The sequence below is a fragment of the Cetorhinus maximus genome, chromosome 13 (genome assembly GCF_964194155.1).
Source record: "Cetorhinus maximus chromosome 13, sCetMax3.hap1.1, whole genome shotgun sequence".
NCBI classification, from domain to species: Eukaryota; Metazoa; Chordata; class Chondrichthyes; order Lamniformes; family Cetorhinidae; genus Cetorhinus; species Cetorhinus maximus.
Window position 1 is genome coordinate 80,673,819 of NC_135891.1, and position 144,179 is coordinate 80,817,997.

At 43.9% G+C, this 144,179-nt stretch overlaps 4 protein-coding genes across 4 annotated transcripts in view; all 4 read left to right on the forward strand.

Annotated features, from left to right (window-relative positions):
* The first annotated feature begins 6,961 nt into the window (after window positions 1-6,961).
* On the forward strand, window positions 6,962-23,944 carry LOC144688752 (procathepsin L-like). Its single transcript, XM_078555666.1, has 7 exons — window positions 6,962-7,099; window positions 13,340-13,462; window positions 16,678-16,836; window positions 17,937-18,161; window positions 18,565-18,730; window positions 21,650-21,749; window positions 22,760-23,944. The coding sequence occupies exons 1-7, from the start codon at window positions 6,968-6,970 to the stop codon at window positions 22,857-22,859; spliced, it is 1,005 nt and encodes a 334-aa protein (XP_078411792.1). The 5' UTR covers window positions 6,962-6,967; the 3' UTR covers window positions 22,860-23,944.
* A 632-nt stretch (window positions 23,945-24,576) lies between these two features.
* On the forward strand, window positions 24,577-70,455 carry LOC144688753 (procathepsin L-like). The gene is made up of 8 exons (XM_078555667.1): window positions 24,577-26,262; window positions 36,187-36,328; window positions 46,435-46,557; window positions 53,510-53,662; window positions 55,575-55,799; window positions 56,567-56,732; window positions 64,726-64,831; window positions 69,771-70,455. Exons 2-8 carry the CDS (start codon window positions 36,197-36,199, stop codon window positions 69,868-69,870), a joined length of 1,005 nt encoding a protein of 334 aa, XP_078411793.1. The 5' UTR covers window positions 24,577-26,262; window positions 36,187-36,196; the 3' UTR covers window positions 69,871-70,455.
* Window positions 70,456-104,921: 34,466 nt separating this feature from the next.
* LOC144688303 (cathepsin L2-like) lies at window positions 104,922-128,411 on the forward strand. The gene is made up of 8 exons (XM_078554734.1): window positions 104,922-105,076; window positions 110,832-110,973; window positions 112,647-112,769; window positions 120,389-120,541; window positions 121,348-121,569; window positions 124,948-125,113; window positions 127,268-127,373; window positions 128,312-128,411. Exons 1-8 carry the CDS (start codon window positions 104,922-104,924, stop codon window positions 128,409-128,411), a joined length of 1,167 nt encoding a protein of 388 aa, XP_078410860.1.
* Window positions 128,412-144,089: 15,678 nt separating this feature from the next.
* Window positions 144,090-144,179, forward strand: part of LOC144688754 (cathepsin L2-like) — a 12,833-nt gene continuing 12,743 nt past the window's right edge. The window contains exon 1 of the mRNA XM_078555668.1: window positions 144,090-144,179. This exon is cut by the window's right edge and continues 51 nt beyond it. Within this exon, the coding sequence (XP_078411794.1) occupies window positions 144,099-144,179 (81 nt within the window). The 5' untranslated portion in view covers window positions 144,090-144,098.

The following is a 144,179-nucleotide window of genomic DNA, read 5'->3' on the forward strand; positions in this document are numbered from 1 at the left end:
ATTGGGGGCATCTGGAGCTTGGGCTGGTACATTGGGGGCATCTGGAGTTTGGGCTGGTACACTGGGGGCATCTGGAACCAGGATTGCTCTACACTGGATCCTGGGTTGGTAGTCAGGGGCGGTGAGGATAGTGAACGGTGATGAAACAGAGGGGCTGAATGTTCCCATTGGGGAAGCATCAAGAACCAGAGGGCACAGATTTAAGGTGATTGGCAAAAGAAGCAATGGCAACGTTTTCACACAGTGAGTGCACCGTTAGGATCTGGAATGCACTGCCTGAGAATGTGGTGGAGGGAGCTATGAAGGCTTTCAAAAGGGAATTGGATCAGTATCTGAAAATGAAAAGCTTTCAGGGTCACGAGGAGAAGTCAGGGGAGTGGGTCTAGGTGAATTACTGCTTCAAAGGGCCAGAGACATGGTGGCCAGAATGACCTCCTTCTGTGCTGTAACCATTCTTTGATTCCATGAATGGTCTAATTCTTTTCCTCGGATCCAATCAGGGATTGAACCCAGAACTTCCCTCAGGTTCACTTATTACTGAGCCATCAGGGTAGAATATCACATTGCATTTAGCACCTTCAATGCAGTAAAATGTCCCCGGACACTTCAGCGGAGTGTTATCAAACACAATTTGAGCCCCAGCAACAAAAGGAGATACTTGGGTCGATGACCAAGAGCTTGGTCAATGAGGTAAGGTTTAAGGAGTGCCTTAAAGAAGGAAGAGAGACGGAGAGCTGTACAGAGTGAATTTCAGAGCTCAGGGCCTTGGTAACTGTAAGCACAGCCACCAATGATGGAATGATTAAAATTGAGGAACTTTAGACTGTATAGTCCTTTACCCCATCAGCCGCTCCTACAGTCTCTGATAGTGGCTTGCTAGTGAACATCCCTACTGACTGCAGCTGCCTGCCATGTTCACCATTTTTGTAATAGATACAAATTTTGTAAGAACAGGAGTAGGCCATTTAGCCTCTTGCACCTGTTCCACCATGTGATGAGATTATGGCTGATCTGTGATCTAACTCCATATGTCTGCCTATGGCCCATTTCCATTAATACCTTTCCTTAACAATAATTTGTCATCCTCAGGTTTGAAATTTACAATTGACCCAGCATCAATTGCCATTTGCAGAATTCCAAACTTCTATAACCCTTTGTGTCTGGAACTGTTTCCTAACTTCATTCCTGAAAGGCCTTGCTCTAACTTTTAGACCAGCAAAAATAGTTTTTCTCTATCTACCCGATCAGTCACATCTTGAAAATTACCCCTTAATCTTCTAAATTCCTTGGCTTGTGTAATCTTTCCTCATAATTTAACCCTTAGAGTCCAGGTATCATTCTAGTAAATCTACACTGCAATCCCTTCAAGAGCAAATATCCTTCCGAAGTGTTTTTTTTATTCGTTCATGGGATGTTGGCATCGCTGGCTAGGCCAGCATTTACTGCCCATCCTTAATCAGAGAGCATTTAAGGGTCAACCACTTTGCTGTGGGTCTGGAGTCACATGTGGGCCAGACCAGGTAAGGACGGCAGATTTCCTTCCCTAAAGGACATTAGTGAACCAGATGGGTTTTTACAACAATCGGCAATGGTTTCATGGTCGTCCAGATTTTTATTGAGTTCAAATTTCACCATCTGCCGTGGTGGGATTCAGTGGTGGGAGTCAATGACAATACCACTGTGCCACCGCCTCCCCTAGTGGCATTGTGGTACACTTCTCCACATTGAACTTCATCTGCCACCTATCTGCCCACTCCACCAACTTATCTATGTCCTTTTGAAGCTCTGCACTGCCCTCCTCACAGCTTACAATGCTTCCAAGTTTCGTCTCATCTGCAAACTTTGAAATTGTCCCCTTCACACCTAGATCCAGATCATTAATATATATCAGGAAAAGCAAGGGTCCCAATACTGACCCCTGGAGAACTCTACCACAAACCTTCCTCCAGCCTGAAAAGTATCCATTGACCATTATCCTCTGTTTCCCATTAGTCAGCCAATTTTGTATCCATATTGCTACTGTCCCTTTCGTTCCATAGTTAGACCCCAACTGAAGCACCGTGAGCTGTTTCAAGCAACACACCAATACCTCAGTTTTAAAAATTCTCCTTGTGTTCATGCCCCTCCTTTGCCTTGTCCCTCCCTGTCTCTATAACTTCATTTAGCCCTAGAATGCTCTGAGAACCCTGCATTTTTCCAACTCAACCTATACATCCCAATTTCACTCTTTCCACCATTGGCAGCTGTGCATTCACCCATCTAGGCCTAAGCTCTGGAATTCCCTCCTCAAGCCTTTCTCTCTTCAACACTCTGCTCCTTTAAGACACTACATAGAAGCTACCCCTGAAAAACTGAATTGGTCAACTCCTATTTTGGTTTGATGTCATTTTTTGGTCTAATTATATCCCTGTGAGGGGGCTGGTTAGCTAGGTTGGCGAGGTAGCTAGCATGTGGTCCAGAATAATGGCAACAGAGTGGGATTTGATCTCTGTTCCGGGGCTGAGCTAAACTTGGGGCCCGCCTCCTCACCCTACCCCATAAATAAAATCATGGCATAAGCCGCCAGTCGAGGATCCTTGAATAATCGAAGATACTACCTTGGGAAGGAGCTACTCCTGTGAAGTGCCTTAGGATGAATTTCTATGTTAAAGGCATGATATAAGTGCCATTATTAATATATAAACTGTTGTTGTTGCAAGAAATACATTTTATTTAGAAATTGGCAAGGTTTCAACTCAGGAGAATAGTAGTAAAGTTTGCATTTCAACATTCAAAGGAATAAACAGTATCTGGCTTATGCATATAATTTCTCAATTTTTACTTGTTAGATCAAGCAGACACTCTACAGCACCTGAACTTCTCGCCAGAATCTGATCTATCAGTTGTAAAGCTTTGACACAGTCAGCTGTACCTGGTTCCCTGATGTAACAACGTACAGTCTGGTTTTTATGCACTGTTACACCGCACAGTATAACTTACATCAGTGAGACCTGAGGTTTCCTACACAGATAACAATCTTAAGATAAGATAACAGAACAGCTTCTGACATTGGTTTAGCTCTGTTCCAAACCTTCACTCAAGAAATGAATATTTTGTTTCTTTCCTTGATTGCTATCAGCTGTAAAAACACCACCAGTTTATCTGCTCTTGTGTACTATTGCTGATAGTCGTATGGTTTGTAAAATTCACCAGCAGTGGGTAACTAGAACTTAACTTAAACAAAAATTGATTTTTCAATGACCGCAGTAGTTAATTTGAAGATATTGACTTAATTTTAAACAACCATTTTGTTATTTTTAACACCAGTTTTAAAGGTGCCAAATTGACAGCCTTGAATATTGTGTGCTGTAACTGCCAATAAATATATGCATCTAGGATTTTGTTGAAAAGAGGCACTTGCTGCTAAACAGGAATCTGGCTTGTATTGGAATTTGCCTTGGTAACTAGATCTAAGATGGTTTCCACTCATTTTCTCAAAACTAAAATAGTTTTCCTGAAATGCTTTGTTTATTTTACAGTTGTTTAGGAAAGATAAAGCTTTCTCATGCAGCACAGAAAGAGGCCATTTGGCCCGTGTACCAATGCTGATTGCTTGAAAGAGCTATCCAATTAGTCTCACTGCCATTATGCAACTTTCAGCAATATATTATATCTTGCCTTTCACATCAAATACGCTTCACAGCCAATTAATAACTTTTTGACACATAGGTAGTGTTGTCATGTGGGCAAATGTGGCAACCATTGTGCAAACAGCAAGGTTGAACAAACAGCAAATGTTTAACCTATTGATCTCTGTGTGAATTGGATTCTGTACAGTGTGTTGAAGAGACTGAGGCATTAAGCCAGCTGTCTGTGCAGCAGGAGTAAATTTATGTATGAATTGACAGTTGAATTTCAAGAAACATCTGTTGAAACCCCAAGAAATGTTGTTAAGTGCCATTTTCCTCCAGCGCTTCTGCTTATCTTCCACCAAAGTTCCAGTGGGTAATTGGGAGATCCCTCATGGAAATTCATTGCCCATGTGTATTTACATCCTCGTTAGCATTTCATGATGGTGTTGCCTGACCTCAGAGAAGTATTTAGAGTTTCTGTGCTGTCTTCCACATGCCAAAATACTGCTCTTACTTTGATCTTTGAAAGAAAGAATTATCTGAAACCCAGACCTGGATAAGCCACACCTTTCTCCAGTTTAATTTAAAACCAAAGCACGCTGTTTTGATCCCTCCAATATTTATGTGACTCCTGCCTTAATTCCACCTCTATCTGGTTACATCAGGCTAGCCCTGTGGTGGAGCCTTGACAAGACTGTACAGGTTCTTCCTCACTTACAATCTGCTGCCAAGATTACTTTCTTTCACTCAATTGATTGCTTCAATCCCTATTTCTCTGCTCCTATTGACAATCTGCACTATTATTGACTTTCCCAACATTGCCTTTCCTGTTTCACCATCCAGAAACTACAGGTCATCCAGTATGCTGATGCCAGTGTCTTCACCCACGCTGAAAATCATATCCCCGTCATTCCTTTCCTCACCAAGCACACCGTTGGCTCCCCATGGCCCAGAGAATAAACTTCATGATTCTTATCTTAGCTTTTGAGCCCCTTCAACATCGACAACATTAGGGGGAGGATTTTCCCCTCATTGGGCGGGCGTGGTGGGCGGGCCTGGGAGCCGCTGCGCTACTGTCCGCCGCCCGCGGCCGGGCTCCAATCGTGATTTCACACCGGCCGGCCAATTAACAGCCAGCCAGCGTGAATCGCGTGTTGCCTGGGCGGGTGGGTGAGGAGGGTGAGCACGGAAGTCAGCACATGCACGTGGCTGCGCTCAGTGAAAGCTCCCTGAAGGCACAGAGCTGCCTCAGGGAGCTGATGATTTTTAACTTTACAAATAAAGATTTTACAATGAAGGGAAAAGGTCACATGAGCACCGACATGTGAAAAATGAGTTGCAAAAGTTTTTATATATTTTTTAAATCACCCGCCTGTGGATGAGATTTTGCAAAAAATGCAACGGGCAGGGAAAAATTCAATATAATTAATTTATTAATGGGCTTAACAGCCCTCTTAATTGTCGGTGGACGGACTGCCGACTCCCGCTGACCGAAATATCGCGCGAGTGCGCAATGATGTCGAGACGCTTGCCTGATATCCTCGCGGGCTATTTCACAGTCGTGCGTGTTTGGTGCACGCCGAGGTGAAAATTCAGCCCTAGGTATTTATATAGAGCCTTTAACAGAATAAAACAACTTGCGATGCCTTACGGGATGTTACTAAACAAAATTTGACAGCAAGCAACATAAAGGGGATAATAGGGTGGGTGACTAAAAGCTTGCTCAGGTTTAAAGCAGGGGTTTAAAGGAGGAAAGAGGAAGAGAGGTTTAGCGAGGAAATTCTAGAGCTTAGGGCCTTGGCAGTTGAAGGCATGGCTGCTAATGGTGGAGTTATTAAGATTAGAGATGTCTAATACATGAATTGGAGAAGTGCAGATATCACAGAAGGTTATGGGGCTGGAGCAGATTACAGCGTGGCCATCTGAAAACGATGAGAATTTTAAAATTTGTGTCACGAGTGTAGATCACAAAGCACAGGATTACCGGTCGAATGGGAAATGGTGTAAATTAGGACATGGCTGCAGAGTTTTACACGACTACAGGTTTATGGCAGGTAGATTACACTAGGTGCACAGGATTACATTGGAACATTCAAGTCTGAGATGACAAAGGCATGGACGAGGGTCCTTGTGTGGAGAGAAACATGAACTCAATCCGGTCTATACTGGTGTTTATATTCCACATGAGTTACCATCCACATTAATTATCTCTTCCTACCCTGTCCCCATTTGACTTTATTTCCTTCTCTCTCACTTCTCTCCTTAAATGCCTATACTACCCCAGCCACTCCATGTGACAGGGCACTCTGCATTTGCACCACTCTCAGTCTAAAGAAGTTCCTCCTAAACCCTTTATTTGATTTGTTGCTAGATATCCTATATTTATATCTGCTCGTTTCTAAACTTACCCACAAGTGGAAGCAGTTTCTCCATGTACATCCTCGCATTAAGGCTGCTGATGCTTTGAATTTAAATTACAAAGTGGAAACCAGAGCACATTGTAGAACTGACCATACAGATGATTGAACTGATGCTGCTATTGAAAAGTCTCAAGTGTCACCTTAAAACAAAGGAGACCATGTTTGATCTGATTTCACTTCCCAGTGTCATTTGCAATTCCAAACTCATCAGCATAAATTTACCTAATAAATTTAAGATAATATCACCACCTATAACACCCCTTTGTTCCTTTTGTCTGTGACATCTTTTGATTATCTGCTCCTATCACTGCTTGCTTGTCCCTACAACCACCCCCCCACCCAACTTCTCTCTCTCTCTCTCTCTCTCCGCCCCCCCTGCCCCCCACTCCCCGCCACAAACCTTAAACCAGCTTATATTTCACCCCTCTCCTAACTTTACTCAGTTCTGCCGAAGGGTCATGGGGACTCGAAACGTCAACTCATTTCTTCTCCGCCAATGCTGCCAGACCTGCTGAGTTTTTCCAGGTAATTCTGTTTTTGTTTTAAATTTACCTAACATTGGTTTAAGACACACACAGGCATTGTGAAAACAGCAGATCTCTGTCAGCCATGGTCAGAACTCCAAGGTGAAATGTACCATCTAACATTGATGGCAGCACTTGTCTAAGGTTACCACCCTTGCCTCGGGTGGCACAAGATGTCTCCTGCAGTGCCACGTTCTTGATATTGTACTGGAACCAGCTGTTTAATACAAATGCTCCATAAAAGGTTCAAGTTTCTTTACCTTAGATGTTAGAAAGGCTCAGGATGAAACAGATAGATGTTGGACATAAATTGAAAACTATTGCAAGTATGTCATTCCAGTGGATTGTACATGAATAGTTATTAATTGTCTGTCACTGACCCTAATGTATTCATTCTATTAGGTTATCCAAAATGAAGGCCTCCTTCTGTTCCGTTTGCTTGGTGGCATCCTTTCTGGCTGTTGCCTTCGCATACACACTTGACCCTGCATTAGACGAAGCTTGGTTGAACTGGAAGTCATTTCACAGTAAAGCGTATACTGAGGTAAGAACTGAAACAAGAAAACTTCAGTCAAAGTCCAATATCTGGACATCCATGGCTATGCCCATAACCAGAGACTGTATCCAACTTCCATAGTTTAATCTTGGATAGCCAGTGATGGTAAAATTAAGGGTTGCATTGTTGGGTCTTTTCTGCTCTTCTTATTTCATTTATTCTAATTTCTGTATTTTAGACAATTCTCTTAGTTAAATCCTAGCTTTCTATGGTGGGGTGAGTATTTTTTCTGGCTGTAATATTATGTTGGGCCAGGTCAGCTCTCTGCATTGCAGGTACAGGAGAGCTTGCACATTGTGTCAACTCAACACTATTATTCCCATAATCAGAGAATCAAAGCTCCTGTATCATCACATACTTCCTCACTGCATTATCCTAATTTGTTTTGACATTGTGAGGTTCTGTATGCCTTATGCTGGGCAGCTGCTGCGTAGAAGCAGGAAGGGAGAAATATCTCCATTTAAAACTCCTTGCAGGGCTGATAGGTTCATAGAGCTCTCTTCACTTAGCTCATGTAGAATGGGAAAGCCTGTCTCCATTTGTTGTCTTCCCCCACGTGCAGCAAGGGAAGGATATTTGGGGAAGCATTAAATCCCAGGCAGCATCAGCCCACAACAATAAACATTGTCCTAGGGACACGTGAAGCAGCAATTTTAATCAAGCCTCAGGAGAGGAGGAGCAAATGAGTTCCATGTCATATTCATGTTTATGTCCTACTACTGTCCTGTTATCTGCAATATTCATGTATGGTCTTTATTAATTGTTAGTTCTCAGGATGTGATGTTGCTGGCAAGTCTGATATTTATCACCCATTCCCGAGTGGCTTACTAGGTTCCTTCAGTCAGCAGTTAAAAGTTGACTACATTGGTGTGGTATACATAGATCTGAAGCTTTAATATCCTTTAAAGGGTCATTAGTCAACCAGTTGTCAGTTGACAGCTTCATGGTACCACAATGATTTTGTAAACTGAATTTAAATTCTCAAACTGCCATGATGGGATTGAACTCAGAAGGCTGGATTTTCCTGGCCCTATGGAGGTGGGTAGCTGGGAAAACAGGAGGGAGCCGCATCAGGATGGCGCTCCAATTCATTCCTGTCTCCAAGGGACTTCCCCAGGGGCGAGCTGGGAACTATGTCAGCTGTCTGCTCCATGGAAGAGGGCAGGCAGTTAGTGTAATTATAGAGCAATTGGAGGCCATTTTGCAATGGCACCAGTACTTTCCCACCCCCCCACCCCCTCTTCACCCTCCCCCAAGCCTGGAGGATGAGTTAATTGAGTGTACTTGGAACAGTTTATTAGAACAATACATCTGGAACCAAGCAGGGAGCAATCTATTTTAGACCTTGTAATATATAATGAGGCAGGATTAATTAATAACATAGGAACATAAGAAACAGGAGCAGGAGTAGGCCATTCAGCCCTTCGAGTCTACTCTGCCATTCAGTGAGATCATGGCTGATCTTCTACTTCAACATCATTTTCCTGCACTATCCCCATATCTTCATAGTAAAAGATGTTCTTGGTAAGAATGATCATAACATGACAGAATTTCAAATTCAGTTTGAGGGTGAGAAATGTTTTTTAATTTTAAAATTTTAAATTTTAAACTGAAATAAAGGCAATTACAAGGCTCTGAAGACAGAGTTGGCTACAGTGGAATGGATAAGTAGGTTAGAAGGTAAGATAGTAGAGAAACAGTGGCAGACATTTAAGGAGATATTTCTTAACTCTCAGCAAAGATACATTCCATTAAGGAAGAAAGACTATGAGAAGGGTACACCATCTGTGAGCTAACTGAGGAAGTTAAGGATGCTATCAAATTAAAACAGAAAATGTACAATGCTGCACAGATTAGTGAAAGACCTGAAGGTTGGGAAAAAATTAGAAACCAGCAAAGCATAACTAAAAGAATAATAACAAGGGGGAAATTGGAGAGTGAAAGATTGTAAAAGTTTTACCAGCAAATTAAAAAAAAAAAGAGTAGCTAAAGTGAGCATTGGTGCCTTGGTAGTTGCGACTGGGGAATTAATAATGGGAAACAAGGAAATGACAGAGACTTTGAACAAATATTTTGTGTCCATCTTCACAGTAGAAGACACAAAAAGCATCTCAACAATAGTAGAAAAGCAGGGAGCAATAGGGAAGGAGGAACTCAAAACAATTACTAGAGATAAAGTACCAGGAAAGTGAATGGGACTAAAGGCTGACAGGTTGGACCTGCACCCTAGGGTCTTAAAGAAATGGCTGCAGAGATAGTGAATGCGTTGGTTGTAAGCTTCCAAAATTCCCTAGTTTCTGCAAAGATCTCAGCGGATTGGAAATACGCAAAGGTAGCACCTCTATTCAAGAAAAGAGGGAGGTAGAAAGCAGGAAACTATAGACCAGTTAGCCTAACATGTCATTGGAAAAATACTTGAATCCATAATTAAGGAGGTAGTAGTGGGACATTTAGAAAATCATAATACTTTCAGGCAGAGTCAGCATGGTTTTGTGAAAACGAAATTGTGTTTGATAGATGTATTATAATTCTTCGAGGGAGTAACAAGCAGGGTGGATAAAGGGGAACTGGTGGATGCAGTATAATTGGATTTCCAGAAGGCATTCGATAAGTTGCCGCATAAAAGGTTACTACACAAGATAAGAGCTCATGGTGTTGGGAGTGATATATGAACATGGATAGAGGACTGGCTAACTAACAGGAAGCAGAGAGTTGAGGTAAATGGATAATTTTAAGGTTGGCAGACTGTAACTAATGGAGTGCCACAGGGATCAGTGCAGGGGCCTCAACTAATAACTTGGATGAAGGTATTGTAGCCAAATTTGCTGATGATACAAAGATTGGTAGGAAAGCAAGTTATGAGGAGGATACAAAGGCTGGTATGTAATGGAGGCGATTGGGATATCACCTGGATAGCCCCAGATCACCTCCTTTTGGGAAGACCAGCTGCATTAAGTGCTATTAACTGGGCAACAGCAGGCCTTCTCCAGGATTCTCCCCGGGAGCAGAACTCCTGCCCAACAAGAGCTGCCATCCAATCAGAGGCTGGCAGATCTTTGCTTGGTAGTAGCACTGGGGAGGCAATGGCTGTTGCCGGTATTACGCCCACCTGTGGCCCAGGAACAGGTGAATGATGGCTGATAGGGGGGTCATTAGTTGGGGGGTTGCAGCGGGGAGGGGGAGGTCAGCAGCAAAGGCAGGGGGTCGGGTCTCAGTGGGCCCCTCCGCTTCCCGATGCTGCATCCCTTGATCAGGTACTGAATGCCTTTAAACAAAGGCACCCTGCTGCAATCAACCCTGACAGGGTTTATTTTTCAGGCTTCCCACATAGCAAGTCCCTCGCCTTCTGCTGGATGAATGCCAGTGATGGTGGGATGAGGCCCTTGAGTGGGCATTAGGTGTAGGGATGAGGAAAGGGGTTAGTGACTTGTTACACAAAGTTGCTGCCCCATTGCACTCCCCTGCGACTTCCTGGGCTGATCCAGCCTCGTATTTCTGGGTTTCTGCCTGTGCAGGCACAGACACGGTGGAAGAATAGGTGAGGCAGGAGAACCTCTCTTGTTTCTCACCTCCATTCCCCTTTGTGGAGGGGAGTCTGAAGCAATCTATTTGAGGGACTTGTGTTGGCACTACCTGAAGACGGCATGCACCGGCTATTTTTTATACTCGCCCTCTTCACTCCAGGGCACTCATGAGCAATGCTCTTGCTGTAGTGGACAAAAGCAGCCAGAAGCTACAGTGCTAGTCACCAGGAGCATAGTAGCGGGCTAGGCTAGGAAAATTTATAGTCATCTTGTCTCTCTTGGGTGCAGCTCACCTCATGTAGGCTGCGCCTCTCTATAGTGGGCTGTAGAACAATCGGTTTTAGTAGCCAGGCAACATACTCCTACCTGCTGATCAGTCTCTTATCAAAATATTTCTATAACTTTAAGCATTTTATTTCCTCTTCATCTAAGAAAACACAAACACTCCTCCATCTTGCGATAGTGGCATTACTTTGGTAAGCCATGACTGGCCATTCTTCATCTTGCCTTGCCCAAATGTAGTAATTAAGAATGTTTTAGAACATACATTTCTCTGTGACAAGCTACTAGTTCCCATTTGCATTTGGCTGAACATAAAATGGCTTCAGGGCAGTTTTACTTCCCTATTTCCGTTTTTATTCAACGAACTTGATATGTGGTATTTTCAGTCTCTGCCAACTTAGGGCAGTTCTCTGTTTCAACAAACAGAAATATCTTTGTGTGTTCCAAATACAGGGAAGTGTTTTTATATATATATATATACATATTTTTGAATTTTTTTTGAATTTTAAAAAAAAATTCCCTTTTTGGTAAAGACTCTGGCTCTTGCTGAGCTACAATTGCTGTTAGCACTTGAATATCTCAAACTGCCATTTTTCAAAACGTGTGCCAACGAGTTAATTCACTGTGGGAACATCTCAGTCAATCCTAACCCTGTCCTCCCTCATGGCCCACATCTTTCCAACAGAGGTTACTGTATAGAAGAAATCAGGGCCAGTTCCCTAGCCCAGCATTGTCCTATGCCAGGGACCAACCTACCCGCCCACTATCTAGGCAGGGGGCAGAAGCATGTCAAGAGTGGAATGCGAAGGTATTAGGGGAGAAAAGAAATAGCGCATAAAATAAACACAGTAATAATAATTATTATAACAATGGTATTTTATTCAAGAAACACGTTCGTAGCCTGAAGGCTGTATTTGCAGTGTCATGTATGTCGAAAAATTCATATATGGACTAAGTAATCAGGTTGAGAACATGCAACAGTCACGTATTGACAAAAATAGACAAATTCAGCAGACAACAGTGAAATGCTGAAAGGGAGATTAAAAGAAGAGTAAAATTGAATTAAAATTGTAATAAAACCAATACACCATTCCCACATCACAGGCACTGAAGTGCATAAAAATTTCATCATTTAAATACTTCATTGAGGACATGAACCATGTAAGAAAGAGGGCTACATTGGTACCTTTCTGTCCTGCATTTAGTGGATCTTCTGAATTGCCTTAATTGCACTGGGCATGGTGGGGTAACCAGTTTTGAAACTGGGTGGATTGCACAAAGGATTTTCCGAACTTAGTATAAATATTAATTCTTCTTGTTTGTAGAGTTTTGAACTTTGTGACATGAAGTGCGCTGTCGTATGACTGCTGCTGAGGGGCTAAGATCAATCTCAGCACGCATTTCTGTATTCTTTCCACCTGGATGGTTTGCGTGTGTGAGGCCAGGGTGTCACACGGCGTATTCAATCAAGGGACGGATGTAATTGGTGTAAATCAACAACAGGTCACGGACAGGGAGTCTGAAAAGGATGAGGGATCAGAGAATGAACATATTTTTTAGCATACTGACTACTTAGCTATCCCACTTCAAATTGGTTTGAATGTGTGTACACAGGATTTTCAACGCTTTCACCTCTGTCATAACATAATGTCGAGCGGCATGTGCTCATGTCTGCTGAAATCTGCTTGCATGACATTATATTTAATGGCATTTAACTGCACGCTGTTTTCCTCACACCATTCGGTGACAAGCAAAGAGTTTCCTTAAACTCACCACGCCCCATGACCTAGACTCCGCTAACTGTCATATCATCCACATATTTCCAATATTTGAGGCCAGAAGAAAAGAGAGAATCATTAATGAGGATTAGGAAAAAATAAATCATTTTGAGGGAGAGCTGTGCAAATGTGGGCCATTGTTATTACCCCTGGAGTTCGAGGCAGCTGAATCACAGAAGTAAATGTCCATCCTGCTAAAGGTTGTCCCACTCAGTCGCTTCATAACACAAGAAAAACAATTGAAATCAAACAGTATTGATCACTATCAACAGCTCCTTTCACTATATTGTAAGAGAAAGCCTTTTGATTTTGTGGTATGCATTCCTGCCTCTGAATTGGAATGTCCAGGGCTCAAACTCTGCTATAGACAGATGTATTGACATCCATCTGGTTGGCGGGGTTGTGGGAGCTCATAATAACCCTCCCACTGTACAAGACTAACCAACCGATCGACTTGTATAACCATGAAAAGAATGTTGCCTGTCAGACTGTTAATCAGCCTTTGTATCCTTCCACTCTCTGACAGCAGTGTCCGAGGATATAACAGCAACTACATCTTAGGAATTGTTGAAGGTTCTTTTTAAAATATAAAGGTACTGTGTAACTTGTCACATGACCAATTTCTTTTCCTTTTTCTCTTTAAGGATGAAGAAAATTACAGAAGGATGGTGTGGGAGAAAAATTTAAAATTAATCGAGCTTCATAATCTGGAGCACTCAATGGGGAAGCACTCATTCCAGCTGGGAATGAACCACTTTGGAGACCTTGTGAGTGTGAATACAACTGTTGTGTCACAATAAATAATCTGGATTCTATGATACAGTTTGTGGGATTGAGCCATATTGACCAAAAAGGCTCAAGATCAATTCCTAATCCATACGGTGTTGACCCTAGTCAGGGGGGGTAATAGGGGCAATATAATTGACCTCAGTGCCCCAGAAGCCCAGGGTCACTACACAGTGACCTCTATCAGTCACCTCCGTCACATACCAGATGGGTGGTTGATGGGGAGATTGCTCTGGCCATCTGATGAGACCTGCTTGATTTTAATGATGGAGCTTCATTTAAATACAAGACCCAGCTTCATGCTGTTGATGATGAGCTTGGCATTTGGGAGGGCAGGAAACCCATCATGCATCTGCTGCAGCCCTTTAAAAGTGAATGCGCTCGGAGTGACAGGGCAGTAGATTGCAGCAGCAGGGAACCTTTAGTAGCACCCACAGTGGCAAAGGAGATGAACTTAAGGAAGCCTTTAAGGCTCAAAATACTGGAGGGACTGAAGAAAGACTGAGCATCACATTTGCTTCTTGTACTTATTGGCTGCAGCTAAAGATCCCTTTAAATAGATCTGAGAAAATCTTGCTTCTTGATCCTTGAGGTATATAGCAGTGACATTGGGAGCACTGACAGCTCCTGTTGACCTTGTTTTGCTTCTTCCAAATGGGAACATGTCCCCTCCTAAGTCACAATCTGCCCAAAGCTCAGAACAGCTAGACCTCCAGCAGTAAGTTAGCAGATCTATTTTCCAGACTTCCCTTCCAATGCTGTCTCATTTATGCCTAAAAATGAGCAATAAGGTCCCCCATTTGTGTGGATCGAGCGTGACTGTAGCGCTTGAATTGTCTGCTGATATTTACTGCTGAGGTTTCTCAAAAGACCCACCCTCCAACCACTGGCCCTCCTCCAACCTCCATTTCCTCTCGAAGCTCTATGAACACATCACTTTCCAACTCCATGTCCATCAAGGTGTGGAGACCTGAGGTGTTGTAAGGTTTACCAAGCCTGGACAGGGAGGGATTTCCAGACAGAGTTCTTGCTCCTGTTATGACCGGGATTGGAGGAGTGTGCAGTTTCTCTAGCCCCACTACTCCACAGGTCACGCCATAAGTGTAAATGTTTAATTCACTCACCAAAATGGCCAACTGTTTACCTTCGCTACTGCTAGACCCAGAATAAAAGTGACTCTAACCATGTTTCTTTCAATCAACTCATAATAATTGATTCATTATGAAACAAAACTTCTTTTTTTGAAACAAGTTACAAAATTAGTTAACATAAAATTTTTTATCCAGAAGTGTAACAATTTACCCCTTTTAAAATCCCAACGCGCACACAAAAAACAAAGGACAAGACAAATAAGGTCTCTGTAGAGGTTGGCATAAGGGAACACTTTATGAAAAAGGATGAAGTTCGAAAAGGGCTTGATGCTGTCGATTTGGGGTTCCTACATGTGAAGACAGAGTGCTGGTCACTGTAGGTCTGGATATCCTTTCCAAAGGATCTTCAGTGAAACACTACCTTAGTTAACTCTTGCTTGTCGCAGGCATGCAAGATTTCAAATACAGACAAGTTATACTGAGATGAGGGCCCGTAACTTCTGCGCTCCCCAGTATTGGATTTGGAGGGGTAACCCAAAGATGTGCTGGGGAATCCCCCTGGCAGGTTTCCAGGTAAGGGTTTGCACAGCAATTGCCCAGAAGTGCAAACTGCCTCTGGACAATTGCGCTGCGCTGGGAACCATCTGAAAATGCGATTTGAATCACAAACTTCGGATGGTTTCGCTGAGGTTTTACCAATAGTTACTCAGAAAAAGTTAGAAGAATTAAAATCTTTCTGAACTTGTGAGTAACTATTTTAAAGACCCAGACCAACCCCATGGGATTCCCACCCCCTGCCATTCCCCTAACTTCCGACGCCCCCCGACCTTGGACCCCCAACCACCCCACAACATCAGACCACCCCCAGACCTTGGACCACCACCCTGATATTGGACCCCCTCTCAACCTTGGACCCTCCCACGACCTCTGAAACCCCCAATCCCCGGACTTCCGAACCCCCCATGGAATTCTGACCCACCCCCCCCAACCAGGACCTCCGACCACCTCCTGGACCACCTCCACCCCAGATTACCCCTGACCATCTCCCCACCCCCCCTGAACCATCTCCCCTGGATCACCCCCCCACCAGACCACTCTCTTGGACCACACCCTCCAACCCCGGGCCACTCCCCAAACCCCCAGACCATCTACCGTCCCCAACCCCTGGGCCCCCCAATCCCTGAACCTCCCCCCTTCACAACCCCTGAACCCTCAACCCCTGGACCCACCCCTCACCCAAGCTTCACAGCATGCTTCCAAGACACACACACTGTCCAAAAAACATGTTCAAACAGAACCTCTCCATGGCCAGATATTTTTTAGCCATTCAGCAGAAGCCCACAGCCTGGCAACGACAGTTATTTTAAATTTTAACTCATGTAAATAAAATAACTCCTATCTCCCCAGGTGTCTTGCTGGTCACTTAGCTGAAGTCATGTGATTTCTTGGAGAAAGCAGCTTGCTCACAGACCAAAGTGAACTTGTAATCTTTGAAAAATCTTTGAATTTAGGGAAAAAAAATCCAAAAGAATGTCCAAATAATTCAATGCCCTTCTAATTTTTAAAAAAGCATGTAGTTTTTGGAGATATGGATCCCGAACACTCCTGACCTCCATTGAGCAATTCCCAGCAAACATTAGGCATGAACAGGGTTGGCTTGAACTGTGATGTCAACATAGTAAAATAACCTGCTAACTTGAGGCTTATGCTTTAAAGAATAGCTTCTTAGATGGACTAAAAATGCCAATGCAAATAGATTCCAATATGAGTCATGAGCTTTGGAAGAGAAGAAGGGTGGGGAAAACCCAGGGCTGGTAAGAATTCCAGTCTCGTTACTCAATCCAACCTGCCTTAATTGTGTATAAAGGCAAGAATCAGTATGGTTAATGGGGGAATGTGGTTTAACTGGTCACAGGTTTTATTCAGCCTGAAGTTTGTGCTCCATTCTGGACTAGTCATCATTTCCAACTGTAGATTGAACCAATCACAAGATTTCCATGGCAGTAAAATCACAGTGTGAGTTGTGTCTGATCTGCTTATTTGGTTTACGGGTTTAAGGAGATTTTTGTGCTGATCCTAACTGTAACAATCTATCTATATTACAGACAGCTGAGGAGTTCCGTCAATTTATGAATCAACCTCATCTATTTGAAATGAAAAACTCAACCAGGAAAGAACATGCTTCAACTAGGCCCAAACCATTCAGACTTCCTCAGAGCGTTGACTGGAGGGTCAAAGGCTATGTTACTCCAGTGAAAAACCAGGTAAAATTGTGAGGATGGTGGCTAAGCTATCGGAAGAAACCATAATGTCATCTTAAAACTGTCCAGCCCTTCCCAGTGTCGGGCTCTGGGGATGTTATCAGTGGGATTCAATTGGATGGTCCCCATCAGTTTTCTCCCCAATCCAGTGGGAAGCACTAACTGCTAGGCCAGGGAGTGTGAGATTTCAGGCCACCAATGGCTGTTGCTAGGGACCTGAAGGAACAGGCCAGGCCAGTCAGATAAGTGGTTAGGAAGGGGGATTGGGAGTGCACTGCAATCAAGGGTAGGAGCTCAAGAAGGCCAAGGTTTCCTTCTGAGGCCCAGAGGAGCAGACAGGTAGGTTTAAAATTAAGGCTTCAGTCCTCAGAAGCCTGCAATTGTGTAACAATTCCCATCTTTCTGTTGGCGGATCACTTTATCTGTAGAAATGTTTTGTACAGAGATTTACCTCATGCCCCACATGAATCTCAGATTGACATATTGGACAAGAACACCCCAAGCCTCTGACTGGGACATTCATGAGCTAAGAGTTACATAGAAAGGCCTGAGATAACTCCTCATTCTTCCATCTGGAGAAGTGCCTGATGTCTGTACAGTGACTGCCCTGTTAGAGCACCATTCAGATATTCAGAACGTACCATGTGGAGAATCAGGGGCATAGTGTTAGAGATAATTATTTTATATTTCTCTCCAAATTGGGTCTTGAAAGAACATTCACTATCCCAGGCCTTGAAGCAATCCATTGTTCTGCAGCAAGGCCTCCATCAATGCTTCATTGAGACTAACACCTTGGTAGAGGCACCAAGATAGGATTGTCTCTGACCTTTCTTCAATCCCTGAAGAGAAGCACCTGACTTTGAATAAATGCTTCTCTGAGCCAATTTAACTGAGATTGGATGATCATGGGTATGAATGGATGTTTAACTAATTTTCACTGACACTTGCTGGACCTCTAACATGCTCCCACTTCGAGGCTCTTTCTATTGCTTAGTTTTAAACTATGTTTGCTGTGTGTCATCCTTAAGCTATAATATACCTAAAAGTTTCACTTGAGATGTTGCAGTTATTACTATATTAATCTGTTATTATTATCATTCCAGAAACACTGTGGTTCGTGCTGGGCTTTCAGTGCAGTTGGTGCCCTTGAGGGACAGACGTACAAGAAGACAGGAAAGCTCATCTCACTGAGTGAACAGAACCTGGTTGACTGCTCCAATTCAGAGGGCAACCATGGATGCAATGGTGGGCTAATGGAAAATGCCTTCAACTACGTTCAGTCTAATGGTGGGATTGACACAGAGGATTATTATCCATACACTGCACAGGTAAGTTTTTTTCCTCCAAATTTTCTCCCGTTGCTTTCCTCCTCTCCTGAATGTACTGCTTCATGCTGGAATATAGTTCTGTAATTCTAAAGTCGTCAGTAGTAAGTCACGTAAATAACTCTCTTTTTCATCTCTGAGCCTTGACATTGGGCCCATTCAACCATGGCACCATGACAGTCGAGCTTGATCCTGGCTTCACTCAACCTTCATGTCTACTTTTTATCAGTTTGAAATAATGTTAACTCATTTCCACTGAAGGTTTTATCAATTCAATTCTTGACAGGCCTTCAAATCTAAGCCCGACAGATTAAATAATCATGACCGACAGCTGGAATAGTTTTACGGTGAGGATTTGTTTTTAGTATATAGTTAAATGCTTTTCTTATGATTTTCTCTCTTATAGGAAGGCACCTGTAAGTATAATCCCAGTTACAGTGCAACCACTTGCCATGGTTCCAGATTTGTATCCAGGGGTAATGAAGCAGCGTTAGCTGAAGCAGTGGCCACCGTTGGACCAATATCAGTCGCCATTGATGCAAAACATTTATCATTCCAGTTTTACAGATCAGGTAAAAAAGGATGACTAGGTGTCTGATCATTTATGTTTGTCTAATTCATACTAGACACCTACCCATTGTTTTGACATAACATAGACAGGCCAATTAGTTCAAGAGCCTAGATCATATGCTGAAACTTGAGTGGTTTTTAACCATCATTTGAACTCTGATGGTGTGTTAGAATATTAAGAAATCCCATCCATTTTAAATTCATGCAGCACCTTCCCTATTTAATAGGAAGAGGAATAGGCCATTCAGCCCCTCTTCTGCCATTGTATTGGATCATGGCTGGTCTGTACTGCCGCTCCATTTACCCATCATTGTATCATATTCCTTGGCACCCTTAGTGAACAAATCTATCGATGTCAGTCTTGAAAATTTTAATTTATCCAGCATCCACAGCCATTTGTGGGAGAGAGTTTCAGATTTTTACTACCCTTTGTGTTAAATGGTATCTTCTGCTTTCACTCCTAAATGGCCGAGGATTATGACTGAGAAGGTATTTTTCCCCATTAACTAATTAACACAACCAAAAACCCCACATTGTGATTATATATTACACCACACTCTCAGCAGATATGTAGCCTTATAGATAAGGTCCCAAACTCCTCCATTGAACGGGCTTACAGCGGCAAGGCACCCCCTGGCGACTTCTTGGTCTTTAAATCTCTACAAGTCTTACCTCTTCAAACAGGGAGTTCATTCTGCATTCTAGTATTCTGCTTGGTGGTTAACACAAAAACAGTTTTTCTCTCTGCTTGGCACAGCAGCAGCTGTTTTTAGTCTTCCTCCCCAGGTCTCTCTGCTTTTCTGAGTTTGAGAGTCTGGCCTGAATTTTCACGCACATGGAGAGGCTCTCCGTCTTTGCAAAAATGGCTCCGGAAGCCCGAATCTGGAAGTCCCACCCAGAATTTGGCCCCCCACGATTTTCATGAAGGGGGCGAACGGAAGCGGGTCGAACTTTGCACATCTGAAGTAATGGACTGGTTCACGGAGTCAGCTGTACATGTTAGAGTGCAGCTGCCTTCAGTATGATCAGGTTTTCGCAAGGAGCGAGTGGGAAACATGATGTGTGCACATTAGACCTGGTAGGAGGTCTAAACTTATCAGAATTCTTCGGAGAGGTAGAGTATCCTTTTGGAGAGGTAATTTACCTTTTTGGATATGGCCCCGGGACACCTTTGGGAGAGGCCAGGTGCCCTTTGAGAGAGGTCAGGTGCCCTTTGGGAGAAGTAAGGTGTCCCTTGGGACAGGTCAAATGCCCTTTGAGATAGTTAAAAGTGGACATGAAAGTGGATAAAAAGTGGATAAGCTGCCAAAGAGAGCTATCAAGGCAATTAAATCTCCTGCCCTTTAACTATTTGAAAAAAAACTGCAGTGTTGAAAATAATCAGTGCTTGCTGTTTCACTCTGTTGACATAAGCCTGAGGGTTACCATTACAGGATTGGTGCTGCATGACTGATTTCACAACCTATTATCATCACAGTGGGGTTTCTGTCAGTTCACAGTTTGATTGACAGCTCTTGACAAGTCTTTGAAGGAGGACAATGAATACAAATGCTTGTTCTTAAAAGGGATTAATGGCAGTTAAATGTAGTTAATGGATTTTTATCAGGTTTTTTAAAATACTAAATTCATCAATAGATGCTTAAGAACTTTATTTAGCCTCAACATGGGTTCTGAGGTTTCCCCATGGTGGATATTGGGTGAGTTGGTGTGGAGGGTGTAAGGGAAAAGGGTGGTGGCTGGGGCGGCATGGGTTGGCACTAATTTGGCATAGGAGCTACAAAAGGCCTTTGGAAGGTGGGTGGAGGGGCTTAGGTTGGCATAGAGGCATAGGTTGGCATGGAGGGTATGAGGGGCCATGGGGTGGGTAGGGGGCATGAGGTGGCATGGGTTGGCATGGAGAATGTGTGTGGGGCTGAAGGGCTGTTTTTGGTTTTATTCTATTTTTCACAGTGCCAGAACACCGAGGCTAGCCTTTCACCCATCCTGGCTGCGCACTCGGAAGCCCCTGTGCTGCCTCCAAATTATTTCTGGAGCAGTGGACCCGACTCTCATTTCCCGGAACAAAAATCCGACCATTCAGGGCACTTTTCCTGGGTCAGGCTTACAGAACTGAGAATTGTCCCGACTCCATTCAGACCTCTGTGTCTGGCAGGAGCAGCTGTCCCTCTTTGGTGTTAAGATGTGAAAAATGGCACTTGAGTTTCTGAGTGTTGACCTGGGCCTTTGCCACCATGACAATCAAATCACATGAGCCTGTCTCCGGTTAGAGCTCAATATGATCACCATCTAGGACATTCTGTTTTATCTTAAATTTAAACAGCCTGTTTAAAACATAACCACCTTATAAAGTCTTGCATTCATAACAGAAGGCTAAGAGGAAATTAGAAAGAGGTGTTAAAATCATGAGTGGTTTAATAGGATATACAAGGTGAAACTCTCTTTCCAGTGGCAGAAAGGCTGGTTACCAGAAGTTGCATATTTAAGGTGACTCAAAAGAACCAAAGGCAACATGAGAAAAATATTCTTTGCATGATTATATGCTTTGGAATGCACTGTCTGAAAGGGTGATTGGAGCAGATCCCCTAATAACATTCGAAAGGGATTTGGATGAATACTTGAAGGGGAAAATTGGCTGAGCTGTGGGGAAGCAACAGAGGACTGGGACTAACTGGAGAGCTCTTTTGAAGAGGTGGCTCCTTCTACTTGCCACTGTATGAGGTAAAAGACCTGAATTTTAGAATGTTTATTTAAGCACAATCTAGGTACCGTTTTAGAGATATTTGGCTTCTCGAGGAGATACATTTGTCCCTTGACCCACATATTTTCTTCTCTCAAAACAGGACACAGATTGAGACCTGACTGTATGTCTTTGTATTTACCTCTAATGGTTACATTGTGATTGAAACTGGTTATGATTTTAGGTGTTTACTATGAGCCAAACTGCAATGACATCAACCATGGAGTACTAATAGTGGGATATGGGAGTGAAAATGGAGAGAACTATTGGATCGTTAAAAACAGGTACACCCAAACCAAGTAATTAAACCTAAAACTGAAGTCCACATAATCAATCATATGTAGATATATATATACATATAGATAGAAATAGACGTATGAAATTTACTGTAATATACTAATGTTTAATGCTAGTAAGAAATATTTTAATAAACAATATATCTTCTACCGAATAAATCAGGGTGAAGAATAAAATTGTGAAACGTTGGTGATAAAATTAGTAAAATGATGGGAGTAATCTTCAGCATTGGCTAGTGGAAAACTGGCAGTATTGAATCAGCTGCCTGTTATTAATCCCAGGCAACTTCATTGGCTTCAGTGAAAAGGAACCTCTGGTGGGGTTTATAACACGTGACTGATTCTCTAGCAGCCCCTGAAGTTGAAAATGACCCCTCATGTATTTTTTCTCTTGTATTTCACTCACTCCAGGTGACCTGCCGTGAGATTTCTGCTGAAACCATTCTTATATTGCATGCTCCGAGAACCAATGGGTTTTGCTGTCCTGAGGTTCACCCTTCCATATAGTCATGTGCCTATATCTGTATCACATCTCCTGCAACAGGAATACTTTACCTCTTGTTTCATAGTCAAGATTGAGATCTCAATCCCAATTAGGATTATGAGGTGTAATGTCCATTCTAAGGTACAACATGTTGGAACACCAACAGACTGTAACCTAATACAAGCTGGATACCTACATAAAGTGGAGACAAAGTCTGTGAGAGTATGATTGCCTAAGAAACACTCAGCTCAACAGCCTTGTAGAGTCTCAACGGCTCAGTGCATCCTTCCCTCCTCAGCTAGCCCACGACAGCATTATCCAGGGCGGCTGTCCTCGTGTCCTTTACTTAGCAATGGAGTGGGCAGGAACTGATCAAAGTGACTTGAACAGCCTCCTTCCACTATTAATTATATCCTAACTCAGCATATTTTGGGAAATTTTGCATTTAAAATGTTTTGTGGCAAACAGATTTTTCTGCCTAGAGTTTAATCAAACTTTAATATTTTTCCCTCAGCTTTGGAATATGGTGGGGTGACAAAGGCTACATCAAGATGTCCAAGGACAGGAACAACAACTGTCAAATTGCTACCCATGCAGTCTACCCTCTTGTTTAGTCTGAAGAGAGTATTGCCTTTATAAAGAAAAACTTACTGCACTTTTTGCATATATTGACTAGTTTTACTTACTGTTTTATGATTGTTCAGTTATTATGGGCCCTGAATTATGAGGAACTTCTGGCTTCCCTGAAAATATCTTCAGTTTATGCAATGTCGTTATGGCTGAGTTGACCATTTAATTATGTACTCAGTCACTCATGTTGAGTCTATCGTTGGTATTGACATTAAACATGGCTAATCCCAAGAGTGAAATTACCATTGAATGCACATTTCTCTGAAGAATGCTCCCTTGTGATTGGGCAACATTAAACCTAAGTAGTTGGGATACTAAGCACATGTACTGCTATTTTCAATATTTCTGACCATTATTTTTGCCAGTATTCAGCCTTCACATCATTTACTACTTGGAAGCTAGCGTTCCTCACAACTTTGATAGAGACTCAGGAATGTGTGTGTAAAATAAAACGGATTTCTTTTGTCAAATGCATTATATCTGAAGAACTTGGCTGGCTGTGAGCTACTGCATTTAAATTCATAGTGAGCAGTGTATGTGTGGGATTCCCTGAAATTCCTGACTAACGTAACTTTTTTTAAACCTCCAGTCAGGTTTCTGTGCTCCACTCTGTTCAATAGAAAACGTTGCAGGAGTCTGGTAGTAATTTAGCAGAGCTCCCAAAAAGTGCTTAATAACCAAGCTACAAAGCTCAAGCAAGACGAAATTTATGTGCTGCCTGCAGCAGAAGCAATGGGTGCGGATTAATTGCACATCACAATCTCTGGCTGTTTCAGGGGCTATTCCATTTTCCCCATTATTTTGGTTATTATAGATTCCTAATAATCAATGTTATAAAAATAACATGGTGAAGTTCATTGTATTTGGAGAAAACAAAGGGAAGAACTGTAATAATTTGCGATTTAGGAGTACTGCTGAGTTCCTTGAACTTCCAGTGGCTTTCTCGTTTTCACAAAATGATGACCTCGATCAATGTTTTATTCAACATTCCTCTTTAGAAATGATGTATGTTTTAAAATATTTTTTTGTGGATCAATTTTTCAGGAAATAAAAAATATTCAGAAAATAACCTTGTCGTTCTCATTTTAAATGTTAAAATGTTCTCAAGAAATAGCAGAGGCACTAATACTCATTTAACACTTAGAAAAAATGTAGTGCCGGAGGACTGGTGGATAGCTAAGGTTATACCTATATTTATGAGGGTAGATATAATATATCCAGGGAATTACAGACTAGTCAGTATGACATCGGTAATAGGAAAAATAATGAAATCCCTACTAAGTGAGAAAATACAAAAAAAATAGAACTTAAAATACACCAACAAATGTTCAGCATGGATTTCAAAAGGAAAATCTTGCTTAACCAACCTCGCTGAATTCTTTGAAGAGGTAGCAGCGAGTTGACAAGGGTAATGTAGTTGATGAAATGTATCTAGATTTTCAAAGAGCCTTCAGTAAGATACCACATAATAGACTAATTAATAACATGTTAGAGAATAAGTAGAAGAATGGCTGGCTAGCTTTAAGACAGAAAGCAAAGAGTAAGTGTTGTTATTCAAACTGGCAGAAGGAGGAATTAGGGTTCTACAGGGATCAGTCCTGGGATAAATGCTGTTCATAATTTATATCAACAATTTGGACTTTGGAATCAAAAACACATAACACCAAACTGAGAGGGATAGTCGACACTGAGGATTGCAGAATGGGAATATAATTGGCAATTTAGTTTCAACATAGATAACTGTTAGGTATTACATTTTGGCAAGAGAAACAAGGAGGTCACATATTACTTGGAGAATAAGAGGAACAAAGGGATCTGGGAGTACAATTACACAAATCACTAAAAGTTGTGGCGCAGGTCATTAAAGCCATAAAGAAAGCAGGCCGAATATTCAGGTTTGATTCCAGAGGGATAGAATTGAAAAGTAAAGAAATTATGCTAAACTTATATCAAACCTTGGTTAGATCATACACACAAGTAATGTGCATTGTTCTGGTGTCATATTATAAAAAGGATATGGAGGCACTGGGGATAGTGCAAAAATATTTACAAGGATAGTACCAGAACTGCAAGGCTATACCTATCAAGAAAGGGTGAACAGGCTGGGTCTCTTTCCCTGGGAAAGAAGACTAAGGAGTGGTTTAATAGAGGTCTCTCAAATTATGAAATGTTGATAGAGGAGACACAGAAAGAAGGCTTTCCCTTGTGGGGAAGAGCAAAACCAGAGACCATCTCCAGTTCTCTGTCTAATGGCAGGCCTGACCTACAACATCACAACAACAATCACAGACTGGGCAAGGAGGCAGGTCCCAAATCCACCCCAGCCAGAATGAGTTTGCACTAACCTGATTCCCCTCATCCCCCTCCCCAAAGGAGTCACACTTTTACATGGATGCATATTATTGTCTGAATAGCAAAGACTTCAATTTCTTTCCATCACGTGGTTGACCAGGAATCACCACCTCCACTGGCATATGTTGGATTTACAAGTTGAAAAAAAATCAACCTGTGTGGCCACATTATGAACACACCTTCCTCAGCCATCAAGTCCTGGAGTGGGAGTTGAAGCTGAAGCTCCTGGTTCAGAAGTGGCGATGTTGCCCACTGAGGCACAAGATCTCTTTCAACAGAAGATAGTCACCAAGAAATCAAATAGGGAATTCGGATGAAACTTCTTTACCAGAGAGTGATGAGAAGGCGGAACTCGCTACCACAGGGAATGGGTAAAGTGAGTCATGTAGATGTATTTAAGGGGAGGCTAGACAAGCATCTGAGGGAGAAAGTTATCGAGGGCTAGATGAGGAAAGATGGGAGGAGGCTCGAGTGCAGTGCAAACCCCAGCATGGACTGGTTGGGCCGAATGACCCGTTTCTGTGCCGTGTATCCTACGTAATGTCCTCGACAAAGCAGTCAAGTGAACCACAGATTTTGTAGATCTGTCATGCTCAGTAGGTACAGTGCAGCTTGCTAGTAAGTGATCAGGAACCCATCCTCCAGCTCCACGCTAAATATTTGTTCCCTCTTTGCCACACGGACTCCGGGACAACTGAGAGCAGCATAAACATTCCCCATGTTTTTTTTTCCCTAAAGGTTTGTGCGGTTGCAGTTAACCCTATCGAGCACCGTATTCCTTTCTGCTCTGTGCGGAGTCTATGCAGGCTGCACACCAGATGTTCTCTTACACACACATTTTACCAGTTTATACATCCACAACGGGTTACCATCATAGGGTGACGTTCGGGTCTGGAATGTCCCAGTCACATGAGATCGACTAGAGGAAGTTGTTTCCTTTAACCCTGTCACGGTATTGGTCTAGTCTGGACGCTTTTCTGTAAACTCGACCCTGAAGTCAAGGGGAACGCGCGAACTGCAGGAGGCGGCGACCAGGTAGGTCTAACTATCCATAGCCTGGCATTTGTGTGAGATTCTGAACGCGGAGGACAGACAGCAGACAGACAGACAGACTGACTGACTGAGTGAGTGAGTGAGTGAAAGCTGTTCCAGGCATATTCCAACTTCCTGCCTTAACAGCTCAACACAACCAGGAGTTTGCTCTTTGTGCAATCTGATTCCTCGGTTTAGTTAGATTTTCCTCCAAACGAGTTCTGCAGTTTTTGGATCTAAAAGAAAAGAAATGATTACATCGTTGGGGAATCAAACCGATGAAAATATATATTTTTAAAAATCTCACCATGGCACTTTGAGAATTTGAATTCTGTATTTTTATTTAAAAATCTGGAACTAATAACTTGGGACCAGTACAAGTGACCATGAAATGTTGGATTGGGGTAAGAATCTAATTGGTTCATTGATGTCATTTAATGAACTCCATTCTCCATATCTGGTCTGGCCAATAAAAGATAGAGACTTGCATTTATATAGCGCTTTTCACAACTACTGGATGTTTCAAAGAGCTTTACAGTCAATGAAGCACTTTTGAAGTATAGTCACTGTTATACATCTTTGGCAATCTCTTCTTTGCCTCCACCTATCACTGGCCCTCTATCCAGCTCTACCTGTCCCACCCCCCTCAAACAGCTTATATTTCATTTCTATTTTTCTTTAGTTCTGATGAAGAGTCATATGGACTTGAAACGTTAACTGTCTTTCTCTCCGCGGATGCTGTCAGACCTGCTGAGTTTTTCCAGCTATTTTTGTTTTTGTTTCACTGTTATAATGTAGTGTTGCAACCAGGTGAGGATAGGTGCCAAGACTTTCCCCTTTTCCCCACTCCTCGATTGATCATGACTTTTTTTAATATAAGGATGAAGGTGCTAATTCAGTATATATACTCAACTGTTTACATGCTGATTGCAAAGAACTCAGGCGGACAGGCTTTCTTGAGTTTAAACACAAAAGTGGTTAATTTTTTATTATGCTAAAACCCACTCAGGGAAAGATATCAAAAAATTTAAAAGGTAAACTCAAGTCCCAAGTCCTGCAATTTACACATACACGAGCATGCAAAACAGAACAAGTTACAGGGTGGAGGAGGTGGAATTAATGAGAGTTACAGTCCGTAAGAAAGAAGGAAATATATGTTCCGATATTCCTTTGCTGGTCTTGAAATTACAGCCAATGTAATTTCTGGAAACAATTTCTTTTAAACTGTAATCTGTCTTTTTCCAAAGTGGATGCTATGGTACCTGAAGTTTCTTTCGATCACAATTCTCTATCTCTGTGGTGGATTCCAAAAATGCAACAGAGATAGGGTTCTGATCTTGAGAACATCAAGGAGAGAGATGGTGTTACTGGTCCATTCTGCAGACTGCTTCTGGCTTGTAACAGTAAACAATAGATAAGCTTATAATCATAGCTTTTCACATGTGGGGTTTTGATCATGTGACACCTGTTATTGGCACACAATGGGGGATGATCTCCCATTGTCAAAGTTATCAAGATGCCATTAAAACAGATAGAGGTCCTTAACACTCTGCTTGCATATTAAGCTTCGTTAGTCCTTCATTGTTCCCGGTAGTTTCTGGAATCAGAAAGTCTAGTGATGCATTGTCCTTGCGTTTTATAGAGAGTTTAAACAATGGTAGGTGTGAAGCTCATCAGGGGAACTGGTGATTGCCATGTCTCCTGGCAAGCCCATGTTCAGAGATGTCTAGAGTTGGCCAATTTGTAGGTCAGGTGACCTCTGCAGCCATTTTAAAGTCAGTGTCTTTGCTTGGCAAAAGTCCTTTTAAAGAAGTTCAATATATACCTGACCAGTCAATGAAATTAAAGATTAATATTCCACATCGCATATGACACATCATTGTGACAGTAGTAACTGCGGCCACCAATTTGTGCATAAAATACTCCCAGAAAAGGCAATGTAATAATGACAGGATATGTTTTAGTAATGTTGTTTGATGGATAAATATATCAGCCAGGACACCAGGGATAACTCCTCTGCTCTTCTTCAAAAGAGCCATGGGATCATTTACATCCATCTGAGAGGGGCTTGGTTTAACGTCTTTTCTGAAAAAGGACACCTCCGACAGTGCAGCACTTCCCCAGTTTTGCACTGCTCAGCCTTGATTTTTTGTGACTCAGTTCCTCATAAGGACTGGGAGTTTTGGCAGGAGGTTCCTGAGACCTGTGATTTCCCTCCTTAACATTGCCTCAAGCACCTGGGATAGCAATGCATTAAATTTCTCACAGCAGTGCCCCTCACCCTACTCCGCAGCATCAGTGACTCCTGCTCAGGAACCATGGCTGCAGAGCTGTGGTCAGCTGGTGAACAGTCTGGAGGGGGTCATGAGTCTGGGATTAGAGGTAGGAAATGGCTCAGGAATCAGGGTGGCGTCAGCAATGAGTGGGGGAAACCAGGGAGACTCGGGAATGGGGACTTAGGGAGAGAAATGGAGAGTGGGGAATGGCTGCTCAGGAGGATGGGGGATCGGGGGACAAGAGGTTGCGCAAGTGATGGGGATGGGGGGTCAGGGTATTGGGGCTTAAGCAGGGCAAGATGGGAAGGAACAATGGAGTTGGGGTGTGGATGTAGGCACTGGTATTTTCCACAGAGCTGGGAGAGGAAGCAGTAGCATGATAGTGAAGGGGAGCAGCACTTTCTTTTATTTGTTCATCATTGGCAAGGTCAGCATTTATTGTCCATCCCTAATTGCCTTGAGAAGGTGAAGTTGAGCCGTCTTCTTGAACCGCTGCAATCCATATGGTGTAGGTACACTACAGTAGTTTTTTCTGTAGTGACTTGATACAACAAAGTGGCTTGTTGAACCAGTTCAGAGGGCAGTTAAGAGTCATTGCTGTGGGTCTGGAGTCACATGTAGGCCAGACCGAGTAAGGACAGTAGATTTCTGTCAGGAGAAACCTGGGGATCTTACTGTGAAAGAGGACTAAACAATGAAAGACTTTTTACTGGTGGGTGAATGGGGCGTAGGAAGTACAGAGACTGAGGATTCCGGGAACTGGAAGAACCAAGAGGAGAGAAGGAAGCTTTTTGAACTGACAGGTATTCGACCAGGGGTTCTTTCACCACATTTGGCAATTGAGGTACAGACTAAAAAATCATTTAAAAGGGTAGGGTTACATAGTTGAAAGGGTGGAATATGAAAGAATGTGGAGATAGAGACAGCAGCGGGGGCTGAATGGCCTCCTCCTGTGCCAACATTTTTATACCTTCATGGAAACTCTCCTTCATTGAGTCTGAGACCAGTGAATGGTTTGGAAATGTTGGTGTTGAGCAGAGTTTAGCACGATGAGGCTTTGTGAGAAGTTCCCCAAACACTGAGCCTTTCGTGGGATCTGTCAGGTTGGTGCAGATTGGTCTCCAGTGGCTGGTTTTGATGTGTGAAGTCCAAGCACAGAGCAGCTCTGACTGAGGCTTCTAGTTTGGAGACATCACATTCAGAATCCAAGGAGATTCTGAGGGATAGAGATTGACTCTGTTAAATGGCATCATCAGGGCTCCCTGACTGCAGCTTGTTTGTGCAGGAGGATTAGGGCTATGGTTTCAGTTGAGTATCAGGATGTTATAAGATTACTATTAGTTACAAGTAAGATTCAAACATTATTTCTATTCCTACCAGTTACATATAGACTATCAGTGAGTTATTGTCATGGTCATGAGGGGAATCTCCTCCCTCCATCCCCTCGATTACTATTAATTATCAATGTAATTTCAGTGAGTCACCATTCAAGAACAAAGAAAAGTACAGCACAGGAACAGGCCCTTCGGCCCTCCAAGCCTGCGCCGATCATATTGCCTGTCAACTAAAACATTTTGCACTTCCGGGGTCCGTATCCCTCTATTCCCATCCTATTCATGTATTTGTCAAGCTGCCTCTTAAACACCACTATTGTACCTGCTTCCACCACCTCGTCTGGCAGCGAATTCCAGACACTCACTACCCTCTGCATAAAAAACTTGCCCCGCACATCTCCTCTATAGTTTTCTCCTCTCACCTTAAATCTATGTGCCCTAGTAATTGACTCTTCCACCCTGGGAAAAAGCTTCTGACTATCTACTCCGTCCATGCCGCTCATAATTTTGTAAACTTCTATCAAGTCGCCCCTCAATCTCTGTCACTCTAGTGGGAACAATCCGAGTTTCTCCAACCTCTCCTCATAGCTAATAACCTCCAGACCAGGCAGCATCCTGGTAAACCTCCTCTGCACCCTCTCCAACGCCGCCATATCCTTCTGGTAATGTGGGGACCAATATTCTAAGTGTGGCCTAACCAAGGTTCTATACAGCTGCAGCATGACTTCCCAGCTTTTGTATTCAATACCCCTGCAAATGAAGGCAAGCATGCCATATGCCTTCCTGACTACCTTATCCACCTGCGTTGCCACTTTCTGTGACCTGTGGACCTGTACACTCAGATCCCTTTGCCCGTCGATGCACTTAAGGGTTCTGCCATTTACTGTGTAATTCCAGCCTGTATTAGACCTTCCAAAATGCATTACCTCGCATTTGTCCGGATTAAACTCCACATCTGCCATTTCTCCGCCCAAGTCTCCAACCGATCTATATCCCGTTGTATCCTTTGAAAATCCTCTTCACTATCTGCAACTCCTCCAACCTTAGTGTCGTCTGCAAACTTGCTAATTAGCCCAGTTACATTTTCCTCCAAATCATTTATGTATACCACAAACAGCAAAGGTCCCAGCACTGATCCCTGTGGAACTCCGCTAGTCACAGCTCTTCATTCAGAAAAGCACCCTTCCACTGCTACCCTCTGTCTTCTATGACCAAGCCAATTCTGTATCCATCCTGCCAGCTCACCTCTGATCCCGTGCGACTTTACCTTCTGTACCAGTCTGCCATGAGGGACCTTGTCAAAGGCCTTACTGAAATCCATGTAGATAACATCCACTGCCCTTCCATCGTCGATCATCTTTGTCACTTTCTCGAAAAACTCGATCAAGTTAGTGAGATACGACCTCCCCTTCACAAAACCATGCTGCCTCTCACTAATACGCCCATTTGCTTCCAAATGGTAGTAAATCCTGTCACGAAGAATCTTCTCCAATAATTTCCCTACCACTGACGTAAGGCTAACCGGCCTGTAATTATTTCCTTACCACTGACGTAAGGCTCACTTCGTTACTGGCGGAATCAAATTTCCTTCCACCTGATTGTTTTTCTCTGTGAATCTCCCCCCCCCACCTTTGAATTTCCCTCCCTTGATTACTCTTGTTACCCTCTCCTGTTTAGCTCCCTCCCCAAGTGTTCTCCTCCCATGGTTTCAACCATCACCCCAATTTCAATACATATTGGGTAAGAGTAGAAACACAAACCGCAGAGAGAGACCCACCTCCTGCTCCATCAACTCTATTCCCATTAAACTGCTGACTATCACTTCCCCCCCGGTCCCCGTGTTCGCTGACATTGTTAGCGGTTCTCTCTCCTAACTGTTGTCTCTCTCTCCTTCAAACCTGTTGTTATCACCCCTCCATTCAAAAAAACTCTAGACTCCACCGTCCTTGCAAACTACCGTCCCATCTCCAACCTCCCCTTCCTCTCCCTCAATGAGTTGTCGCCTCTCAGATCTGTGCCCATCTTTCCTGGAACTCTTTATTTGAATCCATCCAATCAGGTTTCCTGCCATTGTATCGAAATGGCGCTTATCAAAGTTACAAATGACTTTCAATATGTGACAAATGTCAACTTTCACTCTTTGTCCTTCTCGACCTGTCTGCAGCAGAGAGGCAGGGCTTATTAATGTTTATGGGAATGGGGGAGAGGAAGTTATTATTATTGTTAATAACATTTAATTTATCATTAATAATGTGGTCTCTGATTAGAAATGTTTTTATTTTAATATATTTCACTGGGAATGGTTTAGTTCGCAGACCCCACTTTCAAAACCACTAAGATACTCAACTAAAGCAAATTGAATAACATTTGGGTTGTGTTGTGATCCAATAGCATGTGATTAAGTATCACATGACTGGTATCACATGATCAAATGCCATGTGATCAAACACCACATGATCAACCCTTCCGGAAGACCTAAAACTCGAGCTGGCAACCCCTCAGTTAAGGGCAGTTATGGGTTTGACAATAAATGTCCTCATGTCAAAAATTAATTTTAAATAAATGAGTTAAAAGTCCAGTGTTGGCTAAAGGAAACTGCAATTTCTCAATGTTTGACCTTTGACTTTTTGAATCAAATCCAAAAAGGTACAAAGTACATTTATTATTAAAAAATAATTAACTTTAAACCTTTAAGTATTTAAAAATAAAGCAAAGGATCTGAACAGGAAACTTTATGTTTGTAAAGGGGATCAAACTAGTAGCTGTGCTATTTGTGAATGAACGTGAGTTACAAGAACAATTACATTATTTCCACAAAAAATAAAATGAAAATCGTATTTCTTATGAAAAATAAATAAATAAGACTAAAATTCAAGATGAGACAAAACAATTTGCTTTTGCCCCGACAGGAACTGATCCAAACATTTGGAATCGAAGTCGCAAATGAAAGTCTTAAAGTTGTTTCATATTTCAGTGTCAGCTTCGGGAGAGAAACCCTTCAGCTTTCTGGCAACTGCTGTTCCCTTTACATTTTTACCTGCCCCATTCCCCACAAGGCACAGAGTTGGCACATCCAGTGGAAGCTCGTAAAATCCATGAGACAAGGGGCTCCTGCCAGGCCTGGATGAGGTGAGCCTGGGACTCGGTCCTGCCGGCTGTAGGTCACCAAGGGACAATGTTGAATTTACCAACGCCTTTGGATGGCATTGGGCCCAAGTTTAGTATTTCTCAGGACCTGATGGGGTGTTCGAGAATTAAACAAGCATGGTGACATAGTTTGAGACATAAACTTTGACAAAAATAAGTCCTGAAAAGTTTAGTTTAAGAAAATGGAAAAAGGACTAAATTTTGAAACCTATGTTTTGAAACATGAGACTAAAATACTTTGGAGGAAGAAACCAGAGCAAAAGAGAACTAACATCCAAAGGTGAAACACGAGATCTAGAGGCTAAAGTAACTTTGTGGTGCTGACGGAAGAGAAACTTGAGTTACTTCCTTTCTAATCTCCAAGGGAATCAAAGTTACTTCAACTCAGCTGAGCCAGTTGTTTGTGCTAAGTACGTTTCTTCCTTTCAAGGGCTATAATTTTTGGAGCAGATTGCTCACTGCACACATTTTTGTGAAGACTTTACTCCTTTAACTACGGAGGGACAACAGGCTGGAAACTATCAAATCTTGATAAATTTGTTGCTAAACTATCTCAAATACACTATAGCATGCAGGGCATTTCGCTGGAGTGGAGGAGGAATTCAAACAGTTGCATAGGATCAGAGAATGATACAGTTCCCAATGAGTCTATTTGGCCCATTGTTCCCCGGCTAAAAGAGTCATCCATTTAGTCTCACTCTGCTCTTTCCCCATTGCCCAGCATTTTTTTTCCTTTTATTTGATTCCCTTATGAAAGTTGCTATTGAATCTACCTACACCGCCTTTTCAAGCAATGCATTCCAGATCATGGCAACTCGTGTAAAAAAATGTTTCTGCATGCCGCTTCTCATTCTTTTGCCAATGACCTTGACTCTGTGCCCTCTTGTTACCACTGAAAATAGCTTCTCCTTATTTACTCTATCAAAATTCCTCAAGATTTTGAACAGCTCTATTAAATCTCCCCTTAACCTTCTCTACTCTAAGGAGAACTTACATTTGAACCTGTGAGGTGAGTTTAAAAAGACAATCTCGTTGCCTGGCTTTTTGCATTTGTTGAATGCGAATGATGTTGAACATCAGTATTGGGCCAGATCTTGCTGGACCTGGATATCTAATGGTGTACACCGTTAGATTTATTCATCAATAAACCAATCCACTGAGACAGCTCTTTTTAAGCCTCCTGGACAACACAGTTCCAAATGAGGCAAAGCAGCAAATAATGATTATAAGTGTAAATAGGGCTGAGTTTATGGGCTTTAGTTGACTGAGTTATTTGATTTATTTTAGTGGTGCCCGGTTCTTAGGTGACTCCCTACTGATATTTGTCTTGATGGCATTGGCCTCATGCCCAATGTCGCCCACTGAGGCCAGACGAAAAGCAGAGGCAATAGAAATCTCTGACTGCTCCCTGATTAGGTGTCGCAAGCAACATGTGCGCAGTAGTATGTGATTGACAGGTCCCTTCTAGGAACACAGGAAATATGAGCAGGAGTAGGCCATTTGGTCCATCGAACCTACTCTGCCATTCAAACAGATCATGGCTGATCATCTACTTCTACACCATTTTTCCCCACTATGCCCATATCCCTTGATGTAATTAGTACCCAGAAGTCTATCGATCTCTGTCTTGAACATGCTCAATGATTGAACTTTCACAACTGACTGGGGTAGAGAATTCCAAAGATTCACCACCCTCTGAGTGAAGAAATTCCTCCTCATCTCAGCCTTAAGTGGCTTGCCTCTGTGTTCCCTGGATCTAGACTCACCAGCCAGGGGAAACATCTATCCACACCTACCTTGTCACACCCTGTAAGAATTTTGTGAGTTTCAACGAGACCTCTCATTCTTCAAAACTCTAGAGAATCCTGGCCCAGTTTCCTCAATCTCTCCTCAATCGACAATCCTGCCATCCCAGGCATTATTCTGTTGCACTCCCTCTATGGCAAGTACATCCTTCCTTAGATAAGAAAGCCAAAACTGTACACAATACTCCAGGTGCAGTCTCACCAAGGCTCTATATAACTGCATCAAGACATCTTTACTCCTGTACTCAAATCCCCAGTGATGAAGGCCAATATACCATTTGCCTTCCTAATTGCTTGCTGCACCTGCATGCTAGCTTTTAGTGGCTCATGAACAAGGGCAACCCAGGTCCCTTTGGGCACCAGCATTTCCCAACCTCTCACCATCTAAGAAATACTCTGCCTTTCTGTTTTTTCTACCAAAGTGCATAACTTCCACTTATTCACATAATATTCCATCTGTCATGTTCTCGTCCATTCACTTAGCCTGTCCAAAGCACACTCTCAGTCCCACCCAGGACAGTGTAGGGGAAATTGGATAAATCTGTCAGGGATTTCCAATGGGGTGGCAGTGGGACACCAGATGGTGACTGGACCATGAACCCGAGTGCACATAACAGCAACTGTTTTCAAAACATAAGAAAATAGAAGCAGGAGCAGATCACATAGCCCCTCGAACCTGCTTGTAATTCAAATTGATCATGGCTGATCTTCTGCCTCAACTCCACTTTTCACACCAGCTCCCCATATCCCTTGATTCCCTGCATGACCAAAAATGTGTCTATCCAGCCTTGAATATGCTCAATGATGGAGCGTCCACAACCCTCTGTGGTAAAGAATTCCAAAGATCACAATCCTCTGGCTGAAGAAATTCCTCCTCAACTTGGTCCTAAATGATTGGCCCTTTATCCTGAGATTGTGCCCCTGAGTTCTAAATACCCCAGCCGTGGGAAACAACCTCTCAGTTTCTACCATTTCAAGTCCTTTCAGAATCTTGGCTATTTCAAAGAGGTGGCTCTCATTCTTCCAAACTCAAGAGAGTATCAGCCCAATGTACTCAAATCTCTCATTGTAGGACATTTCTCTCAGTCAGAAACCAATCCAGTAAAGCTTCACTGTGCTATCTCCAATGCAAAATCAAAACTGTGCAGAGTATTCTAGATGAGGTCTCACCACAGCCCTGTACAATTGAATTCCTTCTTCTTGTACTCCAATCCCCTTGCAATAAAAGCCTTCCTTATTGATTGCTAACCACACAGTAATGGCCTGTGAGAGATCAGCAGCTTCTCAGCTGGAGTGCAGTTCATGAAATGAGGAAACTTGTAACAAACAAAAGAAGATAGCTCTGATGTGTTTTTATTTTTTCAGATCAGCCGTCATGAAGGTCCTCCTGTTTCTGGGGACTTTCCAGATCATGGTTCTGGCTGTCACTGCCTCGCCGTTAATTGACCCACTGCTGACTGAAGGCTGGGGGAATTGGAAGGCGCTTCACCAGAAGCAGTATACAGAGGTGAGGGAACAAAACAGCAGACTGCCTGAGGATGGGTCAGGATACACCAGCTCCGTAGATTATTAATTAATTTAAAAGAGTGATAGAAAGAGCTTGAATTTATATCAGGATTTCCCAGAGTGCTTCAAGACAATGCAGTACCTTTATCCTGTAGTGACCAGGGTGACCAACCATCCCTTATCATCCCGGACCTGAGTCCACTATGCCGTGTCCCTGGCTGCATGGTGCCAGGACGCTGTTTGTCCTGTAGTTTGGACTTTAAATTTTGCACATGCACATTACCTGCTCCCCTGTTTGTGTGTTCGCGCAGCTCTGGCAGCACCAACCCCCCCACCCTCACAGCCCTGGCAGCACCAACCCCCCCACCCTCACAGCTCTGGCAGCATCAATCCCCCCCCACCCTCACAGCTCTGGCAGCACCAACCCCCCCACCCTCACAGCCCTGGCAGCACCAACCCCCCACCCTCACAGCCCTGGCAGCACCAACCCCCACCCTCACAGCCCTGGCAGCACCAATTCCCCCACCCTCACAGCTCTGGCAGCATCAATCCCCCCACCCTCACAGCCCTGGCAGCACCAACACCCACCCTCACATCCCTGGCAGCACCAATCCCCCCACCCTCACAGCTCTTGCAGCACCAATCCCCCCCACCCTCACAGCCCTGGCAGCATCAATCCCCCCACCCTCACAGCTCTGGCAGCACCAATCCCCCCACCCTCACAGCCCTGGCAGCATCAATCCCCCCACCCTCACAGCCCTGGCAGCACCAATCCCCCACCCTCATAGCTCTGGCAGCACCAATCCCCCACCCTCACAGCTCTGGCAGCACCAATCTCCCACCCTCACAGCTCTGGCAGCACCAATCCCCCCCACCCTCACAGCCCTGGCAGCACCACTGCCCCCACCCTCACAGCTCTGGCAGCACCACTGCCCCCACCCTCACAGCTCTGGCAGCACCAATCCCCCCACCCTCACAGCTCTGGCAGCACCACCAAACCCCCCCGCCCCTTCCCCCTGCCCTGACAGCGCTGGCAGGAACCCCCTAACTCGTACGGACCCCCATGGCAGGCTGTCCTTTAATTTTCTCTGTGAGATTGGTCATCCTGGTAGTAGCTGTAATGTAAGGAAGCATGGCAGACAATTTTCACACAGCAAGATCCCACAAACAATGCTGACTGGATTTTCTGTTCTGGGTGTTGCCTGAGGGACAAATATTAACCAGGACACTGGGATTAACTCTCTGCTCTTTGTTTAGTACCGTGGGTCATTTCTGTCCACCTGAGAGGGCAGGCAGGGTCTTGGTTTAATGTCTGATTTGAAAGACAGCATCTCTGACAGTGCAGCACTCCATCAGTACTGCACAGGATGCCAGGCTGGACTATATGAGCATGCCCTGGAATGGCGTATGTACCGTGCCCTTCTGACTTAGAGGTGATAATGAGGTACTGATCCATGGCTGACAGCTGATTTCTATGTAATAGGAAAATAAAGGACAAAGCATATTGAATGTGGATTGACTAGATTTAAAATTATTTATAATATTAAGTTTGGCACTGAATATATGAAGCCTATAGCAATCCTCGGCCCTCCTTGAATTGCAGAGTTTTGATGTACAGCAGAAGCCTGCAGCAGTCCCAAAGAAGTTCATCCATTAGAACAACGTTCAAAGTTTGACAAGCTTCTGGAATTGCACTGGTGTCCTCCCCCCCCCCACCCACTCCACCCTACCACAGCCCAGAGGTTGCTCCCCTGGTTAGTGCACAGAGAACACGAGAGGCTGAGGGACATGCTCCACAGATTATCTTGGGTTCAAGTGTGTCTGGAAATCACTACACCATCATGTTATAGGACAGACTGTTGGTATGGTAACAGGTCAGGACAGACTCTGCCCATTTGGGGATGGTGGCATAGTGGTAATGCCACTGCATTAGTAATCCAAAGGCTCAGGCTAATGCTCTGTGGATATGGGTTCAAATCCCACCATGGCAGCTGGTGGAATTTGAAATCAATGAATAAATCTTGAATATAGAGCTAGTCTTAGTATCATTGATGACAACTCTAATATAATGGAGAATGTCAACTAAGTCCGAAAAGGATTAACTGTCTATGATGTCATTGAAGGAAATGACATATACTCATGATCTGAGGATCTAGGAGAAAGAAGCATAGAAAGAAGCTCGGGGAGTGTTCTCATTATTTTAAATATGTGACAATAAAGTTAGAGTGTTTGCAGCGAGCAGTCTTCAGGAGTTATTGAAACTGCTCCAACCCAATTGTTATAAACAACCCATCTGGTTCCTAATTTCCTTTAGATATAGAAATTTAACCTACCTGTGACTCCAGTTCCACAACAATGTGGCTGACTTGTATCTGCCCTCCAAAATAACCTAGCAAGCCACTCAGCTCAAGGGCAATTAAGGATGGGCGACACATGCTGGCCTTGCCAATGATACCCGCATCCCTTGGAGGAACTAAAAGAAAAATATTTGGAACTGTTGTAGAAGCTCCAGGAGCAGTCTGACTGTTAACAGCACAAAGAACAGTAAATGAGTTCAAACAGGAAACTACCCCTGCAGCTGTAGAGGAAGAAAGAGTTCTTGCATTTGATTTAACTCTGTTAAAAGCTGCAATCTGTTCCTTCCTTTACGCCATGACTATCATTATGATAAATAATGAATAGTCTCTTTTATAATATTAATTTTCCCCCAATGTTTGGATCCACTCTTTCCCCTCTCTCCCTCAGCCGTGTCCTGACCAATGATTCAGGCAACCAGCCCCCACATCCCTGCAAATGCCAATCTGGGACTAGCTGCTTGAACCTTCTCTCCCAGTTTAACCCCGCAACCCAGAGCCATGGCCAGATTGCAGTTCTCACGCTCTAGGTTAGTGGTGAAAAATAGGAAGTGAAATACTGGGTAGGAACAGTCCAACATAATAGTTCATCACTTTCAGCCCATTCAGCCCAGATGAGCAACCATTAGTTCAAATCCCACCATAACAGGTTGGGAAATTGAATTCACTCAATTTAGGAATTTGTGGTTTGACACCAGAAGCTGTCTATTTTATTGGGGCGGGGGGAATGATTCACTCATTAATTCCCTTCAGGGCAGGGACCTGCCACCCCTACCCGATCTGGCCTACACCTGATCCCACATTAAGTAGCTGATTCTTAATACTCTCAGAGCAATGAGGGATGGACAGTGAATACTGCCTGGTCAGTGTCACTCACATCCCATAACCAAATATAAAGGAACCCAGCAATGGGCAAAAATTATAAAGAAAATTCCGCCCCCCCCCCCCCCCACCCCCCCTACCCATTACTGGTACAGACTCCGGCTCGGATACAGTTTTGCAGACATGGCTGCCCTCTGGTAGCTTGGTAAGTGAACATCCTCCATCAGTGAACTGGAACTGGATTCATATGAGATGGGACAAAATGGTTACTTTGGACTAGCACTGTATCATCTGCAAACTTTGAAATTATGCCCTCTATGTGCAAGTCTATGTCATTCACAGATATCAAAAAGAGCAGTGGTCCTAGTACTGATCCTTAGGGGTCACCGATGTATACTCCCTTCTAGTCTGAAATATGAAATGAAGAACGAGGAGAAACAATATAAATTAAATGGTTTAATATGAAAGAGAATGCAGTAACAGAAAGACCTGGGGAATGTACATGCAGGCTATTGGAAGTTACTACAGCAACGTCCCATCCTGTCTTCCTCCAGTGTCCGCAGATTGATAGTGACTGTTGTAAGGTTGTTTGGTGCCTCACTAAGAGGTCTGGAGGCTTGTGTGGTTGAACATAAACATTTATTGGTAACCCATAACTCTATACCTATCCAAAGTACTGCCATGAATGGGTGCTTTCTCCATGCTGGCTCTTCCTAGATTCTATCACACAATCTACTATCATCTGACTCTCTACTGTGGGCAGTATTGTTCTCCAGTCCCACATTAACCTTGCTCTGCCAAACGTTCTTACACTACACCTCCCCCCAAGTCCTTACCCAAATATATTTACAATACAACCTTTACTTCACTAGCTACCCCTTTTCCCCTCTCTCAAATCTCTGTCTTTATAAGCCTGAATTTTTCAGGTGGCGGGCGGGCTCGGCGGGAGCGGGCAGGGGCGGTTGCGGAGCCAATCGCTGCCTGCGATTGGCACCATGCCACCATTTTATGCGGGCCGGCCAATTAAGGCCCGCCCAGCGTAAGACACAAGCCATAGCACTCAGTACTACCTGTGTGTGCGGGGGGAAGAGGGAGAGTTGGGGCCAGTGCTCTTTCACACATGCGCGCAAAAGAGCGCTTCAATCTCCCTGAGGCATAGTGCTGCCTCAGGGAGATTCAATCGATATTGAAATAATTGCATAAAAGGAGAAAAAATTTAATTAAACATGTCCCATCTCATGTGACTGTGTCACATAAGACAGGACATGTTTTTATATCTCAGATAAATTTTTTATTTATTTAATAAAAGCTTTAGGAAACCTTATCCCACTCGTGGATGAGGTTTCCTAAAAAAACGTGAGGGCCGCTTGGGCTTTTCACCTGCCCACCAACCTTAAGGTTTGACGGGCAGCGTTAACAATCACATTAATTACTTCCTTAATGGCCTTAATAGTCTGTTTACATGTCGGCGGGTGTGCAGCCGACTCCGGCGCATGCCCGCTGAACAAAACATCGCAACACAGCGCGATGACGTCGGCACGCATGCCCAATGTCACCGCGCGTCATTTTACGCGTCGGCATGTGGGACCCGCCCCCGCACACTGACTGAAAAATCCTGCCCATAATTTCAGATAGTCTGGAGGGTTGACAATTCTCCCAGATCTCATTCTGCCTTGTTTGAAGGAATGGTAGTCTCAGTTGTTTTGAGTTGACTTTGTTGGTTTGGCATTGAGATTGTAATATTCAGTGTTTCTGGTACTTGGTTGTCTCCATTTAATTTGCTTTTTGCACTCCTTTGAGTTGCATTTCTCTTCATCGACAACCCATCTGCTGTGTTCAGACATTGCGGGTTTGTCTCGTTCCTTCCAAAGGGAATGTCCACTTTATTCGTTCTTAGAGTGGACTCAGATTTTCTTTTACCGTGGGGTCCGCCATGATCTTCCTGGAAGATGACGTTTCAAAAATGCAACCTATATTTCCTCTTGTTTCACAATTTCAGCCAAATATTTGTTTACTCTCGTTTTTCCCAATTCTTTTTCAAGCTTATGAATCTTTTCATTCAGTTTAGGAACCACTCTGGTGAGTTCAGTTGTCTTTGTTTCAGAGTTATCTGCGGAATCCTTATATAAGCTCAAACTTCAGATTTAAAACGTGCAGATCCTTTCGAAGACTTTCTTCCATGGTCACTGACTGCTCCTTTGAATTTTCCAATTCACTTGTTAGATCATCAATCTGTTTCCTGGAATTTTCCTTTTCTGCTTTCAATGTCTGGATTTGGATTTCCATTCTGTGCAACTATTCAACATTTTCTTGACGTTTTCAGTCCTTGATTTTCATTTCAGCCATGTCATTTTTCAAGAACTCAATGGTTCTCAATACACTTGAGGCATCCAGTGCGTTTTCTTCTCGTCTCTTGAGCTTCAGCGTCAGATTTACATTTTCCTATTTTATTCCTATTTTTTTTTCCTCTACCTGAAGCAGAGCTTTGTCTTTGTCCTTCATTTTTGTTTCACTGTTGGCCAGGTCCGTCTCCAGCAAGGCTTAACTTGTTTCAGTTCTGTAATTGTGCAACTCATGGCTTTGTTACCCGCTCACAGTTTAGAAAGTTCTACAGTTTTTCCTTTCAGTGCCTCCTTTTCCATTCAGCTGGTTCTTCAGCTCCTCAGTTTTTTTCTTGTACCTCTTGGCTTTCTCCTGGAATATTTTTTTATTTGTTTATGGGATGTGGGCAGCGCTGCCTAGACCAATGTTTATTGCCCATTCCTAATTGCCCTTTTTTTCAGAGGGCACTTAAGAGTCAATCATATTGCTGTAGGTCTGGAGTCACATGTAGGCCAGACCAGGTAAGGATGGCAGATTTCCTTCCCTAAAGGACATTAGTGAACCAAATGGGTTTTTGCGACAATCGACAATGGTTTCATGGTCACCATCAGCAGGTTTGCCTTTTCTTTGTGAAGCTCAAGTGCTTCATCTTGATTTTTCTTATAATTTAACAGAGCCTCCTTAAGTTTCTTCTGCTGTTCTCCCATTCTGCTGTTCAAGATAGTCTTCATTTCTTCATGCTGCTGAAAGGTTACGTATTCCTTTTGCATTTATCTTGAAGGACAATCAGCTGTTCTTTCAACTGTTTATCCTCTTGTTCATCTCTTGCCAACTCATGCTGCACTTCAGTGCATTACTTTGCCGCTACTGATAGCTCCAATGCAGCTTTTGCTGAAGTAGTGTTCAACATCTTTTTGAATTCCTCATGTTTTTCCATGACTGCGTATTGATTCTTCAAAGAGCCTTTCAGGCAGAGACTTCTTTGAGTACTTTTTCTGTTGTGCTTGGCTGTGCTCCTAGTTGAGTTCTTCCAACTCAGCTTTGATACCAAGATTTTCTTGTGGAATAGCTTAATTTTCTTTTTCAGTTTTTGTTTCTTTTGGGTGACCTCAGATAGCTTTCCTTCATTAACAGCCACCTGCTTGTTGTGCACTGTCACCTGCTTGTTGCAGTTTGGGTAATCTGTTGACATTTTCAAAAGCTCTATTTTTAAGCCTTTTGGCTGTTTCTCAGCCTCTTTCTCCTGATATAATTCTTTGGCTCATGCGCTTCATTGTGTTGACATGGTCTGCAACTATCTAGTGGTTTGCTTTGGTATTGTCTGCCTCACTCTGGGGTTTTCCATCTCCCTTGGTCAGGGGTCTCCTGTCTCCCTCACTCTGGGGTTTCCTTGCCCCTTGGGTGCTTTATCGGGGGTGTTCTAGACCTTTTAAGGCCTGCACTCTCGATAACTTGGAGTTTAAAATATTTGTCAAAGGCTTTTAGTATCACCAAATGTGTTTGAGGATTCATCTATGCCTTGTTTTAGGATTATTTCATCCGTAAATACACAAAACAAGTATAAAACGTATTGACTTGTACTTCTTCTGATTTCTTACGTAATCCTAATCTACTCCTATAATATTCTTCTCCAAGACACTCAATTTTGGGCCTGTTTTGGCCCTTGCCTTAGCCTAAGCTGGTCTGGTAATTTTAATTTACTACCCATGGTCATTTTTTGTAACCTCTTTAAATTTTTCTTTCTCTTCCAGATAGCCCCACAGCTGCTGTATTTTTCTCTCTGTTCTTCCTACACTTTGTCAGCTATCGGCAGGCTCCCACTGTGCTAAAGGGCCGTTTTTTCAAACTAATAGATTTTCCAGGAAATTCAAAACGAGTCTTTTGGGCCAGCTACCTGCCACCCCCCCCGCCCCCCCCCCCCCCCCCCCGAAGCCTGGGAATCAACTGGAAGGCAAATTTTTAACTCTGCCTGTCATCTTTAAGAACTTTTTTTCCCTTTAGCCGAGCTCGACCACAAAGTGTTATGGTGCCAGCAGTGGACCCATTGCAGCAGCTTTCTTGCAATTGCGCTCTCAATGTGCTGATTCTTATGGCTGCTTATTTTAAAAGGTGATTTCAGCGTTTTTACCGTGGGTAAAATTTTTAGCTTGGCGGGTGGGCATGTGCCCGACCTGCTTGAGCTAACGAAGACACGTGCTGACGTCAACGCACACTTGTGCGATATTTCGTTCGGCGGGCGGGTGCCGGAGTTGGCAGTGCACCCGCCAACAATCTAAAGGCCTGTAAAGGCCATAGAATTATCAATTAAATAGAATTTTTTGCTGCCTGTCCAACCTTAGGGCTGGCGGGCAGGCGAGAAGGCCAAGCAGCCTTTGCACTTTTTAGGAAAGCTCATCCACGGGTGAGATGAGGTTTCCTAAAGCAAATAAAAATAAAATAAAAATTTTTAAACTTAATTAATAACACGTCCCTGCTCGTGCGACAGAGTCACATGAGGGGACATGTTTCATTACAGTTTTATTTTTTAATATTTTTTTCATACCTCTTCATCTCCTTGAGGCAGCTCTGAGCCTCAGGGAGATTATGAAGCGCACTCTTGCGCACATGCACATAGTTCGCGCTCACCCCGCTCGCATCCCTTCCCCCTGCCTGCACAGGCAGTGCTGAGTGCTACTGCTTGCATTTCAAGCTTGGCGGGCCTTAATTGGCCCGCCCGCGTAAAATTGTGGTCCGGCCCCAATCGCAGGCGGCAGTCAGCTTCCTGACCGCCGCCGCCCACCCCCGCCAAGCCCGCCCGACGTGGCTGAAATTCTGCCCTGTATTTTGCTCACCCTTCTTGTGATTTGGCTTGGTCTCTTGAGTCTGCCTTCACTCAGGTTCTTCTTTTCACCTGCACGGTGGATTCTTCTGCTCTTCAACCTTTTTCCCTATTTTGAATTTTGCTCAGCCTTATTGTGATCTAGCCACACCCCTTGACTCTGCATTCAATCAGGTCTCGCAATGGACTTCCACGTGCCGTGATGGAGTCCTTCAGCCTCCATGTCTGCTGTGGAGCTTTTTAGATGATCTCCAATTATGTCTTCAATTTCTTTTTGGGTGATCGCCAACTGTGTTTTCAATTTAGGAGCTATTCGCTCAGGTCAGTTTCTTTACTTCTTCATGCTTTGAGAATCTGGGTTCCTTTTTCAGTTTCTCTGAGATTTCGTGGTCCATCCTTCACTGCCACCATGTTGTAAGGTTGTTTGGTGTCACACTGAGAGGTCTGAAACCTTGTATGGTTAAATATAAACCATTAAATGGTAACCCATAACTATATACATATCTAAGGTACTGCCATGCATAGGTGCTGTCTCTATGCTGGCTCCTTCCAGACTCCACTACACACATGGGGGAGAATTTTCTCCTTGTCGGGGGTTGCGCGGGAACGGGTGCAGGCATGCGCGCAGCCGATTGCCGCCATTTTATGTGGGCGGGCCAAATAAGGCCAGCCCAGCGTGATGCGAGTCCGGAAGCGCTGAACGCTCCCTACGCAGGCTGGGGGGCGGTTGCCTGAGTTGGGGCCTGCGCTGTTTCGCGCGTGCTTGCGAAAGAGTGCAGAAATCTCTGAGGCACAGAGCTGTCTCAGGGAGATTAGTTTAAATTTTAAAAATTTTAATAAAAGAAAAAAAAAATTTTAGGGCATGTCCCCTCATGTGAAACTGTCACGTGAGCTGGGACATGTCTATGAATTTTATTAAAAATTTTTTCAAACCTTTAAAAACCTTCATGAAACCTCATCCCGCCCGTGGATGAGGTTCTATGAAAAATGCGAAGGCCGCCTGGGCTCTTTGCCTGTCCACCAACCTTAAGGCTGGACGGGCAGTTCAGTTTATTGTTTTAATTGATAGTGAACTGGGCCTTAATAGGCCTTTGACAGTTCGGCGAGCACGCAGCCGACTTGGGTGCATGCCTTCCGAACTGAAAATCTGAATGATGTGTGGTAACGTCGGGACGCACGCCCGATGTCACCCCGTGTCATTTTACACCTCGGCGAGCGGGCCCCGTCCCCGCTCGCCAAGCCAAAGATTCTGCCCATGGTGTACCACCATGTGACTCTCTACATTATACTTTGGGCGGTACTGCTCTCCAGTACCACATTAACCCTTGCTCTGCCAAACACCCTTATACTACAGTGACCAGGAAGATTAGAAACTGAGGATAATTGTTGCCCGTTGCAGCTTATATCAGCTAACATCAGTGTAGATTAGACATTGAACATAGCAGCTTCTAACTTTGTATCTCTAGTTCAGCAATGATAAGTATCTTTAATAATTTAAGCATTGTGTGAGTTCTTGGAAATCGTAATTCCCCCTTTGATAAAGCATTTCAAGCTTTGGAACTGAGTGTCATACAAGGAGAATATTGCACAATGTTAAACTCTATCTTGATCTAGGAGTAGGAATATTAACAAAAACAAGCTTTCAAAGATGAGGGCGTAATGGTTTTCACTAAGACTATCTGCAGAAGTGACTGCCTCCTGTTTATCTCCTCAATTATAATAGTGTTGAGGGAAAAAACGTGCTTCATTTTCAAACTGTCTCAAATCTCTGATTTTCTAACTTTTCTTCAGACTGAAGAACAAATTCGGAGAATGGTGTGGGAGAAAAACTTCAGGTTTGTTGCATATCACAATCTGGAGTACTCGATGGGTAAACACACCTATAATCTTAAGATGAACCAATTTGGAGACATGGTAAGTGAGGACGTAATAAGATGGGGAAGGGCTTTGATCAGACATTTTGTGATATTATGATATTCGGGTAAAGAACTAATGGTTACATGCCTGCAGCAGGCAATGGAAGCAACTAATGAATATCATGCAAGGAGTTTATTGCTCAATATTAAAGCATTTTAGCTTAAATGAAATATTTCCTCAACATATTGGTACCAACTAAGCCCAGTGGGTGAGTTTGGATTGGGTGAGTTGTGAAAATTTAAGAAATCTCAGTCTGACCCCAACATGCCCAATTTTGGGTTTACCACAGTGGGGTGGGGTGGGGGATGAGCAACCAACTCACTCTCAGGAGGTGGGTTGGTCATTTAAATATTATAATGAGGTTGCATGCCTCAGATTTAATTCATCCTCCAATTTTAACCCTGGTTGGCGGAATCCCCGGACCTTGGGAAACCCGGCAGTTGAAGAGAGGCAAGGTCTGCTTTATGTAAAATGTAAGTGCCCTTTACAGCATTGCTTGTGGGCCAAGAGGAGCAGGAGTGCTTCTTTCCTGCACACCATTGGATCCCAATTTGTCAAATGGCCGATAGGACTCGCCATCCCCCCCCAACCCCTCTCATGTTTGGAGATCTCACCCAATCCCACTCTTCCCCTTTGAACTGATACGAGTCCTCCTTGTGAGGTCCAGAAAGGCAAGAACACTCATTGATCTGATTGGAACTGGGATTGACATGAGATGGGACCTAGCACAAAGTAGTTGTTTTTGACTAGCACAGTGCCATCTGCAATGTTTGAAATTATGTCCTGTGCACCCAAGTTTATGTCATTAATAAATATAAAAAAAGAGCAGTGGTCCTCATACTGATTCCTAGGGTTCACCGATGTATGCTTCCTTCTTGTCTGAAATGTGAAGTGAAGAATGAGGAGAAACAATATAAATTAAATGGTATAACGTTAAAAGGAGTGCAGTAACATAAATACCAGGGGAATGTACATAAACAGATCTTTGAAGGAGATATGGCAATTTGAGAAGACTTAAAAAAGCATTCAATATCCTTGACTTCATAAAGAGTGGTATAAGGTACAAAAGCAAGGAAGTTATGCTAACCCTTTATATAATACTGACTGATTCCCAGTTGGAGAATTGTGTCCACTCCTAGGCTTCACACTTTAGGAAGATGTCAAGGTCTTTGAGAGGGTGCAGAAGAGATTTACTAGAATGGTACGAAGGCTGTGGGAAGTGAGTTACATGGAAAGACAGGAGAAGTTGGGGTCAACTCAGCTGGGGTTCTCCTTAGAGCAGAGAAGGAGATTTAGAAGAGGTTTTCAAATCATGAAGGATTTGGTAGCTTGAATAAGGAGAAACTGTTTCCAGTGGCGGAAGGGTCCCTAACTGGGGACACAGATTTAAGGTAAAAAGCTGAAGAAAAATGTTTTTACCAACTGAGTTCTGATCTGGTAGGCAATTCCTGAAAAGAGTGATAGAAGCAGATTTACTAATAACTTTCAAAAAGGAATTGGATGAATGCTGGAAGGGGAAAGATCTAGCCTATAGGGCATGGGGAATGGGACTAACTGGATAACTCGTTCTAAGGGCTGGCACAGGCATGACTGGTTGAATGGCCTTGTTACAATCACAGTAGATGTTATTGCAGAGAAAGCTGAATCCCAGAGGGAAACCTCTTTTATTGATCATAAACCCTTTTTTTTTGTGTTTTGAAAACGAGGAGGAAGAGCTACTGACCCCAAAAGCATAAGAACTCCAGTAACGCCTCCAGGATTTAAACAGTTAATGAATTTATTAAAAAGAAAAAAGAACTTGAGAACATAAGATTAAAGTTACACAGTTAAAAACAGTCTTACAGAACAACCCCCAAAGGGAAAAAAACCCACTTGGGTCAAAACACACTAGTAAACTACCTTTTTGGCAACAACTCCCTTATAGATTTTTAACCATAAAAATCTAGCATATTACCCAAGGCAAAGAATTGTTGTCACTTTAATAAAGGTATAACACACGACTCCTCAAACACTTTCACTCAGATGTAGAAATCCAAAAAGAAGGTTCAGAAACAAACTGCTTTCTGAAAATAGACTTTTTGGGCTTAAAACTGGGTGACTGCTTCAAATTCAAAAATTTCACACCTTCTCAGCACACAGATTTGGTCTTCAGGACATTTCCCCACACAACCACACCAACTCAGCTACACATCTTTCCTTAAGTATCTTTTTTCCCTTTCATCTTAAATTCCATTGTCCTCAACACCTCTTCTAACTCAACATCTCCAAATATAAAAATTTATGTTCTCCTATTGCCATTACTTTTGGGTCAATAAAATTTATTTATACCTTACCCTGTTTACCTATGGCCAGAATCTTTTGTTCAGCGTGTGGGGTTGGGACGCACACTCGATGTCACCGCGCTTCATTTTACATGTCGGTGTGCCGGGGCCCCACATAAAATGACGCGCGGTGATGTCGGGCGTGTGTCCCTACGTCCTGCATGTCATTCTGAGCTTCAGTTCGGCGGGCATGCACCAGAGTCGGCTGCGTGCCCGCCAAACTGTAAAAGACTTGTTAAGGCCATTAATAATCTAATTGAAGTAATTGTCAGGGCTACCCGTCGAAACCTTAAGGTTGGCGGGCAGGTGAAGAGCCCAGGCGGCCTTCGCATTTTTCATGGAACCTCATCCACAGGCGGGATGAGGTTTCATGAAGGGTTTATAAATTCAATGAAATGTTTCAAGAAAATTCATAAACATGTCTCAGCTCATGTGACAATGTCACATGAGGGGACATGTCTGAATAATTTTATTTATTGTATTTTTCAATTTTTGATCATGAAATTAATCTCCCTGAGGCAGCTCTGTGGCTCAGGGAAATTTCTGCGCTCATTCGCGCTCACGCGTGAAAGAGTGCAGGCCCCAACTCTCCCTCCTCCCACCACCTGCACAGGGAGCGCTGAGCGCTTCCAGGTGTGCATCACGCTGGACGGGCCTTAATTGGCCTGCCCATGAAAAATGGCAGCGCGCAGCCGACTGTGGGCGGCGATCGGCTCTGCGCCCACCTGTGCCCGCTCCTGACCGGCCCGCCCGATGGGGAGAAAATTCTCCCCTATGAAACCTTTGTAAGATGTAAAAGTTCCTCGTCGCTTCTTCCCTTTGAAATGCAACAGCTGAAAAGCCAAGTCTCCACTTATCTTATAATTCAAATTTTAAATCCAACCTATTTACTTGTAAATCAAACACACCATAACCCCTCATTAGAAATGCATGAACCTAACACCTTTCCCCTTTTATCTCTCAGTTTTCACTGACAAGCTGTCTCTATTAACCTCTCCAAGTTTAATGAATCATGGGCACACACACAGCTTCCTTGATAGAATACCACACAAATCCCAAAAATATTTTTAAAAAATCCATCATGACAGCCTCCTTGGGCAAAATCTTACCCCCCTCGCTGGCAGGTTTGCAAAGCGGGGATCTCTAAAATTCCCTCCTGTCACCCACCAACCTACCCACAATTTTATGGGTAAAAGCAAAAAACTGCGGATGCTAGAAATCCAAAACAAAAACAAAAACAAAAATACCTTTTAGCCTATTTCGATCCCTTCCCCCCACCCCACCCCCACCCCCACTAGGGCTATCTGTACCTTGCTCATCCTGCTTTCTACCCTTAATGTCACCTATTAGCACATTTCTTAGCTAATATCACCACCGTCAACATCTCTTTGTCCTTTTGTCTATGACATCTTTTGGCAATCTCCACCTATCACTGGCCCTCTATCCAGCTCTACTTGTCCCACCCACCCCCCTTAAACCAGCTTATATTTCACCTCTTTTCTATTTTTCCTTAGTTCTGTTGAAGAGTCATACGGACTCGAAACGTTAACTGTGTTCCTCTCCGCAGATGCTGTCAGACAATTTTATGGGGCCTGGGTGAGGTCTAGGGTGGGCTGCGTGCCTTTGCCCCAGTGGCCACTTGAGGCCCGCTTCCTACCCAGCCTCAATTTTGAGGCTGGCAGGAGGAGTTCAGGGGCGAGGTTACCTGCCAAGTTACCCTGCTCAGGCCTCGCACAGGAAGAGAGGGAGGAGCCTTCCTCAAAGGTCCCCTTTCCACATTGGGCACCTCCCGAAAAGTGTATCCCTGCTGGTGCTCCCTCCTCCCCTGGCCTCTTCATCAAGGCCCCCACCGCTCCCCTGGGCCTCACTTTCCCTCCCCTAAATGACGCCCCCACACCCACCTCCGAGGTGGGACTTAAACCCGACTGAGGGGCAGAAATCCTATCTACAGCTAATTAACGTTCCTAGGAGCACTCAATGGTTGTGGGGCTGTCGCTGCCCAAAGTACCACTTGATGATCCCATGATTTCACAGTAAACCTTTACTTTTGCTTTGTTGAGCAATGGGGAAATTTTGTAACCTTTCCCTGCAAGTTGGAGGTTGGGATTTTCTCCAGACATTTTGGTGAACTCCCAATTAAGGCCCGCCCAGCGTAAGACGCAAACCGTAGCGCTCAGCGCTACCTATGCGGGCGGGCGGGGGGAGGAAGGAGAGTCGGGGCCAGCAGTTTTTCGCACACGTGTGTGAAAGATTGAATCGCTATTGTAATTATTAAATACATGAATTACAAATTTATTTAAACATGTCCTCCCCTGTGACTGCTCGTGGATGAGGTTTCCTAAAAAACGTGAAGGCCGCTTGGCCTTTCTGCCTGCCCGCCATCCTTAAGGTTGGACGAGCAGCGTTAACAATTACTTTAATCGCTTCCTTAATGGCCTTAATAGGTTGTTTAAACATCGGCGGGCGCACAGCTGACTCCAGCGCACGCCGGCCGAATGAAGCATCGCGAGACAACGCAATGACGTCGGGACACATGCTCGCCCCCGCATGCTGACTGAAAAATCCTGCCCATAGAAACATAGAAAATAGGAGCAGGAGTAGGTCACTCGACCCTTCGAGCCTGCTCCGCCATTCAAATATGATCATGGCTAATCCTCCAATCCTCCATCTCAACGCTGTACTCCCGCTCTCTCCCCATACCCCTTGATGCCTTTAGCGTCCAGAAATCAATCTATTTCCTTCTTAAATATATTCAGTGACATGGCGTCCACAGCCCTCTGTGGTTGAGAATTACACAGGTTCACCATTCCCTGACTGAAGAAGTTTCTCCTCATCTCAGTCCTAAATGGCCTTCCCCGTATCCTGAGATTGTTACCCCTTGTGCTAGACCCCCCAGCCAGAGGAAACATCATCCCTGCATCCAATCTATCCAGCACTGTCAAAATTTTATATGTTTCAATGAGATCCCCTCTCATTCTTCTAAACTCCAGTGAATATAGGCCTAACCAGCCCAATCTCTCATACGACAATCCTGCCATCCCAAGAATCAGTCTAGTGAACCTTCGCTGCACTCCCTCTATGGCAAGTATATCCTTTCTTAGGAAGGAGACCAAAACTGCACACAATACTCCAGGTGTGGTCTCACCAAGGCCGTGTACAGCTGCAGGAAGACATCCTTGCTCCTGTACTCAGTCCTCTTGCAATGAAGGCCAACATACCATTTGCCGTCTTAACTAATTGCTGCACCTGCATGCTTGCTTTCAGTAATTGGTGTATAAGGACAGCCAGGTCCCTTTGTACATCAACATTTCCCAATCTATCACCATTTTAATAATACTCTGCCATTCTATTTAATGTACCAAAGTGGATAACTTCACACTTATTCCCGTTATACTGCATCAGCCATATACTTGCCCACTCACTCAACTTGTCTAAATCACCTTGGAGCCTCTTAACATCCTCCTCACTGCTCACATTCCCACCAAGTTTTGTGTTGTCGGCAAACTTGGAAATATTACATTTGATTCCCTTATCCAAATCATATACTGTGAATAGCTGGGGCCCAAGCACTGATCTCTGCCAAAGCAAGAAAATCACCCCGGAGTTTTACCTTCTTCCCAATAGTCAAGTTTCAATAATATTTTAGCTAAATTGTAATATTCCTGAATATTAAAAGGGCCTGGATTAACTCCACAGTAAATATTACCCCACCAACAAGGGAATAGGAGTTGGGTTTACTAGGTGGTTGATACAGAAGTTTAGGTGAGACAACTTAAGTTTTAAGAATACACACAAATTTATTATAGTAAGAAAGCATGTGATATGGTGGTTATACAGAGTATAATTTGCAATGCTAAGTAAATCCCGAAAAGAATTGATGATTATTTCTAAAAGAGAATCCAGCAACTACTTTACTTGGTTACAGATGTAAGAGTTCTAAGAGTAATTAAGTAAGAAAGAATATCCATCAAATATTAAAGTGATTTTACCTTATTCCTGGAGTGAGATTCGCTGGCTCACAATAGCCTTGAGGTCAATCTAATGGGTCTCCCGAATGAATCTGAAGATTCAAGTTTGGATTGAGATATTTATAATGACTTTTCAGGTTGTTTAATTAAGGGTACCATGGAAGATGTTGATTTGTTCAAATCATAGAGCACCCCTAATTAGCATCCCATATTTGGTGAAAGGACCACCTATTAGAAATATTATTTTGAATTTATTCCTGGAACTGGACTTTATGTTACAGTCACGTTGGTCAATGTTGCTTAGTCAAGATACTGTGCCCAGCAAGAAAATAATACTTGGGGCATGGTGTTTTGTTTATCTATTTTGTGGTTTACTTATCGATCTAGTATTGTGGCTTTGTGCTAGTGTCTTAGCAAGTGTGTATTTCTTATCAGTAAACTCACATTTGTTATGAAGGGTGTCAACCTTGCTGCTTTTGCAAGCTAGTTTTGACCCCTGTTAAATATGTCTTACTGTGAGTTTACCCAAAGTAACATTCAAACTAATATCCCTGTATTAATTCCATATTATTTGACCTTTTTCCCTTTACACGCTTACTCTGATTAGTTCCTGTGCTGGTCTGATGCTCTCTCCTCACTGAAACTCTTGTCATCTTTCAGACCTTGGAAGAGTTCAATGAGCAGATGAATGGATTCCGCCTCTTAAAACCCAGGAACTCATCACGGCAACTTGCAAGGATTCCAGAATTGATTGAGATTCCAAAGAGTGTTGATTGGCGCGATAAGGGGTATGTCACTCCAGTGAAGAATCAGGTAAAAGAATTGCTTCTGAAGAGTAAGTTGGGGAACAGGTTCCTTATCAAAGCAGCATCTGTGTTAGGCAGAAGAGTAGCTGGAAGGAATTAATTTTGATAGAGCCACTGAAGATGAAATTACTCTTGGACGATGGCACAAAGCAAGCCATAGTGAATCAGCAGCTCATTTTACATTATCCTGATTTTCAATTTTCAATTTTTAGTGACTTCAGTCTGGCGGATTGTGCATGTGAATAGATATATTTAATATATTTATATTATTTGATAGAATGGATGTATTTAAGGGGATGCTAGAGAAACATATGAGGGATAAGGGAATAGATGGTTGTGATGATGGAGTTAGATGAGAAAAGATAGAAGGAGACTTGAGTGGAGCATAAACACCAGTATGGACTGGTTGGGCCATAGGGCCTGTTCCTCTATTGGATATCCTACACAATCCTACGCAAAACATTGTCCTGCTGACAACAGTATGAAATGCAAGGCCCCATCTTTAACTTTACATGCTGATGATCCACTGAACATGAGTCATGAACCATGGGGGAACCCTTGGTCGTAAGTGGGGAGCCAAAAGGAAACAGCCACTTGCTCCTGGAATTCTTTGATTGACAGGCCATTTGCTTTGAAATTGGGAAAAAAAATTGTTCTTTCAATTTCACTGGGCTTCATTGCCTGAAACTGTAATGACTTTTTGGCAGCTGAGCCCATTATGAATGCTTGGCTGAGTTTCAAAATCTGTGACCCACTTATCTCCACAGAAGCTTGTGTACAAAGTTGATTGACAGTTTTAAGAGGTCTTTTAAAGGATTATCTGTCTTAGATGTGATAATTGAATAGATGATTTATTTTAAAAACTGAATAGCGACTTGAGGGGATTAATGATGTTTTCTGTGGCTCTGGAGTATGAATTGTGTCTGAGTAACAGCTCTAGTAGATTATTAGAATTTCAAGGAATTCTCATTGCTATGCTCCTGAGGGCCATGGGGGTTATAAGGGGGCATGGGTATATGAGGGAGAATGAGAAGGGCATGGGTTGCATTGGGGATGGGTGAGGGAATAAGATGGGGTGAGGGCTTCAGGGGTGACAGTCATGATTACAACAGGGCCAATGTTCCAGTAAACGGAGGTGGGCCTTACAGCCTCACCGGCCACCTGCCTCTGTTGCTGCCTGCCTGCCTCCGGAGGCAGTGGGCCCAGCTTCATCCCGCCCCTCCCTGCCCAGACCAAGAATTTGGTAGGTGGGGACCTTCTTAATGGAGACGGGTTTGCTCCTTCCCAGCTCCTTCACAAAAATCCGGCCCCAAATGTGAGATCATGGCAGCAAAACCCAACATGTTTATGTCCTGAATTTAATCATTATTTCTGAGGTGCTGGAAACTACGACTCCTAATAGAATGGTTCCGACTCCATTGAAATTACGGAGGGGTTTGAACTGCTCACCCTCACAATGGAACCAGGAGTGCTACGTGTGGGCTGGCTAGGAACACTAGCAAAAAATGCCGGAAACGGGAATGGGTGTGGGAATCCCAGAATCAGGTCCTGCCCACCATTTTTAAAAACCTCACTTCTTGGCCTGACTTGGTGAAAATCAGGGCCATGATCTTTGAAAGGGTTAAATAAGCTTTGTCTTCAGTGTTACCGATGTCCTTGGCTTAACGGGACAACTTAGAGTTTGAAGAACAAAGGAACTCGCAGGTTATGCATCCAAGATGTTATCCTCCTGTAAAATGGCTGCCAGCGGGAGAGGCCATTTCCTTCTTTGAAACCTGATTGACTGCAACTCCTAATAGGAACAGATTGAAACAGGGTCTCAGCAGCATCAGTAAAACAATATTTAAACTGATTTTGTAATAAAAACGAAATTTCTATAATGTTCAGCTCCCGTTGGGATTGTGATTGTGTGTTTGCAGGGTGCCTGTGGCTCGTGTTGGGCTTTCAGTTCAACTGGAGCATTGGAGGGACAGACCTTTAAAAAGACAGGAAAACTCATCCCACTGAGTGAGCAGAATCTTGTGGATTGCTCAGGACCACAGGGGAATCAAGGATGTGGTGGCGGATGGATGGAAAATGCTTTCCTGTATGTACATGACAACCATGGGATTGATTCCGAGGCTGGATATCCCTACACTGGCAATGTCAGTAACCTATTTCTATTTGTCTTTGCTAGATTAATCAGGGCATTCTTCCAATGATTTTCCCACATTGTAACAAGCTGACCCAACTTGTTCTTTCAACATTTGAATAAGCTCTTAGCAGTTCCAGCAAAATCCATAAGCAGTCTGGGTGTTGCTATGGGTCTGATGCTGCCCTTTAACCCTCGCAACCATAGGATTAAACCCAGTCCAGACTAAAGTACTGATGGTGTCCAGTCTCTGATAAGAGACAAGGAAATTGAGTTGGTTTAATCAATCACTCGGTTGGTTCTGTCACCAATTTTTGAATCTAGCCCTGATGATGTGAAAGTCTGCCTTACCTGCCATGTTAAGGGCCTTCGAGAAGAAACTCAGGGGCACCTGGACCTGGCTAGGAACAGCACATCCAAAGTGCTTTGGGGGACAAGTCCAAAGGCACAAATTGGCAAAGTAGCTCAGTGTCCATGAACAACTAGCAGAACAGCCCTACCTGTTTGCTACAATGATTGATATTTAGAATTACAGAACAGCCTGGATCTAACTCACACTTTACATTGGTGCTGCCAGTATTCTGGCACTGGTGAGTGTGAGACTGCATTATAGAAGATTATGGCAGAGAGGGATATTTAAACTGGAAGCGTTCATATTGCCTTTTGAATTTAGCTGCATTTAATTTCTGATATGAACTACTGAGTTTGCAGAATAAATTAATTGGCATTTCTTTGACAGGATGATGATAACATTGTACTTCATGTTTTGTTTTTAAACAGGATGATCCCTGTAATTATAAGGCCGACTACAAAGCTACCAATTGTACCAATTACTTTTTTGTCCCTCAAGGTGATGAAAAAGCTTTAGCTCAAACTGTTGCTAAGATTGGACCTATATCTGTTGCTATTGATGCCAGTCATCAATCCTTTCAGTTCTACCATTCAGGTAATTCACGACTGGCAATTTCAATATTCACTGAGAGAAGTTTCTATATTTGAATTCGCTTTTGAAGATGTATATTCCACCCAGAGACTTGTGAGCAAAGTGAAAGTAAGGAGACTGTTGTCACGGAGTTATTGAATGGTACAGCACAGAAGGAGGTGATTTAGCCTATTATGCCTGATGTGATTATGTTCCAAGTACTAACTATAATGCGCTATGTTGACTCAGACCTGACTGTGGGATATGGGGGTCAGAACGTTACAGTAATTCATAAATCATGGACCTCAATATTAAGCATGGCTTCCCATCTACCCATCCCACCTCAATTTCCGATCTCCCCTCGCTGTTGCCTCCCAAATCCCTAGCCATCTTTCCTGGAACTCCATGTTTAAATCGCTCCAATCAGGTTTCTGTCCCTGCCACAGTGCTTAAATAGCTCAGATCAAAGTCACAAATGACATCCTAAGTGACTGTGATAAATTCCCCCTCCTCATCCATCTTGACCTGTCTGCAGCCTCGACATGGTTGACCACATCCTCCTCCTCTTTCACCGTCATTCACCTGGGCGGACTGCACTCACTTGATTTCATTCTTGACTTCTAATCATAGCCAGAGAATTCCCATCAATAGCTTCTCTCCCTGCTTCTTCACTGTTACCTCTAATGCTCCCCAATCGTCTATCCTTGGCTCCTTCCTATTTCTCTTCTCCATGTTGCCTCCCTGCAACATCATCTTAAAGCACAGTGTCAGTTTCTACATGTATGCTGACAGTATCCAGCTGTAACTCACCATCGCCTCTCTCTCGACTCCTGCACTGTCTTGTAATTATCAGACTGGTTGTTTGACATCCTGTGCTGAATGAGCAGAAATTTCCACCAGCTAAATATTGGAAAACCAGAACGTTCCTGCACAAACTCAATCCACTGGCAATTGTCTGAGGCTGTATCAGACTGTCGACAACTTTAGTGTCATGTTTGACCCTGACATGATCTTTTGGTCAAATATGCACCCAATCATTAAGACCCCTATTTCCATTTCTGAAACATCGCAGGATTCCGCGCCATCTTAGCTCATCTCCTGCTGAAACCCTCATTCATTCCTCTGTTATCTCTAGACTCGAATATTCCAGTGCACTTCTGGCTGGCACCAAGTCCCATTCACCTGTACTCGTTGACTTACATTGGCTTTTGGTTAAGCAATGCCTTTTGATTTTAGAACTCTCATCTTTGTTTTCAAATCCCTCCATGGCTTTGTCCCTCCCAACTCTGTGATCTTCTCCATTCCCACAACCTTCCAAGACGTCTGTGCTATTTCAGCTCTGGCCTTGAGCATCCCCAATGTAGTCAATGTAGCTGTTATAGCGGATATTGGTCAATTGCCTATCCCCAGAAATGGAGGCAGGGAAGTTAAAAAAGGTGAGGGAAGGATGGAAATTGGAAGCAAGGTACATGAAATTTTCAAGTTCAGTGTGAGAGCAGGAAACAGCACTGATACAGTCATCACTGTACTGGAAAAAGAGGTGAGTGAGGGAACCTGAGTAGAACTGGAATACAGAATATTCCACATACCCACAAAAAGGCAGGAATAGCTATGATACATGTAGGTTCCCATAGAAACACCTTTTATTTGGAAGAAGTGAGTGGAGTCAAAGGAGAAATTGTTCACTGTGAGAACAAGTTCAGCCAGGTGGAGGAGAGTGGTGGTGGATGGAGACTGAACTTCGGACCTTACGCTTACTTGAGTTGAAATCCATCTGCTACAGTTTCTCCTACTCACTTGTCTCATTGTAGCTTGATGCTCCTGTCTATATTGCTCACAATGCTGCCACTCTTTGTGTTATCAGCAAACCTGGATACGTGACTCTCTATTGTGTTTTTGAGTCATCAGTAAATATAGAGGCCTCTAGAGACCTTATTGCTGTTTAGATGTCATATATTGATGTCACAAGTTGTCTTGTGAACACGTTGTCATCCATATAAAACCAATTATTGAGCAAAAGATGAGAGGCCCATGTCCAGACATCAGATGAATTCTTCCCTAAAGCCAAATTGGTCAGCATCTGGCAGGTGATTTTCTGGGTGATTGCAGGCCTTGTGATTACAGCTGCTGTTGTTGATATAATGCGCCACAGAAAGTAAGATGAAAGGATTAAAGAACTATAGTTGTTTTGCCCCAGCAAAGACACCAGTAGTCACTTCCTTCCAATTCTAGTACACACCCATCATTGCTATTCATTGTCTTCTACTGCCTAGCCAATCCCCTAACCAGGCCAGTAATTTGCCTTCAATTCCTTTTATTTTAGATAGCAGTTTCTTAGATTCCCTGGGTCAAAAACCTGGAACTCCCTCTCCAATAGCACTGTGCAAGTACCTTCACCACACAGACTGCAGCCACTCAAGAAGGTGCCTCACCAACACTCAAAAAAAATCTGGAATCCTATCAAAAATTTCTGGAAGTTCACTTAAATTACATCCATAGGTATTCCTCTACATACTATAATTACTTCCTCAAAAAAATTCAACTAGTTTTGTTCAACATGACCTACTTGTTTGCAAATCTATGTTGACTCTTTCTAACTTGATCAAATTTCTCTAAGTGCTCAGGCACTCTGTCCTTAATTATAGATTCCAATAGTTTCATTGGTAGGTGGAGAATGAGCCAGTAATTATTCACCAGGTCTGCGATTTCCTTATTTTCATTTATAACATTTTCTACATTCCACTTTCTCTCCTCCAGTATATAATTGTACAAATGTTTGCATTAATCTTGACATCCCTCTGAAGTTTCTCTCCAAACTCCTTTTTCAGCCCTTACTATCTTTTACGTCTTCCTTTGCTACCTTTTATATCTCTCCCAGTCCCATAGATCTACACAATTCTCTGGAGATTTGCATGCACTTTCCTTTGGTTTTATGCTCTCACTCACTTCTTTTGTCAACCGTGGCTGTTTTATTTGGTAATTAGAGCTGTTTCCCCTTAGGGGTGTATTCTGACCCTGATTAAAATAAATTCTTTATTGAACACCTCTCACTGTTCAGCTGATAACGGTTTTGATCAGTTTGCTGTCGTCAGTTTCCATCTCATCTTGTTACCAAAATCTAGGATCTTACTATGTTAAGTTTCTTCTTTTCAAATGTAACTTTGAATTTGACCATATCATGATCACTGTTAGATAAGTTACTTCTTACTGCTAGATTAGACTGGCTCATTGCACATTGCTAAATCTGGTGTGACCTGCCCTCTTGTTAAATCTAGAAGATACTGCTCCAGAAAACTATTGTGAATGCCCTCTGAAATTCACTACCTTTCTCACTTTGATGTTCTCAATCTATATGAAAATTGAAGTTTTCCATTAAAACAACTTCACTATTGCTACAAGCCTCTCTAATGTCTGAATTAAATGTTCTGCCACTTCATTGCTGCAATCAGGAGGCTTGCTGACTGTTTCCATTACAGGTTTAATCCCCTTCTTGTTCCTCATTCTTAGCCATAGTGTCTTCACTGATTGTTTCCTTTACCTATATAATCTCTTATTAATGTTGTGGCCTTACTGATTAAAAGATAATATTACAACTCCCCCCCACCCCCCCACTGCTACTTCCGATTTCCTTATCGTCTCTAAAGGTCTTATAAACTGGAATATTTAACTACTAATGATGAACAGCAAGCAGCCACCTCTCTGTATTGGCCACCATGTTATAACCTCTGTGCTGTATTTGTGCCTCTAATTCATTCAATTTATTCTTTATGCTCTGTGCTGCACCCTCTCCCTCCCTCCCCATCCACCCTCTGACCCCCAGCGACGGCTGCATTTTTCACTCTACTCATTGCTGAGGACTGTCTCTAAGGCCCTCGACCTTGGCTTTCTGGCATTGGTTTTACCTCCCTCTCTCCCTCCTGATGGCCAAGTTGCCAATTTGACCGCCAGCCGGACAGGAAATGGATCCAAAAATATTGTTGCAGAGCTGCTGTTAAGAATGCCAGAACCTCATCCCCTGCTGGTTTTGGCTGGTTTTGGCCTCCCTTTAAATACTGGGCCACAGAATTTTACAGTACAGAGAGAGGCCATTTGGTCCATTGTAGTTATGCCAGTTCTTTGAAGGAGCTATCCAATTAGTCCCACTCCCCTGCTCTTTCCTGCATAGCCCTGCAATTTTTCCTCTTCAAATATTTATACAATTCTCTTTTGAATGTTACCGCTGAATCTGCTTCTCGTACTCTTTCAGGCAGTACAATCCAGGTCACAACAACTCGCTGTGTAAAAAAAAACTCCTAATCTTCCCCTGGCTCTTTTGTTAATTGAAAACTGGTTTGTAAATTGGATTATAAATAGTTTGATAAACAAAGTGGATTAATCACCAATGGTAGTCCTGTTTGGCAGTTGGTAAATATAAAGTTAGCCCAGTCTTTTGTCACTGCTGATGTCCCTTGTCAAATGGTAGGGTTTAGATTACGAGCTATAGGAAATGCAGGTTATAAGGTCAATTCTGGCTTCTTTGATGAAGTGGGTAAATATGCTGCCTCATGTAGTCAAACCTGATGAAGAACGGTGCATGTTTAAACCAAGACCTATATGGAGTTAGCTGATCTTAGCCAGAATGATAAAAGCCTGCTTAATTTTAATTTATTCTTTCATGGGCTGTGGGCATTGCAGGCAAGGCCACCATCCCTAATTGTCCTTGAACTCAGTGGCTTACTAGGCCATTTGAGAAGGCAGATAAGAGTCAACCGCATTGCTGTGGGCCTGGAGTCACATGTAGGCCAGACTGGGTAAGGACGGCAGATTTCCTTCTTTAAAGGACATTAGTGAACCAGATGGGTTTTTACAAGAATCAACAACAGTTTCATAGTCACAATTACTGAGACTAGCTTTTAATTCCAGATTTATTAATTGAATTTAAATTCCACCAGCTGCCATGGTGGGATTTGAACCCATATCCCCAGAGGGTCATACAGACTGGAAACATTAACTCTGTTTCTCTCTCCACAGATGCTGTCAGACCTGCTGAGCTTTTCCAGCATTTTCTGTTTTTATTCCCCCAAGCATTAGCCTGAGCCCCTGGATTACTAGTCCAATGACATTACTGCCATTACCACTACGCTGCCATCTTTCCCCTCATCTCCCAACCCCTGCCTCCCCAGCTTCACTTGCCCAGGGCTCCCCTTAGCTTCTCTGAAAGCTCGGGTTCCTAGTGCTGATAACTAACAAGTAGTCCCTGCTGGAAAGTCCTGCAGACTGGGTGACCACTTTGCCTTCGGTCTGTCCGCAAGCATGACCCAGACCTCCCTGTCGCTTGCCATTTCAGCACTCCACCCTGCTCTCATGCCCACATGTCCGTCCTTGGCCTGCTGCAATGTTCCAGTGAAGCTCAACACAAACTGGAGGAACAGCACCTCATCTTCCAACTAGGCACTTTACAGTCTTCCGGACTTAACATTGAGTTCAACAATTTCAGATCATGAACTCTCTCCTCCATCCCCACCCCCTTTCCGATCCCCCTTTTTCCAATAATTTATATATATTTTTCTTTTTCCCACCTATTTCCATTTTTTAAAAGTGTAATTCCATCCATTGTTTTATCTCTACCTTTCAGCTTATTTCAATCCCTTTCCCCCACCCCACCCCCACTAGGGCTATCTGTACCTTGCTTGTCCTGCTTTCTACCCTTAATGTCACCATTAGCACATTTCTTAGCTAAAATCACCACCGTCAACACCTCTTTGTCCTTTTGTCTATGACATCTTTTGGCTATCACTGGCCCTCTATCCAGCTCTACCTGTCCCACCCACCCCTTAAACCAGCTTATATTTCACCTCTTTTCTATTTTTCCTTAGTTCTGTTGAAGAGTCATACGGACTCGAAACGTTAACTGTGTTCCTCTCCGCAGATGCTGTCAAACCTGCTGAGTTTTTCCAGGTATTTTTATTTTTGTTTTGGATTTCCAGCATCCGCAGTTTTTTGCTTTTACCCTGCTGGAAAATGTTTGTGTGTGAATGTTAGTGGGCGATGATGGGCGTAGCCCTGATGTTCGCCACCATAGTGTACCTCGCAACACTGTCTGTGTTCAAATAGGAGGAAGAAAACACACACAACTAAGTTACCAAAAGATGTTTCCAGACTGAAGAAACCATTTACTGAGTGTGGCTTTAAGTATGCTGTCTGCTTAACATCTTTTATATTCATCAGGCCCAACTGTTCAATATTTCTTCATAAGATAAGCCCCTCAACCCAGGAATGAGTTGAGTGAATCTCCTCTGAGCTGCTTCTTATGTAATTATAACTTTTTTCAATTAAGGTAATTGAGGAACTTGGCTTCTATGAGCTAATCCATAGGCCTTATGTTGTATACCCAGGTAAAATGGGGCAAGGACCTCCATATACAAGATTTAACCACATAAACACTGGGAAATGGACTCTGGATTCTCAGAAAGGAAGACCAATGTAAAGATTAGTTTAGAGCCTTTGATTGACAGAGCAGACTTCAATCTAAACCAGGAAGCAATGATCCTGCTTTGGAGTCCCACTTAGTTAAGGGATATAAATATTAGGGCTTGAAATTGGGGTCCTGGATAAAGATTCTGGATGATGAAGTGAGCCCTGGCTGGAACCAAATGGTCTTTTCTCAAGTAACAAAGAAAGGAACACTTGTATTTATATATACCAAGTTTCATGACCTTGAAATGTCCCAATGTGCTTTGCAGCCAATTAAATACTTTTAGTGTTGTAATGCAGGAAACGCAGCAGCCAATTTGCACACAGTAAGCTCCCACAAACAACAATGTGATAATGATCAGATAATTAATAACATTGGTTGAGAGATTAATATTGGTCAGGACTCCAGGTATAACTCATCTACTGTTTTTCAAAAGAGCAGACAGGGCCTTGGTTTTACATCTAAGAACATAGGAACATATGACTTAGGAGCATGAGTAGGCCATTCAGCCTTTTGAGCCTGTTCCACCATTCAATAAGATCATGGCTGATCTGGTTGTGTCTCAACTGCACTTTGCTGTCTGCCCCCGCCATACCCTTGACTCACTTGATCAAATATCTGTCTAATTCTGCCTTGATTCAATGACCCAGCCTCCGCTGCTCTCTGGGGAAGAGAATTCCACAGACTAACGACACTTTGAGAGAAAAAAATTCTCTTCATCTCCGTCTTAAATGGTTTGCCTCTTATTCTTAAACTGTGTCCCCTAGGTCTAGTCTCTCACACAAGTGGAAACATCCTCCCGGTATCTACCCTATCAAATCCCCTGGATCTTATATGTTTCAATAAGATCACCTCTCATTCTTTTAAACTCCAATGGGTACAGGCCCAACTGTTCAATATTTCTTCATAAGATAAGCCCCTCAACCCAGGAATGAGTTGAGTGAATCTCCTCTGAGCTGCTTCTTATGTAATTATAACTTTTTTCAATTAAGGAGATGAAACCTGTTCATTGTATTCCAGATGCGGTCTCTCCAAGGCCCTGTACAGCTGTAGTAAAATTTCCCTACTTCGTTCCCCTTGCAATAAATGTCAACATTACATTTGCCTTCCTAGTCACTTGCCGTACCTGCATGCTAACGTTTTGTGATTCACGTTCCAGGACACCCAGACCCCTCTGTACCACTGAGTTCTGCAGTCTCTCTCCATTTAAATAATACGCTGCTTTTCTATTCTTCCTGCCAAAGTGGACAAATTCACATTTTCCCACATTATGCCCCATCATTCAAAAAAGGCACTTCCGACACTGCAGCATATCCTTAGTACTGCATTGAAGTGCCACTCTGGATTACATGCTTAATGGGACTTGAACACACCCTTTCTGACTCCAAGGCGTGTGTACTACCAGCTAAGCTACTATGAACACATATGAGACAGATTTTCTAAAATGTCTCTGTAGCAGAAATTTTTTTTTAACTTTATGGTAAATTTCAGTTGATACTCAGGTGGAAGGATTATGATGTATAGCTGACATCTTACTGAGGATTGCATTGTATTGCTCCCCAGGTATTTACTATGAACCCAGTTGCCTACCTTATATTATGAGTCATGCGGTACTGGTAGTTGGATATGGAATTACACCTGATTCAAAATACTGGATTGTTAAAAACAGGTACGTCATCCACATATTTAACTGTGAATGCTTTAAAATCTCTTGTCAGAGTAGAACGCCGGATTTTATTGTGCCTCTAAGTCGTAAAGGAGAGACTAACTATCTTGCTCAGAGAGAAGGTGATCTGGCATGGGAAATGGGTACTTCTAGGGATGACCTTAAGGCATATAGTCAAAGTGTCAAGCTGGGGGAGTGTGGGCGGAGTTTGACTCTGTATCTAACCTGTGCTATATTTAACCAGTAATGCTTGATGTTGGGTACAAGGTGCCAAGGTTCTATTATGGAGGAAGATACCCTTCCACTTGATGAGCTTATACACTTATACTAAAATAGAAATGGAATAAAAATGCGCTATTTCTCAATACTTCATTGAAAATGTGCAAATGAAAAATAATGTAATTATAATTGCTGGGCTCTGATTGGCACAATGCCTGTTCACCTCTAGGACTTTGAATTCAGCACAGAAAACGGAGCTGAAAATCTCCTCTGATGATGTAAGAGGGCATAGGATACTGAGTTTGTGAAATCAACATCAATAACATGCATTTGTTTCACATCCTTAAAAAGCAAATGTTTTATAGAAGTGAAGTTGGAGGAAAGTTAGAAGAGGGAACTGAAGGAATGCTGAATTCAGTTAGCTTTAAGGGCATTGAAAGAGAAAGTTAGAACGACAGAAGTGGGTTTAGAGAGAGTGTTCCAGAGTGTGAGGCTTAAATGTTTAAGCTGAAGGTGGAGCAGAGAAGAGAGGGTTGTAAAGGGGCCAGATTTGAACACGGTGGGCATGTGACGGTGTAGAAAGCTCATGGAGACTGAGAGGGAGAGAGAGTCAGGAGGACTCAGAGGGAGGGAGAGCTGAGGCCATTGAAGAATTGTAGACAAACACCAGAATGTGGAATTCAGTGCTTTAAGGATGAAAAACCAATGGAGGTTGCTGAGTATGGGTGTAACAGAGAAACAGGATCTACTAATAGGATTAAGGCAGATGAGTTTTGGATATGTTTTACTTCTGTCTTAGTGTTAAGTTGGAGGAAGTTCTTGCTCATCCATTACTTCAGTTTAGCTAATCAATCTAACAGCAAAATGGTGGTGATGAAGTAGAGCTCAGCATCTTTAGCAATCAGATGGAAGCTAGGCCCATCACTAAGGGATAGCATGTAGATGAGGAAAAGGGGTAACCAAGTTAAGGGGCATTTCTGAAGTGACAGTTTTTACATAGGATATAAGGCACAGAAGCAAGCCATTCTGCTCTACTAATCTGTGCTAGTGTTTATGCTCCACTCGAGCCTCCTCCCATCTTTTCTCATGCACACCTGCCATCGTTACCATCTGTTCCCTTCCCCCTCATATATTTGGCTAGTTTCCCCTTGAATGCATCTACACTATTCACCTCAACCACTCGCTGTGGTAGCGAATTCTACATTCTCACCCTTTGGGTGAAGAGGTTTCTTCAGAATTCATGGTGACCATCCTATATTGATGTACTCTAGCTATGTTCTTTCCCACATGCTCAATGGGCATGGGTGGCAGTAAAAGCTATTGAGGGAGATGTGTTGGCTACTTTGGTACTGCTGGGATGGACCCATTGAAGTGTGTTGCCATGGTGATGGATCACAGAGGAGAGATGTTGGAGGGGCCTGCCATGTTAAAAGAGAGGTTGAGGAAGACAAGGAGAGATGGAGCACCATGACAGCAGCCACAATGGATGTTCATCAGTGACCGTGACCAGGTTGCATCCTCATTCTTGACCCAGTTCTAAGTAGCTTTGGATTCACAGCACAAAACTGCCTTTAATTGGCTCTAATTACTCAGAAGCTAGAAGCATGTTTGCAATGAAAAATTCCATGGTTCTAATGGGAGATGTTACCTTTCACGCATACTGGGGAAATAGAAGTCAGGTAGTAAAGGCAATGAATTTCCAGGGGGCGCTTGGGACTGTTTAGTAACAAATCCAAATTAGCTAACAATCTGACAGTAACGTGACATTTTGGAAACAGTGACTTTAACCTGATTTGAATTTGTAGTTGGATTTGAGCGGAAGAGAGAGGGTCACAAAAAAGGTTTTAAATTTATGTGAGGCAAACTTTGAAGACATGAGAAATTAAATAGCAACAGTAAACTGACCTAAACTGTAAATGGATAAAACTGCAGACAAACAAACCATATTTCAGAAAGAGTTGAACAGCCTGGGCATGGATGTTAATCACTTGTACATATTGTTCACTATTATCAATAAATCCCCAAGAATGACTCCCTGCCCATGGCTCCTTGTTCTGATGAGCAGTGTTCTTGTCACTCAGATGTGAAACCTTTCTGCACAAGATAATGGCAGGTGTCTCAGTCCAGGGCCTCTTCCCTGTGCTCTGTGCAGCCTTCAGACCAAAGTGATGGTCCGGCCTCACACTCCCTGGACACCTTACTGATGTCTGCACCTCGATGTTGCTTGTCATTGTTGCCAGAAATGTAGTGGGCAGGCGCCACAGAGTTCTCTCATACTCTCTGTGTGCTCTCAGCACCTTTAAGGTGGGGCTGGCCCCCATCTTTTCAGCATCTGCGACCAGTGACACTGCTCCTGAAGGGCTCAGGTGCTGAAGGTGGACAAAGGATCAGATGCTTCTAAAGTTTCATGGCAGCGTCTCTATGATATGACCCTGATCACAGAGCACAAGCGAGCTGCACTTGGCTAGACAGGAGTCAGACATTCTCAGAGACTGTGGGCAGGATATTGAGTGTGGGGGGCGGGGCCCACTCGCCAACGCGTAAAATTTTCAGGTCAGCGGGGGCGCAGCCGAATCAGCTGTGCGCCTGCCGGCCTGTCAACGGCCAATTGAGGCCATTTAAATTCTAATTGAAGTAGTTAAAGGACCTGGCTGGGACCTGGCCAGCAGGCCGGGAGCCCTGGCAGGCTTCAGAAAAAGCATGAAACCTCATCCACAGGCGGGATGGGGTTTCATGTAGGTTTTTAAAAATGTAATTAAAAGTTTAATTATAAGTGATGGACATGTCCTAACTCATGTGACAGTGTCAAGGAAATTTTATTTTTCTGTATTTCACATTTTTGAATTTGGCGCCGATTTTCCTGAGGTAGCACTTAGTCTCAGGGAGCTGAGTGCGCTTTTTTGTGCACATACGCGAAAGATTGCACTCTCGGCTTAGGGAATTTCCCCCTGCCCACACAGGGATCACATAGCACTTCCTGGCGGACGTCACCCTGGGCGTGCCTTATTTGGCCCGCCCACATAAAATGGTGCCGTACCCCTAATCAGGGGTGCCAATTGGAGGCACGCCCGCTTCTGAACTCCCCCCCACCCACTCCTGCAACGACGGGGGGGAAAGTTCTTCCCTATGTGAACATTTATGGAGTGTCCTCACTGCATGTTGTCATCCTCTCCCTGCAACCGGGTGACTATTAAGGCCTCCACTGTGTCTCCTTGACAGGAGCATTCTCTCAGAGGGTGTTCGCGCTGTCATAAGCCAGACTGGAATCAAACATTCACAGAATGCAATGTGAGAATCTATGGGGTCACCTCACTGCATATCATCATCATCCTCCATGAATCTAGCTAGCTATAATTGTAGAATTACTGGAATCTGACACACACAGGAGAGAGGGGCTTTAGATCTTTTCTCTTTTCAAGCTAGGAGCTACTCCGCTGCACTGCTAACACATAAACCCTGGTCACCTGGTCAGGAGCCAATTAATACATTGCCAGGCAGTTCCCCAGACTCCTCCTTGGCACCATCCTGTCTTTCATGGCACACTCTGTTCCAGGACAGCAACATTGTATATATCCCTCACACTGTTCCAGTAGACATGTCTTTCAAACTGCAGCCATTGTAATTTTAATCAACAGTCCAGCAGAAATAAAAAGATATGTTTTTTACAACACAGAGAAGGACAGTGCACACATATAGGGCAGTGCACATGAAGGACAGTGTACTTATATAGGACAGTGCATATATATGGCCCAGTGCACGTATAAATGACAGTGTACATATATAGGACTGTGCACGTATTGGACAGTGCACACATAAAGGTAGCGCAAGTATATAGGAGAGTGTACATATAGTACAGTGCACATATAAAGGACAATGCACATATATAGGACAGTGTACACATATAGGGCAGTGCACATATATAGGACAGTGCGCATATAAAGGACAGTGCACATATATACTACAGTGCATATGTAAAGGACAGTGCACATAAAGAGCAATGCATATATATAGAACAGTGCATATAAAGGACAATGCACATAAAGGACAGTGCACATAAAGGACAGTGCACATAAAGGACAGTGCACATATAGAACAGTGCACATAAAGGACAGTGCACATAAAGGACAGTGCACATATATAGGGCAGTGCACATATATAGGACAGTGCACATAAAGGGCAGTACACAAAAAGGTCAGTGTACATATATAGGACAATGCACATGCATAGGACAGTGCACATAAAGGACAGCACATATATAGGACAGTGTACATATATAGGATGATGCACATAAAGGGCAATGCACATATATAGAACGGTGCACATATATAGAACGGTGCACATATATAGGACAATGCATATGTATAGGACAGTGCACATATATAGGACAGTGCACACAAAGGACAGTGCACAAATATAGGACAGTACACATATAAAGGACAGCACACTCATATAGGGCAGTGTACATATAGGACAATGCACATGTACAGGACAGTGCACATGTATAGGACAGTGCACGTAAAGGACAGTGCACATGTATAAGACTGTGCACATATAGGACAGTACTTACAGGGCAGTGGAAAGAGGGCATGTTGGAAATAGAGTTTAGGAGGAATAAGACACAAATGTTCAATGGTGCATTGACTTTAGCAGCATTTACAGCAATAATTTCAATCACAAATAATGCAATATCACAATTAATTGTTGCTTTTAAAATTTTTTCCAGCTATGGTGTTGAATGGGGAAATGAGGGCTACATTTTAATGTCCAGAAACAGGCATAACAACTGTGGAATTGCGACACACGCCGTCTATCCAGTGATTTAAAGATTTTTTTGAACAGAGTCTGAGAATGCGAAGACTTCTGAGGGCGTGCTTCTTCTGTTGTGTGCGTTGGGTTTTATGTTATTTTAATTACTGTTGCTACACCTTACAACCTTGATCGGGAATATATAACCATCATTCCCTGTGTTGATTTTAATATAAATTGTCTTGTCCTGGAACTGCACATGTATCGATGAATGTTTTGAATGAGGGAATTAACATACTTTCACTGATTGACATTGATTGCTGAACGGGGCTTGTCGATCACAGACTCTGGTTGACTATTCAAAACCCAGTGCACTGCCCTGCTGGCCAAGGCAGAGTGCTTCACTCTCTCCCCTTGTTTGGATTGTGGATGGAGCCCTTGTTACTGTTTCTGACTGTGATATCCAACAACATAGATGGGCATGGCCAGGTTAAATTGTCAGTGTTGGCATTTGGTTCTGGTGCCTAGAATGTCAAACAGATGTTCTCGATGTAAGTTCTCGACAATAAAAGGGAATAACTATGTAGAAACCTTCAGACATCTGCAATGTGACATATACTTTATGTTTACAAATGATAATAAATGCATCATTTCCACAAATATGTGAAGAGAGCTTTGAATGATTTTATTTCTTCTATTTATTTCATAGTTATCTGTAGTTCAGTTGGTAACGCTTTTGTCTCTGAATCAGAAGGTCATGGGTTCAAGCCCCACTCAAGAGGCTTGAGCACAAAATTCTGGCTGACACCCTTGTGAAGTACTGAGGTAGTGCCGCACTGGTAGAGATGCCGTCTTTCAGAGGAAATGTTAAACCAAGACCCCATCTGCCATCAGGTGGATGGAACTTTCGAAGAAGAACAAAGGGGTTAATCCTGATGTCCTGGCTGATATACATTCCTTAAACAATGCTTAAAACAGTTTCTGGTCATTATCACGTTGTTACTTGTGAGAACTTCCTGAATGTAAAATTAGCTGTTGTGTTTGCTATCTGACAACTTCAGAAACTAAGTTGTGAAATCCTGAGGTTATGAGAGGCGCTTTGGAAAATGCAAGTCCATTTTTTGTGAGACTGCCACTGGTCTGTGTCACACCATGGCTGCTCCGATGCTGGGGAAATTCAGCTGGGTGGGGGGGATGCATCTGTAGTGAGGTGCCAGCGGTAATACTGAGACTTACAACAACTGGCACTCATGCGGTGCCTATGTAATGTAGGAAAATGTCCCAAAGTACTTCAGAGAGGCGGAATCAAAATTCTTCAGGGTCAATCTTTGATCTGAGCTGGGTTTGTTGGTCTCATTGGAATGGAATGAAAGAGGGAGAGAATAGACTGGGCTCGGCTTTTCTCTATTGGACAGTGGTAGAGGGAAGACTTCATTGTAATGTTTCTGATTGTTTAGTAGCAATATTTAGGAGTGGCAAACAAAGGAAGTTAAGGATTGTATAAGATTAAAGGAAAAAGGCTTGTTAACGTTGCCTGAAATAGTAATAAACCTGAGGATTGGGAACATTTTAACGTATAGCAAAGGAGGACCAAGAAACCGATAAGTCAAGGGAGAATAGAATATGAACGCAAGCTAGTGAAAAACATAAAAACGGACTGTGAAAGCTTCTATAGGTATGTAAAAAGGAAAAGGTTGGCTAAGACAAATGCAGGTTCATTGCAGGCAGAGTCAGGAGAATTTATAATGGATAATAGAGAAATGGCAGAAGATCTAAATGATTATTTTGTGTCTGTTTTCACTGAGGAAGATACAGGAAATATCCCAGAATTAGAGATCCAAGGGGCGAGGGAGAATGAGGATTTGAAGGAAATTAGTATTATTAAGAAGGTTGGATGCATTGGTGATCATCTTCCAAAATTCTATAGAATTTGGAATGGATCCTGCAGATTGGAATGTAGCAAATGTCACCCCACTATTTAAAAAGGGAGAGAGAGAGAAAACCGGGAACTACAGAATTGTAAATCTTGCATCAGTAGTAAGGAAAATGCTAGAATCTATTATAAAGGATGTGATAAATGGACACTTGGATAATAATGATCTGATTGAGCATAATCAACATGGATTTATGAATGGGAAATCATGTTTGATGAACTTGTTGGAGTTTTTTGAACATGTCACTAACAGAATGACACTAACAGAATTGATAAAGGGGAGTTGGTGAACATAGTATACTTGGACTTTTAGAAGGCTTTTGATAGAGTTCCCCTCAGGAGGTTGGTTAGTAAAATTAAAGCACATGGGGTAGGAGGTAATATACTGGCATGGATTAAGGATTGACGAACAGGCAGAAAAGAGAGAGTAAGAACAAATGAGTCATTCTCACTTTGGCAAGCTGTGACTAGTGGGATACTGCAAGGATCAGTACTTGGGCCCCATCCATTCACAATATATATCAATGATTTGGACATAGGGACCAAATGTAATATTTCAAAGTTTGTGGAGGACACAAATTTTGGGGGGTAATGTGTGTTGTGAGGAAGATGCAAAGCGGCTTCAAGTGGATTTGGATTGACTTAGTGAATGGGCAAGAACATGGCAGATGGAATGTAATGTGGAAAAATGTGAGGTAGGAGGAACAGATGTGCAGGGTATTTCTTAAATGGTAAGTGATTAGAAAGTGTAGGTGTACAAAGGGAGCTGGGTGTCCTCGTCAATAAGTCACATGCAGGTGCAGCAAGCAATTAGGAAGGCTAATGGTATGTTAGCCTTTATCACAAGAGGATTTGAGTATAACAGTAGTGAAGTTTCGCTTCAATTGTGTAGAACCTTGGTTAGACTGCACCTGGAGTAGTGTGTGCAGTTTTGGTGCCTTAACCTTAGGAAGGATATTATTGCCATAGAGAGAGTGCAACAAATGCTTACCAGGCTTATTCCCTGGGTAGCGGGACTCCTATGTAGAGAGATTGTGGAAACTGGGCCTGTATTCTCTAGAGGTTCAAAGAATTAGAGGTGATCTCATTGAAACCTATAAAATAATTAAAAGGATAGACAGGCTCCCAACTACATATTCCCTTTAAGGCAACAGTCCAAAATAGATTTTAGATTTGAAAAGGCAATCTGGCAAGGTTACCACAGCACCCACTCGACAGTGGGATTGCAAAGGCTTTTAACATAATTTACTGGAATAGCACGTCTTCCTGCAGAGTGGCTAGGGCTTCGTCCAAGTCTTTCACATGGTGTACCTTTCAAGATTTTACATGGCCACACCCTACATAGCCATCCATCCTTCTTTATAAATGTTCCTCTCTCTCTAATGTAAAATACCATTGTTCAACATGTCTTCGGAAATTTACTTTTCCCATAACATAAAATTATTTCATGTTGTCAAATGGCATCTTTCCTTTTGGGAAAAACACACATAATAACCTTGCTCTATTTATTTTGTTAGTTGTAATCATCCTACCAACCCTTTGAAAATCAAACAACTCCTTCACTTATTTAAAAAGGCAAATTTCATTCACATCTTACCCGTGGAACCCTCATCCTTGCTTCTCTTATCTCCATTTCAAAAGTCTGCTTTACACCTAACTCTTTTGATAATTTCAACCTTGAAGTCTATCTGACTCGAATTCAATCAATTAATCAGTGACACAGACAGAACCATCCACAATCACACCCATAGGCCTACAATAATATCATGAAAAATATTATACTTCTGTGACAGTGGCCATGTGTCTGATATACCCGGGGTAATTAGCAACCTCAGTGTTCGGGTAGTAACCGTGTGGAACCACTGGTTGTAAACAATTGCACAGAGCTGAAGCTTCAGTAAATGTAAGACAGGGTTAGCAATGAACATTGAACAGGGGTAACAAACTGTCCGATGGAACAGGTTTATTCCAATTAAGTCTTGTTCCAGAATCATTACCCTAGGATCATTTGTGAAATACACTGCACAGTGTTAATGGGGTGGGCCCTGGGTGTTAATGGGGAGGGCCTTGGGTGTTAATGGGGTGGACCCTGGGTATTAATAGGGTGGACCCTGGGTGTTAATGGGGAGGGCCTTGGGTGTTAATAGGGTGGACCCTGGGTGTTAATGGGGTGGGCCCTGGGTGTTAATGGGCTGGGCCCTGGGTTTTAATGGGATGGAGCCTAGATGTTAATGTGGTGGGCCCTGGGTGTTAATGGGGTGGGCCCTGGGAGTTATTGGGGTGGGCTCTGGGTGTTATGGGGTGGGCCTTGGGTGTTAACAGGTTGGGCCCTGGGTGTTAATGGAGTGGCCTGGTTTTGTTAGTGAACACCATCACAAAAACATGATCTGGTGATTATCACCTTGCTGTGTTTGGTAGCCTGCTGTGAGCAAATTAGCCGCTTCATTTCTTACATTCCAAGAGTGACTGCATTTCAAAAAATAGTTCATTGGCTGTAATGTACTTTGGAATCCTGGAGATTGTGAAAGTCGCCATATAAATGTAGGTGTTTCAAATCTTCTCTTAAAGATCTGGGTCTTGGGTGTTAATGCCTTGGAACCAGGAAGCCAGGTGGTGAAAGATAGAGCTGAAACCAATCCTGAAAGATGTTTAGAAGCTTTTATTTGAAGAGATACACAATACAAACATGAGCCTCCTAACCCAAAAAGCACAGTTTCAGTTTTTGTCTATAGGGTTACAAGTGAATCCACAGTTAGTGCCCACCATTTACATATAATTAAATATAAATTAATATACAATTAACATGCCTTGTAGGGAGGGGGAAATTCTTTCAAGTTATCAACAGTCACAGATTGCAACTCTTTCGAGTACAATCACAGTTCTTGGTTTCCGGGAGTGGGACATGAACCCACAACCCTCTGATTCAAAGGCGAGGGTGCTATGAACTGAGCCACAGCTGAAGGTGGATTTGAGTCTGTGTTTGTCATTTAAATGAGGAAGGGGTGTTCTCAGTCATTGACCCTCAATCTTAATGAGAGGCCATGTGTTTTGCAGAGGAAGCCAGGATTGGGAGCCCTCTTCAGATCACAGGGCCTGGCACTGAGCTGAAGATAGGCCTGGAGTAAGTGGGCCTTGTAATGTACAGTTTTTCTGAGGCCTCAGGGTCTTTGGCAGTTGCCCCAAAGCTTATGTGCCCAGTGCTAGGCCCAGCCATGGCTGTGTCTGAGCCAGGCTAATGGCCCCGGAATTAAGCAGCATTTCTGGTACACCACCGCTCCTGTCTAGCACATGGGAAGAGGGAGGCCTAGTAAATCAACCTGGCTGCCTTGATTAATGCACTAGGTGCAGCCGGAGGGGTGAAACATGTGCGGGAGGCTGGTGCCTGTGGACCCTCAGGGCCTATGGAACCATCTTCGTGAGAGGAGAAAATAGAAGCAGGAAAGGGAAAAGAGTTGATGTAACATATTTCTGAGAAAAAATAGACTTTGGCCTGTAACTTCCCATCAGTGAATAGCCGAGGGGTGCGCCACCATATCTGTGTTTGCTAAACTCCCTCTTTCACTCTATGATTGACGAAACAGGTTTCTCTGTGAAAGGCATTCCAGGAAGTTAACTGGAGTGGGGAATTCCAAATCAACAATCCCGACGAAGTCCAGAGAGATCAGTAACAGGAGGAAGCCACACCCGAAGATTCACTCATGTCAACATCTTTTCATTGCTTGTCACATTGCTCCAGACTGGAACTGCTTCTGAACATTATTATGTTGTTATAAGCCCTTGTTAAGCTGAGTCACTAGGGGAAGGAACAGTTCACCTTCCAACAGCGAGTTAATTGGTCGGGTCAGGGAAATTAGTCTAGTTTAGCAGGAAGGTTTTACCAATTTGTGGGGGTGGTTCCTGCCATGTCCTTGCCTTGAGGAGCCTCAGCGACACCTTGTGCTGTGAATAATGTGAAACACCTGCCACCAATATCTTAGTCAAGAAAATTATAATTGATTCTGCAACCACTGCCTTTTAGGGGGGAGAATTCCAGATTTCTGCAGCCCTTTGTGTGAAAAATTGTTTCCAGACTTCACTCCTGAATAATCTTTAAAGTTATGCCCTCTCTGTATCTACCCTATCAAATTGCTTCATTATTTTAAATACCTCGTATGGATCCCCCCCACCAAAACTGTCTAAACTCAAGGGGATGCAAGTTTTTACAACTTGCCCTCATAATTTAACCCTTTTGTCCCCGGTATCAGTCTGCGCTGCACCCTCTAAATGGCCAAGAGATCCTTTCTGAGGTGCAGTGCCCAGAACTGAACCCAGTGACTCCAGATTTGGTCCAACCAAAGCTTTAAACAACTGAAGCATCATTTCCTCTTTGTACTCCAGCCCCTTTGGGATAAAGGCCAACATTCCATTAGCATTTTTGATTATTTTTTATACTTTCTGGTCCTGTCCTCAGATAGATATTATTGCTGACACAACCTCAAATCGCTGTGAGGAAACAGGAATTCTCCTTGCGAAATGTAATCCCATGACATGTCAGCTGAACATACTAATGCCCCTGTAAAGTACATTGCTGAGATGGACAAGATTTCACTGTAGCTTTGATTGGCTACATCATCTGTATCTGACTGGTTACAGCTGCTTAGCTTTGCTCTGTGAAAGTCCCTCATTATGTGGTGGTGTGAGCTTTAGTCAATTGCACATGTTTTAACTACCATCATCTGCCTGTGGGTGGATTTTGTAATTTTTAAAATTCATTCATGGGATCTGAACGTTGTTGGCAAGGCCAGCATTTTTATTGTTCATCCCTAATTGCTGTTGGGAGGTCTTGTGCGCAGTGTGTAGCATCCCTGCCTCTGAGCCACTCCAGGACTGGGTGGCCGTTGGAGGTGTGTTCATAATGTGGCCAAACAGGCTGAGTATCAACTTGTAAATCCTTCCAATACACCTATGGCCGGCAATAAGAGCAGGAGTGCATGGTCAGCCATGCTAGATGTGGACTGTGTTATGACACAGCAGTTGGTAAAGGCTGAGTTATTTAAATTCCCAGAGGAAAACTTTAAACCACTGCCATAACCTATATTTTCAATTGGCATGTTTTGAGTGGCAGCTCTGAATTCAGGAATAATACCACCAGTTCTCGAGAGGTTTTTATATCAAACTACATGAGACATTTATTAATTTACACTAGTTAAACATATCCACATGGCCACAGATTACTACCATCATAACTTTTTAACAAATTCCCAAACTAATCTCCACTAAGGTAACAACAACCTATAGACTTTAAGCTGACACCAGGCAAAGCATTTTCACCGTACAAATTCAAAATGAGGTTCCTTTCACTTTAGTTCCTTTGCGGACAGCTGTAGGCTTACAGCTGCTTTGATGTTACATGCCTCTGCCCTGCACACACAAAACTGCTTTCTGTTATACCCAGCACTTCTCTTTGAATGTAAATTCTCATTGTATCACCAGACCCTTTGAACTCCACCTCTTCTAACAATAAAACCCCTTTCATGGTACCAATTTTATTAGTAATATAAACATTGATTGGTGTCTCCTAGCTAGGTGCAAGATTTCACTCCAACTCTTGAATGCTCTATTCAACAAAACGCAAATGTACTTCTACCTCTGTTTCCACTTCAAAACTACTATACATCAAAACATCCAGACTAGCTGGCTTTAAAACAATTAAAACACACAAAGACACACCCACAGACTAAACCTCTTTTAAAAAAATAATTTCCAATAACATTATATACATTAATAGCTTCATGACAACTGGCGCCCATCAACCTATAACCTCTGGCGGCAGACAAGCGATCTGTCCCAGGAAACACTAGTTATGGAAACAACCATGAGCATGTGCTTTGCCTACCTCGTGCATCACTAGACACGGGAGGGAACCAAGGAAGGAAGGAATTGCTGTTGAGAAAGTGGTGGTGAGCCACCTTCTCAAACTGTTGCAGTTCAAGCAGTGTACACACAGTGCTGTTAGGGAGGGAGTTCCAGGATTTTGACCCAGCGACAGTGAAGGAACAGCGATATATTTCCAAGTCAGGATGATGTGTAGCTTGGAGGGGAACTTGCAGGTGATGGTGTTCCCATGCACCTGCTGCACTTGTCCTTCTAGATGGTAGAGGTCACTGGTTTGGAAGGTGCTGTTGAAGGAGGTTTAGTAAGTTGCTGCAGTGCATCTTGTAGATGGTACACATTGCTGCTACTGTGTGTCGGTGGTGGAGAGAGTGAATGTTTAAGGTAATGGATAGGGTGCCAATCAAGTGGGCTGCTTTGTCCTGGATGGTTTCAAGCTTCTTCAGTGTCTTTGGAACTGCACTCATCCAGGCAAGTGGAGAGTATTCCATCACACTCCTGACTTGTGCCTTGTAGATTGTGGACAGGAGGTGAGTTACTCACCGCAGAATTCCCAGCCTCTGACCTGCTCAACCACAATGTTTATGTGGTTGATCCAGTTCAGTTTCTGGTCAATGGTGATGCTGATGGTGGGGGATTCAGTGATAAGAATGCCATTGAATGTTAGGGAGAGATGGTTAGCTATTTCAATTAGCTTTTTCAATCACATGTTATGTCCAAATGATAGGTTACCAAGGTTACAGAAAAGTTTAGCACCTGACTTCAGAATTTATTTACAGTTTGTGATTTTTCTGCTCCCTCCTGTTGATGTTGAATCTTGTTAGGGGTACAGATCCACAACTACTAGCTGCAATCTCTTGGAGCTCAGTGGCTATTCTTCATGTGGGAGCTTGATGGTAAATGTTTTTGTGTCATTCAGTGAAGGTGTGACATTCAGATCAGGTCCTGCCCAGGTCCTCCCCAGGAAAAGTGATCAGGTGTGGGGAGTTATATACAGGGCAGGAGTTGCACACAAGGTGCATTCTCTTCAGTAAAAGCCCAACTAATGAACCATTTTATAATGATCTAACAGTTTTCATTGTTTTTCTGGTCTCAGTTATCAAGTAGACAAGTTAGTTAGATTCAGTTTGTTGGGTTAGTTGGGTTCAGTTTGTTGGGTTCAGTTTGTTGGGTTCAGTTTGTTGGGTTAGTTGGGCTCAGTTTGTTAGGTTAGTTGGACTCAGTTTGTTGGGTTAGTTGGGCTCAGTTTGTTGGGTTCAGTTTGCTGTGGTGAATTTTGACTGACAATCTGTGGACCCCCACTCCTTCTCCTCTACTGTACCCCATGGCCAATGTTTTTCACAGTGTAAATGGCATGTGTACCACATTATCACAGATTATCAGGAACTAGGAACTAAATTAAAGAACAGGTCCTCAAGGGTTATAATCTCTGGATTACTACCCGAGCCACGTGCAAATTGGCATAGGGACGCCAGAATAAGGGAAGTAAACATGTGGCTAAAGGAGTGGTGCGGGAAAGAGGGGTTCCATTTCGTGGGGCACTAGCATCAGTATTGGAACAGGAGGGATCTGTACCGTTGGGACGGTCTCCACCTGAACCGATCTGGGACCAATGTTCTAGCGAAAAGGGTAAATAGAGTGGTCAACAGGACTTTAAACTAGAAAGTGGGGGGGAGGGAAGGGTAAAACTCCAAGAAGTATGACTAATGGGAAACAAAGCAGCAGGAAATCGTGTGCGGGGGTGGATTCAACTTCATGGAAAATTATGAAAAAACTGAAAAGGAAGGAGAGCCCAGGAGAGGCTATTAAAGTCTTCAGAACACAAAATAGGACAGAGTGTTTGGAAAGGGCTAGGAATCTAACTTCAAGCAAAACAGATAAGGAGACGACAATGAGAAAGGGGACGGGAAATACAGGACTGAAGGTGTTGTATCTGAATGCATGCAGTATACGAAACAAGGTAAATGAGCTTGTGGCGCAGATTGAAATTGGCAGGTATGATGTGGTGGGCATCACGGAGACATGGCTGCAAGGGGATCAGGACTGGGAGCTAAATATCCAAGGATATACATCCTATCGAAAAGATAGGCAGGTTGGCAGAGGGGGTGGGGTTACTTTGTTAGTAAGAAATGAAATTAAATCGATATCAAGAAATGACGTAGGGTCAGATGATGTAGAATCTGTTTGGGTAGAGTTGAGGAACTGCAAAGGTAAAAAAACCATAATGGGAGTTATGTACAGGCCTCCGAACAGTAGTCAGGATGTGGGGCACAAGATACACCAGGAGATAGAAAAGGCGTGTAAGAAAGGCAAGGTTACAGTGATCATGGGGGATTTCAATATGCAGGTAGACTGGGAAAATCAGGTTGGTAGTGGATCCCAAGAAAAGGAATTTGTGGAATGTCTACGAGATGGCTTTTTGGAGCAGCTTGTGGTGGAGCCCACTGGGGAACAGGCAATTCTAGATTTAGTGATGTGTAATGAAGCAGTTTTGATAAGGGAGCTTAAGGTGAAGGAACCCTTAGGAGGAAGTGACCATAATATGATAGAATTTACCCTGCAATTTGAGAGGAAAAAGCTGGAATCAGATGTAACGGTATTACAGTTGAATAAAGGCAACTACAGAGGCATGAGGGAGGAGCTGGCCAGAATTGACTGGGAGATGAGCCTAGCAGGAAAGACAGTGGAACAACAATGGCAGGAGTTTCTGGGAGCAATTTGAGAGACACAGCAAAAATTCATCCCTAGGAAGAAGAAGCATACTAAAGGGAGGATGAGGCAACCATGGCTGACAAGGGAAGTCAGGGACAGCATAAAAGCTAAAGAGAAAGCATACAATGCGGCGAAGAGTAGTGGGAAACCAGGGGATTGGGAAGCCTACAAAGACCAACAGAGGACAACTAAAAAAGAAATAAGGAGGGAGAAGATTAAATATGAGGGTAAACTAGCCAATAATATAAAAGAAGATTGCAAGAGTTTTTTTAGATATATAAAGAGTAAGAGAGAGGCAAAAGTGGACATTGGGCCACTGGAAAATGACGCTGGAGTAGTAGTGGGGAACAAAGAAATGGCAGAGGAACTGAATAGGTACTTTGTGTCAGTCTTCACAGTGGAAGACACGAGTGACATCCCCAAAGTTCAAGAGAGTCGAGGGGCAGAGATGAGTATGGTGACCATTACCAAGGAGAAGGTGCTAGGAAAACTGAAAGGTCTGAAGGTGGATAAATCACCTGGACCAGATGGATTACACCCCAGAGTTTTGAAGGAGATAGCTGAAGAGATAGTGGAGGCGTTAGTGGTGATCTTTCAGGAATCACTGGAGTCAGGGAGGGTCCCAGAGGACTGGAAAATCGCTAATGTAACCCCCCTGTTTAAGAAGGGAGTGAGGCAAAAGACGGGAAATTACAGGCCGATTAGCCTGACCTTGGTTGTTGGTAAGATTTTAGAGTCCATTATTAAGGATGAGATTTCAGAATACTTGGAAGTGCATGGAAAAATTGGGCAAAGTCAGCATGGTTTCATCAAGGGGAGGTCATGCCTGACAAATCTGTTAGAATTCTTTGAGGAGGTAACAAGTAGGTTAGACAAAGGAGAGCCAATGGATTTTATCTACTTGGACTTCCAGAAGGCCTTTGACAAGGTGCCGCACAGGAGGCTGCTCAGTAAGATAAGAGCCCATGGTGTTAGAGGCAAGGTACTAGCATGGATAGAAGATTGGCTGTCTGGCAAGAGGCAGAGAGTGGGGATAAGGGGGTCCTTCTCAGGATGGCGGCTGGTGACTAGTGGAGTTCCGCAGGGGTCAGTGTTGGGACCACAACTTTTCACTTTATACATTAATGAAGGAACTGAGGAAAATCTGGCTAAGTTTGCAGATGATACAAAGATAGGTGGAGGGACAGGTAGTATTGAGGAGGTGGGGAGGCTGCAGAAGGATTTGGACAGGTTAGGAGAATGGGCAAAGAAGTGGCAGATGGAATACAATGTGGGGAAGTGTGAGGTCATGCACTTTGGTAGAAAGAATAGAGGCATAGACTATTTTCTAAATGGGGAGAGAATTCAGAAATCTGGAGTGCAAAGGGACTTGGGAGTCCTAGTCTAGGATTCTCTTAAGGTTAACTTGCAGGTTGAGTCGGTAGTTAGGAAGGCAAATGCAATGTTGGCATTCATTTCGAGAGGACTAGAATATAAAAGCAGGGATGTGCTGCTGAGGCTTTATAAGGCTCTGGTCAGACCACATTTAGAATATTGTGAGCAATTTTGGGCACCGTATCTCAGGAAGGATGTGCTGGCCCTGGAGAGGGTCCAGAGGAGGTTCACGAGAATGATCCCAGGAATGAAAGGCTTAACATATGAGGAACGTTTGAGGACTTTGGGTCTATACTCGATGGAGTTTAGAAGGATGAGGGGGGATCTGATTGAAACTTACAGAATACTGAAAGGCCTGGATAGAGTGGATGTGGGGAAGATGTTTCCATTAGTAGGAGAGACTAGGACCCGAGGGCACAGCCTCAGAATAAAGGGAAGACCTTTTAGAACAGAGATGAGGAGAAACTTCTTTAGCCAGGGAGTGGTGAATCTATGGAATTCATTGCCACAGAAGGCTGTGGAGGCCAGGTCATTGAGTATATTTAAGACCGAGATAGATAGGTTCTTGATTGGTAAGGGGATCAAAGGTTACGGGGAGAAGGCGGGAGAATGGGGTTGAGAAACTTATCAGCCATGATTGAATGGTGGAGCAGACTCAATGGGCCGAATGGCCTAATTTCTGCTCCTATGTCTTATGGTCTTATTGTGATTGGCAAATAAATGAAATAAAGGTTTGTAAAATACTTTAGCATAAGGACAGAGCCCCTTTAAATTCATGCCAGGAAGATGAGTTTCAATTTCTGACCAGGCCATCTTCCTCTCACTAAATTAGCAATGAGTGAAAGAGGAAGATCATCACAAGATGCATTTACTGTAAGTTAACAATAGTTTAACAGTGAGTGAAATGTGTCACCAGTACAGAACAAGCGTCACTGTGGTGTGATATGGGTATGGAACTTTAGTCACACATTTTCACACACATGCACAGTGCTGAACAAAGCTGTGCGCACTGAACCAAAAAGAAAGATTTGCATTTATATAGCGCTCTATATGACCACGCGACGTCTCAAAACACTTCACAACCAGTGAGCTACTTATTGGAGTGTAGTCACTATTGTAATGTAGGAAGCACAGAATGCGCACAGCAAGCTCCCACAAACAACAATGCGATTATGACCAGATAATCTGAGTTTGTGTTGTCGATTGAGGGATTAATATTGGCCAGGACTCCAGGGAGAACTCTCCTGCTCTTCTAAATAGGGCCATGAGATCTTCTGCATCAAACTGAGCAGGTGGAGCCTCAGTTTAACATCTCATTCGAAAGATGGCGCCTCCGACCTTGCAGCACTCTCTCAGTACTGCACTGGAGTGTCAGCCCTGACACTGGACAAATCCCAGTGTTTGGGCTTTCAGTTGCGGGTCAACTGCATAAAGTCACCACACTTCCTGGCTCCAAAACAACGACCGGGTGAAATGTGGCAGCTTTGTATCACTGGGCTGGAGTAATGCCGCAGTTAGACCTACAGAGACGGGGGAGGAAAAACGTAACAGACAAAACGCAACAACTGAGCTTTCTATATTCAAATATAACCAATGCTTCTAATTAGAAAGAGAGGTTGCATTTATATAGTGCCTTTCACAACTCCAGGACTTCTTCAGGCATGCTGCCAATGAAGTATTTTGAAGTGTAGTCACTGTTCTATAATGTGGGAAACATGGCTGTTAATTTACACATAGCAAGATCCCACAAACAGCAATATGATAATGACCAGGGAATCTGCTTCTGGTGATGTTGGTTGAGGGATAAATATTGACTGGGACATCAATGATAACTCCACTGCTCTCCTTCAATATAGTGTCAAAGGATCTGCCACCAGAGAGGACAGACAGGATCTCAGTTCAACATCTCATTCAAAAGACAGCAATTCCAACAGTACAGCACTCCCTCAGTATTGCAGTGGAGCTGAGATCTGTGCTCAAATCTGTTGGGTGGGACTTGAATCCATATCCTTGTGACTCAGAGATGAGATGCTACCAGCTGAGCCTCAGCTGGCACTGCTTAGTCAGGGAGCATCATAATAATTGCCTTTTTAATCAGTTGCATCTCCCATATTAGACAAATATATTTTTTCAGATGGGCTTCAGTTCTATGGCCAGAATTTTACACTCCCGTGCTGGTGGGTTTTTAGGTGGTTGGTGGGGCTGTAGTGGAGGGGGGGGGGGCATTGGAAATAGAAGGAATAGGATTCCCTCTGGGTTCCCGCCCGCCCTGACCTCGCAGCGATTTTACGTTGGGGCAGGCAAGGCCTCGGACGGGTAACCCTCCTTCCCTTGCCCCAAATGAGGGCAATTATTGGCCATTTAAGTGCTGTTTCCTGCCCAGCCTCAAGTTTTAGGCTGGTGGGATTATTGAGCATCTGTGGTGGGAAACCTGAACAAGAACAGAGTTAGATCTCATGCGGGAAGGGTTGGGGGAAGGGCTGAGAAACCCCTTTCTGACTGGGGGTGCCCCCCTCCACTTAAGGTCCAGTGGCTTCTAGACCTCTCTCCCCCCCGACCACCACACCTCTCCCCCAGGACCCAATCGCCTCCTTCGCAGCCCCCCACAGGCCTTCCCTACCTTCCCCGCCCTGAGACCCTGGGCCTCAGGTGCCCGGATTTAGGCTCCGGCATCCTCCTGTGTTTCTTCTTCAGACCACTGCAGGGACTGGAGAGTTGCCGGCCAATCTGATTGGCTGGCAACTCTCTAAGGAGGGATTTCCTTGCAAATGAGGAGCAGAGGTCCCGTCTGCAGCTACTGAATGCTCATTCGAGTGTGAAATGGCTGTGGGGCACTCCGAATTGGTGGGGATGTGTTTTCCGCCGACTCTTTGGATGGCAGGGAGCGAGACCCTGCCATCCTGTTAGGAAATAGAGATAGTTTAAGTATGTTATATTTGCATTTGTAGGTGTTAGGAATTAATTTTAGCTTTAAAGCTTAAGCTTGATTTGTATTTCTGCATTTATGGGTTAGGAAAGGGTCAAGTTGAGTTTTAGTTTCACTTTAAAAGGTGCCTGCATTTCTAATGAGAGCTTTACGACTTTTGCAGCTGTTAAACAAACAAGAGTAGAGCAACCGGGCTGTTGCCGAGCAATAGGGGCCCAGAGAGACAGGTCCCTCCCACAGACACACACAGAAAAAAACTAGAAACAGCAGTTTTGATTTGGAAGCTGTTTGAGTTCAGTTGGCTTTGAAAGTTGCTGCCAGGAGAGACTGGAGCAAAGGGGACAGATAGCCAGTCCCAAGCTGAAGAAAATATACCAAAATCCAGGAGAATGGAACAGGAGAAAGTCCCAAGAAGACCTTCTACCCAAAGGATAGACAGGAACCTGGAAAAAGTGAAGTTAAGAGTGAGGGGCAGAGAGAAAGGCTCCCCGCTTAAGATTTAAAGAGACAAAAGTTACAGAAAGCAGATTTAAAGTGAGAACAGCTTGCAAGAGGCCAGAAGGTCCAAAGAGACAACTGAAGGTCTGTAACTCTTTGCTATGGGCATGTGAAGCAATGGTGTACTGTTGACAGCTGGGTCAGTGAGAGAGAGTATGTGGAAGAAAGCTTGAATGCATGTGGTGACCCAGGGGAGAGGAACATTGGATGGAGAGTTCGAAACCCTGGAGGTGAACCCTTGCGGAAGGCTTCTGAGAGAAAGTGTCGGTTCTGTAACCACCCTCCACATATCTAAACAAACAAATAAAAAGTTAGAATCTATCAAGCTGGGTTCCTCTCTGGGATCAATCTTGTCCAGGGGTAACCTCATCTGGGATCATAACAATCTGAAAAATTCAGGCTTATGTGTCTATTTTTAGCAACTGATTATGTGATCCTCTTACCCTGTTTGGGGGAGGATAATACATCGGAGGCTGACCTCATGTGCGTGTGTGAGCTCAGCTCATTGAGATCCATGGAATGTTCTCTCTGTGCTCATTAAGTCAAGGACAGGGAGTGCACTTGTGGTGTGGGAGTAATTTCCATTAATCCAGGTGGGAAAATTTAAAAGGATGTGGCCACTTAAAGGAAGGAGCAAACACCCTCAGGGCTAATAAAGAGGGTTGTGGAAATTAACATCAGCAGTCTGGAGGAATAGATTAGCTAGATGGAGGAATGAAGTAATCTGAAAATAGGATGGGCACATGGGGTTAGGAATACTTATGTTATTCACTCTTGAGGTGTGACCATCACCTGCAAGGCCAGCATTTATTACCCATCCCTAACTGCTCTTGAGCAGGTGGTGAGCGACCTACAACCGAGTGGCTTGCTGGGCCATTTCAGAGGGCAATTAAGAGTCAATCACATTGCTGTGGGTCTGGAGTCACATGTAGGCCAGATCAGATAAGGATGAGATTTCCTACCCTTCCATGAAGAGCATCAGAGAACCAGGAAAGTTTTTATAACCATCCCATAGATTCATGCCCATTATTGATGAGATCATAGCTTTTTAATCCAGATTTATTAATTAATTGAATATCTTCAGAATCTGTGATGGAATTTGAATCCATGACTCCACAGGAGTAGCCTAGGTCTCTGGATCAATGGCCCAATTACCAATATATTACCACTGCTCATGTGGAGAATGGATACCAAAACAGAGTATGTGGGAAGGGCTGAATACTCTGTTTCCAATGTTCTAGTTTTTATGTGATGAAGGCTCAAAATAACTTTTGAAATATTTTCTAAATGTTGTGAGGATGATCATCAGTGGGTGGTGAAAAACAAGGCAACTCAAGCCAAGGTGAAATGACAGGACTGAGTCTGTGCTGAATGTGTCAATGGAAAGGTTGCACTTAATAATATAAGGGAATCTTAACTGGAAAAGAATTGAAAAACTACCAGCCCGGGCTCTCTCGGAGGAGGTCACTACAGAGAAACTCACCTATAAATCCATGGAGGAAAGAGGAGAATTTTTATTCTTTCACAGGGTGTGAGCATCGTTGGCTAGACCAGCATTTAATGCCTATCTATAATTGCTCTTGAGAACAGTTTGTAAATCTTCAAGTTCAGAGTTAACAACAGCTCAGTTCCTGTCCCTCACAACCCACTGCTCTACAGACATACATCACACGCAGTATATTGCAAGGCTGGTTTTGTTTGAGGATACTTCATTCCATTGCTTGTTCTTCTGCTGCTGTACTTTGGCCTGGGGCAATAGCTTGCCCATGGCTCAGAATAAGACAGCTCCTCATAGCAACCCGTATCCCTCTTGTCACTGTCAGTACCAGTGCAGCTACCCCACCTTGATGAGGTAGCACTGGGTGAATCTGTGTGTTGAGGTGGGATGGACCAGGTGATGGGCCAGAGGGGAAACGGGCACCTGTTGGCCATAACCATGAACGACCGTTACCCTTTCTCAAATGCAGCAGTGGGGTGAAATTGGGCAGCATGAGATGAAAGCAGTGCATCAGTCACCTGTTTTAGACATATCCACCCAGCACATTGACCTGGTTAACAAGTGCTGGTCTGGAATGAACTGCAGCAGTAATGTTAAGGGCTGTCATGACTGCCACTCGAGATGCTATGTCCTTGAAGCAGATTGGAAAGCACCTCCACTGTCTCTGTCCAGGCCTGGATTTTGCACACATCATTATCCTGGGCCATTGGGAGGTGGCTGTGCCAAAGCCTGGGAATACAGTTGGTGATATAATGGTCAATGTGGTCTGTGAAGCTGAGGACTGCATTAATATTCCTGACATACATTCTTTTTGTTCCGTTATAGCCATGAGGTACTGTCGCTGGGGTACATTCAAATCAGACCCTGATATCAACTTTTCCTCCAGCTTCAGCCAGTTACAGGAGCCCCCATTCGTACATGGCCAGAGAGTTGGTCTGACCCCTGGGATCCTCCTGCAGTTGCAGAAGGATATCAGCTGCATGGCAGAGCATTGACCACTAGATGGCAACACTTCTCTATAAATTACATAACTTGCAAGGTGCAAAGTCCGCCAGGAGAAGGCAGTGGTTCTCTATTAAAAATCATGAAGCAAAACGCACATTTCTCTTTACTCTCCATCTCATCCTAAGAACATAACTTGTTTTTTGCCACATTCCCAGGCCAAGGGAGCCGTCTCCTCTGTAACTGTTTATTCCTCCTTTTGACCCTTTTGTTTCTCTTCTTGTCCCATTTCCATCTTCCTTCTGTCATTTAATCTCTTTGCTTTCCACCCTTTGGCCTTTCCTCCCTTCTAACCTGTCACATCTCTAACTTTTCCCAGTTCTGATGAAAGGTCATCAGCCTGAAACATTAACTCTGTTTCTTTCTCCACAGGTGCTGCCTGACCTGCAGAGTGTTTCTGTTTTTATTTCCGATTTCCAGCATCCACAGTACTTTGCTTTTGTCTTAGCCCCCTGTGCCTGGCAGAATCATCTCGTTTGTCACTAAATTACTCCGACCTCTCATCCTGTCACTGACCTTCCCTCTAGTTCCCTTCCCACCTTCCTTTTCCCTGCCTGTGCACTTAAAAACCTTTCATCTCTAATGTCCTCCAGTTCTGATGAAAGGTTCTCAGCTTTGAAAATTTGTAACTTGCTACCACAAGAAGTTGAGGTGATTAACGTAGACACATTTAAGGGGAAACCAGATAAGTACATGATGGAGAAGGGAGCATAAGGTGATGTTCATAGAATACGATGAAGAGGGATTGAGGGGGAATGTGGATTTTTTGTGATCTTTTATGGAGCCGCACTGCCCTCTCCTGGCGAACTCTGCACCATGCGAATGAAGTGTTGCCATCCAGTGGTGAATGCTCTTCCATGCAACTGATATCTTTCCAGAGCAACTGTAAATCTGGGTCAGAAGATTTTGGGTTCTAGCTCCAACAGGTGCTGAATTTTTCATCCCCTGGGCGGCCACACGCCCGACCTGATTGGGAGCAAAATAGTGCAAGAGGATGTCAGGCGAGGGTCCCGACGTCATTGTGCACTTGCGCGATATTTCACTCAGCGGCGCCTGCCATTCATTCAGAGGCCACTTAAGGACATTAACAGTCCAATTGACAGCGAGTTTTCATTACCCGTGTGATTTCACGCTCATCGCACGGGCAAAACAGGCAGGCGGCCAGCCAACATTTTCAAAAACCTCATCCAAGGTAGGGATAAAAAGGGTCAGCAGCATTGCCATTGTGAGTAACGAGGAATTTGGTAGATAGTTTGCTGCTGGTGACCTATTGGCACTTGGCAGCTTCATCTCTTTTCGGGGCTTCATTGTTATCATTTCCGGGCTTCATTTCAGGACTCCTTGAAGGCCCCCGGAGGACTCAGACTGTGTGGACCCTTCCAGGTATCAGACAGGCTTCTGTTACCCTGGTAATGGGGATTATGGTCTCCGCTGGAGGCACCTCCTCTGAGGAGGAAGAGAGGGGCAGAAGGGAGAGGAGGCCAGGTGTCCCAGTGCAGCTTCCAGCGGAGGGACCTGTGGGAGGAGAGGCGCAGGCACAAGGGGCGCAGGGCCAGCAGGAAGTCCAAGGTGGAAGGGGCCGCAGAAGACGCCACTATCCTGCTGCCAGGGTTTATAGACAGCGATGCAGCTACCTCAATATGTCTGAAGTGCAATGCTGAACGAGGCTCCGTCTCTCAAGGGAGACAGTGACCTCCATTTGTCAGATGATCGACCCTGAGGTCAGCTCCAGCTGTGTGGGTGGACACCCCATGCCAGTGGCTCTGAAGGTCACAGTGGCCCTCAACTTCAATGCCTCCGGCTCTTTCCAGGGGTTAGTGGGAGATCTGTGTGGCGTCTCCCAATCAGCTGTCCACAGTTGCGTCAAGCTGGTGACAGACGCTCTGTTCAGGTGGGTATTGACTTTCCTTCATTTCTGTATGGATGAGGCCAGCCAGACAAAGCGAGCCAGAGGCTTCGCGGCCATTGCTGGCTTCCCCCACGTCCAGGGTGCTATAGACTGTACACATGTGGCCATCAAGGTGCCAGCAGGTGAGCCCAGTGCCTTCATCAACAGGAAGGGCTTCCACTCCATGATCGTGCAGATAGTGTGTGACCACAAGATGCTGATTCTGCAAGTCTGTGCAAGGTACCCAGGCAGCTCCCACGACGCCTACATCCTCAGACACTCCCAGGTGTCTGAGTGCTCCAACCCAGCTGGATGTGTGGCTGCTGGGTGATAAGGGCTACCTGTTGGAGAATGTTATTATAAGAACCATGCCTCCACAAGGGCGAAAGGACCATAGGTCTTCTGAAGATGAGCTTCCGATGGCTGGGCCGTTCAGGGGGAGCACTACAATACCCCCAGAGCGGGTGTCACTGATAGTGGTTGCATGCTGCGCTCTCCACAATCTGGCACTGGCAAGGGGGGACCCACTGGAGGAAGAGGATCTTGACAAAGCTCCACAGGCCACAGGTGATGAGGCCAGTAGTGAGTCGGAAGGGGAGCACAGCGAGGAGAATGCTGAGGACGTGGAGGCAGGCCTCTGTAACTTACAGGGAGGCAGGGACACTCAGGAAGCCTTGATCCAATGCTCCTTCAGCTTGGCTACCGAAGATCAACTTTAACCGCATGGCAGGGCTGCCGCCTCCATCCCTGATGTCTGAAATGACCCTTTCATTTGAACCCAAAGAGCACTCAGTGCCTGTGCAATAAAGTTCAGAGCCACATACGTCCAGCATTACATACTGGCATTCCCCGCACCAATGGAATAAAAAGGTGAAGCATATTCAGGCCATGATGACAAAAATACAATTTATTTCATTCTGACAGTTCAGTAATATTTACGTAAATATTACTGGTCTTCTGGCCCAGGCCAGTATATGTAAAGTCAACATAAATGAACATCAAATCACCCATGACTTGTCCCTCTTGTGCTCATGGAGCCTTTAACTTACCTTTCCGAGTGCTATGTCTTGGTGCCCTCTCCCCACCCCCTCGCTGCCACCAACATTGGAGACAGCCGGCTGACTCTGCTGTCCTGTTAGCCTTCATGACCTTGGCGGTCGTCCTCTGGCCAGTGGAGCCTGTGCTGGCCCTGCCTGGGAGGGAGCGGCCAGTGCCACGGCTGGCATCTCCCCGGTCATCGCAGCCTCACAGATGCCACGGTCACTGGCAGAGCGTTGGAGGAGCTGCTGCCCTCATCCAGAGTGCCCGGAGAGGAGCCTGCAGAGATGACAAGCAGCTCATGCACCAACGTGAAGTTGCTCTGGGCCTTCCTGCTCACCGTTGGTGGACGGGCACCTAGCTGGGATACTGGGTGCCTCATCCATCTCCCACATGGATGCTGACCACCTGAGGTCAGTGCCTGTGTGAGGACTTGCAGGTCCGAGTGCAACCCCAGGAACCACTGATTCTGTTCCTGGAGCTGCCTCTCCATGAGGGTTGCCTCTCTCTCAATGGAGGAGGCATTGAGCTCGGCCATGAGGGTCAACGCAGTGCTCACGCTCCGCATGGACTCCTCCACAACGGAGACCATGGCACACAGACCCTCATGGATCTCCGTCAGATCCTCCTGCACATCTCGCTGGACATCCAGCATCTGCTGCCTAATGGACGACTCCAGATGCTCATCATCTGCCTTTGACTGAGCATCATCCTGGTCCCCAGCAGTCCTCCGAATGCTGGCGTCCTGGGCACTCTCTGCCTCCACCTGCACCTCAAACGAGTGTGAAGTGCCCTCACCAATGTGCACCGAGATACTAGCCATTGATACAACGCCCACCGAGGTGCTGGTGACTGCGCTGGTGCCTGCTTCAGAAAGCGGGTGTGACACAGGTGCAACAGAAACTCGATGCTTCTCTGGTGTCAGGGGTGGCCCTTCAGGGTCCACAGAGTGCAAGCTTGCTGGTGATCATAAAAGGTAGATCAAGGACATGTCATTCATTAAAGTCATCACTCTATCACTGTGCATGCCAGGCACCCTGGTGAGACAATAGAGATCTGCATCATGGTGCCCTCATCTTCCACTGATCAATGGGGGCTCCAGGATCGAGGCTCACATCAATGAGGAGACTGCACTAGAATGGCTGCACAATCCGAAATTCTCACCGCTGTGCACTGCACCCTTCCCTTCATCTGGCACCCCCGCCTCTCCACGCCCGGTTGCACATGGGGTATGTTGGCTCTCGAGCTCCAGGGCGTCTTGCTCATATATCAAGAAGATTTGGAGGCTAGCGGGGCCTCTGCCGGTCCACGGCCTTTCTATTTTGTTATGGTTTGTCTTCTCCTGAAAGGGCAGAGGAGCATTGATTAGTCCACCCTGTACCTGCAGTGCCATTGGAGCCTGGCCAACCCCAGCTGAGGAGCACCTGGCAGGGCACATCCAAGTCATGGCCCTCGAGCTGCAAGATGCTCAGTCCAAGCAGCCAGGGCTCACCCGCTTGGCCAGCTCCGGCATCATTGACAGTTGGTACTCAGACTCTAGCACCCCTGAGCTCCACGGGGTGATGGCCACACCTTAACACTTCTGCACACTGACCCACGCCAACACGGTACTCGCCCTTCCTGAGTGCAGCAGATCATTGAAGCGCTTCTGGCACTGCACCCAGGAGCACTGCACCATGTTGTGGCTGCTGACCATTGCTGCCACCTCCTCCCATGCCCTCTTGGTGAGGTGCGGTGGCTTCCTCCTCCCATCCCTGGGGACAAGGGTGTCCCTCCTGGCAGCCAGCTCCTCCAGCAGGATCACGAGGCACTCATCGGAAAAGCGGGGGGCCGAGAGCCCACCCGACCTGTCCTCCCGCTTGATGTGTCCAGCTGCACTCGGGTCCTTAGTGTCGGTTCAGAGGCCTGGCAGCCTCCTCGGGGCCTGGCAGCCTCCCGGGGCCCTGGCAGCCTCCCGGGGTCCTGGCAGCCTCCCAGGGGCCTGGCAGCCTCCCAGGGGCCTGGCAGCCTCCCAGGGGCTGCCTGTGCCGCTTTTAAACCGGCTGCTGGGTTGCCATTGGACTTGATGGGCGACGGGCCCCCATCCCCACCCCCGCTCAGCTCTTCCCGGCCAGTGAGGAGCCACGTTTCACACTGGGGCCTTAATTGGCCCCATTGATGCTGTGCTGAGGAAATGCTGCATTGTCCGTTAGATCAGTTATAAACTCCATACCCCGCTCTTCTTTCCATGTGGACAGTAAAAAACTCTGTCCTCCCCCTCAGGTGCTATCGGCAAAGAGAAGGGGAGTTCTCCTGCTGTCCTGGTCAACATTCTTCCCAGAAATAATACGACCAAAAACTGCTTAAGTGGCCATTCATTTCATTGCAGCCTGTGAGATGTAGCTGATTGTAAATTGGCTGCTGCATTCCCTAAATAATACACCTCATTCTGTGCCCTATAAATGTGAATGTTCTAAACAAAAATTAGTTTCCAGAGTAATGGGGCCCTGTGACCATTTCTGTAGATGCATCAATTGCAGAGCAATGGCTGCACTGCATTAAGGAGTAGGTGATAAAGAGATACTTCAGTGAAAGCTATAAAACTGCCAGACTGTGATGTCCGGTGTATATTCAGCATGTTGCCTGTGTCTTAACTCGCAGCAAGTCCTGTTCCCCAACCACCCCCCGTGCTCGCTGACCTACATTGGCTTCCAATCATGTCTTGACTTTAAAATTCTCATCCTTGTTTTCAAATCCCTCCATGGCCTCGCCCCTCCCTATCTCTGCCATCTCCTCCAGCCCCACAATTCTCTGAGATACCTACACTCCTCTCATTCTGGCTTTGTGTGCATTCCCAATGATAATTGCTCCACCATTGATGACTTGAGTTGCCCAGGTTTAAAGTCTGGAACTTCCTCCCTAAACCACCTCCCCCTCTTTACATAAGATAAAAGCAAAATACTGCGGATGCTGGAAATCCGAAATAAAAACAGAAAATGCTGGAAAAACTCAGCAGGTCTGACAGCGTCTGTGGGGAGAGAAACAGTTAATGTTTCGAGCCCGTATGACTCTTCAGAGCTAAAGAGAAGTAGAAATGTGATGAAATTTATCCTGTTTAAGGGGGGCGGGGGTTGGAGCAGGTGAAACTGGAGCTCTGGCTCTTTACCTTGCTTTTCACTTTGAAACGCTCCTTTTGGTCATGAACTAAGATCTCCTTATGTGGTTCAGTGTCATGTTTTGTTTTATAATGTTTCTGTGAAGTTCCGTGGGATTGATTTGGCTGACAATCAATAAATTCGTCCACTGTAGGTTTTAGCAAATGTCAGTAGAGGGCAGTATTGCTCTCTAAATACAACATCACAGATTTAACCTTCAGAATATTTACACATTCTTATATTCTTGGGATCTGGGTGTCATTAGACTGGTCACCATTTATTCCCTAATTATCCTGAGAAGCTGGAACTGGGCCGCCTTCCATTTGCTACAACTGAGAGGCTGGCTGGGTCACTTCCAGTGGGCAGTCAAGTCTCTCTGTCATTTTCTGTCTTTTTTGTTCAGTTTCCTTTTCTGTCTGTTCATGTCTTTGTCTCTACAGCATTTCTCTCACTTTGCCTGTCTCTTCATCTCTGGCTCTGTCTGTCAGTCCCTCTGTGTCTCTGTCCATCACTTTTTCCCCTGTCTCTCTCTCTCTCTCTCTCTCCCCCTATATGTCTCCTATATTTCTGTGTGTGTCCTTTCTCCAACCAGTCACTTCTAACAACATGAAAGAGTTGTAAGTGATGCACAGCCAATCCCTTCTGTACATTCCCACACTAATGAACTGTCCCTTCCCACAGCCCACGGTGAGTTTTTCACATAGAGTTCACAAAGGAAAGCACTATCCAACTGTCCCTTAAAATTAATCCAGGGCTTATTTTCTCTGAGGTTTTCTGCCTTATTATTGGGTAGAGTGGTGGCATGGTTACCGGACTTGTGATCCTAGAGGCCAGGATTAATAATCTAGGGGCAAGAGTTCAAATCCCATCACAATAGTTTGTGAATTTGAATTCGGTTTAAAAAAACAATAAAATAAATCTGGAATAAAGATGATATCGGTAATGGTGACCTCAAATCTGTGTTGTTGTAAAATGTAGCTTGCTAATGAAGGAACTCCAGCACCCTCAGCCAGCCTGGCCTACATGTGACTGCACACCCACAGCTACATGGCCGACTCCTCACTGCCCTCTGAAACGGCTGGATGCATATCTCACACACACTTCACCCCTTAGTAGGGAAGGTCAGACAAATTAGCAGGTTGACTATCAGACTATTAAACCCAATCAAGTCCTCTCATCACCAACAAATCCTAGAGTGGCACTTGAACCCAAACCTTTTGGGTTAGAGGCAGGGGCACCACTGACTGAGCCATAAGGCAACCACAGCAAGTCACCCGTTTGCATCAAAGCCACTACAAAGAATGAAACGAGGCCGAATGCTTGGCTCAGTCAGGGGAATCGGACTCGTATGTGACAAAGAGGAACCCAGCCTGATGTCCTCCTCAACAGCACGTGGGGACTTGTGTCAAAATTGGGAAAACTGTCCCGCATGCTGGTCAATAATCAGCCTAACATAGTCATACTTTAGAGAATCATACCTTACAGACGATGTCTCAGTCTCAAACAGAAAATGCTAGAAATACTGACAGGTCAGGCAGCAACTGTAGAGAGGGAAGCAGAGTTTACGTTTCAATCGATGACCCTTCGTCAGGACAGGGTCACTAACAGTGCCTCATGGATGCCAGTTTTAAGTTGCTCAATCTCCACTTTAGCTTGGAATATCCCTAAATCTACCTGATTCAATGAACAAGAAAGGATGTGGGAGCAGGACCAGGCCTATTTGAAAGGGAGGTGCCAACCTCATGAAGCTCAGACACTGCTAAATGATGGAAACAGCATGTGACAGACAGAGCCAAACACTCCCTCAACAAATGGATCAGATCAAAGCTCTGCAGTCCTGCACATCCAGTCAAGAACGGTTCTGGACAATTAAACGATGAATGGAGGAGCGCACTACGTGATCATCCAATCCTTAATGATCGGGGAGCCTAACACGAATGCAAAAGAGAAGGCTGCATCGCTCTCAGTCGCCTTCAACCACAGCTACTGAGTGGATGATCCATCTCGGCCTCCTCCTGAGGTCCCCAACATTACAGATGCCAGTCTTCAGCCAATTTGATTCACTCCGCGTGATATCAAGAAATAGGGGAGCACATTGATACAGTGAGAGCTATGGGCATTAATGATGTTGAACACTTGTGCTCCAGAACTAGCCAAGCTGTTCCAGTAAAGCTACAGGAAAAATGAAGTCAAACTCTCCACTGGTTGAAGTCATACCCAGCTGGTTGTGGTTGTTGGAGGTCAATCATCTCAGTTTCATGACATCACTGCAGGAGTTACTCAGGGTAGTGTCCTTCAGCTGCTTCATCAATGACCTTCCTTCCAACATAAGGCCAGAAGTGGGGATGTTCATTGATGATTGCACAATGTTGAGCACCTCAGATACTGAAGCAGTCCATGTCCAAATGCAGAAAAACCTGGACAATATCCAGGCTTGGGCTACTAAGTAGCAAGTAACATTCGTACCACACAGGTGCCAGGCAACAAGTATTTTCAATAAAAGAAAGTTTGACCACCCCCCTTGACATTCATTTATCTCGTTAATGAATTCACATCCTGGTGGTCACCATTGATCATTACTGCAACTGGACCAGCCATATAAATACAGTGGATACAAGAGCAGGTCAGAGGCTAGGAATTCTTTGGCGAGTGACTCACCTAGTAACGCCTCAAAATCTGCCTACCATCTACAAGGCACAAGTTAGGACTGTGTGATGGAATATTCTCCACTTGCCTGGATGAGTGCAGCTCCAACTACACTCAAGAAACTCGGCACCATCCAGGACAGAGCAGCCCACTTGACTGGCACCACATCCACTACCTTAAACATTCACTCCCTCCACTACTGGCACACAGTAGCAACAATGTGTACCATCTGTAACATGCACTGCAGCAACTCATTAAGGCTCCTTCGACAGCACCTTCCAAACCCACGACTGCTACCATCTAGAAGGTAAAGGGCAGCACATAGATAGGAACACCACCACCTGCAAGTTCCCCTCCAAACCACACACCATCCTGACTTGGAAATATATCGCCGTTCCTTCACTGTCGCTGGGTCAAAATCCTGGAACTCCCTCCCTAACAGCACTGGGGGTGTACCTACACAACATGGGCTGAAGCGGTTCAAGAAGGGAGGTCACCACCACCTTCTCAAGGGCAACTAGGGATGGGTAATAAACACTAGCCCAGACAGCGACTCAGGCATCCTGTAAATGAATAAACAATTAAAAATATTGTTGTTCCGTTTCTTTGAAAATGTGTCAATGAGTTCAGGCGACTGTATGGTTGGGGAGGGGTTGGGGTGGGCATGGTGGGGGTGGCTAATCCAGCAAGGTAACAGATCTCAATGACCTTTAATGCAAAAAATAATTGTTAAATATTCAAAAATGATTCTTGATTATTATGTTGTAACCAAAACTTTGACTGAGTAGTGAAGAATATATAGTAGCACCAATTTGGGGAAAACTCCTCCAATCAGTGAGTGTGCATTGGAAGTCCTGTATCATGGACGCTTTAAAAAGTGTTTCTCCAAGGTTGCCCATGAGCAATGTATTTGTAAGTGTGTTTATTTGTAAGTGCGTGTACTTGTAGGTTTGTATTTGTAAGAGTGTGTATTGGTAAGTGCATGTATTTATAAGCGTGTGTATTTGTAAGTGTGTGTATTTGTAAGTTTGTATATGTAAGTGTGTGTATTTGTAAGTGTGTGTATTTGTAAGTGTGTGTATTTGTAAGTTTGTATTTGTAAGTTTGTATTTGTAAGTGTGTGTATTTGTAAGTTTGTATTTGTAAGTTCGTATTTGTAAGTGTGTGTATTTGTAAGTGTGTGTATTTGTAAGTGTGAGTATTTGTAAGTGTGTGTATTTGTAAGTTTGTATTTGTAAGTGTGTGTATTTGTAAGTGTGTGTATTTGTAAGTTTGTATTTGTAAGTGTGTGTATTTGTAAGTGTGAGTATTTGTAAGTGTGTGTACTTGTAAGTGTGTGTATTTGTAAGTTTGTATTTGTAAGTTTGTATTTGTAAGTGTGTGTATTTGTAAGTTTGTATTTGTAAGTTTGTATTTGTAAGTGTGTGTATTTGTAAGTGTGTGTATTTGTAAGTTTGTATTTGTAAGTGTGTGTATTTGTAAGTGTGAGTATTTGTAAGTGTGTGTATTTGTAAGTTTGTATTTGTAAGTGTGTGTATTTGTAAGTGTGTGTATTTGTAAGTTTGTATTTGTAAGTGTGTGTATTTGTAAGTGTGTGTATTTGTAAGTGTGAGTATTTGTAAGTGTGTGTACTTGTAAGTGTGTGTATTTGTAAGTTTGTATTTGTAAGTTTGTATTTGTAAGTGTGTGTATTTGTAAGTGTGTGTATTTGTAAGTTTGTATTTGTAAGTGTGTGTATTTGTAAGTGTGAGTATTTGTAAGTGTGTGTATTTGTAAGTGTGTGTATTTGTAAGTTTGTATTTGTAAGTGTGTGCATTTGTAAGTGCGTGTATTTATAAGTGTGTGTATTTATAAGTTTGTATTTGTAAATGTGAGTATTTGTGTGTGTATTTGTAAGTGCATGTATTTGTAAATGTGTGTATTTGTAAGTGTGTGTATTTGTAAGTGTGTGTATTTGTAAGTGTGCGTAGTTGTAAGTGTGTGTATTTGTCAGTTTGTATTTACAAGTGTGTGTATTTGTGAGTGCATGTATTTGTAAGTGCGTGTATTTGTAAGCGTGTGTATTTGTAAGTGCGTGTATTTGTAAGTGTGTGTATTTGTGAGTGCATGTATTTGTAACTGCGTGTATTTGTAAGTGTGTGTATTTGTGAGTGCGTGTATTTGTAAGTGTGTGTATTTGTGAGTGCATGTATTTGTAACTGCGTGTATTCGTAAGTGTGTGTATTTGTAAGTTTGTATTTGTTAGTGTGTGTATTTGTAAGTGTGTGTATTTGTGAGTGCATGTATTTGTAAGTGCGTGTATTTGTAAGTGTGTGTATTTGTAAGTGCGTGTATTTGTAAGTGTGTGTATTTGTGAGTGCATGTATTTGTAACTGCGTGTATTTGTAAGTGTGTGTATTTGTGAGTGTGTGTATTTGTAAGTGTGTGTATTTGTGAGTGCATGTATTTGTAACTGCGTGTATTTGTAAGTGTGTGCATTTGTAAGTCTGTATTTGTAAGCGTGTGTATTTGTAAGTGTGTGCATTTGTAAGTGTGTGTATTTGTAAGCGTGTGTATTTGTAAGCGTGTGTATTTGTAAGTCTGTATTTGTAAGTGTGTGTATTTGTAAGCGTGTGTATTTGTAAGCGTGTGTATTTGTAAGCGTGTGTATTTGTAAGTGTGTGCATTTGTAAGTCTGTATTTGTAAGTGTGTGTATTTGTAAGTGTGTGTATTTGTAAGCGTGTGTATTTGTAAGCGTGTGTATTTGTAAGTCTGTATTTGTAAGCGTGTGTATTTGTAAGTGTGTGTATTTGTAAGCGTGTGTATTTGTAAGCGTGTGTATTTGTAAGTCTGTATTTGTAAGCATGTGTATTTGTAAGCGTGTGTATTTGTAAGTCTGTATTTGTAAGTGTGTGTATTTGTAAGTGTGTGTATTTGTAAGCGTGTGTATTTGTAAGTCTGTATTTGTAAGCGTGTGTATTTGTAAGCGTGTGTATTTGTAAGCGCGTGTATTTTCTTACCCACGGAATGAGAAATTCAATTTAAACATAACCCAGCAGGGAAGCTGTTTTACTTAAAAAAGAAAAGGTTAGTTTATTTCACACTATTGCTCTGGAAGTTACCTAAGAGAAGATAAAGTTACTAACACATAGCCACACAAGGTTAGTTACAGAGAAAGATAAAAATGATGCTTATAGAATTTGGACCAGTTCAGCCTCTCTGTTGCTCAGTGCAGGTCTGATATGGTTTGAAGCCGAGGTGCTGCGTTGTCTGAAGTGAAGGTCTTGAGGTTGTAAAGTTGTCTCTGCAGCTGTGATGACTTCCACTGTTGAATTGCCAGGGGTTGCTTTCACAGGTAGCTTAGTAAATAGAATCAGCTAGGGGGGGAGAGAGGAATTTATCTGGTTCTCTTTCAAGGAATTGCAATGTGGCCCTTTTTTAGCCTGGTTGATTCCAACAGTTCGATGGCTTTGCTGGCTCTTCCCACTCTCCCTGTGTTGAAGCTCTAGTCTGCCTCTCTGAAGATGTTTCAAGATGGATCTCTGTGAATCTGCCTTTTTCAAGTCCTTTCTGCAGGTAAGGCAAGACGGCCACTATTATCCTGTGACCTGTAAAACCAAAGTCAAGTCTTCTCCTAAATAAGGCATTGGCACTCAAATGGCCATTCGCCCACCTGGGGTCCTTTGCTGTTGCCCCGGCCAGAGCACAGTTTACATTCTTACAATGAGGCATCAACTAAACATTGTTATCTCCTGGACGAGACCTCAGTGAAGCATAATAAAATTAAGGATTGTATTTTGTCCTCATGCAGAGGTGACTCAGTTTGATATCCACAATGCTGTCTAATGGCTTGGAAACATTCTGAAAGAGGGTTTAAGCTCAGTCCAAGCTTGTTTTAAAAAAAAAATTGTAACCTTTACTAGTTGTTCTGGAAATTTGTAATTACCATAACTGCACCCTAACACCTGCATACCATAAGTTCAATGGAACACCTGCATACCATAACTGCACCAGAGCAGTGTTATCACCATGACTGCAATGGAATATCTGCATTACCATAACTGCACCATTACACCTGTATTGCCAAAAATGCACCGTAACAGTTGCATTACCATAACTGCACTCTAAAACCTGCACTACCATAAGTTCAATGGAACACCTGCATTATCATAACTGCGCCGTAACACCTGCATTACAATGACTGCACACCAGAACACCTGCATTACCATAACTGCACCAGAACACCTGCATTGTCATAACTGCACCAGAACACCTGCACACCATAACAGCACACCAGAACAACTGCATTACCATAACTGCACCAGAGCAGTGTTATCACCATGACTGCAATGGAACATCTGCATTACCATAACTGCACCTTAACACCTACAGTACCATAGCTGCACTTTAATATCTGCATTATCATAACTGCACCAGAACAGCTGCATTGCCATAATTGCACCAGAACACCTGCATGACCATAACTGCACCTTAACATCTGCATTACCATAACTGCACCAGAACATCTGCATTATCATAACTGCACCAGAATACCTGCACTACCATAACTGCACCAGAACAGCTGCATTGCCATAATTGCACCAGAACACCTGCATGACCATAATTGCATCTTAACACTTACATAACCATAACTGCACTGGAATACCTGCATTATCATAACTGCACCTTAACACCTGCATTACCATAACAGCACCGGTACACTTGCATTACCATAACTGCACTGGAATATCTGCATTAGCATAACTGTGCACTGTAACACCTGCATTGCCATAACTTCATCAGAGCACCTGTATTACCATAACTGCATCGTAACACCTGCATTACCATAACTGCACTGGAACATCTGCATTACCATAACTGGGCTGTAACATCTGCATTACAATAACTGCACACTGGACCACCTGCATTACCATAACTGCACCAGAACACCTGCATTACCATAACTGCACCAGAACATCTGTATAACCATAAATGTACGGGAACACCTGCATTATCATAACTGCGCACCAGACCACCTGCATTACTATAACTGCACAGTAACACCTGCATTACCATAACTGCATCAGAGCACCTGTATTACCATAACTGCACTGGAACACCTGCATTACCATAACTGCACCATAACACCTGCATTACCATAACTGCACTGGAACAGCTGCATTACCATAACTGCTCCATAACACCTGCATTACCATGACTGCACTGTAACATCTGCATCACCATAACTGCACCGGAACATCTGCATTACCATAACTGCACCGTAACACCTGCATTACCATAACTGCACCGTAACACCTGCATTACCATAACTACACCGTAACACCTGCATTACCATAACTGCACCAGAACACCTGTATTACCATAACTACACCTTAGCACCTTAATTACCATAACTGCACCGTAACACCTGCATTACCATAACTGCACTGGAACAGCTGCATTACCATAACTGCTCCATAACACCTGCATTACCATGACTGCACTGTAACACCTGCATTACCATAACTGCACCGGAACATCTGCATTACCATAACTGCACCGTAACACCTGCATTACGATAACTGCACCATAACACCTGCATTACCATAACTGCACTGGAACATCTGCATTACCATAACTGCACCATAACACCTGCATTACCATAACCACACTGGAACAGCTGCGTTACCATAACTGCACCATAATGCCTGCATTACCATAACTGCACTAGAACAGCTGAAGTATGATAACTGCACCGTAACACCTGTATTACCATAACTGCACCGTAACACCCGTAATACTATAACGGCACACCGGAACATCTGCATTACCATAACTGCACTGGAACAGCTGAATTACGATAACTGCACCGTAACACCTGCATTACGATAACTGCACCATAACACCTGCATTACCATAACTGCACTGGAACATCTGCATTACCATAACTGCACCATAACACCTGCATTACCATAACCACACTGGAACAGCTGCGTTACCATAACTGCACCATAATGCCTGCATTACCATAACTGCACTAGAACAGCTGAAGTATGATAACTGCACCGTAACACCTGTATTACCATAACTGCACCGTAACACCTGTAATACTATAACGGCACACCGGAACATCTGCATTACCATAACTGCACTGGAACAGCTGAATTCCGATAACTGCACCGTAACACCTGTATTACCACAACTGCATCATAACACCTGCATTACCATAACCACACCGGAACATCTGCATTACCATAACTGCACATGGGAACACCTGCATTGCCATAATTGCCCCAGAACACCGGCATTACCATAACTGCACCTTAACAGTTCTGCAAGGCGTCAAGGAAAGGATCACCTCTCCATTCCCATTATGTTCCATTACCCCACTGTATGTCAACCCAGCATTCAGAAACTGGAGGCCTGGCCTCTGCTTTCCAGGATTGTCTGGTGTTATGATACGGCAGGTGGTACTTGCCAGGCTGACCAAATCCCCAAGGGAAACTTGGCTACGCTATCACAACGATGTTGCAGTTTGTATCCATCACGAGAAATTTGTACACTGCAGTTTGGAGTAATGAATCTGCTACCACCTTTAGAGATTTTAAAGATTAAATCAAAACATTTATTAACAAAAGAATAACAAACTGAAATACACAGAAGAATACACTTATACATTTATAACAATTCCCAAAATTTCTACTTAACCAGACTCCCAACTACATATCCCCTTTAAGGCAACAGTCCAAATAGATTCTAAATTTATAAAGTCATCCAGCAATTTTACCGCAAGCACCCACTGGACAAGGGACTTCCAAAGGCTTTTAACACAATTTTGGTTACTGTAACAGCAAACTTCTGCAGGGTCCTAGAGGCTTTTCCCCAGGTCTGTTTCACACAGTCACCTTTCAAGATCTCACACGGCCACACCTCAGACAACCTTCCATCTTTCTTTAAATATATTTTATCCCTTTTGATTTGTAAATCCCATTGTTTCCACTTATCTTTAGAAGTTGCTTTTCCCAGAAAATAAAAGTCTTTCATGTTCTTATTGTGGCTAGCACTTTTGGGCATAATCAACATAATAACCTTGCCTTACTTATCTTGCCAGATGTAAACATTTTTCATGTCTCTTTGAAAATCAAACTTCTCCACTTACCTAAAAATACAAATTTCATTCACACTGTCTCTGCTGAGAACTCACCCTCTTGCTCTTCTCCATTTCAAGTGTCTGTTTTACACCTAACTTCTTTTGATAATTTAAACCTTACAGTCTATTCGTGTCTCGTTTAATTAAATTAGCTCTACACACAAAACCATACACACAAACACACACACAAACACACACACACACACAAACACACACAAATATACACACACACACACACACACACAAACACACACAAATATACACACACACAAACACACACACACACAAACACACACACAAACATACACACACACAAACACACACACACACAAACACACACACAAACATACACACACACAAACACACACAAGCCTGCTTTAAAGTATCCCACGGTAATATTAGGAGAAATATGATAGTTCCTTGATACTGGCCTAGAGTTTGAACCCATGAACTTCCTAATCAGAGGTGGAAATGTCACCACTGACCCAAGGGGCAGAATGTTACGCTCGGCATGCTGGCTCAGGCCCGACACATCCCAGCGTAAAATGACGCACAATGACGTCAGGCGTGTGCCCTGACGTCATTGTGCACTCGCGCAATATTTTGTTCGGTGGGCATGTGCTGGAGTCGGCTGCACGCCTGCCGATAATTGAAAGGCCTATTAAAGCCATTAACAAGCTAATTAAAATCAAATTTACGTTGCCGGTCCAACCTTACAGTTGGCAGGCAGGTGAAAAGGTCAAGTGGCCTTTACATTTTTAGGAAACCTCATCCACGAGCGGGATGAGGTTTCCTAGAGCAAATAAACATTAAACAAAAACTTTATTTTGGAATTAAAAACATGTCCCATCTCATGTGACAGAGTCACCTGAGGGGACATGTTTTTTTGTAAATTTTTACAGTCTTTATTAATTTTTTAAAAAAGCTCTTCAATCTCCCTGAGGTAGCTCTGTGCCTCAGGGAGATTGAAGCGCTCTTTCACGCGCATGCGTGAACTGCGCGCCAGACCCGCTCTCCCTCCGCCCCCCCGCCCACACAGGTAGCGCTGAGTGCTGCCGCTCGCGATCCACGCAGGTCGGGCTGTAATTGACCTGCCCGCGTAAAGTTGTGGTGCTGAGGTCATTGCGAGTGGCGGTCAGCTTCCTGACTGCCCATGACCGCCCCTGACCGCCCTCACCTGCTCCCACCGAGCCCGCCCGACGAGGGGAAACTTCTGGCCAAGGTGTTTGCAGCTATAATAGGTTCTTATAATAGGAATAAATCATTATTTAAAAATATTAGAATCATGTGCGTTGCAGAGGGACAATCTCCCATCTTGTTTTAATAATGCTCGCTCTAACTATACTTTGAGTCACTCCAGCATATCTAAAGACACATTGGTGCTTTGCCTTTCAACAGTATTATATCAAGATAAAACAACATCATTCTGTATTGTGGGACAATCCTTGAGTGTTATTACCAAGGCATCAGAACCCGATATGGTCAAGTTTCACGAGGTTGCTATCTGCAGCTTCGAGAACTGGGCTTGTCCCTCACAAATAGAAGTCATGGCTTTGGTGGTCACAGTTAATGAAAAACCCCAACAGAAGCTGACAGCTGACAAGCATCACACTTGTTCCGCAATGCTGCAAAGGTGAACTCAGCCTTCAATGCTAAACAAAAGCATTTGCTCTGTAAAAGAGCAGCTGAGACTTACAGAACAAACAAGATTCAGAATATCATTACATCATTGTAAATGAATCCTTAGGATTTTTATTAGGTTATCGCGTTGTAGGTGACGCCAGCAAGCCTTCATTCATTGCCCATATCAAAACTGAACAGTTCCACAGATAAAAACAAAAAACTACTGCGGATGCTGGAAATCCAAAACAAAAACAGAATTACCTGGAAAAACTCAGCAGGTCTGGCAGCATCGGTGGAGAAGAAAAGAGTTGATGTTTCGAGTCCTCATGACCCTTCAACAGAACTGAGTAATACTAGGAGAGGGGTGAAATATAAGCTGGTTTAAGGTGGGGGGGTGGGGGGAGAGAAGTTGGGGGTGGTGGTGGTGGTTGTAGGGACAAGCAAGCAGTGATAGGAGCAGATAATCAAAAGATGTCACAGACAAAGGAACAAAGAGGTGTTGAAGGTGGTGATATTATCTAAATGAATGTGCTAATTAAGAATGGATGGCAGGACACTCAAGGTACAGCTCTAGTGGGGGTGGGGTGGAAAGACTGACAGGGCATTACAGGTATAGATTTAAAAATAATGGAAATAGGTGGGAAAAGGAAAATCTATATAAATTATTGGAAGAAACAAAAGGGAGGGGGAAGAAACGGAAAGGGGGTGGGGATGGAGGAGGGAGTTCAAGATGTAAAGTTGTTGAATTCAATATTCAGTCCGGAAGGCTGTGTGTTCCATAGATGACTTATTGAATAGACTAAGCCCATATTCCCTGGAGTTTAGAAGAATGAGAGGTGATCTAATTGAATCACATAAAATTCTTAAGGGCTTTCACAGACACAACGCTAAGAAAATACTTCCCTTGGTTGGAGAATCTAGAACATGGGATCACAGTCTCAGAATAAGCGGTCAGCCATTTAGGACTTAGATGAAGAATGATTTCTTCACTCAGAATGTTGTGAATCTTTACATCTATACCCCCGGGGGCTGTGGATGCTCAGTCATTGAGTATATTCAAGACAGAGATCGACAGATTTTTGATTACTAATGGAATTAAGGGATATGGGGATCATCTGGAGTTGAGGTAGAAAATCCGCTATGATCTTATCGAATGGTGGAGTAGGATCAAAGGGCCAAATAGCCTACTCTGGCTCCTATCTTATGTACTTCAGATGATTTTAATAGTGAACCACATATTATAAGATTGAAATCATGAAGGCTAAATGGCTCAGGATAGTCCCCTTCCCTGTGGGGCTTGAGTCAACCAGTTGGGTTTTTTGCAACAAGTTGGAGGCTTTCTTGTCCATTTCCTTTGGTCCTGTTGTGCGGTTGCCAATTGTATTATTAGTGATAGAGTTGATCTGCAGACAACTTTCTAAGTGGAAACATTAAGGTTATTTACAATATACTCTGTGGGTGTACCTACACCACAGGGACTGCAGCAGTTCAAGAAGGCAGCTCAGCACCATCTTCTCAAGGGCAATTAGGAATGGGCAATTAATGCTGGCCCAGCCAGCGAAGCCCACAGCCCATGAATGAACAATTAAAAAAAACCTCAGCAGCAGCTACACATTTGCTTTCAACTCCAACCCTATCTCTATACTGACTGCTGAAGTAGCCTGTGCTACTCTCCTATTGGTTACTACAGGTCATGTGATCTTTCCTAACATATTATTCTTAAAGGCACATTACACACTAAATAAAACCAAAATTACTACAGGTCCCATCTCAAAATGTTTCAAATTTATTGAATTCAACTTGTTAAAGGTGGATTTGAGGCCACAACCTGGCCTTCTTGTTCATTTAGCCTAGCATGAAAAATGTTAAACAAAAACAAAAAATGCTGGAAAAACTCAGCAGGTCTGACAGCATCTGTGGAGAGAAAGGCAGAGCTCTGAAGAAGAGTCATATGGACTCGAGACGTTAACTCTGTCTTTCTCTCCACAGATGCTGTCAGACCTGCTGAGTTTTTCCAGCATTTTCTGTTTTTGTTTCAGATTTCCAGCATCTGCAGTATTTTGCCTTTATGGAAAATGTTAATATAGGTTCAGAGGATCTTCTCCAGTGATCAGTGGGTAGGTGCATCTTCCCAGTAATATAAAGATTCATATAGACAGAAAGGTCTCGGGTATGATCCCTGATCTATGCTGAATTAGATAGTCATAGCTGGGGCTCAGTGTGTGCACTCAAATTGGTTTTGGGGCTTCCTTGGCTTGGAGAGGAGAGAGGAAGAAATAAGTTGGGTTCCTGCCTCTAATCACTATTCAATGATCCTTGCTGGAAGATTGTAACTTTGTGCTATTAGGGTTCACATGGGTGACAGTGAAGCAGCATCTGATTTACATTTCCCCTGATTCTTATTCCTATTGATTTAAAACAGGCTGTGATTCACTAACACCTCTTCATACACTAAGTGAAAACTACCCAATTTTTGGGGCTTGAATCGGGATAGAATCAGGCTTCACTGAACTGCTAACATTCAGTCAGCAGGATCACACATAACAAGTGGCCATGAGCAAGGTTATTGAGCATATTTAGTACCATGGAACTGTACCCCAGGGGGAATCAGCACCTTCAGGAATGGACGGTCCAACCATCGACCATGAGGGGCCGTAGGCATCTCTCTCTGTTCACTGCAATTCCTCACGTCGCTGTCATTCCTCCCTCTGCCCAGGTTCAGATGTTTTCCACCCATCCAGTCTAACACAAAGGAAGGTAAAAAATTGGAAAAGAAATGATAACTTTGGATTTTAAATCACTCAATTAGAGTGAAGCAACTGAGGTACTAATAGTCCTTTATCAATGAAGATTGATATAAAGAGAGCCTTGCACTGATAACGCATCTTAAACATCTCTCAGAGAGGCCTCAGAGTGCTTCACATGAATTACTTTTTGAAGTGAATTTGATTGTCCATTGTACTGGAAGATCCAATTTATTCAGCAACACCTGCAGAATATTCTCTTTCACAACATGTGGCATCTGATATGTCAGTTTAGTAACACCTTAATTTGCCAATCGGTTGAGTCATAGCAACATTTTGGCATTGGAAGGCAATAAGGAAATATGTATATGTACATATATATATAAAATCAGGGTATATCCTTTCCCAGTAGGTTCATTGCATGGGGAGACCATAGATCGAGCCTGTGAGAACTGGAAGGTAAGCTGACTGATCTAAATGTTATTTTTGATTCTGTCGTGTGTGTGTTTTTTCCTACAGGAATGCTTGTAAAGAACACAACATGGCAACATTTCCAAATGTACAAGTGCTGGGATTGGTTTTCAGAGAAAATATATTTTTTATTTGTTTTGGAGGTTCATTTTAACATCGGCAGACTAAATATCGTATACAAGGTAGACCATGGGCCAGGTCTGAGCCTCATCAGAAATATACACTGAGTGTGAGGGTGTAGGGAGGTGTTGGTGATTAGAGAAATGACTGAGTCCAAGAGGAAGAGGTTTTCTCTGGGTAGCTAGTGATGTGAAAGCTTCTTTCAGGAAGCTTGGCTTTCTGCTTCTTTTCCTGTCAACGACTCTTAGCTACGAAGGGTGCATTTGCCATGGTGTTGAATATTGGGCCCATATCTGGGGGAATTCTCCGAGCACTCCTCCAAGCTCTTAGACAGGTCATATAAAGGCCTTTCATCTGAAAGGAAACATTTCTCTCACATTGAATCTCCATTATCTCTACATCACAACTTTTTTGCTCCATTCTCTGTCAGCTGTGTCTCAGTTGGTAGCACTATCACCTCTGAGCCAGAATGTTGTGGGTTCTACTATCACTCCAGAATTTGAGCTCAAAAATCAAAGCTGACACTCCAGTGTAGTACTGAGGGAGTGCAGCACTGTTGGAGGTGCAACCTTTTGGATAAGACTTTGAACTAAGGACCTGTCTGACCTCTCAGATGGACGTAAAAATATCCCATGGCACTATTTCAAAGAAGAGCAGGGGAATTATTCTTAGTGTCCTGGTCAATATTAATCCCTAAACCAACATCAGAAGAACAGATTATCTGGTCATTATCACATTGCTGTTTATGGGAGTTTGCTGTGTGCAAATTGGCTGCCACGTTTCCTATATTACAACAGTGACTACACTTCAAAAGCACTTCATTGGCTGTAAACCGCTTAGGGAAGTCCTGTGGTTGTGAAAGGCGCTATATAAATGCAAGTCTTTCTTTCTTAAAGGCTTTGTTACTGTCATTATTTATCTGTTGAAATTTCTTCCCCTGTTCCTCCTGAGTCCTAATCTGCTGTTCTCCACACTCTTTATCTTCCTCGGTCATTTGATTCTTGTAGCACTGCCTCCTGATCCCACTCATTCTGCTCAAGCGCCTCAGAACTGTGGGATTCTTTTACTCTTTTAACTGTTTTACACTTCCCACCTCTTCCCCTTGTAGATGACAGTTTCTGGAGCAGAATCACTTTCTTCTAAACAGAACACGAGTCTTTATTTTACAGGAATCAAAAGAGGGCCAGTAGAATCTATCTTTTTGTTTAGCCTTTCATGTGATGTGGGCATAACTGGCAAGACCCCTCCTTAATTGCCCTTGAGCTGAGTGGCTTGCTAGGTCATTTCAGAGAGCAGTTAAGAGTCAACCACATTGCCATGGATCTGGAGTCACATGTAGGCCAGACCAGGTAAGGACAGCAGATTTCCTTCCCTTAAAGGACATTAGTGAACCAGACAGTTCATGTCACTACTCCCCAACTCCTCCTGAGCATAGTTAATAGTAAAATTGTATAAGACATTAGCCAATCCATTCCTTTTAACAGCACAATGAACAACCAGCTGTTTGGTTGTGTTAGCAAAAGTACAGGAGACAATGAACATAAGTTAATATACTCTATGTAAGACTCAGGTTAGACCCATGTGGAGTAGAGTGTGGAGTATAGGCCTTCAGACTATAGGGAGGATATTTCATTTCTGCCAAGGTGCAGTAAAGTGCAACAGAGAGGGTTCTTAGCAATCTCAGTTTGGGGGGAGACTTAATGAATTTGGGTTAGTTCTCATTAGTGAAGGTGGCCTCATTTCAGTTAGCAAAGCTATGATATGGGTTGATGAAACTGGCCCAGACAAATTGTTGATTTTAAAACAATTTATTGTATTTTATAAAATACAATATTAAAAGCATCCAGGAAGAAGAATTTTACCCAAAGAGTAACAAATGTATGGAATAAGTTATGGAGAAAAGACTATAAACGTATTCAAAGGACAACTGGACAACTTTCATGATGAAGGGATGTGGTGAGAAGATAGGAAACTGGTGCTGAGCTCAGTTTGAAATGGGCAGATGGTTGGGAAAATGGTCTGTTCTTGTTTGCATAATATCCCATGTTCTTCAAAGTTGACTGAAAGGAGAAACGTTACAGATACATTTGACACAAAAGAATGGTAAAAAAGTTGATCAGGAAGAATAATAGAATAACAAAAATATAGATAATAAATAGTTATTACAGAATGTGATCCAGGGTTAGAAGAGAACTCTGATTCCTCTGTGTCAAAACATTGGAAGGATAACAGAGAGATTTTCTTTGTTGCACTATTCCAGCAAAGCTGTAAAACACGGAAGTGACCAGAGGAAATCATCCCTCAATGGTCAGTAAAATGTTTGGGTGAATTAAGATGATGTATATGCTCCACACTTCAAAATATTTTTTCCAGTGTAATTTGTGAGCACCACTTCCTGTAGGTATCACACTATTGACCTTGTTTCAACAGGCTGTCCATCATGAAGCTCATTTTGTTCGTGGGGTGTGTGCTGGTCTCCATTCTAGCAATAGTCTCAAGCTCCATGTTTGACCCAACACTGGATGAAGCCTGGTTCAGCTGGAAATCATTTCATAGGAAGCAATACAACGAGGTAAGAAGCAGTAAATGCTGAACCTTTACTCACTAAGCAGCTATCATGATTTCCTGCATTTAAATTTGTTGTTTAACCTGCTTCTTGGTCACTAAGTTGATTTGATTGTTTTCACTGAGAAACCTGGGGTGAAAGGTAGGAAGTCAGACGTGCAGGGGGGTGAACTTTGACTTTTTCCTCAGCGGATAAACAGCAGAAGCGGATTGGCCGCTCGTTTGACATAACGCCCAATTTTCATTTCCATTGTCGGTTATGAGAAGGGATGTAAGGAGCAGAAATGGGGCAGAGCAGGATGTGAAGGGATCTGAAGAGAAGGATAAGAGTTTAAAGTTACTGTATTGGGGGTTGGAGAATGAATGTAGACCAGCAAGCGGTGGGGCTGAGGCAGGGGTAACTGGCAGGACTTTGTACAGAATGGGATATGGGTTACTGTATTTTGATAAGTTGGTGTTTATGGATTGTAAAGGATCGGAAGATCACAGCCTGCTTGACGGAGGCAGCCAGACAGCCAACATAAATAAGGCCTCGATCAAGGGCCATTTTCATACACTAATGAAGTTTTTTCAGCATCGAATGGGTCCCCCGCTGTGTCTGGAACTTGGCAATGCTCCGGGGGCTGGCCTCCTGGCCAGAGGTTGGAGGTCCATTGGAGGCTGAATGAAATGCTGGTATTAGGGACCCACAGGGCTCAAAGAGGTCCAATTGCGGCTGCGGAAAATCTTGTGGGAGGGTTTCTCTTCCACTCTGCCCCACCAAAGTGTCAGCCTAGATTATATGATCAAGTCTTTGGAGTGGGACTTGAATCCACAGCCTCCAAGAGCAGAGTCCTAAAACTGGCTGAGAGAAAACAAAAGTTTGCATTGAGGCATCCAATATGCAGATGCCACAATTGTCTAAACTGAGATAAGTTGGTCAGGACTGAACAAGTCTTCACCTGATTTAATTCCTACTCATGTGTGCTCTTGGACAGCATTTCAGCAAAGTTATTTTTCTACTCACTGATCCAACTCTAGAAACCAAACTGTTGTTTCAAGGAATTTTACAGTTGAGTCTATAGCACAGAAACAGGCCATTCGGCCCAGCTGGTCTATGCCAGTGTTTACGCTCCACACAGATCTTTTTTATACTCCTCTACATCTAATTCCTCAGCACACCCTCCCATTCCTTTCACCCTCATGTGCTTATCCAGATTCCCCTTAAAAGCATCTGTGCCACTTACCTCAATATTCATTTTTATTCTAAACACACTCTTAGCACTCTTTGGGTGAGGAAATTTCTCTTGAATTCCCTATCGGATTTATTAGTGACTATTCTACATAGCTTAAGACTTCTTCAAAAGAGGGAACGTCTTTCTGTTCATCCTACCAAACATGTTATAATTTTAAAGAACTCTATCAAGTCACCTCTCAGCTTTCTCTTTTCTGTGGAAAAGACCCTCAGCTTATTGTCTTTTCCGATGGTTATAACCTCACAGTTCACTACCGGAATTTTTCTTTGACTTAATATGTATTGGTTTTGATGTGATAAACTACTAAAAGGGATTTTTTTTCATCAATGATGAGGTGGAGTGAAGCACACTGGACTTTTTACCTCTGGGACCTATCCTGAAAATATTCCCAATATTTATAACGAAAGAATGATTTTGTATTTGATTTTGCTGGATTATTTTTCAGAATGATGGAAATTACAGAAGAAATGCGTGGGAAGAAAATATGAAATACATTGCTAAGCATAACCTGGAACACTCAATGGGAAAGCACACATTTACAGTAGGAATGAATCAGTTTGGAGATCTGGTATGTACAGAATTGCATTTCATGGAATTGCATAGAATTTGCAGCACCAAAACAGGCCATTCAACCCAACTGGTCTGTCAGCGTTTACGCTCCACATGAGCCTCCTCCTATCCATTTTCATTTAACCCAATCAACATATCATTCCAATCCTTTCCTGTACATGTGTTTATCTAGCTTCCCCTTAAAGGCACCTCTAATATTTGCCTCAACAACTCCAAATGGTGCTGAGTTCCACATTCTAAGCAGTTTCTGGATAAATAAAATTTTCTTGAGTTCTTTACTGGGTTTGTTAGTGAATATTTTCCATTTATGACCCCCTCATTTTGGGTTCCCCACAAGACAAAGCATTCTCACTATGTCATAATTCCAAAGAACGCTGTTAGGTCACCCCTCAATTTTCTCTTTTCTAGAGAAAAGAGCCTCAGCCTGTTCAGTCTTTCTTAATAGTTCAGTTCTCTCAGTTCTGGTATAAAAGGTGCGACAATGAGAACAGTAGGTCTGAAAGTTCTTTCAATGAATCAGGTGTAATGATGCATCATGACGCTAGTCTGGAGCACTTTAAAGAACAATTAGCTTGTGATTGCACCAGTGCCTCTTTGTGAATGTCAATTGTTTTGTTCTTTTTAAACTCTCTTGATAGGTGTCAGCTGTGACTCAGTTCATAGCACCCTTGCCTTTGAATCAGAGGGTTGTGGGTTCATGTCCCACTCCCGGAAACCAAGAACTGTGATTGTACTCGAAAGAGTTGCAATCTGTGACTGTTGATAACTCGAAAGAGTTTAAACTCTCTTGATTTCTCCAAGCTGTCTCAGGTGTATGAAAGATATGTTTGGTCCAATCAGCCTGCTGCTATTGCAACATGCTCACTGATTGACGGCAATGCCAATGTCATTCACTAGAACCTTACTTGAACCATTCCCTGGATCTCACAACACTATTGAACTTACTTTGGAAGCTCCCTACAGGCACCCAGTCCAATGTATTCAGCAATTATTAGTGCACAGATAAATGTTGGTCCCTTGATATTTTTATCTCTGTCCTCTTCAGCAGATCTAAGACTTGAGTTGACACTCTCATTAGCTCTTCCCTTAGCCTTCCTTGCCACCTTCACCTGTTCCTGCTCACTAGTGCCTGGTAATCCCCCAATGCACTACCTTCAGGCTCACTACCGAATCCATGCCAATGCCGATTTCTGTGCTGAAGCTTGACATGGTAAGAAAGAGTGATGGTGCATCCTTATGAAGCCTTTTGTCTTCATTCAGGTCTAAGACTAATAATGGGCCTAGAAAAAGATGATAGGGGCAAGGATCAGGATGATATATTGATGGCAAGCACCTGCCAGATTGTTGGCATCACCAAGCCATGCCACGCCAAGGTACACTAGACTGCTATGTTCAGGAGTACATCACAGAATCACAGAATTGTTACGAACAATAGAAGGCCATTCGGCCTCTTTTGTCTGCATTGGCTTTCTGAATGAGCAATTCACCTAGTGCCAGTCCCCTGGTTCTCCCCATAACCCTGCACATTCTTCCTTTTCAGATAATAACCCAGTTCCCTCTTGAATGCCTCAATTGAATCTGCCTCCATCATAATCTCAGCCAATGCATTCCAGATCCTAACAACTCACTGCATGAAAAGGTTTCTCTTCATGTCTCCATTGCTTCTTTTGCCAATTACCTTAAATGTACCCTCTCATTCTCGATCCTTCCACCAATGGGAACAGTTTTTCCCTACCTATTCTATCCAGACCCTCATGCTTTTGGATACCTCTATCAAATCTCCTCTCAGCCTTCTCTTCTCCAAGGAAAACAATCCCAACTTTTCCAATCTATCTGCATTACTGAAGTTCCTCATCCCCAGAACCATTTTTATGAATCTTTTCTGCGCTCTCTTGAATGGCTTCATATCCTTCCTAAAGTGTGGTGCCCTGAACTGGATGTAATACTTCAGGCGAGGCTGAACCAGTGCTTTATACAAGTTTAACACAATCTCCTTGCCCCTATTAATAAAGCCTAGGACAATGTATGCTTTATTAACCATGCCCTCAATCTGTCTTGCTGCCATCAATGACTTATACACACAAACACCCAGGTCCTTCTGCCTCTGCACCCACTTTATTTTATATTGTCTCTCCATGTTCTTTGTACCAAAATGAATCACTTCACACTTCTCTGCTTTGAATTTCATCTGCCACTTATATGCCCATTCCACAAAACTGTCCATGTCCTTTTGAAGTTCTATACTATCCTATTGACAGTTCACAATGTTTCCAAGTTTTGAATCATCTGCAACTTGTGAAATTGTGCCCTTTTCCCCAAGGTCTATGTCATTAATATAGATCAGGAAGAGTAAGTGTCTTAACACCAACCCCCGGGGGACACCACAACAAACCTTCCTCCAGCCTAAAAAACATCCATTAACCATTACTGTCTGTTTCCTTTCACTCAGCAAATTTTGTATCCATGTTGCTACTGTCCCTTTTATTCCATGAGCTACAAGTTTGCTCATGAGTCTGTTGTGTGGCACTGTATCAAATCCTTTTTGGAAGGCCATGTACACCACATCAACAGCATTATCCTCAATAATAATAATACCCTCTGTTATCTCATCAAAAAACTCCAGCAAGTTAGTTAATCATGATTTGTCCTTAACAAATCCATGTTGGCTTTTTTTTAATTAACCCACATTTGCCTGAGTAATGATTAATTTTGTCCCAAATTAATGTTTCTAGAAGCTTCCCCTCCACCAAAGTTAAACTGCCAGGCCTGTAGTTGCTGGGCTTATCCTTACATCCTTTTTTGGACAAGGGTATAACATTTGTAATTTTCCAGTTCTTTGGCACTACACCTGAGTCTAAGGAAGATTGGAAAATTATAGCCAGTGCCTTTGCAATTTCCACTCTCACTTCCCTCAGTATCCTTGGGTGACATCTCATCTGGTCCTTATCAAGTTTAAGTACAGACAACCTATCCAGTACCTCCTCCTTATTAATTTTGAACCCTTCAAGTGTCTGAATTACCTTCTCTTTCACCATGATCTGTGCAGCATCTTCTTCCTTGGTAAGGACAATAATTAAGTATTAATTTAATACCTCATCTATGCCCTCTGCCTTTATGCATAAATCCCTTTTTTGATCCCTAATTGCCCTACTCCTCCTTTTATACCATTTTTATAATTTATATGCCTGTAGGAGACTTTGGGATTCCCATTTATGTTAGCTGCCAATCTCTTTTCACACTCTCTCTTTGCTTCTCTTATTTGCTTTTTCACTTCCCCATGAACCTTCTTTATTCAGTCTGGCTCTCAGCTGTATAATCCACCTGACGACTGTGATAAGCACATTATTTCTTCTTCATAGTAATCTCTATTTCTTTTGTCATCCAGGGAGCTCTGGATTTGTTTGCCCTTATTTTCGTCATCATGGGAATATACCGAAACTATCCCTGCCCGAACTATCTCTTCTTTAAAGGCGGCCCATTGTCCAGTTAAAGTTTTGCCTGCTAACCTTTGATTCCAATTTACCAGGCCCAGATCCATTCTACCCCAATATAATTGGCTTTCCCCCCTAAATTATTCCCGCCCTGGATTGTTCCTTGTCCTTTTCCACAGTCAGTCTAAATGTTATGGTACAATGATCACTTTTCCCAAAATGTTCTCCTGCTGACACTTGATCCACTTGGCCCACCTCATTTCCAAGAACCAGGTCTAGCAGTGCCTCTTTTCTCATTGGACTGGAAGCATGCTGCTGTAGAAAATTTTCATGAGCGCACTCTAGGAATTCTTGCTCCTCTCTGCCCTTTGCACTACCACTATCTGTTTGTATTTGGATAATTAAAGTCCCCCATTATAACTAATCCATAATTTTCCCACTTCTATGTAATTTCCTCGCAAATTTATTCCTTACATCTTTTCCACTAGTTGGTGGACTGTAGATTACACCAAATGATATAATTGCACCCTTTTTTTCCCCCTTAGCTCTAGCCAAATAGATTCTGTCCTTGACCCCTCTGGGACATCCTCTCTCTCTAGCACTGGAATGTTCCCCTTAATGAACACTGCCACCCCTTAAGTTGAAAGAAAAGAGAAGTTGAAAAGGTGTCCACAAACTCTGTTCTAGTAGTAAGCCTCCAATATCATCATTCTCGACACTGACTTCTGTGTCTCCTCCCATTACATCAATCAGTATTCCTCTGTAGGCACCAGCTATGATATAATACATGCAGGCTTCCTTGGCAAGACTGATAGGTGCATATTGACTCTCAAAGAGAGAGAACATGGTTACCTTCATGCAAGCGTCAAGAGACAACTCTATCAGTGCCATCCAAAGTGGGATTGTCTTCGATTGTTGGGATGCATCAGCTCTGTTGAAGGATCATAGGTTTCCTGTTGTTGGAACAGCAGAAAGTAGTCAATGTTTCACACAGACATTTTAATGATGAAAAATGGTAAAGCTCAGCTGGAAAATTTTCAATGTGCTGATATACTGAGGAAAAACCTACGCCTGTTAAATTCACCATCAAACCATCAAACTTCAGGCATATCATTGCTTCATGAATCACAGGGAGAGCTCTAGCCACAGTTACACGAGATAGCACAGCCGTCAGTCATCATTTTTCTGGATAATCTTTGATGTTGCATGTGCTGCCCTGCCCTGGCATCACCTTCAACCTCCCCACCGTCACCTACCAGCCAGAAGCTTTTTCTTTCCAGGATGTCCAGGTGAACGTGCATGTTCCCTATCTTCCCGAGAATCCCACTCTCTTCCACACTGACCTCCCGACCTCCTCCTTCCCACCCGCAGAGTCTGTGTCTGCCTCTGATTCCCCACCAACCACCCTTGCCATCCCTTGTACCGCTACCGTCGCACCCTCATCTTTCCACCCCTCTGGCTCCCTCTGCCCTCTCTCATATTCACCATTGTCTCCTACCACGCCCACCCTCAGTTTGCTCCCCAGGAGGCAGTCATTGACTCCACAGAACCCTCCCTTGTATGTTCACCTGGGCATGCCCCCCCACTTGCTCCGTCCTCCACCCTTACTCCCCACTCCACCCTTACTTCCTCTTCCCCTAGACTCCTTCCTCCCTCCGAACAATCTCCACCCCCGTGCTCCCTATCCCCAACCCAACCTTACCCTCCCGACACCTTTGTTCCCCGGGACGGTGTCCACAGCAGGAAGAGGCAGGTTCAGCTGAGCTCCCCAGCACTCGGAGGACTGCTGGGATAGAAGCATCTGTGAGGGATGAGTCAGATGGTGAGTCTCTGGAACTAGTCTTCCAACTCATCGTGGAGAGTCAGCAGAAGATGGGGGAACATCATGCAGAGATGTTGGAACCCTCAGAGTGGCGTGCAAGTCGGAGGAGTGAGTCTGCCTGCTGTCTGATGAAGTGGTGCCCACATGTACGCATTTGGAGGTCACCATGGGAAGAATGGCAGACGTCATGGAGACCCTGGTGCACAGAACGCAGAGATGTGCGCAGACCTGCATTCCATCGTGGGAGCCATGGGTGGGTTCCTGCAGTGGCAACGCGAGAGGGAAACAGGGCACCTTGAAATCCCTCCAGGTGCTCCTTCCCCTCAAGGAGTCAGACTGGGGCCCTTGGTCACCGAAGGGAGGAAGAGCAGCAGCTGGACACCTCAGTGTCATCCACTCAAGAATCTCAGAGGCTGTCCTCTCCCTCTCAGTCTCTTTGCCTGTGACCCCCTCAGCCTTGTCCTCTGTCACCACAGAGGGAGCAGCTGGCCCACAGGAGGGCAGCCAAAGCAAGCCGGGCCTCACGTTGAAATCATCAGAAGCAATAGGGCCAACCATTGCACAGGCTGTCTCTACCTCTGCTGTGGATATCAGCGCAGCACCCAGGAGGAGTGGGAGGCCTAGAAAAGTTAAGAATTTCTGATCACTAGTGGTTGTATGGGTGAATACATTTTGTTGCTTTATAATCTGAAAATATATTCACTTTCACTGACTAATGTGCAATGGTGTCTTTCAGCCTCATTTACAGGCTTCACGAGTCCTCCCTCTGCATCCTCCCACTAGCAGTTGAGCTGCATGCAGATGGACCACGAGTGATTCTGGAGGGAGCTGTGTGTGTGTGTGGCAGGGCCTTTCGGAGCCTCATGCAAGCACACTCTCACGCACGTGGATTCTTCCTGTATCACACTCATCCCGCTGCCCCCGAGCATTTTCAATGCTGCCTGCTGGGGTTCTCTTTCAGTTGTCTATCTGAGCTGACCTGCATCTCCGCCCACCCACTGATCACACTCCCAAGCAGCACCTGTGCATATCCAACATGAGGCTCTGTTCACTTTCGATTTCAGGAACATGGTTGTTATAAGGTTTGTTTTCAGCTCCCCTATCCTTTCCCCTCCCCCAGTCACCCACATCCTTTCCCCATCACTATTGACCCCCCTTGCATCACCTTCAACCTCCCCACCATCACCGACCAACCAGAAGCCTTTTCTTCCCAGGATGTCCAGGTGAACGTGTACGTTCCCTATCTTCCCGAGAATCCCACCCCCATCAACATTGACCTCCCAGGCTCCTCCTTCCCACCCGCAGAGTCTGTGTCTGCCTCCGAGTCCCCACCAACCACACTTGCCAACCCCTGTACCACTACCAGTTGCACCATCACCCTCCCACACTTCTGGCTCACTCTGCCCTCTCTCATACTCACCATTGACTCCTACCATGCCCACCCTCAGTTTGCTCCCCAGGAGGCAGTCATTGACTCCACAGAGCCCCCCCTTGCACATTCACCTGGGCATCACCCCCCCCTTACTCCCTCCTCCACCATTACTTCCCACTCCACCCTTACTCCCTCCTCCCCCAGGCTCCTTCCTTCCTCTGAACAACTTCCTCCCCCGTACTCCCTCCTGCCATCCCAACCTTACCCCACCCACCCCGACACCTTCATTCCCCTCTCCCGAACTCACTCCCTCCCGACATTTTCATTCCCCAGTACGCCTTCCTCTCCGAGTCAATCCTAGACCTTCTGCCCCCCTTCCACTCCCGACAATCATCTGTAGCAGCCCATGGCCAAGACTGTGATGTCCCGAAGCAGACCCCAGACATCAACGGAGACCTCCCACCTTCCGTGAGCTGCTTCACAGTGGAGCCATGTGTATGAGAATCCACGCAGCATGTGATGCACATTTTCCTCCAGGGTCTGGTAGCTGTAGGGCTCCAGCATCTTCGGCTCCTCGGAAGTCCGCGATGTGAGCAAGTCCCTAACAGTAAGTTCCAACCTGTACACGTCACACTTGTCAAAATGTGTTCTGCACTGGTGTGTTTTCCCGCCGATGTGGGTGGTAACTTTGAAGGGGATGGGGGGGTGGTGTGCATGGGATGATTCCAGCGAACAGGGCTTATAATTATAAGCAGATGTATTAAAATGACATTCCTAACTGGTGGTGACGGGAAAGGTGGCCCTCCATTGACGGGCGGTGCAGACGATCGCAAATTGGTTTCATGGTGATGTGAAACAGATTTTTGGCCTTCTTGCCATATTGCCTGCTCGTGCCCGCCATGACGCCTGACGCCAACAGGGACGGAAAATTCCGGCCATTGAACCCCATTAATATTATGATTACTAAATCTCAGAGTTTCTTGATTTTCTAGACCACTAAAGAGTTTGGACAGTATTTGAATAAATTCAGCAAAAAGGAAGCTGGGAACATGACACACAATGTGTTTACAGCACAGAAGAATGTTGAACTGCCTTTGGCTGTTGACTGGCGTCCCAAGGGTTATGTTACTCCAGTGAAGGACCAGGTAAAGATGGGAGAAGTGCTCCTAGTAATTAATGAAGTGTGAAATGTTGAGGAACTGTGGGTGATCGCCAATATTGAGAACACAGCCTTTGCCAGTCGCCCAATGTTTGCTAATTTAGTTCTTGAGGACACATCAAGAAATGGGATGTTCATTTTTCATATACAACAAGAACTTGCATTTACATAGTGCCTTTAATATAGTAAAAACTTCAACTGGAGCCATATCAAACAAAGTATGGCACTGAGCCACAGAAGGAGATTTTAAGGTAGCCGACCAAAAACTTGGTCATAAAGGTAGGTTTTAAGGATTGTCTTTAAGGCAGAGAGAGAGGTAAAGAGGTGGAGAAATTTAGAGAGGCAATTCCAGAACTTAGGGCCTTGGCGGCAGAAAGCATGGGCACCAATAGAGGAAAGGTTAAAATCAGGGAAAATGCAGGAGGACAGATTTGGGAGGAGCACAGATGGGAGGATTGTGGGGCTGGTGGAAATTAAAGAGATAGGAAATGAAGGGCCCAAGGAAGGATGTGAGAAAAAAGGATGAGAATTTTAAAATCAAGGCTTTGCCAGGCCTGGAGCCAATGTAGGTTAGTGAGTAGAGGGGTGATTAATGAACAATTTTCTATCAAACATTGAAGTTTGTACAATTGAAAGATTGATAGCCTCAGGCTCATATTGCCAAAGTGTATATGAGAAAGAAAATCATGTGCCCTGTGCTATGGCTGTTGACTCTTACATAAAGGTTTCTCAGTGAAATAAAATATCAAAAACTATCACAAATGTCTCTCACTGTGATTCTGTTTATATTAGAGGCAATGTGGCTCATGCTGGGCTTTCAGTACAACTGGAGTACTTGAAGGACAAGTGTTTAGGAAAACAGGAAAGCTCATTTCCCTGAGTGAACAGTACCTGATGGATTGTACCCAAGTTGTAGGAAACAGAGGCTGTAATGGTGGATATAAAGTGCGGGCCCTTCTATTTATCAAAGAAAATGGTATCAATTCAGAACAATCCTACCCCTACACTGCAAAGGTAATTTCCCTTTCTCCTTAATCTTCTTAGTATTTTTGTGTTCATTAAAATGAGGAATACTATTCTTTCCATTTCAGATCCCGTTTTTGTTTGTTTGAATTGTTCTCTGATGGTTTGGTCAGCCTCCTGGCAGAGATACACAGGAACCCATGCAGCGTTTAGGTACCCATCACACACTCCCAGATTATGTAAGGGCAGAGGAGAACACTCTCCTCCTATAGTCTGACTACTTCTGTACCCGAATAATCCGTGATTGCAAAACCCAAAACAAAATGTGTACCGTTGGATGTGATTCCAAAATTGGGCAGCACTTGCTGAACAATCCTGAGTGCACTAATAGCTACACTAACAATCAATTTAAGATAATCAGTCAAGCTCATAATGTGGCTCACTTACAGTGGCTAGAAGTGACTTACATTCATATGCAGGGGCATGTTCACTTCCAATGAAAAGGAATATGTTCAAGCTTTGCACTTTTTCTCAATTACTCAGGAGCTTCGGGAGCCAATAGTTCCCTGATCAGAGTCGCCTTGCTGACCAATCATCACCCCTTTCTCCTATAGTATAAATTGTTGTGATCATTTGAATTTTGGCATTCTTGCTTTGGTCCTGATGAGTGCAAGATGAAAAACTTTAGCAACATGTCTCTTCGGTTAGTGTTCAGTGTGGTGCCTCGAACAATCTATGCAATTGCCTTCAATGCTTGCCTTGATGGACAGGATTTATTGGGCTAGATTTTCATCCTGGAAGTGGGAATTGGGAGTCAGGTCATTTTCTAACATTGCAAACCCACCTCCTGCTGTCATTGCCTGCCCGCACCATTTTGATGGCGGCGTGCCGGGGATGGGCTGGAGTTGAGGCTGCCACCCCTAGAACAGGCTCAAGTTGGAGACAGAGGCAGGCAGATACCTAGGTAATCAAGTTAAAAAGTTCACTTCCTTTATCTGGAACATTGGCCCACTCCTGGAGACGAGTGTGAAGCCCCCAAATCCTCACCCCTTTCCCCCTTTCCCCCTCACAACCCTCTTACTCCGTCTATATGCTTCACCTTACCCACACCCCCATACTCCCTCACCTCCATACACCCTCACCACTATGTGGTCTGTCCACTATGTACAGGATTCATGAGCCCTATAATAACATTGGGAAGTCTTTGAGATGCTCATGCATCTGTTAGGATAAACAAACAGTACTTTAAAATCAACTTGAAAAAGAATAATAATATTACATACTTATAAAACTGTCAAAATAACCAATCTCATGGTCCCTTGACAGTTGTGTCAACAACTCCAACTGCGCTGAAGAAACTATTAATGGGTGTGGAACTCAGCCAAGCTTCATAATGACATTCCATTGCAAAACAGTGTCAACAAAACCTCCAAAGGTGAATACATTAAATATTTCAAAGTCAGCCAGAAGCTCAACCATCCATCCAAGCTTTGAAGCAGTGAAACAGATAGCTGAGCTCCAAAGAGCTCAGCCATCTACCCAAGCTTTGAAACAGCCAAACAGATATCTGAGTTGAAATTCAAGGGAAACTTGAAAGCAAAAAGAACAATTTAATGCAGTCAAACGTAAATTTCAATATTGTGCAATGTAGAAGAGCGCATTATCCAGTGGATAATGTAATCTGATGCATCTGAAAACTTTTCCACTTTCACAGTGCTGTTCAATTTAATAGTTGCCTACCTTTTCAAAACAAAGCCTGATAATCACTCACTGTAATTTATCATACAGCATTTCATTATGACATGCAAAGTTGGCAACATTTTGAACTTACCTGTTATGTGGTTCCTGATTCCAAACCAGCATTCCCTCATGGTTCACAACATCTCTGAGCCAATGTGAACCATGTCGCCTTCAAAAGCTGGCTCAACCCCATGAAAATTGCGGAGGGCCTGAAATGTCCACCTCTGCAATGGAGCCGGCAACAGTCGGAATAGCTGGATGTGGGCTTTCGCCCTACCTCCTTATGCCATGCTAATCAAAATTGCCGGCGATGGGAATGGGGGCAGAAATCTCAGAATCAGGTTCTGCCTGCCATTTTTAAAGCCTGCTCGACACCGGTCCTCGCCTTGTCAGGATAGGAAAATCAAGCCCTCTATCCCTGTGACACAGTAGCTCATACTGATTCAGCATTCAATAGTTCTCAGATTGTATTCCAAAACAGCTGTCCTAGTTCACATTGGCCCAGAGTTTGCGGTCAACAGTGGTGCAAGGGTGCTCACTGATGATCACAAATTAAGCCTCGCTGAGAGATCTAGTGATCATTCTGACAAGAATTTCAGTTCGATCACTGTGCAGAAGTACTGTCACTGATTGCAGTGTTCTTCACTGGGGATTTTCCCAGTGTGGAGTTGGAGTGATGTCATCAGGCTGTGCAAGCATTGAAGGATTTTCACCGACACACAAGCAAGAAACAAAAAGCAGGAAAATAAAAGCACATAACATTTTTACATCAAAAATATTAAAGATTGAACCATGCACATGAGGTGAAGATAGAGACTAAAATATTCTGAAACAGTTTAGGAAATTACGAAAAAAATTAGCTTAAAAAGCCCAGTTACTCCTGATTGAACAAGGTGTAACTTTTTATGAGCTTCTAACAGTGATGTGAGAGAGGACAAAAAGTTCTCATGGATTTCAATGAATCTAGTTCTGTGAAGAGTCGGGAAGAGTCCAGCCTGTGTTGGATCCCTGAATGACAGACCACAACTTCAGGATTTCCCTTCTAATCCTGACATCCTGAAGCTATGGTCAGTTTCAGAGGGATAATGACAGTTTACCGTCAACACCATCCCCTCGCACCCCAGCAAAACCTGGGCCATTGTGTTTACATCCTACGTCTTGACTCACTTACTGATTTTTGTCAGGTTCACATGAAGCCCTGGTACATCAATAGGTGAGGAATTTATTAGAGCAAATCAACAGATTAAACAAAGGATACATAAACTCCACTGGATAACTAAGCAGGGTTTATTTGAATGTATCAACTAAAAGGGATTTTCTTTCCTAGGAAGAAGGGAGGTTCTAATTGAGCATCATTGAAGGAAAATGACCTAAACAAACTATCCACTCAGGTGAACAATTAAATGTGAGGAACACAAACTGAAAATAAGAATTGGCACAGGGAATTAAATTGAATTATTTATACCTAAAGAATAAGAGGCTGGTGAAATAAATTGCAATTGAAAACCATTGAAATGTGTTCATGAGGCAATTGAAAGCAGCTGTGGAGAATAATGGGTTTGAGGGAGTGAGATTCTTCAATAAGGGATAAAGTTATTCAGTTTTCTGCCCTTTCTTGGTTTCTAATCATTCCCGTGTTCTTATTTGGGGAAATCTTTGTCTCAGCTTTCTGCAAACTCTTGGTTTTAGGATGGGGATTGTAAATCCAACAAAAACGATATTGTCGCCACTTGCAAGGGTGTCAGGATGATTCCAAAAAATTCTGAAGCGGATTTAGCTGCAGCAGTTGCCACGGTTGGACCAATATCTGTTTCTATAGACGCAGAGCACAGATCTTTCATGTTGTACAAATCAGGTAAGAGATAGGATTTATAGTTTATGCACATAATGAACCTATTAATGGTTGAAACAATTTTTGAGTGGATTTTACAAAATTCAGAGGCGATGGAGTTGGCAATTAATTATATTGAACTAGTTACAAGTTTAGTATTTTTAGTATTCAATAATCACTGTCCTGTATTCCATTTACATCATAAACAAAACATTAAGCCATTTATTAAATGGAGGACAATAGAATTGAAGAGATTGAGGGTGGCTTGCAAATCTGGTGCAGAGTAGGCAATGTCACTGCAATCATCTGCAAACTGTAGATCATGTATGTCTATGGTGGTCAGTTTTGTTTTGGCATGGAGGCAACTGAGGCTAAAGAGTTTTCCATCTAGGTGGTATTTAATACTTACCCCAGAGGGCAGTTGATCTTTGATGAAGTGAATTGCCATTGTCAGATAGACTCACACAGCCTTGTTTGACCCTAGTCTGTATTTTGAAGGCATCTGTTTTAGATTTCCCATTCAAGACAGTTACAGTCATATCAGCATTAAACAGTTGCAGGATTGTGATGAAGTTTCTTGGACTCCAAATCTTTGGAGCACAATCCACAGAGCCTCGCAATTTATTGAGTCAAATGTTTTTGACAGGTTGATGAATGCAATGAAGAGTTCCTGGGGCAGAATTCTCCAGTCAGTGAGCAGGGGCAGGGTCCACTCGCCGACGTGTAAAATGACGCATGGTGATGTCGGGCGGGTGTCTCAACGTCACCGCGCGTCATTTAGATTTTCAGTTCGGCGGGCGCGCAGCCGAGTTGGCCTATTAAGGCCATTTAAATAGTAATTAATTCAATTAGCTGAGCTGCCCGTCCAATCTCAAGGTTGGCGGGCAGGCGAAGAGCCCAGGCGGCCTTCGCATATTTCATGAAATCTCATCCATGGGCGGGATGAGGTTTCATGAAGTGTTTTAAAAGTCAATAAAAATTTTAAAAATAATTCTTTCTCATGTCCCAGCTCATGTGACAGTGTCACATGAGGGGACATGTTTTAAAAGTTTTTATTTTCCCTTACTTAAATTTACACATGTCAAACTGATCTCTCTGAGGCACCTCCGTGCCTCAAGGAGATCTCTGCGCTCTTTCGCGCGCATGCGTGGGCCCGCCCACGTAAAATGGTGGCACATGCCCGATCTGGGGCGCTGATTGGGTTCACGCCCGCCCCTGCCCCTGCCCCTGCACAACCCCCCCCCGACGGTGGGAAAATTCAGCCCCTGGTGTTCTTGACACTTTTCTTGGATTTTTCTGGCAACAAAGACAATGTCAAATGTCCTCTGGAAAAGCACTAGTGTACAGAGCAGTTGTCATTACCACACTCCTGCATTGCAGTGAGACCTGGTCTGTGTATCAGCCACGCATAAAAGTGCTAGAGAAATTCCATCATCAATGCCTCCGCTGGACCCTCTGGATTCAATGGGAGGACCTTTGAACAAACACTAGTGTCCTTCTTCAAGGCAGTCCCACAAGCATTCAGGAAAAAATCCTGCAAAATCAACTGGAACCATCCCCACTCCCCTCCTGTTTTCTCAACTCTCAAATGGCCAATGTTCCAGGGGAGGACAAAGAAAATGCCTCAAAGACACTCTGAAGATGACTGGGAGGAGCTCGCAACCAATCATTCAAAATGGCAGCAACTTGTCCATCAAACTGCATTGTGCATTGAGTCACAGTGTCTTAATGATGAGGCAGAGGGGTGGCAGAGAAGGAAATAAAAAGAAGCGAATCCTGCACTCTGGATTTCACTACCTCTTGGGACATCCTGCCCCATGTGCCCAAAGATCTGTAGGCCGAGAATCAAGCTGTTCAGTCACATGAAGACCCATGGCAGAAACTTGTGACCCTGAGTAGACATCATTCTTGGATCAAGGGACAGCCACCGCTGTAGGCAATGGAGAATAATCGATTATTAGGGGAGTGTTAAAAATAGTGTTTGTCACCTGAGTTTTGAGAGTGCTTGATTTATTAAACAAAGTCAGATGCAAGCCAATTTCTTGGACTTTGTGGCCATTAAAAATAGTTTTTAATTGCCGTGGAATTTATACAATTCTCCCACTTCTTTCCTTCTTTCCCTGTGAAATTGAGATTTCAATTCCATGATAACAGGTACAAATGTTCCCTTTCCTCCAGGTATTTTTTATGAGCCACATTGCAGTTCTGTCAAACTTGATCATGAAGTGTTGGCAGTCGGATATGGGACTGAAAATCGGAAGCCATATTGGATTGTTAAGAACAGGTAAGGCACACAGGGGGAGAGGGCTGGGAGGTTCAATTCCTGTTAATTTAATCTCAGAGTTTAAATTAAAGTTACAAATCTAAACAACTGTAATCTTTTCAATTATATACAGCTAAAGCTAATGAAATTCAGTTAGTGAACCAATGGGCCTACCTTCATAAAAACTTTCTTACTGATTTGACCTAAATTGTTCGGAGTCTTTATTTTTTTTTTCCATTTCTCCCTAAAGACAGAAGAGATGTAGAAATGCCGGGGACCATAATTCTGCTGCAGATGAGCCGAGGCTGATCTTGCATGGCAGCAGAGCTCCAACTTACCCACTTCCCCACACTCCTGAGCCAGTCCTGTTTAACAGAGACAGGGCCATTCAAAAACTTCAGATTTACAGCATCAACCGGGTGGGAGATAGGAAATCTCTGTTGGGTTTGTCACAGTGTAAACGGGCCTGCAATCCTTGCTGTTTCAGATCTCCCATTCAAGTTTGGTTCCTAAAATGGGACATTTAAAACTTAAATCCCCATCCTCAGGCCTTTGATTAGTGATGGGCAGTAGGGTTGGACAGGCAGCTCTTGTAGTCAGTGTTGTTAGGGTATGATAGGGAATATGTCGTATGAAGTCTTACCACATTTCCCTCTAACGATAATACTGATTGAGGTTGAAGTATTCGGCACTCAATGTTGCTTCTGATGAAAAATGTAGAAAATGCCGTTGGGAGAAGGATTTGGCTGTGAAATGGTTGCTGGATTCCAGTGTAACTTGACAGGAAATTTTGCCCTAAGCAGTCTGGCTCAGTTTTATCTTAACAAGCTAGTTGTATTTTTACAGCGGGCAATCTCTCCACAGCCCATTTGACTCCACTCTCTGTGCCAGCAATCGAAAGCAAAACCTCTTATTTTAAAGATACCAAGACAGTAATGCAAACTTTTCTTTAATTTTAGTTGGGGAGCAAGTTGGGGCAATGAAGGATATGTCCACATGGCTAAGGACATGGATAACAACTGTGGAATTGCTACAGACGCAGTTTATCCTGAGGTGTGAAAGTTCCAGTTATCAGCTAGAACTGGATAAAAGTCCAACTACAAGAATCAAAATTATGTCTGCCTGGAGCTGCTGAATTTATGGATTATTGTTAATGCTGTTCGTCTTCATTTACCTTTGTAGTGATTTATGGAAGATTAATTATAACTATTAAGATAAAATATAAATTTCTCAGTTATTGGTAGGACCAAAAATTTCTTTCTTGGAATCAATGTAATATATAAACTTCACGTGCTTCAGAAGTTGCATTTGAGCATTTTCTACGTATAATAGCGTTGTAACAATGTCCTACTTTAAAGGGCTTTTGCTATAATTAAAGGCTGCTATATAAATACAAGCTGATAATGTCTGACATTGCATTAAACATCATTATTGATCAATCTGTGACTCTTGTTTAGTTAACTAAAGATAAAACCTGAGGTGGGGGAACTAGGGTTGCCAATTCTGGTTGAATGGAATCCTGGAGGTTCCCAGCACATGACTTGCCTTCAGACGCTCCATCCTGGTCAAATAACCTTTTCCCCCATTTCCAATATTTTTACAACTAATGATTTAAAAAAAAAATAGTCCAAATGATTTATCTCCCAGGTTGCTGGTAGCAGTGTCCGGGAGATTAATCTTACCTTCCTGGAGTCTCCGGGATAACCCTGGAACTTGGTAAGGTGAAGGTGCCAGTTTTGATAGCTGATGCTACATTTGAACCTGAAATGCCATCAGCTGCAAGGCATAAAGTAGGCCCTCTACTTGAAGGCTGCCTGGAGACAGAACCAAACTTAAAAGGAAGGGTTCAGATAAAGATTAATTTATAACTCTGAATAGAAAAGTCAAGACAGTAGAGTAGAATAGCGATTTGGGTAACTTCAAGCAGGTTGTGCCAGGCAGAGACAGAGTTCAATAATGGTAATAGGACATTAGCAATAAAGACTACGTCAGTGAAAAATAGTAAAAGGATAAAATTTGAAAGCGCTAAGTAGGAATGCAATGAAGCATTTTGAACAAAATAGATGAATTCATGCCACAAATAGAGATAAATGGGTTTCAGCTCGTGACTTTACTCAGACATGGCTGCAGGGGTGACCAAGGTTTGGAATTAAATATTCCAGGACACTTTTAGAAAAGATAGGCAAAATAGAAAAGGAGGTAGGACAACCTTGATAATAAAGGATGTGATAAAGGCAGTAGGTGGAAAGGATCTTCACACAGAAAATCAGTCTGCAGAATCAGTATAGATGGAGCTAAGAAATAAAAAAGGGGGTAGAAAATGCGTGGGATTAGTTGATAGGCCCCCTAACAATAATCCTAGTGGTGGACAGAGTACAAAGAAGCAAATTGGAGGAGCATGTGACAAGGAATAGTGCAATAAACCTGGAGGATTTTAATCTTCATATAGAGCAGGTAAACCAATAGGCAAATGTAGCTTGGAGATTGAGTTAACACAAAAATGTACGAAGGAACGAACTAGGAAATAGACTAATTTGATCTAGTATAATGCAAAAAGACACGGCTGATTAGTAATCTTATAGAAAAGGGTCCTCTGGGGAAAAGTGATCGTAATATGATAGGATTTCAGAATAAGTTTGGAAGTGAAGTGGTTAAATCCAAAATTAAGCTTTTAAATTTAAACAAAACCAATTACACAGATATGAGAGGATGAGTTGGGAGATAGGTTGGAGAAACTAGATTAAAAGTTATAATGGTAGATAGGCAAAGCCATACATTTAAAGAAATAATTTAGAATTCTCAACAGATATGCATTCCTTTGAGGAATAATAACGCCACTGGAAAAAAATTATGTAGCCATAGCTAACTGGAGAAGTTAAGGATAGTATTAGATTGAAAGAAGAGGCTTACAATGTTGCCAAAAAGAGTAGCAAGCCTGAGGATTAGGAGGAGTTAAAAATATAAAAAGGATGGTCAAGAAATTGATAGAGGGGGAAAATAGAATACGAATAAACTAGCAAGAAATATAAAAAACAAGAATGTAAGACTTTTATAAGTAGTTATAAAGGAAGAGATTAAGAAAAGTAAATGTGGATCCCTTAGAGGCATGGACAGGAGAAATTATTATGGACACTAAGACATTGGCAGAGATGTTAAACAAGTTGAATACACAAAGAATATATTGGAAATTGTGGGGAGGCAATTGAATGAGAGTGAGGAACTTAAAGTAATTAGTATTAGTAAAGAAAACATCCTCAAGAAATTAAAAGCAATTCCCTGAGCTGAATAACCTACACCCTAGGATTTTAAGATAGGTGGCTGCATAGATAGTGGATGCACTGATTTCAAACCTTAAGATTCTAGAATAGTCCCAATGGATTGGAAGGTGGCAAATGTAACTTTTATGTTCAAGAAAGGAGGGAGAGAGAAAACAGAGATCTACAGACCAGTTAGCCTGATATCAATGATAGGGAAAATGATAGAATCTGTTCTTAGTGATGTGGTAACATGGTACTTGGAAAATCACAATTTCATTAAGCAGTATCAGTATGGTTTTATGAAAGGGGAATCATGTTTGGCCAATCCGTTAGAGTTTTTTGAGGGTGTAACTAGCAGTGTAGATTCGAAGGGACCAGTGGGTGAAGTATATTTGGATTTTTAGGAAGTTTTCGTTAAGGTGTCACATAAGAGGTTGTTACAAAAGATGAGTGCTCATGGAATGGGGGTGGTGTATTAGCGTGGATTAAGGATTGGCTAATGGACAGGAAACAGAGAATAGGGTAATTTTTGTGATAGCAGCGTGGAGTGCCGCAAATATCAATGATTCGACCTCAGCCATTTACAATTTATATCAATGTCTTAGATGAGGGAACTAAGTGTAATGTACCCAAGGCCAGGATTTTTAGGGTGGCAGGGTTTTAAAGAGCCTGAAGAATTGGTGGGGAACACATACCCACCAACACTGCCTGCCCCACAGTCATTTCACGCTCCAACGTGTGTTAATTGCCCCTCACTTGGGAGGAAGTCTCGCCTTAAAGATCTGCTGGCCAATCTGATTAGCGGCAGCTCTCTAGTCTCTGTAGCGCCAGAAGATGCAGTGGACAGGGCCGGGACTACAAGCAGTCCCAGGAGCCTAAGTCTGGGGAGTGTAAAATTCAGGCCCTGGGTGGGATATTTCTGTCCTGTCAGTGGTGTGCGTAATGGCAGCCGGGATGGGAAAATATTGCGGGAGTGAAAATGTCAACTCCCCGTCAGCATAAAAACAGATTGTGCGCTCCAGATTTCAATGACGGCGCGCATTTCCCGCTGTGACATGTCAGGAACACCATTTCAAGACATTAGTATATCATGAATGCTCATTATCGAGGCAGCTCACCAGAACCACACCCCCACGCTGGATCAAAAGACCACACCGGCGTTTATTAGACTGGCGTGATTCACAAGCACATATAAGCGACGTGCACCTGGCAACCTGCACTTAACCCATGACTTTGAGGTCTGTTCACCTACCCTGCATTGCTCAGTGCTAGCAGCACCTTGGACTCTGTTAAGCCTTTGCCCTGAAGTGCATTACAACCCACCCTCACCCTACCGCAGGTCTGGTATATCGAGCTTTGCCTCACAAACCCCCCTGAAAGCAAAGCTCGATATACCAGACCTGCGGTAGGGTGAGGGTGGGTTGTAATGCACTGCAGGGCAAAGGCTTAACTTGGTGGGGGCTGGGGGGTTGGGTTGGGAAGACAAGATAGATGCAAGGGAAGAGGTAAGGGGCTCGAGGGCAAGGGTTTCGTTGGTATGGGGCGGGGGCAGGGATACTGGGGAAGGTTTCACCCAGACACATGGCTGGGGTTGGGGGTGTGGGGGAACATCCTCTGGGCCACAATTGGGAGACAGTGTTTTATAGAAGGACATAAGCAAGTTGGGGCCAGAGTGGATGGATTGTGGAGTGAAGAAGTGCTTCAGCTTACGTTGCTGAGTTTCCAAAGACAGTCCTTGTCCCAGTCCAGGGAGAGGAAGGGCATGTCAGTCCGCTGTCAGTTGTGCCTCCTTAGCGTGCACAGGCCGTAGGCATCGCCTCATGCACAGTGGTCTGGGGGGTTTCTAGCATAGTACCTGGCCACTAATGGTATAGTCACAGTCATGGGAGGCATCTGCAGCCTGTGGATGGGGAACTGGTAGTGTAGGAGCGGGCACTCGATGGTTTCATGGTGAGGGGGGTCCTATATGTGATGGTACAGTAGGCCTCAAGGTAGGGAGGGGTAAGGTCCACAAGGGGCATAGGAAGATCCACCTCAAATGACTCAGCAGGTAACACAGGGGTACCAACCACAATTACAATGGGATCAAAGACTACAAGGGGAGGACTGAGAATAATAAGAGGGAGGGAAACCTGAATGTTATGCTCCTCGATGGTCACGCAGGGATGGTCAAAGCTGGTCTGGAAATAAAACCTGAGGACTGTCTTGGAACTGCAAGCAATGGCACAGCAGAAAGTGAAACTGGGGAGGGCTGCCATGGTTTCTGGAGTGGATCACAGCACAGGGGGGCCGATTAAAGGCGCATTCATCTGGAACCTGTACTGCCACATGAGGAGGAACGCACAGCTGAGACATGTTAGGAGCATCTCAATAACTATAAAGGCAACCTGTAACCTTCAATATAATAGTGCATTCATGTGAGATTAATGTGTTCCAATCATTGATCTCCCTGCAATAACCCATTGTACCAATCATGGTAATTCCCCAGTATGACAATGACTCAAAAAACAAGTGGGCACCTGCACAAACAGGACAAGCCTGTTGGAAAGCCCACCTTGCGGTTGCCAGGTTCAGAGATGGGAACTCTCAGGCCCCCCTAAAAGAATCTCATACCCTCACAGAAAATGTGCCCACATGTATATTCCAAAGGATGTAGTCATAGAATCTATTAAATGAGTAACCTATTGCCTTGAATAAATGCAGGACATCCAAGCACCTGGCTAAATCCATTTCATAGAGTAGGTCTACTGAAATGGGGCTGGGTCGGGGGGTGGGTGGGGGAGCATACTGTGACACTGAGAGTGGTCAATGCGATGGCCAGGATTGTATTGACTAATAGGTGCCTAGACTGTAAGCAAGCCCTTGAACCCTCAGTCACTCACTAGTCAGTGATAGAAAGAAAGATAGAATGTTTGCAGGCTGATGCTCGCTCATGTCTTTCTTTCGTGAGGGTTTGTAATCTGTAAGCCCACACTCAGAGGTCGTGTGCGCCCCTGCCAGCCTTGCACATTGTCACCTCTCCGAATGTACAGCTGCTAAGTTGACCAATAAGTGTGCACACCTTGCCACCCCAATGTGCCGGTGCTGTGTCCCTCATAGGCACAAATTTGTCCTGGCACTCAAAGCCACGGCTTTAACTGTTTTCCACCTTGGAATTGTCTGCATCGCATCCACAAGTCTATCGTGAAAAAGAAGAGATGCAGTGCTGGCCCATTCATTCTGCTTAGCCTTCCCAACCCTGAACACATGGCAAGCTCAGCGATGCTACATCCATATGGAGATGTGTTGCAGTCAATGGAACCATTGAGCATGGTCTCGATTTTCATATGTTAGCTTGATGGGAAGGCAATGCTGAGGGCAGAAATGGGCTGGGAGCCAGGATGTAATGCAGATGATGTGTGTGGAACTTGAGGGTTCCATGGTGTGTCTGCATTTTTGGGGTTGCAAGTGTCAGGACTGACCATTATGGGAAACTGATGGCGTGGAAAAGGAGGATTTTTCATGTCTATCAGGTAAATGTGTGAAGATGGTCATTTTGAGGTGATCCATGTCCATTGAAAAGTCAGGCTAACTGGAGCCCCGCATTCCTAACTGAGAGTGGAGGGTCTCGATGTAATGGGGATTAAGGCAGTGCTGAGGACTGAGTGTTTTGAACATGCGCTAACACGTGTTGAATGTCCTCACCTGCCTTGGCCCAAGTCTCACCTAGCAATATCACCATCAAAGTAACACATAAGGTGTTTTTCCATTGCTGGAGATGGATTTCCTTGAGGTGCTTTGTCAGACTGAAGGTACACTGCCATGAGTCCATTGAGGACTGCAGTGCAACTCCTGCCTCTTGTAGGCTGCCTTAGCAACTCGGATGCTCTCCTTTTCCACGCCATCAGTTTCCCATAATGGTCAGTCCTGACCCTTGCAACCCCGAAAATGCAGACACACCATGGAGCCCTCAAGTTCTGCTTCGTTGATAATAAAGAGCACATGGGCCAGCACTGCATCTCTTCTTTTTGATGATAGCCTTGGGTGCTTATGTAGATAATTCCAAGGTGGAAAACAGTTAAAGCTGTAGCTTTGAGCACCAGGACAAAATTGTGCCCATGAAGGATACAGCATTGGCACATTGCGATGGGAAGGTGTGTACGCCTATTGGTCAGCTTCGCAGATGTACACTCAGAGAGGCAACAATGCGTAAGGCTGGCAGGAGTACACAAGATCTCAGATTATGGGCTTATAGATTGCAAACCCTCATGGATGACAGAGAGCATGGAGCTCAAGGAAAGATTACCCTTCTCCATGCACATCTACATCTCTCCTTCTACACTACATCTTCATCTTTCCACAATGCAGATGAGTCGGGGATTATATGAGCCTCCATCTTACACAGCCAAGAATGAACATCACTTGAACCTGCAATGCATGGCGATGAGATGCCTTGCACAAGCACATTTTACATTGAGGGTCAGGTATTACTGATGTCGGTAATGAAATGAGAAGGGGCACACACTGTGATGAGATAGCTGCACACGACATCGACCAGAGGCGCACAATGCGAAATCTGCGATTAGTGAGGGGAGGGAACATGGTGTGACATCTGATCGAGCACAACACAACTCAGCGCACAGAGGGGGCATACACAAGTGGAGATGTGGAATGGGTATAGTTTTAATAACATTGGTGCAAAGTCTATACATATCTATGGTGAGCATCCATGCCGCCATTGTGCTCCTAATATTTCTTGATCTTCTTAACCCTATCACTAGGCCTTGCTGTATCCCCGACAGTGGAGGCGGAGGCAGCCTGCTGACTGCTATACTCTTGTCTATGACGACTTTGGCGGGCGTCCTCTGGAGGGCTGAGATATTGATGGCCCAGGCCTGCTTTGGGAATCCTGCTGTGGGGCAGGTGCACCCTCTTTGGCCTGTGGAGCTGGAGGTGACAGGGTCACAGGCAGAGGGATTGGGATTGGCTGGATACTCCTGGAGTCACCTGGGTGGATGGCCCTGAGGTGTCCAGCTGCTGGTCCTCCTCCCTATGGGTTCCCGAGGGTCCCTGGCTGACTCCTTGAGGAGAAGGGGCAGCTGGAGTGAGATCGAGTTGCCTTGGTCCCCTTTTGCATGACTAATGATGGATGCCACCAAATGCATACAGTGATGGAGTGCAGCTTCTGGCGCAGTGCAGGACCTATGTCCTGGACCAAGCTCTCTATGGTGGCCACCATTCTACCAGTGTTGACCTTGGTGCGCTGGCATGCTGGCTCTATTACCTCAGACTAAACATGGATGTAATCCTCCATCGTACACTGAAATTTATGAACTTGTGATGGTCGCATCATGCTAAAGCTAATTGGGAAATGGACACCTCACTTCAAAAAAAATTTGAAAACAGCAGCTGCAACATTTTGGAAGAATGAAAATGAAATATATTATCTAAATGGTGAGAGATTGCAGAGTTCTGAAATGCAGAGGGATCTGGGTGTCCTAGTGCATAAATCACAAGAGGTTAGCATGGCGATACAACAAGTACTTAGCAAAGCTAATAGAATGTTATTTTTATTGCTAGGGGATTTGAATACAAAAGCAGGGAGGTTATGCTTCAGTTATACAGGGCATCTGGAGAACTGTGTTTTTAGATTTACTAGACCAACCTGGTGGGTTGTCTTATGAGGAAAGGCTGAACAGACTAGGCTTGTACCCGCTGGAGTTTAGAAGAGTAGGAGGCGACTTGATTGAATCATGTAAGATCCTGAGGGGTCTTGGTAGGGTGGACGTAGAGAGGATGTTTCCTCTATGGGGAGAATCTAGAACTGAGGGTCACCATTTTAAAATAATGGGTCACTCATTTAAGACAGAGATGAGGAGAATTTTTTTCTCTCTGTGGGTAGAATCATTGGAACTGTCTCCCTCAAAAGGTGGTGGAAACAGAGTTTTTCAATATTTTTTCGGCAGAGGTAGATAGATCTTTGATAAGCAAGGGAGTGAAAGGCTATTGGGGGTAGGTAGGAATGTGGAGTTGGGTGTCATTGATAGTGGTTGCATGCTGCGCTCTCCACAATCTGGCACTGGCAAGGGGGGACCCACTGGAGGAAGAGGATCTTGACAAAGCTCCACAGGCCACAGGTGATGAGCCCATTAGTGAGTCGGAAGGGGAGCACAGCGAGGAGAATGCTGAGGACGTGGAGGCAGGCCTCTGTAACTTACAGGGAGGCAGGGACACTCAGGAAGCCTTGATCCAACGCTCCTTCAGCTTGGCTACCGAAGATCAACTTTAACCGCATGGCAGGGCTGCCGCCTCCATCCCTGATGTCTGAAATGACCCTTTCATTTGAACCCAAAGAGCACTCAGTGCCTGTGCAATAAAGTTCAGAGCCACATACGTCCAGCATTACATACTGGCATTCCCCGCACCAATGGAATAAAAAGGTGAAGCATATTCAGGCCATGGTGACAAAAATACAATTTATCTCATTCTGACAGTTCAATAATATTTACATAAATATTACTGGTCTTCTGGCCCAGGCCAGTATATGTAAAGTCAACATAAATGAACATCAAATCACCCATGACCTGTCCCTCTTGTGCTCATGGAGCCTTTAACTTACCTTTCCGAGTGCAATGCTTTGGTGCCCCCTCCCCACCCCCTCGCTGCCACCAGCATTGGGGACAGCCGGCTGACTCTGCTGTCCTGTTGGCCTTCATGATCTTGGCGGTCGTCCTCTGGCCAGTGGAGCCTGTGCTGGCCCTGCCTGGGAGGGAGCGGCCAGTGCCACGGCTGGCATCTCCCCAGTCATCACAGCCTCATCAGATGCCATGGTCACAGGCAGAGCATTGGAGGAGCTGCTGCCCTCATCCAGAGTGCCCGGAGAGGAGCCTGCAGAGATGACAAGCAGCTCATGCACCAACGTGAAGTTGCTCTGGGCCTTCCTGCTCACCGTTGATGGACGGGCACCTAGCTAGGATACTGGGTGCCTCATCCATCTCCCACATGGATGCTGACCATCTGAGGTCAGTGCCTGTGTGAGGGCTTGCAGGTCCGAGTGCAACCCCAGGAACCACTGATTCTGTTCCTGGAGCTGCCTCTCCATGAGGGTTGCCACTCTCTCAATGGAGGAGGCATTGAGCTCGGCCATGAGGGTCAACGCAGTGCTGATGCTTCTCATGGACTCCTTCATCACAGAGACCATGGCACACAGACCCTCATGGATCTCCGTCAGATCCTCCTGCACAACTCGCTGGACATCCAGCATCTGCTGCCTAATGGATGACTCCAGAGGCTCACCATCTGCCTTCGACTGAGCATCATCCTGGTCCCCAGCAGTCCTCCGAATGCTGGCGTCCTGGGCACTCTCTGCCTCCACCTGCACCTCAAACGAGTGTGAAGTGCCCTCACCAATGTGCACCGAGATGCTAGCCATCGATACAATGCCCACCGAGGTGCTGGTGTCTGCGCTGGTGCCTGCTTCAGAAAGCGGGTGTGACACAGGTGCAACAGAAACTCGATGCTTCTCTGGTGTCAGGGGTGGCCCTTCAGGGTCCACAGAGTGCAAGCTTGCTGGCGATCATAAAAGGGAGATCAAGGACATGTCATTCATTAAAGTCATCACTCTGTCACTGTGCATGCCAGGCACCCTGGTGAGACAATAGAGATCTGCATCATGATGCCCTCATCTTCCACTGATCAATGGGGGCTCCAGGATCGAGGCTCACATCAATGAGGAGACTGCACTAGAATGGTCATGTAAACCAAAATTCTCATCTGTATGCACTGCACTCTTCCCTTTGTCTGGCACCCCCATCTCTCCATGCCTGGTTGTATGGGGAGCGTGCTGGCTCTTGAGCTCCAGGGCATCTTGCTTGTATCTGGAAAGGATTAGGAGGCTAGCTGGGCTTCCGCTGGTCCGCGACCTTTCAATATTGTTGTGGGCCATCTTCTCCTGAAACAATGGAGGATCATTGATTAGTCCACCCTGTACCTGCAGTGCCATTGGAGCCTGGCCAACCCCAGCTGAGGAGCACTTGGCAGGGCACATCCAAGTCATGGCCCTCGAGCTGCAAGATGCTCAGTCCAAGCAGCCAGGGCTCACCCGCTTGGCCAGCTCCGGCATCATTGACAGTCGGTACTCAGACTCTAGCACCCCTGAGGCCCATGGAGGGATGGCCACACCTTAACACTTCTGCACAATGATCAATGCTAACATGGTACTCACTGTTCCTGAGCGCAGCAGGTCATTGAAGCATTTCTAGTGCTGGACACATGTGCACCGCACCACATCATGGCTGCTCACCATTGCTGCCACCTCCTCGCATGCCCTTTTTGTGAGGTGCGGTGTCCTCCTCCTCCCAACCCTGTGGACAAGGGTGTCCATCCTGGCAGCCACCTCCTCCAGGAAGACAGCAAGGCCATCGTCAGAAAAATGGGGGACCAAGTGCCCACCCAGCCTGCCCTCCCTCCTGCCCTGTCTACCTGCACTCGACTCTATTGCGAAAGTACAGGAGACGTCTTTCCGTAGCAGCCTTCCAGGGCCTGCCTGGACCCTTTTTAAACTGACCGCCAGGTCGCCATTGGACCCGGCAGCCGATAGGCCCCTGCCTCTGCTTGGTCCTCTCTGGCCAGTGTGGAGCCGCGTTTCACGCTAGGCGGGACTTAAAAATGGCCCACCAGCATGAAATTGTGGCCGGGGCCTGATCGCGGGCGGTGGACCGTTTCGCAGCAGCTCCTGAGCCCGTCCACCACGCCTGCCCGACGATCTCAAAATCCTCCCCCATCTTTTCATATATATATGTGTTTGTGTCTGTGTGTGTGGGTGGGTGTGGGGTGTGTCTGTGTGTCTGTGTGTGTGGGTGGGTGTGGGGTGTGTCTGTGTGTGTGTATGGGGTGGGTGTGTGGGTGTGTGTGTGTGTGGGTGGGTGTGGGGTGTGTCTGTGTGTCTGTGTGTGTGTATGGGGTGGGTGTGTGTGTGTGTGGGTGTGGGTGGGTGTGGGGTGTGTCTGTGTGTCTGTGTGTGTGTATGGGGTGGGTGTGTGTGTGTGTGTGTGTGTGTGGGTGGGTGTGGGGTGTGTCTGTGTGTCTATGTGTGTATGGGGTGGGTGTGTGTGTGTGTGTGTGTGCGCTTGTGTTTGTGTGTGTTTGGAGAGTGAGTGATTGTTCTGTTTACATGTTTATATTTTGGGTGTTGTGAAAATAAACATTTATTCTGTCTTTTGATTTAACCTTATAAGAAAGCCGGTTTGTGTCTGTTCTTTAAATGTGCTCAAAATTGTTAAAACACTCATTTTCAAAAATGCATCTTCTTGTGTTCAGCCGAGAGGTGAGAGAAGGGGGGGAAATTATCCAGCATCTCTCCCGACTTAACAAATTTCAAATAAAGATCAGAAATTTAACAACATAAAAATGTCCAGGATAACCATGTGCATACTCCTGTCTGACAACAAATCTTTCATTTTCTCTTTTCCTCTCGGTCCCACCTGGTACAGCACCTGTGGCTTGAGCAGAGGTAGAGGTGACCTGCTCAGACCCCAGCTCTGACTGTTCATGGCCATCTTCTCACAGGCAACAAATACTGGCCTTGTTAGCAATGCCCACACCCCAAGAAGGGATAAATAGAAAGTCCTCTGGCTTTTGGAGTTCTTGACGGTCTTGCTGAAGACTGCTCCCCCCTGCACAGGAGCAACCTTGGCCATTGGGACATGAAGCAGCATGTGGGCACTGAATGGAGGAGAGAAACTGGTGAGAAGTGGAAGTGTTTTGAGTGGAGTTGCAGCTTCCATGCTTCCTTTCACTATCGTCGCTCTCATGGCCAGCCACACTTCCCTGCTACTACTCTGCTGGAGGGCACTTTGCAGCAGATCAGTGGGGAGCTGCAAGGTCAGGGTTATTGCATTGTCATCCTATTTAAGATGCCATCCAGAGCCTGAAATCCCTTATCCAAGGCCTGCATGGGCTTGTGTGATTGTCACCTTTCATGCTCTGTGTAGTTAGCCAGTCCATCAATACAAGAAGACATCATTACGGTGCCTTGCGTCATTACACACTCGTGTTTGAGACAGGCTGCTCTATTTTCTCTGCAGTTGTGGACAATGTGCTTGGAATGTCTGTCAGTATGAATTACAGTCTCTGCTGTTACTCAATTATTATCTGCTCCATTGATGGCTCTGGAGTACAACCTCCAGCTGAGCAGAGCTTGGAGAGTGCTGCACCCTTCAACGTACACTCTCCACTTGCTGTCCCTGCCACCGCTATTTGCTCTTGTTCACTTGGGAAGTGTGAGTCAGCAGGTGAAAACCTAATGCTTGTTGATCCCACCAAAGTGTCAGGCAATGATGTTATGATCACTAGATAATTAGATGGTTTATAAGATGGTTATGTTTTAAACTGTCTCTTTTAACGTAAGGTAAAACAGGATGCCCTGGAATAGGGAATGGAGTGAAGTTTTCCTGAACTCTGCCCGGCAACAGGCCCATGTGACTGGGTTGCCGGGGGTCAGGGGGCCCAGGTCAAACCCTTTTGAAAGTCAGGTGCAAGCCTTAACGCCTGGACGTTAAGTTGAAGGCAGCTATTCTTGTTGCTGGTAGGCTCACAAACCTGAATTTTACTCTTGGTGTGGAAACCTGATCAGCGGAACCGGAAGCGAATGTGAAATCTGCTCTTGCCCCCCGTTGGCGCCCACTGACTGAAATATCATGCAGGGGTGCCATGACACGTCCCATGCAGCTGGCGTCTTCTCGTGTGATTTCATGCGAGTTTGGGTCGGGCATGTGCCTGCTCAAGCTCTGTAAAATTCTGGCCATTGATTCCCAGAGGCAGTCAAAGCGAGAGTTGGAGAAAAGAAAACCCACAACAGGTGCTGCTAGGCCAGGCAGAAGAAAAGTACTACTCTTGGGTTAACCTCCAAGCAGAGGATTGGTGAGGACAGAAACCCTGTTTGAGGAAACAAAGATTGTCAAAAGTGAAAGATCAGGGACTCACCAAGGGGTACCTTACAATGGGAAGTCCATTCGATTATGCTCAAGAGGGTTGTGAGAAAGTGACTTTGTTTGAAAGGACACTGGAACATTCGCCTTGGTGCAGCTGGGGGAAGGGATCCTGTTAGAGCTGGGAGGAGTTGGACTTTAAATTCAAGGCTACATACCGACGGAGAGTGCAGTATAATGTACAAACGCTGTGCGGGGTTCTCGGTTGTATCAAGAAGTTGCTAGAGAATACTTTTTCTGTATTTTGGTGTAACAATTGCCTAAGTAATGTATTGTTGATGTTTATTTTCGTTTTTTTGTTACAGTAAAAGTCTCAAAACATGAATTTTTATCATCTGATCCTTTGAGTTGGTCGCTGTGAAATTCATAAATCATCTTAATAGTTATCAGTCTCTACAGGGATTGTAACAATGACTATCAATGTCCAATAAAGTACAGAGAGGAAGCAAAGCCCTGGCTTCTGTGGAATTGTGCTCTCAACCTACACCTTCAGGAGAGAAGGAATGCAAAATACAGTTAACTTTGAACCCTAAAAAACTCAATAAACAGGTGGGATTAAATGATGCTTTGTTAAAGATTATTGTAAGCTTGGAAGGAAAAGCTATAGCTTATCAAGTGTTACCTGACAAATATATTCTTACCCAACAGATTATATTTGCCCTTACTGTCAGAATAGTGACTGCTTCACTTGTCAATCAGGCATTGCTGGAGCAGCACCTTGGGATGGGAAGGACGCTGAAAGATTATAAAATAAATCTTCTCACATACACTCACTCCATGGCGATGTCATCTACAGACAGGCAGAACACTGGAAGGTATGCTTGCCAATGCAATTTATCTTTTAATTATTAAAATATGCATGTTTTGAGACAAGGATTTTATGTTTAAATAAATGTCGTGATGATACTAAAGGTCAAGGATTCTATATTGATATCTTTTCGAGCTGTTATAATATTCCCGGGAGAGAATGTTTTATCTTCTAATAATCCACGTATTTTAATATAGGCAGACTTAATAATATAAGCAAAGTACAAGGGAGGTGAGATCTATTGCTAAAGTTTGCAACGACATCTAAACTGGAGAAAAGAACCTCATTGACCACGATTTGGACTTTCACTAGGTATAACTTCTTGTGCTCAGTCTGTACAAGCTAAAGAGGGGGCCAAGTACCTGATATTAGTGAGCATGGTCATCAATAATAAACTCTTTTGCTGATCATTGGTGACCCCAATAATGTCTCCTGTGGGGACTAGAGAAGTTCCTGAGGCATTATAGTTAGAAGCTGTAGTGACTCTCATTGTAATGGTTGTAATGGCAGTACAAGGTTAACCAGGCTGCTCCCACATAACCTTCCTCCTCAGCCCCATCCAGTGTGGCTCCTCTTCACACCCAGGTAACTGCCTCAGGTTCAGTTGGTCCACTGCCTGAGGTAGTTTGTTCTTTAAGTTCTGATGAAGAGTCATATGGACTCGAAACGTTAACTCTGTCTTCCTTTCCACAGATGCTGTCAGACCTGCTGAGTTTTTCCAACAATTTTTGTTTTTGTTCTTTAAGTCACTGCCTGAGGTAGTTTGTTCTTTAAGTCTCCTATTGTCTCTGTGTATCTAAATTAAACTTGCCCTTGTTGTTGCTGCATTAAGATGTCTGACAATTGCTGCTGCACTTGTATTGTTCCTGACCTCTGTTATATGATCTTATCTTATCCTACCTTATCCTTCATTGAGCAGATAAACACTACTTTGAGTATGAGTTCAGAACTTGCTCATATTCTTCCTCCTTACCCCTCCCTCTGCACAACTCTACATAAGTTTCTTTTAATTGACTTGCATTATTTCCTTGATAGTCCTTAACAAGTAGTTTTTTCACTGCTAATTCCTGCTAACACATTTAATGATGTTTGGAAGAATCAGACTAGCATTTAAAATGGAAGAGAAGTCAGCTACTACCTTCTTCCAAACTTGTTTATGTAAGTCTACACTTTTGTAAAAGTTAAGAAGCATGAAAATGTGACCTGCATTCATTTTCAGGATCTAAACATTGCTGGCAAGGCTGCATTTATTGCCCAACCCAGTTGCCCTGAGAAGGTGGAGGCGTGTGATTTGTCCCACTGGTGGAAAATTTGATACAGGTTTGCTAGGAAATCTCAGAGGATGTGGGACTGGAGTCACATATAGGCCAGACTGAGCAAGGTTTCCATGCCTGAAGGACGTTAGTGAACCATTTGAGTTTTTATGTCAATTCAACAGCCTCATTGACACTTTGACTGAAACCAGCTTTTCATTTATAGACTTTTAAATAAACTGAATTATAATTCCCAAATGTCTATGATAACATTCCAACTCACATTCTTTGGGTTATTGATCATAACCTCTGGATTGCTAGCCCAGTAATATCATCAGTACACTACTGTACCCTATCTCTATTCAGGCTAACTTTAAAAACAATTATGCCCAGTGTAATCTTGAATGTTATTTACCATAGCTGATTAATGCCATTGGTTTTGTTCCATCAGACTGTCTATCATGAAGTTCACTCTGTTTTTCGGCTGTGTGGTGATCTGCATTCTGGCTTCAGCCTCTGGCTCCCCATTTGACCCAATATTG

Bases quoted from the DNA above. Each gene is read 5' to 3' on its own strand.
- LOC144688752 (XM_078555666.1), top strand. From the start codon at position 6,968: ATGAAGGCCTCCTTCTGTTCCGTTTGCTTGGTGGCATCCTTTCTGGCT. The intron at 16,837-17,936 runs GTAAAATTGTGA...TTATCATTCCAG, and splicing joins TTACTCCAGTGAAAAACCAG to AAACACTGTGGTTCGTGCTG. The intron at 18,162-18,564 runs GTAAGTTTTTTT...TCTCTCTTATAG, and splicing joins ATTATCCATACACTGCACAG to GAAGGCACCTGTAAGTATAA.
- LOC144688753 (XM_078555667.1), top strand. From the start codon at position 36,197: ATGAAGGTCCTCCTGTTTCTGGGGACTTTCCAGATCATGGTTCTGGCT. The intron at 56,733-64,725 runs GTAATTCACGAC...ATTGCTCCCCAG, and splicing joins CTTTCAGTTCTACCATTCAG to GTATTTACTATGAACCCAGT. The intron at 64,832-69,770 runs GTACGTCATCCA...AATTTTTTCCAG, and splicing joins TACTGGATTGTTAAAAACAG to CTATGGTGTTGAATGGGGAA.
- LOC144688303 (XM_078554734.1), top strand. From the start codon at position 104,922: ATGGTCAAGTTTCACGAGGTTGCTATCTGCAGCTTCGAGAACTGGGCT. The intron at 105,077-110,831 runs GTGAACTCAGCC...TTGTTTCAACAG, and splicing joins TGTTCCGCAATGCTGCAAAG to GCTGTCCATCATGAAGCTCA. The intron at 110,974-112,646 runs GTAAGAAGCAGT...ATTATTTTTCAG, and splicing joins ATAGGAAGCAATACAACGAG to AATGATGGAAATTACAGAAG.